Genomic DNA, 126,965 nt, shown 5'->3' with positions numbered 1-126,965 from the left:
TTGTAAATATATCGTAATTAAACGCATTTTAATCACATTAAGGTTTACCACCAAGTAGTTTCTCACTTACAAGGTATTTGCTTTGGTTTGTGTCCATAAATTAAATATTAAGAAAAGTAAACATCTTAAGAGAAATAAAAAATAAGGCTGCAACACTCAAGAACATAAATATAAAACAGAAGTTACAATTAAAATCTGACAAAGATTCTTTAAAAAAATACTATAACAAATCAAATATGTACATTATAGAGAGAGCAGCACAGTTTTATGCAGGATGTGCAAAAGTTCCAACTTGGGTTGCAAATTCAAAGCAATTCCTTAATTGTAAAATGAATTGCTTAATTGATTATTTAAAAACAACAACTTTGCTTATATGAAACTAACAAATGCATTTTTTTCTTCAATTAAAGCTCACAGCATCATAGACTTTCACAGCGTTACATAGCTGATCGACTGATTAAATTTTACATGTTTGCATACATTTTTTGTGACCGATTAATCAGTTGTTGATTAATCATTATCATCCTGAACTCCAACAGTGACTAACAAGTAGCTGCTTATTGTCATGCCTGCAAACCATTTTTTCTTCAGGATGGTATAAAAGCCCAATTTTTAAATGGGTTGATGAGAAATTAGGGCATGGGAGGAAGTAGAAGTATTGAGGTCAAAGGTTACTTGCACATTTGGCATTTGACAGTAGCCCTACATGTCAACACAATCAGATTTTGTTTTGGGAGGTTGTCAGAAAAAATATATATAAAATTAATACTTTAAAAAAAATCTGGCCTTTCTTTTGTTTGTTTTCGTTTTTTCTCTTCTTTTTTCATATTTGCAGGTAATTTTATTGGAATTTTTTAAAATTCCTTTTATCTGACTTTTGGGCGATGTCTGGTTTAGCTGCTTATTGGCCATGTTTTGGTTTTTTTTTTAGGATTTTCTTTTAGACTTGCTGACTTAAAACTTCATGTGCTGTCTTCTAATCATTCTGCTGCCACATAGATCTGAAGAGAAATCAAACAAAAGCTTTCAAAGGAAAATTTCTGACTGTTTCTCTCTTTATCATTGAGAAAGTCTAACGTACAAGGAGCACTTAAAGGCAGCAAAGTGGCTTTACTGACAGGATCCAGCAGAGGGAGATAAATATCCATTTATCTGTCTCATGTGGAGTGTGTGTGCGTGCGTGCGCGCGCGTGTGTGTGTCTGTCTGTGTGTCTTTCATTGGCTTTTTAGATGCTCTCTTTTATTGTGTTAATAATACATGCACGCACAGACACACTTAAAGTTTGTTTTCTAGTTTCCTCATACTTTGTAACACACACACACACACACACACAAACACAAACACACACACACACAGAGCCAGTTGTTCCTACGGGCCAGCGGTTTCCGCCTAGTCTTTGTTTTCTGCGCAGGTGCCCAAAATGATTGTGCGAAAATGTGAAATTTGATCAGCAGACCAAAACATCATTAAGTCCCCGCTGTTCTCGGTGATTACAGGTCAGCGCCGTTTCCCCGTCGCGCTCTCTCTCTCTCCCTCCTCAGCGCGCGCTCGCACGCACGCGGCAGACACCTGCGCGCGGCCCCGCCCACCTGAAGTTCTCCCAACTAATTTTATTTATCAATAATTAGCAGCGCAGCACTTGGTTATTTGAAATTGCGCTCAGACACGGAAACCTTTCCGGGATGTATCATAGTAATTATGTGTGTCAGTTGAGAATGCTTTTTACATCTGCGAGTCGAATGGAGCAGAATATTAACGACTTGCACACTAGATGAGATTAATTGTTGGAGAATCTGCAGATAAACACGCGAGTGAAGAAGAGTTAGAGTCCAGGCTGCTGTTTAATACATGATAATCAAGATGTTTAAGGACAGAAAAAGGAGGAGGAAGGAGAGAATAAACGGAGGTAAGGTAGGAGGAAGAAAAAGAAAGATGGAGTAAGACAAAGACATGAAGAAAAGAAACAAGGGAGAGAAATACATGTGAAAACTAACTAATGTGAGATGCTCGGACACGTTTGTTTTCCTATGTGAGTAATTAACGTGTTAGTCATTAAATGAAATTGTCACATATAAGTAAAAAGAGACATATTTGCATTTTTATAGATTTCTGCAACTGAGAACAGAGAGAAACTAGTCCACAAGATCAAGTTTGAACCTGGAGTCAAATATACCAGTTAAATTGCCTTTAAAACCAGTAAAACCAGCCAGCTAGGTCACTTCCTGCCAGCAGGGCTGCAGCTGCAAGGCACTGGGGTCATGTCCTCTGTATTGCTTATGGGAATTTTGACATTTTACCAACATGCGGAAGAGTTTGCTTTCTACTTGCTAAAGTAGAGTTTATGGGGCTAAATCTGTTATTCATTTGTGGTAAAATCTTTAAATATGACTCTATTTAGGCAAAACACTTTAACTAAAATGTATGTTTTAGTGTTTTATATTTCTGCCAGTCTGGAAAATTATTTAAAGCGTCAGTTAGGTCATTAATTACAAATAAAAGTAACAGAAAATATACCTGAACACATATTTCAATAAATGACATGAAAAAAATGTTTAAAAATTCACAGATTTTTTTGGAAGGTGGCATTGGGAGGGAAATGGATTCATGACTATTTTGTGTTGACATGCAGTTGTATTGCTCCACTTTCTCCGCTGAATTGCTTACTGTAATGTCCAAGCTACGGGCTGTGAGGGTTCACCTGCCTCCTGCTGACATCGTCATATTCATAGACGCGATTCGGTGTCACTGAGATGGTGTGTGAGCTGTTGCAGTCTTCACGGAGCTCTTTCCTCTGTTGTGCCACTGAAAGGCACTGTTGTCCACAGCTGAACTCCCGAGTACGTGATGAAGTCGTAGTGTTGCACAAACCTCCAGAGTGATAAAAGGCAGGTCACTGGTGGAGCGGAGGTTAAATATGAAGCTCGGTTCATCACTAATGATGAGACGGCTTCATCAATGAGACATGATTCTCTGGAATATATGAAGTTATACTTTCTGGATAAAATCACATCTTTAAAAAACACTTGAAGCAGGATTTGGATGTATGGAAATTAATATTTATATGACATTTTGGCATCTGTTTTCATGTGGGAATTGTGATAAAACTAAGCTACAAGCTACAAACTGAACCTGAGGGGTACCGGGACAATTAACAGGATAAGACAGCACAAACTCGTTTCAGCTCCACAAAATGTATCAAAAATGACTATATTTACTAAAGAGTTCACAGTGTTGACTTGCACTTATTTTAAGTGAGAAATTTTTGTACTAAATTACAGTTGTGTGACACTACACCTGTCTGTGATGACGCAAGTGTCCCAAAATCTCAATTTACTGCTTACTATAAAGTAAACGTCTATCATGTAGTGAACTAGCAATTTTGGATGCAAAGTATTTTTGCCCTATAATCTTTTATGTACATTTTGTAGGAGGCTCTCTCCAAAAATGTAATCAGGAAAGGAAAAACAACAGACATGCAACCTGTGTAACTGGGTCAAAAGCAGACAATCATTTCCTTTTTTTTAGGGCTAGAAGCCACAAAAGAAACATGAGAAACATTGTGGTAACATGTCTAACATACATGATATAAAACTGATTTCTGTATTTTAAGTCTTTTTCCCCACGACTTGCTTGTTCTGATTCCAACTCTCCATTTCTTTAAAAATGCTCCTCAGTGAAGCGATAATGGCCTCAAAAGAGCAGATTTTTAGTTTTTGTTTTTCTTCATTATCAGGTTTATAAAATAACTTGCTCAACTTTCCGCTGGAAAGGATGGCATGTTAAATCTGAAAATATGTTGTTTTTGTAAATTTGAATTTAATCTGGGCTACAGGTATTGGATTTTGTGTCTGCTGGCAGGGAGCCACACACAATAGCAGGCACAGGTGTTGACCAAAAAAAAGGAAAGAGAGAAAAGGGAAAGGCAGAAAGTGATTTGAATTATCATTGTAGAATGCATTTGGCATCTCTGCAATGGGAAGAGCTTTAAATAGAGCCACAAAGTTTTATGTAAAATTGATGCATGGATATTTCCAAAATTTATGTTTCTCCATTTCTTTTTTTTTTTCTTTTTTTCTCTGCTGAAGCTTTTACAAACTCTCCATTTCAAAATGCTTGTTGATGGAGAGTACAGATATCTCTGACTTGAGCATGGGGTAATGAGAGAAATTAGCACAAATGCTCTAAGTAATAGTTCCTGATTTTTTTCACTCACAAATTATTTTTCAACTTGTTTTTGGATCTATGCATAAATTAAAAAATCTGCTGAAATTTATTATTCATCTGAGATGTGATTAATATGCAAAATTATGCAAATTAAGATGCAATTAGGCTCCAATTCTCTAGTGGAATTTTCCATTATAATTTAATACAAAGTAACAGAGTAATTGGTGTCACGTGTAATTACGGTTACTCAAGTGCACTTTCAGGCATGCAAATGATTTGCTATATGTTGGTTATCCTATGCAAATGTACCATGTGGTGTTTTAACAAGTTGAGGAAAACACAATGGGTGCGTGGTTACCCAGTGGGGTTGGAACAAGGTAAAGACACCGGGGTGTTTTTTTTTTTTTAATGAGAGGAGTTGGAAAACTTTCAGCGCTCAGATTATCACCAGTTAACACTTCCAGTCACTTTTGAGTTTTTGTGGTGAGGTGCAGACTTTCATCCGTCACCAATCAATTAAAGAGAGAGAACTGTTTTGGAAATGACTCGCATTTGAGGGAAAACGAGGCAGCTTCCAACACGAAACTGTTGCTTCAGTTGACACAATTCACAGGAAGTAGCAGACCACCTCCACCTCCACCCCTCCTCGATTCACTCGGAGCTTTCTGTGTCTTCATTACAAGCGCGCCCCGTTTGATCAATGACACTGCAAATGTCACAAGCAATCACAAAACATTATGTGCGGGGGACAATTACGCTTCAGCCCGGCGTGACAAACTTTGCATTCTGCGGCCGGGCGGAGAGAAGAAAAGCGATTATGTAATTGATATCTATTTAGATAGAATGAAAGTCCTGTAAACGCTCGGAGGGAAAAATGTCTCGCAGAGCAATTCCTTCTTGGGAGGCAAATTGATTTTAAATTGTTACATGGCTGGTTACATGTCCTGACATCTTGCTTTGCTCTCCGACACACACACTCAAACACACATACACACACACTCCCTGGCATTAAAAACATACACACAGATACACTCAGTTGTACACACACACACACACACACACACACACTCGTGCAGACACACACCCTCTGCTATCTGTCTTGTTCATGATCAACGCTCTGAACAAAGACATCCTCCCTCCCTCCCTCCTCGTGCTCCCCCCTCACCCATCTTCTCTCTCTCTCTCCGCCTCCACTCTGTGTGCCTGCCTGCTTGCACAACTCTCTCAAAGAACATAATCCCTCAACAAAATGGAAACACAAAGGAAACTTGAGCTCAATCCTATAAACGCGCGGACACAGCAGACAATGCCTCCTCCCACCCGTTTCCCCCCTATCCCCGTCCCCCTGCCTCCCCAACAGCCATAAATGCCCCGTGGCACAGATCAGGCTTTATCAACCCTCCCTTCCTCCTCCTCCTCCTCCTACATCCATCCATCCCTCCTTCCCTCCCCGATTAGTAACCCACCGCCACCACCTCTACCCCGCCCGTCTCGCTCCTGCCGCCAGCGTCTCCCATACCTCCACACGGACCGTTGTCACGCAGCAGGAAGGTGGAAGGGCCGTTTGATGTTTTGGCTTCTGTCTGCTGACTTTTTTTTCAGTTCTTAGTTGTGTTTGATTTGAGACGTGCGGTGAGCAGATGCAGAGGTGAAGTACAGGTAGATGTTCGTCAGTGAGAATCAAGTAGAGCAGCAGTTTGAATACCTGCAATTTGATAATGGAGTGTCTGAATAGTGCCCAAAATGCTCACTTTGCATTTGCTTTTTCTTAAAAGCACTCATCGGTGCATCAATTGTTTGTTGATCCAACACTTCTTTTTCTTTATATGTTTTTACGTTGATGACATTCAAGTGTTTGTAGATGTTGGACAGCCATGATGATAACCAACAAATCTGCTTAGTCCAAGAACAAAGTTTGTTATTTGTCCTTGCCACGGATGTATAAAGAGAGAGCTGGATATAGTGTTGGAGTTGAGGTCCACTCATTTCTATAACAGTTGCTCAGTGGCACATAAAACCAGAAAAGTTCAACCCTTGTATATAAAATGACTCAGATGATCGGCACTGCCTCTGCACTGTGTGGTTCATAGAGCCGGTGCACTAGAGACTTCTGCAGGTTTATTCAATCAGAGAGAAAGTCGTGTCGCTCTTCTAGACTTTCAAAATGTTACTGGACTAAATGCATGAAATTCTTAAAGTGTCAAAAAGTTTACCAACTGATTTAAAGATGTTTCTTTCGCCATGTAAATCAATAGGAAAAAGCTTTTTTGGTCCGGAGGGCATCATGTAATGAATGTGATTCCACTGTTCAGCCACTATGAAAACTGGCTTCAGAGCCAAGCCTCATCCTGGAGGCCGGTTCAGTGCCCCACAGACTGACACATAGAAGAGTTTTCTGATGCGACACCCTTTTAAGGCGGACATCATTATCTTCCAGCACCTTCCAAAACTGTTACCAATCAATTTTGAAAGATAAATCTGTTGACAGAGGGTTGTTATACACACATCGCGTAGGTGCAAGACTATCAAAAAACAACGTACATAAGGAAAAAAACAACACCTGCACACTTACTCATTACCACACAAGTTTATCTAAGAAAATGTTTCGATCCTTTTTGGATCTTCGTCAGGTCAAAATGTTTGAAAAGATGAAACCACATCTATATTTATACATAATGCACACCAATAGGCTGACGAGTTCTGTGGTGGCAGGTGTGGTTAACCATTTGAACCAATAAGGGTGGTAAAACAACTGAAAATCAACAATTAATTAAATTACATAGAAAGTACATCGAGAAAGATTATGTTTTGGCTTAAAATACCTACATTTGGTGGCACAAAAGCCGCTGGAAAAGCAGGGCTGGGTTTATGAAAAACACCCAGGTCAAATGGCCCAAACATCACAGGTAAAAAGCTGCAATGTGTCAGTGAAAAACACCCAGGTTTCATGCTAATACTGCTGAGAAATGTCATGATTTGCAGCATTGTGCTGTTAAAAATGCCTAGGTTCTGTGGCTCAAACGCTTGGAGGAAAAGGTCAGATGTATTGATTAAAAACACACAGATTAGGTACCAAAAACACAGGTGGTAGTGGCACGCAGAGTTGCCAAAAAGCAACTGGTTCTGTTGGTTGTTGGTGTCAAACAGTGGTCTACAGCTTTGTGACACACCTTCTCACATATTCTTGTACTTCACCTCTTGATGACAAAGTCAGCTCATATACTGCGTCACTTCAGACAGGCTGATAATATACATGTACGGAGCATTCAAATGTAATCTACCCGTGCTTTGCAGAAACTTGCATTGCCAACATTTTCTCCTGGTGACTGGGCTGTCGAAACATTTGTCGTTTTGCTGACACAACTGATGCTGTTGTTATTCTTAGGAGGACAGTCTCATGATAAACCACTTCTTGTTTTGTTTATCCCAAACAAAGGTTGCAGTAAACACAAACACATCACTTCCTGTGTGACAGTTTACCCAAGAGCTTGAGTTTTTCCACACAACGTAAACATCAAATCTGTCGTGAGCTTGCCTGAAAGTTTGCTCGCTATTGTCCCACATTGGTCAGTGACAGAACAAACAATTATCTGTATGAAGATGTCTATTTGTAGCTTTAAAATCAAACATCCCTCAGTTTAATCAGACTTCACAACATGCAGTCACTGTGTGCCCAAAATCTGAAATTACATTGAAGCATGCAGGAAAGATTCTGAAGAAACTGAAGATGGCTTGTGGCTTTGCTAATGTAGGTCAGTGTCAGTTTCCACCTTTGACTTAACTGTTTTGCTCCCATTTCTTATTAGAGCTCATCCAGACCAGCGCCTGAGCACCAGCTGACGCCCGCCGTTCTCCCCCCCTGAGAGTGATCCCAGCATGGAGCTGCAGCGGCGCCGGAGAGGGAGCCCCCTGGAGGTGAAAGTGAGGTGGGTGAGGTTTGATCTACTCTAATCTGATTGTCGGTGGGAGGAGGGGGATGTTAGGGAGTTGCTTGGCATCGGTACCGGGACTCTCTGCAACTGTGTGGTCTTCGGAGAACCACTTACCGCCCCCGTGCTCTCCTCCAGTTCCAGGCTCAGGGAGGTGAGGCAGGCTCCCCCCTTTCCTCACCCCCCCCCCCCCCTAAGCCTGCTGATTAAATCAACCCTACGCAGGGCAAAGCGCGATAACAGAGGCAAAGTAGGCCGCCTTCACTCGCTGTCACAGGAAGAGGAAGCGCCCTGGTGTACCTTCACCTGTGCCTGCTGCCTCGCTGGTGCTGCCGCTACAACTCGTTGCACAGCTGGAGACGAGAGAGCGAGCGTGTTAGATCAGAGAGCAGCAAGGCTCACGTGTTGCGTTTCCTGCTACTGCGACTGTGGCAAGTGACCGTCTGAGGCCTCAGAACAGAAGAGACAGAGAGAATCGGCTCATTTAGTACCTTAACTGAAATTACTAACCGCTGCTTGGAAGTATCAGAATGATTTTGTGTTCGTTGCACTGAAATAACACTTACAGTAGTGAGTCTAAAACTGTAAATCACATTCTGCCTAAAATATTCTCTCCAAAAAAGAACAAAGTGGCATTCAAACACCGTGAATGTGTGGATAACTTCATTTTGATTAAGAAAGAAAAAAAAGTCAGGTGAGTTCTCACATGCGGCTCAATAATTAAATCAATTTGGAAATTTAGTAACTAAAGTAGTGGAAAAAAAACAGATTATTATATACATTTCCCCATGTTTAACATGCCAGTGAGCAAATCCCACAAACATCAGAGATCTGGGATGGCGAGTCCTTCTCTATAAATTCTATAAATGTCTGGTCTCTTTTCATGGATTACTGTCATTTGCCATCCGCTATTGTGAGCGCCTGCCAGACTGGCTTGCCATTTCTGGGCCTGTGTTTCCAACCTTGATATATTTGCCAAATGAATATTTGAAGCTGTAATTAAATTTATCCCACCTCTACACCTTCTGTAAGACGGCCACCTTGCACATTTCTCACATGCCATATTTCAGCTATTTTTTGTGTGAAAAAAAAAAAAAACGCAGCTTGTTGCCATTTTTTAATGATTTGGAATGAGGATATTTTTACTGGAATAAATCTGATTTCAGGACATTCATAATGGACCTGCTTGCGTTTTCAGACATAAATACGGATCGAGGAGCCTTCAGAGCTGTCACAGGCTTCATAAACAAACTTCATAAAATGTCTGTAAATATGATTAAAAAAATTAGGGGATGAAATCATTACAGAATTAAATACGTTAAGCAAAAATCGGGCGCTGCTCCTGACAAACAAGTAACTATTTCCAGACAGCCAAGAGAGAGCGCTTAAAATCAGCATAAATGTGTCCACATGCAGTAACAGAATCATTAACATATTAACATGTCTGCTGTGGATGCTTTTTTTTCTCACATTTTTTTTTTGGTAAATCCAAAAAGTTGATTGCTTATTTGTGTGACAGGGGAAACAAGTGAGCTGGAGAAAAGGTGATGTTTTATTAAAAGAGGATGCTTAAACTATTGTTCACCCTGAGACACGAGGCCTTGACGCATGCAAGAAACAAACAAAGCATTTGATTAATTCATGATAAGGAACAATGCACCCTCAACTCTGTATTTTTTGTGTTTGTTTTTTTTTTCTAGGACGCTTTTCTGAAAATCCAAAATACATTTGTAGAGCTTGTTTACAAAATGTTGCACAACTATTTCTGACTAAACTGCATCACTTAAGACTGTACATTTAAAGGATTTAAGTTGAGATATCTATCCCCCCAAGAATTATATAGTTTTCATTGCATTTTGCAGTAAATTATACTTATTTCAGCCACTCAATTTCTAAGTTTGGAGTTAAACTCTCCGCACACTCACAGTTGTCTTGTCCATCCTCCTTTTTCCCCATCAGAGGATCTAATGACTGACGTGTCCCTCCCTCTGAATCCTGTTAGTTACACTTTAAAGGAGCCCATTGCACATAATTAAAATCTCCAAGCCTCCCAATAATTACCACTGGTTCCCCTGCACTTTTGAATTGCACTTGTGGTGACATAATTCATTAGTGTTTGTCCAAAGAAATGATTTAGAGTCTTTAAAGTGCTCCTCCATGCAGAATAGCTATTAAAGCAGCCATATGCACATATGCTTGGAGCGTTAAACGGTTTGTTGAAGTCAGCCGGGGTACAAGCGATGATAAACATAAATTATGACTAATACACTGCACCAGTGGCTTTTTCGAGAATAAAAAATTACTGACACAGGGAAACCACTTTGGATTCGCCGCCGCAGCGCCGCGGCCCCCCTTCATCTGTGTGTGCTGAAGCGAGGATGTAGGAAGCACAACACAAATGGCTCGGGCATCACCTTGAATATTCAGATGGGTAAGCTAATCGTTTATGCCTGGATACACCATTGTGATTACCTGGCTCCTTTGGCATCACTTCTGAGCTCTCTCAAGGCGATGCAGAGTGCCTTTTGTTTTCATTTAGTTCCATTAAAAAGTTTAGGCCACACACAATGAGACACCATCGCTGAAGTTCATGCCTCGAATTTAGACCAATAAATGTTGTTTCTCTTGCTTTAACAACCTGTGATTACTGCGTAAAGTGCAAACCAGGCTCCGTTTTTTGTGACAAACACCCTCCACGAGGAATGTGTCTCAAATGACAAAAAAGAAGGATGATTTTACCACCTAACAGCTGGTGCAAACGAGCAAAATTTCAGTGACTTTTACACCAATGCTGTCACTTTGTGCATGTTACTATGTGTGCACTGCTCTTATATTTCTGTCCTACAAAACACATAAAAACATAAAACATCTTTTTCGAAATCTAATCATCCCGGCCGTTTCAAATAAAGTTTTATTTGCAGGGTTGTAGCTCTTATATGCTCCTCCTTATGGGAATTTTAAGAAATAATGCAAATAAAAATCACAATCAGTACATTAAAGTACATTAAACTAAAAGGACAGACAAAAGTAGTTAATACAGGCTCGGGTGTTGATTAGGATGAAAATAATAACTCAATTATTCAAAAAGTTGATTGATAGAATATTAATTAGCAACTACTTTGCTTAATGAAAAATGTTTGTCATTTTTTAAACAAACTAAAATATTCTTGCAGTCCAGCCGTGTAAATGTAAGAATTTGCTGCTTTTCTTTGTCATTTAAAATAGTTTACTGATTATTTGGGGGTTTTGGAGAGGTTTTTTTTTTTTTAAACAGTTGTTTGAAGACATCATTTAAGGCTCTGGGAAACAATGACGCACAATTTTAGGTATCTTCTGTCATTTTCTAGACAGAACAATGAATCGATTAATCGTGACACTAATCAGCAGCTTAACTGATGATGAAAATAATCATCAGTTGTTGATGGAGTTTCACGTTTGCTCATTTTTTTCCTTCCTCTTTTGCAGCACTTGTTCAGCAAACTGCTGCTGAATTTGGTTTTCATTAATATTAATGTTGACCCGTCTTGCTGCTCCAGCACTCACACCTACACTGTGAAAAGCCTCCGGTTCCTGGTGAACGGGGCCTGATGTATTACCATCCACCCTACATTCATCACTTTGTTTCCCCTTTTGTGTTTCTCCTTTTTTAAGGGAACTGCAGGAATTATTAGCGGCTTAGCACCGAGAGGCCCCTAAGTAGCTCTCGGGGTGTAAGCCTCTCTCCCAAGTCAAGGCCAACAGCACTCTGAGCCCCCGGCCCCATTCAGTGATAATGTACATGTCAGCAGGGACATGCAATGATCCCTCACTTCTCCATGCTAAATGATCATTTTCTTTTCTTACACTCTGTCTTTCATTCAAGTAAATCCACTCCCCTAAAAAAAACTCCCAGAAAATATTAACATGCTGTCGAACAATAGTCCTCCGAAAGCATGAATCAGCAGATGATTCCCAATTCCATGCACACAACAGGGGATTGTATTGAGGCTACGTGCCTGTGTGTGTGTGTGTGTGTGCGTGTGTGTGTGTGTGTGTGTATGTGTGTTAGGGTGGGTGGAGGGGAGCCTCTGTTAGCACTGACGTTCCCATCCAACAAAATTCCAAACCCCCGGCATCAGTACAGAGCTTATGATCTGTGGGAAAGCCGAGGCGAGTTGCGGAGCGGCGGAGCACCTCGCCCGAGTCTCCAGACGGCCTGATTTGGGAACGCCGTGAAATCCGTGGCACCTCTCCTGGCTTCCTGGCTGAACGGCTGCCATATCTTGTGATGGACTGAGGCAGGAGAGAGCGAAGCAGCCAGGGATGAATACGGCTTAATCTTTACCCAGGCCACATGTGTGTGCATGATAACATGGTTGCTTTCTTCCTGTGCAGGGTTATTCTCCGCCAGCTGCCAGGTTAGCTGCCTCGCACAGCCGTGTTTCGCTGCGATATTTGCCCGCTGTAAAAAGAACTATTGCACCTAAGGTGGGGGCTAATGCATGTTTTTGGAATTGGCGGTAATTCCTGACACATTTCGAGAGACAGATAGGGTGTCTTATAGCAAATGACAATATATGTAAAGACACCTAGCCCCCCCCCCCCCCCACCCTTTTAGTTCCTAATATTTTATTTGTGAGGAGCCTCCTTACGCCGGGGATAGAGGTTATTTTTATAATTAAATGGCGCCGTTGTGATCAAAAGCAGCTAGACATGCAGCAAAATACCTAAACGCACATTTAAAGTTGAGTCGTAGGTCTGCAGACATCAGGAAAATGCTACTTTTGCGACATAACAAGGTTCCTCTGCACAATAAATACGGAGCTAAACGTGTCTGTGCTAAATAGTTGCTAATTTTTTTATTTTGCTAAATTCAAAGGCAACAAAGGCGACAATAAACAACATTAATGCAGCTTTATCCTCCATTCTTTACCATTCAGTGTCTGAATTTGTGTGTGTGTGTGTGTGTGTGTGTGTGTGTGTGTGTGTGTGTGTGTGTGTGTGTAACATGCAGGTGTTCCTTCCGCCATACATTTTTTGCATCATCTACATAGGCTTTAATGCAATCACTACAGCAGCTTGGTGTAAATTTCCGTCCTTTCTCTTGCTTCTCGCCTCAACTTTCTCCCCCTCCACTCATCTGCCCGGCTACACAAAGCCCATTTATTATGATTGCATTACCATAAATGATTTTATAACATCTGCTTGTCAATAATTATCGTACAAATTCCCGTGCCCTCTGACCCGTGCTCTGAATGAACCCCAGGTGTAAGGCACTGTCGGGCTAATGAGTAGCGCCACGCTAGCACATTGTCCCCACGTCAGTGCACACAGCCACCCAGCCACTTCAATTAGAGGCTGGCACACGCCTTAATATTAGCCGAAAATTGAGGAATCATGCGCTAATTGAAAACATTGCATTCAAGAAGAGAGAGGCTGTAAGCAAATGGTGAGGATATTTGATCTAATGTCCGGGAGGATGCACAAATGGCTATTTCTGCCCTGCAAGGAGAATATGGAGCAAATGTGTTCAATGTTAGCAGCAGTAACATGACGGCAGCAGGTGGAACTAATTCATACTATTTGTTAAGGAGACGAATTACAGCTTTCAGGGGTGCAAGAATCCTAGCAGAAATAAAGATCATTAATTCAAAATTAAGTCAGATTATGGAGGGAAACACAAAAAAGCCCTTATATCTGCTCACAGCTACATTAAAGTGTGTGACAAACTCTAAAGTGCTAATAAAATTGTCATGACACCTGTGAAGGTTATAGTATTGTGTAAGGTAAAATGCTGTACGTTTCTGCATAATAATAATAATGAATTCTAGGCAAAGGTGACCAAAAAAATCCTTTAATACACTCTGGGTTAATGAGGAGGAGGCCTCTACAACGTCTTTACTGTATTTCATTATCATATTATATTTATCATTTATGCATTTATTTAAAAAAAGGGGGGGGGGGGGGGTACAGGGGACACACCCCTCTCTATATGTACAACAAGTGCCTTTGTCCCCACAGATTAATAGATGAAGTAGCGGACTTTAACAGTTTCATTTCGACAAAATTAAAAACATCTAGATCGTAAACTCATGCAGAAAAAGCACAAATTTGTGCATAAAAATTCACCTGAATGCTGGAAGTTAAGTATTTGATGCTTAAAATTTTCTGGTGGAGGACACCCAAATCCCCCGTTTCATACGTGTCCCCAAATGTTGAAACCAAACCTACGTCCTTGCTTTCAAATTGTTATTCAGATGACCACAACAGAACACATTTTCCTGTACAATTACAGTAAACTACTGGCAGCTGTAGCTGCCAGCATCCATTTGTTATTTTACAATCTCACCATTGTAAATTGACATCAAAAGTATTTTTTGTTAAATTTAGTACAGTATTTTACCGAAATGTGAGGTTTACTGTGTAATATTGTCTCAAAAAATAAGATTTATAGTGTTTTACTGTATTTTCGTAAACGGTCCTTTTTACCACATTTTTACAGCACAAAATTTGTACTCTGGTGCACCTTTTAGGGGCTTTGCACACATTCAAAAGTAATATTTTTACATAAAATATAGAAAACCGTGTAGACATAAAAAAAAAAAATTACAGTAACAACAGTTAATGAATTACCCTGCCTCTAAAAGTTCGACACAAAACTCCTGTATATCTCAGACCGCGCCAAACAAATCATCCTCAGACGTAATGGTAGCAAAAATCTAATAACAAAATTAAAACAAATACACAGTATAATCACTTTAATGCCACGCGCTCACATTATAAACCATTATTCAAGTGCTCAAAGACGCTCAAGTGCATCAATCTCTTTTACAAGTCTGTTTCTCCCTGAACAGCAGTCGAGTTGCTCTATAGCAGACACAACTGCAGTGTCAGATGCAGTCCTAATTGAAAAGTTAATTAACTTTTTGAAGTCATCAGCTGTCATTCCTGCAAATCAGACTCCAGCCCGGCCCCCCGAGACCAACTTTATATCAGCCTTAATGGCTGGGGACCCGCTGCCTGGCTACATGGGAACATTTGGTCATTGAAAGTACCATTTATAGAGTATTGTTTAATTAAAGTCAAATTAAGAGAACTGTATGCAGAATTTAATTTCTGGTATGAATTATTGTCGAAAACAGAGTGCAACTCAGATAATCAAACTTTTCATTATCCTCTCCTCCCTCCTGAGGTGCCTCCGCTGGTTCTTTGTTGACAACTCCCAAAGCATAAATGAGAGGAAGCTACCCACAATGCATTGCATATCTGTATATCTACACGTTTTCTCTCATACATCAACTTCCTTCTGTAGGACTTTTTTGTTTTTAACAAACAAAAGCTGCTACTTGGAGCCCCGTCTGGAGCAGATAGATAGCTGTCTGAAAAGTGCTGCGATCACTGAGATATTTGAAATTCCACAGTTATTATGAAATCTGCCATGAGAGAATAAATGTGTCAGAAACGGTTTGTTCGCCGGTGATATCTGATGCTAAAATACGCCCAGGTAAACCCATTGAGTCAAAAAGAAAATAAGTAAACAATTTTCAAACATGATCTATATGCTTTGGACATTAATATTAATTCGATAATATTTCTAAAAGGGAAGACAAGTTTCGAAAGCGGCAGCATTCTTGTAGAGTGACAACATTTTGAAAAGAGGACATTTTTGTAAAGTGGGGACATTTTCATGGACTGTTTGATGTTTTCAAAAAGTTTGACATTTTTTAGAAAATTAGGACACTTGAAAAGTGAGGACATTTTCAAGAAGTGTGGATGTTTTCACAAACTGAAGACATTTTTAAAAAATGAGTAGATTCTAAAAAATGATGCTATTTTTTACGTGAGAACATTTTTGAAAGCTGGAGCACTTTTGGAAAGTGAAGACTGTTTGGAAAAGCTGAGGACATTTTCAAAAAGTGAAGACAATTTTGAAAAAAGTGAGGACGTTCTCAAGAAGTGAGGACGTCTTCAAAAAGTGAAACGATTCTCAAAAAGTAAGGTCATTTCCAAGAAGTGAGGACATTTTTTAAACAATGTCCAAAGTGCGCCCCCGACACCCTTAACTGACTGGTTAATGCTGACTCCTCAGTTAGGGACAGCTTTCGTAAATTCAGCGGGGCACGAGTTAAAATCGAGTCCTCGTACTGCCGTCTCATTTTCGAGCTTCTGCGGAGACGGATCCTCCCGTGTTGTTTCTGAGGGTCAGCGCAGGTTTAATTGATTCTCCTTCTCCCTCCGTCTCTTATTAAGGCCACAGCGCCTCTCCATGGGAACTGCTAATTGGGCCTCCCCTGTGGCCACTTGGAGAAGCAGGCAGACGTGGCCCGGTAGACACTTCTGCCGGTCCACAGGGACGACGGCGGATAAGAGATTCACGCCGAATACGCGGCTCTGTGGATCTGCTTCTTCGGGGACGTCAGTTTGATGTCTCCCTCCTTCACCATCTGGACACCAGATTCACTGACAAACCGACTGAGACCTGAGAGACTCAACGTGATTTTTAGAATATAACACCTCTGTACGTTCTGACGTGTGTGTGTGTGTGTGTGTGTGTGTGTGTGTGTGTGTGTGTGTGTCATTGTATTTCTATCTTTGGGAGGACCAGGCTGAGACATTGGGAGTGTTTTTTGGAAACTGAACATAGTCCTGAAAAGTGAGGACAAGTGTGAATTCTTTATAAAAATGAGACTTTTTCTAGGGGTGGGGGTTGAGGACACTTTTGATTGAGGACAAGGGAACACATTTTTTCGAAGAGTGAGAACATTATCAGAAAGTGAGGATATTGTTTGTGAAAACAAGGACAAATTGAGAGAGTGGGGACATTTATCAAAAGTGTAGACATTGTTTTAGGGAGAACACTTTTATAGTAAAATGCATTTTAACATACATTTTAGTGCAAACATTTTTTTTTTTTTTTTTTTTAAAGTGAGCAGAAAGTGAAGTTCAGGTTAATTTCGGGGCTACAGGATGCGTTATGTCTCTTAAGGTCCTTGCCAGTCAAGAAAAGTGAAGAGTGAGAGAACAATAGAGACAGAGCGCTACAAAGAGAAAGTGTGGGAGTACATGGGATGATTTAAAGGTCGTGTGTGTTGTGGTCATGGTGTGTGCCTGTCTCTGTGTGTGTGTGTGCCTGTGTGTGGGCGTGTGACAATGGGGTGTCATTAAGAGGCTGTGACAGTTGTGGGTTCACTGTATGTGTGTTTACAAGTGGGTATAAGTTTGTCAATTTTCGAGGTGTTGGTGTGTGTACCTGTCAAGATAGTGCATGCTTGTGCACATGTAGCATATACAAATACCTGTCCAAGAGGACATCATCGTGTGTGTGTGTGTGTGTGTGTGTGTGTGTGTGTGTGTGTGTGTGTGTGTGTGTGTGTGGATGTGTGTGTGTGTGTAACTGACCTTGATGTTTGTTCCTCAGAAGTGAGGATGAGCAGATAGGCAGCAGATTTTCACCTCAGTTGTTCTTCTTTTCTCGCTTCCCTTCAACCACAAAGACACAGAAGATGTTCCGTTTATTCCCTATCAAAATGTGCATCCTGTATGCACTCGATATAAAAAACCAGCCCGTTTCCTCGAATATGACATTTAAATCTTTTCAGGTAAACTTTTGTAAGAGAGCTGGAAGGCAGTAAAGGATTTTTTTTTCAGCCTCCGGTCAAACTGATTCTCTTTTCACGCTTTTTTTTTTTTCGATAAACCTGAACAACAATGCAACAGCGAGAAAAGAACAGGGTTTCATATGCACAATGCTGAGAGATTCTCACGGTGCTGAAAGGCTGAGGATGCATAATTTTTACAGTTACTTGAATAATATCAAAACATTCATACCACTGTGACTCAACAAGTGCCCGCGGCTAAAACTCTGTCTTTCAGTCTCTTTGTTGTGGCACGTGTTTTTAATGAAATGCCCCAAATTTACCTGAAGCCCTTGTCACCACTATTTCAGTTTCGTTTTTTGTACACCATCAAACGGAAATCAGCAAATGGTCTTACATCTTTGAAACATCTTTAATAACTAAAACAAAAAATTCTTACAGTTTATTCCGGTTTCAATATCAATGTGAACAGAGCAAAAAGTGCGAAGGACATCTTGTCTGCAGAAATCGTTTCAAAAGATATTGGGCGAGGAAACATCCTGTGCAAAGAAAAAAAAAAATCATATCAAAACTCACTAGTCATAATGGTAGTAAAACCACAGCGAAGTTACAACTGTGCAGGAAGAGTGGAATTGAAAATGAATCAGGCGTGAAGTTTCTCAGCGTGAGTACAGAGAAATCACAGTGGATTCCAGAGAGAGCCCGGGAGTCAGGATTAGCGTTTGAAGGCTAAATGGTGTTATCGGTTCTGATTAAGGAGCATGTACGTGGTACTCGCTCCACCTCTGAGACAGCCATGGATGTCAATAGGGCTAATTGGCTCATTAGACCAGGTATTTAACCGTGCTATAATCACTCTGTGTCATCACTTAAGCCCTGGTGGAGCACGAGGGGCTCTGGCGATTGAATACCCCCCTAACCTCTGAAATAATTTGAGATGTGAGAGGCTTGTCTGACAGGAAGAGTGCAGGGCGGCTCATGATATCCATGTGGATTTTTAGTGTTCCTGTTTTTAGGGGAATTTTATTCCAGCAAATGTAAAAAAGATTGTGAAAACATTTTTTTTTTTAGACTTTTATTTGATGGTCTGGTTTTGGAATCACCATCCATAATACGCTGATCATGAATCCACCTGGATCCTGTGCAGCCGTGTGCTTTTTTCAGTGATTGGTAAAAGTATTTCAGTGAATCTCTAAAGTCAGGAACAGAGCTGAAGATTATTAAAAACCTACAAACACTAGATACCACACATACAACGATGGATTCTCCTCCAAATTTCCCAAAGTTTTAGACCTCACAGTCATAAAAATGCACATTTTGAGCAACCAGGTAACTACAGTGGACGGCACTGAGCATGTTTAGAGATCTGGCACAAGGCAAGCCCCCAAATTTTGCGGGAAGTCTTGACTTTTAGATGGACATTTGTAAGAGAGAAAAAAAGGAATAACATTCACTGTTCATATTAAAGTTTGCATGGGAAAGAAAAAAAAGGGAAATAGGTAAAGAGATGGACAACAGACACTGTAGAGTCTGCTGATTCACTGTCGTGTCATTGCTCAGAGGGTCAAAATTCCAAAACCCCATTAATCCGAAAAATGTCCCATTGGACCGAAAGCCCATTTCTCCAACAGCACATTTTCCAAAGAACAAACGGCCATTGCTCCAAAGACCCGTTTCTTTGAAAATACATATTCTCAGTAGGTTTCAGTTTCCTAGCAGCATTTGAGCCACCGATCCTGAGTGTTTTCACCAGCCCATCGCTGCTTTTCCAGTAACTTTTATACCAGCAAACATGCGTGTTTTAGGTGAAAAAATAACCTTTTCCTAACCATAACCAAGTGGTTTTGGTTAGTCTTAACCTTACCACAAATCGCAATGTTTGTTGATAACTGGCAATTGTGTATTTTGAGACCCATGGGACATTTTTTTGGACTAACAGGAACTAGTTTTAGGCCAAAAGAAAAATGGGCCATCCCTCGAGAGTTTGACTTTTTATTTTCTATCCCTCACGCATGTGATGTGGATAGTCCCAAATCCAGTCCTGAAACACGTGTTTAAAATAAATCAGTCCAGGAGGCAAAACATTCCTATTCATTACACAATTCATGATTTCCCTCCTGACTGTTAATGATAACTAGTCCAGACTGGAGCAGCTTCTGTCCCACACGGTCCCATCATAACACCAGTTTAAATACAGGACAACTTTATTACCTCTGCCAGCAGGTCAGGTTTTTGGTGCTGTTTATGCATTTTTCTGTTTGTCTGTCCGTAGGATTAGGGAAAAACTGCTAGCCTGGTCTTTGTGAATCTTTGTGGCGTAGTGTGAGCCATTGAGGAACCCAATATGACCCAAAGGAAAGTAGGTAAGACTCAAAGTCTACCTCGAGTACCCGACCATTTTATAAAATACAGACTCGTTTGACAGAGACTTCAAGTGCAGATAACTTAATGATTTATTGAACAGTTGTGGTTGTAAATAACTGTTATAAATGAGATTAAAAGGTGCATAAAAACATTATTAACACAGCAAAAACAATTTGAAAAGTCAAAGTTTCATAAAAATGTAAAAAAAAAAAAAAAAAATGCATGTATGCGTGTACACAAAGGCAGCTGAATCCCAAAAAAAGAGCACAAAAGACACAAAAAAAGCTTTAACTAATTTCACCACACGTGCTAACCTCAAATACACAACACACACGGAAAAATAAAATAAAAAAAACTAAACAAAAACCCCAGAGACAGCACAGGGATAAAACCACAACCTGGGCGTATAATGCAGTGGTTTTACCTCGCAAGCACTAAAACCAGCGGAAATAAAAGAGCAGGATAAAATCAGCTGAATTATAGACATAAAAGAAAAAATACTAAAACAGTAGCAGGCTGCTCCTAATCAGGCATCAGTCCACTCTCCTCCTAACATCTACAGGGGAAATACTGCTCACGTCACTGCGACCGCAGATGCCCAGTTATCTCCGACCTTAAAATCCCCAAGATAAAAGCCACTGATCCTGCCGAATGCCAACAGCCTGGACGCAGGTAATCCGGCAGGTAAAAGTCGTAAGGATGTCCCCGGTAAATGAAATAAAAATAAATTTAAAAAAATAACAAATAACTTTTCACTTTTTCAGTCTTGCAATGTGTGCACATGGCTGTCACCTCGAATGCAACAAGCAAACTTTGAGGGGTAACTGTCATATGAGCGCTGCTGGCAGAGGTCATTGCTCTCTGAGTGTCCTTCTAGTTTATGTTGTACTTTACACACAACACAGTAGATTTATATTAGCGATGGACACAGGTGAAAATACAGAAAGTAGAAAACAAAGATGCACTCACCCACGCCTCAGTAGTCACACTGCAGGTTTCCCAAGGTCCACTTGGTCCTGAGGACCAAGAACCCCACATGGGACTTGAGTTGGACGGGGTTAAAATAAAACTTAGTGTTATCGGAGCGGGTAGGTTTTACTGCTACTGGTCTCACATCTGTGTGACATCATGTCTAAAACCAGAGTGGATCTGAGTAACCAGTATCATATCTGCTGAAGCGGCAGATTATCATCATAGGGGAAAATATTTTAGGAAGTCAGTAACTAGTGAAAAAAGGGATAATACGACTTAAAAAAAATCTCATGTTGAATTGGTTGGAAAATGATAATTTTGTATTTTTCATCCAATTGACTACAAATTTGTATCATTATTGGTGCAGGAAATGAAAACGTGACTTTCCATTATCGTTTTTGGGAATACGGGAGTTTCTATCACTTTGTTCATGAGACATTATGATTATATTGCTAGTTAAACTAATGGAGCATAATGCTGCTGCCATGTTGTTCCTGGCCTGTTAGGGTTTGTTCAGGTCACCAGCACTTTGGATTAGATCTAACTGATATACGTGAGTCTCTTCTGGATCGTGGAAATTAATGCACTCGGGGTTCAGGTTGGTTTTCCACTGGCTGTTTTGAACTCGGTCACACTATTGGGAAGTCGCCCTCCCAGCAGCATGCAAACAGCTAAATCACAGACTTGGATACGGATAAAAGATAATGAGTGGGGGTGCCCGACGGCCCAGTGTTTAAGACCCCATACTATATGACCATGATGTCTCCAGTCCAGTTTCATAAACCTTTGATGCATGTCATATCCCCCTCTCTCTTCCCCCATGTTTCCTGTTTATATTTACACTTCCCTAATTTTGGTGCCACCACTGAAGAATATTTGTCACCATAAGTGTAATTGTCCAAAAAATGTGTGTCCATCCTTTAATTCAAATAGAAGCCGATGGGGCAGTTCTGGGAAATTGGGAACACGAAAAAATAAATAAATAAGATTTTATTTAAAAAAAAAAAAAATTCTGGGCAGACAAATGGAGGTTTCTTTCAAGCCTTTAAATATTCCTTGAAATCTGTTGTCTGCATGTTCTATAATTTGCTTCATCAAAGTCAAATGAAAACCAAAACTGCAGCTCGTCTAAAATTATGCAGAATAAAAAATCAGAAAAGTTGAGACCGAGCAAATCTTCCCACTTTGTTTGTTTTCCCGTTTGCACAGTTCCACACATCCGTTGGAAGCTCGTGCCATCACTGCCGTGGTCTTTGCTTAAAGGATGGGGGTGGGGGGGTTGGTGTCCTGAGGGCCTGTGGAATCTGGCATGGTGCTGACCACGCCGCCGTTTCCTCTGAAAGGAATGTCTGGTGTGGCATCAGTCACTGCTGGCATTCTGGAGATGGTCTGCCAGTCCCTCATCATTGTGCCACTGCTGCACAAACACACACACACAGAAACATAAACGCGTCACACTCAGCTCCCACCCTGTGCATGGCAGTGATAGGCAGAGGACGAAGAGCGCACATCCTTATCGACGCCAATCCAGATGAACCTACAGACACGCTTCCCCAACACCCCAGACCCACTCGCTGCACAGTTGGCCACCATTAGCCTTCTTTTAGCTATGACAGTCCTAAGGCTAAGGGGAGGGGGTGCACCATTGCCAAGGTGCTCCCCTGATTTGCTACATTTCCCAGGGCTACGGGGCCTCTAGGCTTACTGGCCCATGGAGACATAAGCCCCGGCCTCCCTGGAGGCTCTCGGCCAACCCAGACGCTTGGCATGGGCCGAACCGCCCAATGGGAGCCATCCAAAAGCCGTGGATGGCTATGATATGTTTCCACCGAGGGCAATTTCAATCATGTGGAATTTCGATGAATGAAAGGAATGTGTTTCGCTTGGGGTGGACTGAGCGAGAGCAAGTGAGGCTGCTGCTTTCACACATTAACTCGTCTCACAGCAGATATAAGAGGGTGTCCTTTATATACATGAAAGCGGTTACATTTAGACAAAAATGACCTGATATAAAAGACAATAAAGGTTCATTCGCCTAAAATGTTTTTTAGTTTATAGTTAATTTAATGCAGCATTTATAAAAATTCAATAGCAGCATCTTTTTCCTTCAACAGAGTCCTCTTCACTGTCTATTAGAGGCCTGCGCTACAAAGCAAGTTCAACATACACAGAATATCTTTCTACACTGTAAAATCTGACAAGATGATCTTACTTTAAGTAATCTTTGAAGTTAGGACATCTACAAGTTCTGTTTTGTGAGCATTTTTATAAAAATATAATATAATATACAGATTTGATTGGGTAGTTTGCAGCCACCAGAATATAGATTTATAGAACAACCTGGTTTACTGAAATTGGAAAATCTTTGAAAAGATTTATTTCATTAGACTTGTCATTTTCAAGTTGCAAAACTTGATTTAGTGCAACAATTTAACAAATCAACTAAAAATATGTTAATATAGTTATATATACAGCAAACCTAACTTAAGACTAATAGTTAAATATACTCACATTTTTCAAGGCAGTTGGTTTCCAAGATTTTTTAAAAAGTAAAATCAACTTCTTAGATTTAACAGTGTATCTGGCTGTACTAACCCCACTATCGGCTGTCTGGATGACCTGTATCACACAGCTGATTATCAACCACCTCAGTCATCTCTGGGTTTTCCTCTCCAGCCGTGAGCTCGTGGCCACAAGTAGTCAATGACTGATAAGCTCTACCTGACCAAAATGTTGCATTTATGATCACAGGAGCCGATTAACAGTGTGTGGATTATTTTTCTTTTTCAGTACCGAGAACTGGCTGATGATAAAGCTGCTCGCTGTGAGAGAGACAGCGAGAGAAGGGAAGAGGAGGTGGAAGTTTCACAATGTTTCTGTAAGTTAATAACTTATTAGCTATGCTGCTTTATCAGTTATGACCAAAATTAGAAATATTTACTAAAAAGTTTACTCAAACTGTCAAACTGACCTGCAGGCTGTGGGTCAACCCATGCATTACTAAAATATTCTCTTTTTTTTACCTGAACACAATGGACTTTTTTCCCTGCCGGGATCTTTTCTTTCCCAGTTTGATTGCTCAGTGATTGTGGTGCTGACAGGTTGTGATCCAGTTTTCTGCACACGTAAGAGCAAGTCTTGGTGTGCATATCCTCTGGCTACACGTTCTGCCTGAAATATTGGCCCTCATGCCCAGAGGCTTTATCATCGTCAGGCCGATAGTGATGTTTTCTGGGACTGATTGACTGGTTAGTATAGAGGAAGAATTTTTTATATTAATACAAGAAGGCAATAATAGGTGTTGGTGTTTGAAAGAAACTAAAAAATGTTGCACCACCACCATTTACTTTTTCGCTGTGTTACATAGGGGAGAGTTTTGAGGGACAATGAGGGGACATGAGGAGGACATGTGACAGTTAGGACTAAGTTGGTGGCTTTTTAGTAGCATTGGTAATTTTTCTGGTGGTATTATAAGAAAATTTGCTTGCATATATACACAGACTTCACTTTTTTCTTTTCAAATTGAAAGCAACATTTGAGGTCTCCTGTAAAAATACATTCTGTGTAAATATACTTTTTGTGTTGCAGTTTGCTTTGCACAGAATTATATAATGTGTGCATTATAACTTCAGTGGCACTGTTTACAGTGTCAGTCTGGAGATATCAGAGATATAAAATATCACATAATGAAGAGGACACAGCACAAGGCAGCTTAAGTGACGCTACATCCTGCGTTGGCACTGAGTGTTGCCTTTAGATGTAACGTGTGTGCAGAAAAACTGCTTATTATGAACAGAACTCAAAGAAATGCTGCACAAACCTATGATGACATTTTCAGTTTGTGGCTTTTCTGCTTCTTTCAAGTGTTATGAACCTCTTTCATTATCAATAATCTGGTTTTGACAATTCAAGACTGTCAAAATGTCAAACACATTAATAAAAGATGGCACACAGTAAGAAACACACCCCCAACCAAAGGGTTAAAGGCACACTGATGAAGGATTACAGTAATTTTTAATCTAGACATGTTGTTTTTTTAATTCGCTCTGACTGCTCTGCCTTGATGGTTTTGATTAATACGGCCAGGAAATGTTTGTGAGCAAGACATATACTGCGATTCATCTGCAAAATAATCCAATCATTACCAACTAATGACGGGGGGGTGAAAAATGATGCGAGCCCGCAGCAGCTCCCCAACATGCATCAGGGCCCCACCGACGCAGAGCATTGGAGGCCCCACCTGTCACAGCGATGCAGTAATTGCATTGTGGGCTCTCTCCTCTCCTCGGCTCGCGCTCCTCTCTTCCCCATCCTCCGCCGTTCAGCTGCGAAGACAATGCTCGTCTTAATGAAGCCGTCTGACGAGGTGGCAATTACAGACTTCTGTCACTGTCACCGGGGGCAATCGGGGAGGAGGTAGAGGGGGGGCGGAGGATATCTCACCCCTGAGGGCTTCTCCACACCCGCTGTGTTACGCTGGATGGCAGGGTGGCTAAGCTGCTGTCAAAGGCAACTCGAGAGTGCGAGCTGGATTAGAGCTTTACTGTATGAGTGATTGTTAGAAATGAAGTGATGCATCGCAGCAGTGTGGAGATGTCTCCGGATTGACGGATGATCCGGTGACACTTCCATGCACACTTAAGAGTGTAGCAGTGCTTCCATGTGCAGTAAAAAAAAAGAAAGGAAAAAAAGAAATCAGCAACTGGTTGACTTTGGGGTGAAACTTTTTTTAAAGGTGTATTATGCAGCAACAGCACAATATCACAAGTAAGAAACAATCCTAAATTAACTCTTGATTTGGAACAAGCTTTGTCCGCATGGCGTCTCACTATATTTGCATTTTTTTCAGCACGGTGTATGCAATTTTCGTGGCCTGTTATGCGATGTGTGCTGTTTGCTGTCTGGCACCTTGTCGCTACCTTTTTATAAAATCCTGACATAACCTGCTTGCTGTGCCCCGGAAAGTTCCAGATATGGCAAAATAAGAAGAAAATTAAAAATTCAGAAAAAGGGAAGCATCTCCGCAGATAGGTATAAACTGAGAGTGGATCCTATATAAGTGATGATAGAAAGGGATTATCTTTGTATGAGTCTGTACATAAATCCACAGAATTCTATGGTAGATGTGTTTAATGGAGCAGAACTTGTCAAAGTTGCATGGATTTTACACATGAAGATTGTTTTATTTGCGTGTTACCATTGTTTCAATCTTTGTTGTAAATTCCCAAAACTTCATTTAGCTGAAAAAAATAATTGCTGAGTATCAGCCCAGTCACCAGAAGAAAATGTGTTACAAATATGTTGTATTTGCATGTCTCATACAAATCATATCAACATTTTTAAAATGACTTAGGATGCTGTGTCAACTCTGCAAAACCGCAGGCCATTGTTCGAAACCAACAAACAGCAAAACCGAGTGTGTTTTAGCGAGTCATTGCTGTGTTATCTGCGGGCCTTTCAGCCCCCAAATGTTGGTGTTTTTTTAGGGACCTGGTCTGTTTCGAGCAACATTTTGGGCCTAAAAATTGTCAGTTTTCTACCGAAACATTGTTGCTTTCCCCACTAGGATTGTGCCCCCAAAACCACTTATTTTCAGCTTAAACATGATCTTTTCATTGTTTCAGAGTATCCCTTTAACTCTCGTAAAGGCCATGCAGTTAACTCTGGTTTTATTTTGCTAAAGTCTTGAGAGATCGGCTTCCACCTCAATTCTATGGAGCTGAATTGACTATTTCTTCAGTAGAAAACATCTGGAAAGAGATTTTGCTCTCACATTTTTCGGATTATTTAATTTTCAATGCTATACACACCCCAAATAATAAGCCATTCACCGCTGTTGCATTGGCATGACATTTGTAATTTCAAACTTGTGTAAATTGGGTGAATTGACCCTCAAACTCAGTGCTTATTGTTGATTCAGGGTCCGACATGGTTGAACACACAACTAACGCTGCGATACATTGACTTACATTGTTGTTTCTAATCTGGTAATTGGTCCGGCGGTGACATTTTCAGAATTTGTTCCACTTTATCCAGTCGCATTCAGCGGAAGAATGCTGTAGCTCGCTTTGTTCACAGCTTCGGTAACAGAATTAGAGCATCTTCAACACCGTGCATTAAAATGTGCTCTCAATTCATGCACAGGTGCCACCAGAACTTAGTCACCAAACAATAATTTGAACTCACCTGACCTGCTGTGTATTTACTTGCACAGCAACAGACATTACCAACACAATTAGGTTAGCCAAGCTTTGCTTAAAAATGTATGCAGAATTAGAAATTCTTCTGGTTGCAGTGGTATCAAAAAGTCATGGTGGCTAAAAGGGAAATGTGCATAAGAGGCTTAAAGGCATTCCAATTCTTAATGGTGATGTGATGGATGCACCAGTACAAAATGGCATTGCAGGCCTGGATAAATGGTTCAGTACAGATATAGCCTTGTTAAATGATGCACACAAGCAGCCTCTATGTGCCATGTTAATGGAAACAACTGGAGAAAGAGTTTTACTGAATTTGTCAATGTGTTTAGTGTGAGGAAAATAGAATTGGAACACCTTATGGAGTAAATGTTCCTTTATGAAATCAAGGTTGGTTATCTGACATCAAATTATAATTAATGTGTTTATTTCATGGATGGATTATATACCCTCAACCCAAGTGATTTAAAATTGAGTATCTGTTGATAATAAGTCCCGATCCTTCTATTTTCTTGGATAATACAGTTGCATAGTGCACACTTTAAGAACGCTCCTTTTAAGTTAATTAAAATTAATATTTTCAATTAAAGAAAAAAATTAAAAATACCCACATCAAATGTTGTTACTTGATGTTTTCTTTCATATTATTAGCTTATTATGCATTTATTTAGTTATTTTTAAAAAATAAGATATAAAATGACAAAGTTCCCTTTAATCTTGGTGGCCTTTTAGCTGTCTTGAGGGAACATCTCTCTTAGTTACCTTGATGAACTGTGTCTTGTTGAGTATTTATTTTCGTTGTCCTCACACCTTTTGTACGGGTCATGTTTCATTAATTAAATAACCATGTTAGCTTTTTGCCCGTGGGGCTTTTGTTGTACTTGTAGTTGTATTGTGAGTGTGCTTCTAGTAATTTCTCTCCTCCAAGCGGGTCGGTGAAACACCGTGCGCTGTACCAAAACACGAGACTCTCCCACTGAACTGAGAGAAAGAAACAAGTGCTCATACCTTGGTAGATAACATAACTAAACAGTCTTGTACTGCATTTTTGTTTACAGTGTGTGTGCTGTTTCGATGCGAGCGGGGCTTAGCCTTTGTTTTACCGAAGGGGCACAGTATGGAGTTGGTGTGTTGACAAAGGCTGGACTGTGTGTTGCTGTACATGAATGTAAAAACTCTGTGTAACAGCTGACATAAAACAATGGATTGGATGGCACTCTAAAAGCTAAATGGAGCTGATATCGATCAGTCAAAAAATGCCTTCATCGTTCCCAATTCTAATCTTTGAGATCAGATCTGGACATCCCTAATTTATTTATAATAATTTCTTATGAGAAATTATTCATTTTAACAGTGTTTTTCCAACTCTGCATTTACATTCATGCAGACTTTCTCTAATTGCTGCTAAATAACAACAGTTTATGTTTCTCATGTCCATGATTATGTAATCAACATACATTACAAGAAATTAGTTTGCATAATTTAAACATCTCCAGCAAACATAATGTACACCTAACAACAACATCTGTACACTTACAGTAACATTCGCCTTACAGCAGTTTAACACCACCGTTCCTCTTTTAAGTTGCTCTTACTTGGACAAAATGTTAATTGAAAAAGTTTTAATGCTTCATTTCCATGTTTTGTCATCTGCAATGAAGCCGAACTTTAGCCGTGTTTGCAAAGTGGTTCAGTCCGCATAAACAAACACACACGTTCTCTCTCTCCCTCACAGACACATACGTGCTCTTCTTTTAACTCTGACACAGGTGTGCCCTGGTACCTACACATGTTGCCATGGCTACATCATGCCTACCTGCCCTATATAATTATGTGGTAATTATGTGGTATGTGATATCATGACATGGTTCTTCAACATAACAAAGTAGCATAAAAACATCCTCCTTCGCTCCTTTTGGCATCTTTATTGGAAAAGACATCACTGTTTCCTTTTAATTGGCTTTGCTTTGTGAAGAAATGTCAGTAAGCAAACAGAGTAACTTAAAGATTTCTATCTCTATGACATTTTTTCTCAATATTTTCACCAAAGAAAATCTAAATATATAATTTTTTTGTCCATGGTTTTTCATTTAAGTTAAGGAAAAAAAATTTCTGGTTATGTTTCTCATTTTTTCTGCCATCTTTTTTTGAATTTTGTTTAGAATGAGCACATTTCAATGTAAACTAACCCAAACATACCTATAACACATAAGTAGTGTAAGGGGAGGTTGACAGGTTGTTAAGTATTTTGGGGGTTTGTCCAGTGTGGGTTTCTGATGGCTGATACGTGCAGCTGATATTAATATCTCTGACTGTGACAACTTAACTGCCAAAATACTACCAGACATCTGTGTTTCCCTTCACAGATTTATTTTCATCAGGGTGCAAGCTGCCATTCATAGCCAACGTTTTGTCAGCTGAAATGACAAATGTTGCAAGTATATTTTAGCAGCTGTAGCTGGCTAGTTAATGAAAGCTAACTCCAGTAAGCTTTCAGTGGAGTAAACACCCCAGTAATGTTTTCATGGTTCCAGTTAATCTGCTCTAAAGTGGGAACCATACTGAAAAATGTATTTATTTTCTTGAAGGCTATGTACATTAAGCCATGCTAAAACTCTGAAAGCTAAGGAATAATAGTTTTGGCCTAGGGTGTGAACTTGTCCAAATTATATAAGGAGTGGGACAGAGCTGCTAACATTGTCTTAAACTCTAATATAGAAACATCTCTGCTCCGACACCGTGAACATGCTGGTCTTGACAGCACTCTTTGTGTAGGTGTAATACTATGTATAATATGCTCATTGGCTTCAGTAAAGCTAGGTTACTCGTGCTGGTAGTACACTAATTAGCTGGGCATTATGTTAGCATATAGGTCTTTTATCCATTCATTTTTGCTCATTTGATTTTCTCAGCACATGGAAAAATTCTGCCATTGTTATTTAAAGTGGCTAAACTATGATTGGACAGTCATAGTTGCTCAGTGGTGTATGAAGTTAAAAAAAATTGACTTCCCAGGTATAAAATTACCCAGATCTTCCTAATTTTGGGGCCCATCGAGCAAGCATAGAGACTTCTGCTGGCCAAGCCAGCTACTTCTGGTTTAGCGTTGCACTAACTTGAATGGGAATACAAAATTTTAATCATATGACTCTTGTAGACTTTCAACAGTTATTGGACCAAATAGACTAAATTCTTATAGTGAAAGGTCATTTTGCGGGGATTGTGACCATAGACGTATTACTAGATCTAGATACTGGATCCCAGGATGGCGCCTATTCAGTCCAATGAGAATTGTTATCGGCTGAAGATGGACAACAATAATCCCCGCTATGTGGAAGTGAAGCCAAAATATCCCAGATATGGCTGCTGCCATCTTGCACTGGTGATGTCATGCGTAGCCAGAGTCTGTGCAGTCGCGATCGTCGTGGTAGTAGAGTTCCTGCCAAAACACTCGTTCGACCAATTGCAAGCAGCGCCATTGAATGCAAGTGCATGGATTGGCTGTTACAGCTTTCGATCATGGCAGAAAATCCCCTTTATATAGCATGAAATAACTAGTTAAAACCAAACTTATCATAAAAACTTATAAACATCAGTGTATCTTAAGTGACAGAAACTATTTTTCAGAACAATGTATTTAGCATGTACTTGTGCAGCCAGCCACCAGGGGGCGATCCAGATGTTTTGGCTTCACTTTAGGGGAGCTGTCACGTCATCCATCTTTAAATACAGTCGATGAGAATTACTCGCCTGGCACTAGGGGTGGGCGATATGGCCCTTAAAGAATATCACGATATTTCAGGGTATTTTTTGTGATAACGACATGCTTGACTATATGACATAATACTGAAAAATATATAGAAAATATGATTTAAAATAATTAATTTCAATAGCATAAAATTGCAGCACAGTGTTATTGTTTAATATGTCAGCAATGTAACAATTTGCCTTTATATATAGTGAAAACTAAACAAAAACGAGTTTCAGATTCTGTACAAATAAAAATCGGACAACAAAATAAAAATCAACTTGTATTGTTTGAAGCCTTCCCTCGCAACACTTTGAATTAGCATCATATCTTTAGCCAAATAAAATGTGATGGCTTCTGTGAGGAGTGCAACTTATGAAAGATGCTAGGCTGAGCCAGTGGATGCTGTCTGCATGCACTCGTTGCATTTATTGTTGTTGTTGCCGTGCTCTCCTCGCGGGATTTTTGGCTTTCCTCATGCTCCCTCGAGTGCTTCTGTTTGAGGTGGTGAAATAAGTTTGATGTGTTGCCCCCCTTTGTTGTTACAGTCTTGTTTCACTTCTGACATATTTCTATAGTTTGTTTGTACATCTGATCTTTTGTACTTTCGCTTTCCGCCATGCTTGTTGTTGCTGCGTGCTGCGTGCTTTGACGCCTTATTCTCTTAGTTACTGGCATAGCGCAAACAACATTTAGGTGCCTACTGCCACCTACTGCACAACACCACATCCCTGATCCACAGTCTACATTCTGGCCATCAGTCGAGTGTTGTTAAGGAAAGTGAAGAGCATGCTTTGTCGTCACTACGTCAAGAGGTAGAAATTCTGCCATTATCGCGATATGCATTTTTTTTCTATCATATAAAAAATATACCGGTATTATCATGACCGATTCGATATGGCACACCCTACCTGGTGCATACGCCAAAAAAGTTTATAGTCTCCAGGTTTACTCTCTCTCCCCACTGAATATGTCGAAGTGTTTCTCCTGCTGGCCATGCCTGTGAGTTACCGCTCGGCTCATGGACTTTACATCGTTATGATGTCACTTTATTGTCAAAATTCAGAAATGGCATGTTATAAAGGTCTATTATACTTTATAATGGCTTTATGTAAATGTTGTCATGGTAGAATCTGGAACAGGACTCTGCTATTGTCAAAAAAGGAAAGTTCAAATGGATCATTTAAATACACAAAACTTGGTGAACTGTTGCCTGAACTATTTAAACAAACTATTGACGGCCTCATTAGTTTGAATGGGCAATGACCCAATGACATATCAGAGCCACATTACCTGCAGTGGCTCATCAGAACCGCTCAGCTCACTCAGACAAAGACAGACCATTGTTTTAAATAGCACTGCTCTGGACGTCCACTGTAGGTTGTCTGTGATTGAGTAATGAGCACACAATCAAATTCAGCAGACGCAGAGGGCAGAGGAAGTTCAAACTTTAACTGAGTTTCTGCATCTTTCTGCGACTTCTTCCCTCAGCCAAGTACTTCTGAGTAGCAAGTTATATTTTTTTGACAGAAAGAGTTTACACTTGATGGTGAATTGAAATGACTCAGAGTTAAAATCCCCCTGAAATATTAGCACACGGAGTTACTTTAGTTTCTCTCTCATCTCTCTCTGTCTCTGTCAGTGATTCATCTTTTACAAGTTAAGTGAAAATTTCCCTGCTGCTTTCCACCTGGTTACAACTGACAGCCGTAGCTAAATCCCACCCACACATCTCGCACTAAATTACCAGTAATCAATCTGTTATTTGTTATCACCTTTATCCTGATACCCCGAGCTTCATTTTCTCATGACAGTAGGCGCTAAACTTTGATTGACAAACTTCAGAAGTGGACCTGAAACCAACACATTGCTCACACGTTAACTGTGCAGCTCGCCGAGGTGTACGTTAGTGTGTAATAGGCGCTATTAATAAAGCCAAGCCATGCGTGACTCGACTTTCTCTCTGCAGCCGCCTCTCATGGCTGACTCCTTACCGGGGATTCAGTTGTGTGAGTTTGGATCAGTCTAATCACATTTGTTTAATTAAGCACAGCTAATAGACTCTCCAGGAGATAGGGTGTCTCACTGTGACGGCGGCGCGGCGTTGAGATGCATGTCAAACACAGCGGCCTGGTATCGCTGCAGCTCCCATGGCTCTGTGCTGACTGACGTGCCCGACATCCAGGCATGTTTAAAAACCCGACACAAACAAGCTGGAGGTCAAGTGCTGAAGGTTACGGATGGTAGAATGGATGGATGTCAATGTCGAACAAGACCTTTCCTTTGTCGTTGTTGTAGTGTGCAGCTGACTGTCGCATCTCACACGGGCTCTTTCCTCCTGCCGCTGCCATGACAGAAAGAGTGGAATATCCTTTGCATGCTGGTAGCGTTGCATTTAGAGTAAATAATCTTTGTTTATATAAAAGAAATGTCTGCTTTAATGATTCAACATATTGCCACTTCATAAAATCCCTCAGTTTAGTTGTTCTTAACCCTTTGGAACCTGGAACATCACTTTTTTAAAACCTTGAACCTGCGCATATTGGTGCAGTGTTTTTCAAAACAAGAAAAAAGGCAGTAAGCAACGTGGTAATAAATGTCCCATAAATTTCAAGAGAAAAGTAGATTTTTTTTTTCCTTTTTTTTAAACCTTTGGGAAAAGAAAAAAGTTAGGGAAATTTGCATTTTACATTACATCAGAATTACATATGCAAAATTATGTTACAGGACTATTGTGTTTTTAAGTACTTCTTCTAGGCCATTTCCTTATTTTATTTTCAACTTTCTTTTTCATCTTGTTTAAAATAATAATCAGATAGTTGTTTTTGTACTTTTAAATAATTGCCAATTTTTGGGTAATTTCCTCTTTCGTGGCCTTCTTCCCAGGTTTTTTGTTTAAAAGATATAGCATTGTTATCTTAATGGCTGTGGAAAAACTAACATCAGAAATGAAGTGGACAAACATCATTTTCCAGAAGGACTTAAAAGTAGCATACAGGAGAAAAGCAGCATTTTTTTTAGACACCAGAAAACTCGCAGTGAACCTGGAGGCCTTAATAAATTGCTATGGAGTTAATACGTTCTCAGTATGTGGACAGTGGGACATTTGTGTGACTTGAATGGCTACCTTTGGAGATTACTCTTCACTAAGCGTCCAGCAGGGAAAAAAATATGTGAAATTGTTAGTAAGTGCATTTCCATCTACCTATTTAATGTACATTTTCAATTTGTGTATTAAAAAAAACTTAGTGAAAACGCCCAAAAAATTGTTCCATTGTTCCAGTGGCCAAAAGTTCAGACGCCATTTCTCCACCAGCCCGTTATCCCAAAAACAAATACCCATTGCTATTAAGCAATGGGCACCCTGTTTCTCCAAAAATACACACTCCCTACAATTAGTTTCAGTTCTTAAGTGGTGTAAGAGCCACCGATCCCAAGTGTCTTTACCAACCCATCACAACATTTCCCAGCAGTGTTTGAGCCCACAGAAATTCAGTCCCATGGTTGACTTTAGATTCAAGAGGTCAAGAGGTTACAGTCAAAAAATGTGAGACTGTCCTTCCGAGAAAAACAGCAGCATCAGTCATTTATTGTGGCCCAAAGTGATGCTTGCGTTGAAATGTCAGAGCCCTCTAGTGGTCATATTATGATGGGAGCAAAGCAGGAAGTCACGTGATGTTGTTAAAGCGTGAGCAAGCGAAGCCATGATTTTGTTCTCTTCAGCTAACAACTGTACATGAGGCGGGCACCTTTTATATAATTCACCTGTTTACATCTTATAAAGACTTAATGTAACACATAATTAAAGCCCTGGTCGCTTTGTGTGACAGGCTTGGCATCTCTCCAGTTAAATAAAGTCACTCAACTGCACCGCTCCTCCCCAGCTCCACGCCCTCTATTGTTCAACGTATCCTCACACAATGGTCCGTAAAATAATCCCACAAGTTGACGTCCCATGAATTACGTAACTGACATAAAGTTATGGAGGTTACGTTTGGCAAGTGTGGTTAGGTTTATGTAAGTAGGTAGTGGAAAGAAACATGGTGAGAACTTACCTTAAAATGAAAACTTTGCATGGTTCCCAACATCGGTCTCCTGGCAAAAGTCCTACGTTTTGTGACACATCCACCGCTTCCTGACTTGTGACTGCTTCCTTGTTTACTTTTTATCCTCAGCGCATTGGTCACGTGATTGCTGCTGTTCAAAATACGCGGGTTTTGCAGGAATTACTGGCTCATGTTTACGTGGGATATGTATAAAATTCTGGTGCTGTAGTTTGAATAAGAAAACATACCAACAGTCTGTATTGTTATACAATCTGTGAGAGTAACATTGGTCAACAAAACATTATACTTTAACACCAGAGACGGTTGTGTATGTTTTATGTTTTCTCCAGTACCGTTTTTTAATTTAAGCACGACCCTGATTGTTCATTAACCGAATGGTCATGATTTGTTCAGGGTATACGGTTGAGAGAAATCACTACATTAAGGAAAGAATTGCAGCCCAAGAAATTAACCAACCAGGAAAAATCAATTTAAATTAGATTTGAGGGCTGCTGTTGCGGCCCACTACAGCAACAGTTGATACATATCATCAATATTAAAAATGTCTCACGATTTACTTAATTTCCCTCCTGGGGATCAACAAAGTCTTATCAATATAATAAAGTCTTTACACCAAGTTTCACAAATTCACATGCACCAACCTCTCAGCTTGAGTAAAAATAGTCCTTGTTGATGAACCCCATCGTAATATTTGTGTGTCGTCAAAGATAAGAATGTAAAGAAAATCCTGGTTCAATGGATGGTCTAATTAACAGAAAACTAAAAAGAGAGACGAGAAAATACGGCCCTCGTAGTTTGACTGATGTGTGATCTCTACAGAGTGTGTTTCAGAAACGCTCAGCTTTACCTGAAGAGTGAAACCACCAACTTTCCCCTCACAGAGTCCTGTAACATCTGGGCAGCTGCCACCCGTGTTCAGCCGATGCTCTCCACATGCAGTAATGTACTAAGTGACATTAAGCCGCCACAGCTGATGGGAGAGTTCACACCAGACAGTAATTACACTTCTGGGCTGTTTTCTTTCGCCCAGCTGACTGACATCCCATTAACAGCTGGAGGCGTGTGCGCTTTGGAGGCGCCGCCGTGGGTCAGCTTTTATTGTTCTGATTGGCTCTCATCTCCACTGTCCTCCTTGGCAGCACGCAAATGAGGATTAATAGTGTTTCATTTGAGAGGTGGAGTACTTCTCTTTCAAAAAGTCAAAGAGGTGCAGATCAGAAAAGCGAGGAGGAAAAAGGCGGAGGAATTCACACTTTAGTTTCAGTTTCTGCCGAGGTGATCGGGGGGAGGGGGGTCCAAAAATCCAGCGCCTACTCCGTATAAAGCCAGTAGACAATTGTTAGTCTCCCCAGGAATCCTTGTTAATCTTTAAAAGGTGAGCAATTATAAAAGAGCGACTGAAGAAAGTTGCAACCGCAAAACCAGAGCAAAAAGAAAAAGTGGCTGCGCATTCCAGATTTAGACGAGACGTCTGTCTTTTAGCTCTTGGGCATCTTTCTGAGACAAATTACTTTCAGTAGTCAATAGCCTGTAATTAAAATATACCCACTTGATGGAGAGGCAACAGTGTCTCTCTATTTAGTTATGGGTTGGAAAGATTAATTCTGGGGTGTATAACCCTTGTAATTTTCCAAGTGCTGTTTATTGTTTTCAGAGAAAAAGAAAAGTGTCGACGATTGAAATGTCTCAGCTCAAGGTCTGCTTTGATTTGTTTGCACTTCACACACATTTGGTTCTCTTTTTTGTGTGCGTTACACGTGCCCTTTTTATGCTTCAGCAGCATAGATGCACATTATCAATTTGCATTAACGTTTTGGAATGCGTCCACAGCTCCCACACGTCGCCGCCGCCGCACTAATAATCTTCTCTGTGTTTGAATGCAGAGGTCAAGGTTCGCTGCTTTTCAATCAGCAGAATCCTAAATACTGGCCGCATGACAGTATGTTCAAACTCAAAAGTATGAAGTGTCTTCCAGAGAGAGGAGGTCATCATTAGCTGGCCTCCTCTGCTCTCACTCTCACTGTGCACTCTTTAAGATGAGCGGTCCCCCTTGTGGTCAAAGTGATAACTGCAGCACATGTGGGCTTTTTTTTTTGGAGGCGGCAACATGAATTGTTGGATAAAACACAGGCTTGCATTGAAATCACCAGCTGTTGTCCGTAATGATGAAAACATCCCTAACTTAGCATGAATTTATAATTATGCAGAAAGCAAATTTGAATCTCTTTACTGGAACTTTTCAATTCCCATTCAATCTCCCAGGAGAGAGTTGGTGTGAATCATATGCAGAGATTTTGTGACTGTGTGTGTGTGTGTGTGTGTGTGTTTGTGAGGGAGTGTGATTTTTTTTTTTTTTGTTAAATGCAGATCTTAGATGCTTCATAATGAAACTTTTGTGGAGTCCCAAAACCACAACAAATGAACTTTTCTGAGAAGTATTTGTGCGTATCAGCTTACGATAAGCAGTCCTGCATCGTCTCTGTCAAACTCACTGTGGACAATCAGAATTTTTCTTTTTTTTTTTTTTTTAGACTTTTCAAGCTTTACTTCTACTCTCACCTGCTGTTTCCTTGTGTTGTCTTCTTTTGGCTCCTGTTTCCCTCCACACTGGTTCTATTTTCAATGGGATGTGTAAATTAAGTGTAAATGTAAATGGATCAGTGTGTTATTTATGCTAAACCCAGTAAGAGAAACACACTCACATTGTAAGTAAACAGCTGCATTACCTGTGGGCTCCTGCACACCTGCTAGTGCAGAGCAGTTAGCCTCTGTGCAGATGCAAACTGTCAATCATTTTCACACTCATGCACACACACACACAGACACAAACAAAAAACAGATGAGTAAAAATATGCAAGGACGCACACAAATAAAAAAAAAACACACATGTGACACAAGTTAAAAATGGGCATTCGAGCCACAATATGTCATGCATACACACACACACACACACACACACACACACACACACACACACACACAAACACACCTTCACATGCATGCACACACAACAAATGGGTATAAATATGTGCAAGGATGCACACAAACCCCAAAAACACATATGTAACACATAAAAATGTGTATTCAAGCTACAATATGTTATGCACACACATACACACACATGCACACAAGCACATATACATGCATGCACACACAAAATTACAACAAAAGAAAATAAATATGTGTAAGGACACACAAATAAAAAAAAACACACACACATATGACAAATACAAATGTGCATTCATGCCACAATATGAGATACACACTTACATATGTTTAACCTCAGGAGCTGCTCACACACACAAATTTATTTACACACATATGATAAAATCTAACAGAATAAGTGAAGGAGAAATGTTCATTTGTGCATAATTAGTTTTTTTTTCTAATTTTAAAATCTATAGTAAGAAACATTAATGCACAACATACAGAAGTGTAAGAACAGGAATCACCATGGAGAGATTCTCTCTCTTAATTCACTGTAACGTGTTCCTAATCAAAACTATTTAATTTAATTTACATCTCTCTGAAACTTCAGAATTTTCCATTCTAATTTCAGACTTTGGCAAGAAAAAAAGGGCGACTTATATTCTGTATTTCCCACAGCAGTCAATACAGATACAGCTGAAAATCAATGGAAATAGCACAAATGCATTTAGACACTGTGAGGGCGAAAATAAAAGCTTTTTTTCCTCCCGTTATCTGTCACTGTCCTCTGTGCCTCGGCTGATTCTGCTTCAGGCTGTGTTCTTAAAGATGTCCAAGAAAAGAGAAAAAAAAATCAAATTATTCTGCTCTCCACGTAAATTTTAACAAATTTGCATTCCTTTAGCGTAGATTTTATTTTTATTTTTTAGGCCCGCGGTAGGATTCCCAAATGTGATGGAGAGGCTGCGTGTGTGTGTGTGTGTGTGTGTGTGTGTGTGTGTGTGTGTTGGTGTGTGTGTGTGTGTGTGTGTGTGTGTGTGAGATGGCCGGAGTTAAACTAAGTTGGAAAAAAAGCAACAGCTTGCATTGATAAAATAAAAGTGAGTCTGGTTCAATAATGACGCATTAAAAATGTTCACTGCCGAAAAGTCAGAATAATAATTATTCCCCACTAAAAGCCTTGTTTAAATTGGAGAAATTAATGGAAAAAATAGCTTTCGGCAAACACAGCAAGAGAACAGACTGCAGTATTAGCCTCTCTCTCTCTCTCTCTCTCTCTCTGAACAAGCATTGTTCAAACTTAATTATTCTTGAAAACTTTTTTTTATTATTATTTTCTGCGCACTTCAAACAAACCATCTTAGTTTAATAAACAGCTATTTGTGTGTGTAAGAGCGTATAGAGCAAAGCGGGCTGTATAAGGTTTCATATTCCGCTCAGGTGTGCGGGGAGGAAAGCTGGCAGGTTGCCCTCCGCTGTTAAAACAACAGGCTTTGACTCTATACGGAACAAAACGCACGCTGCTGCGCGCAATCGACTATTTACCAGACTTTTTCCCCCCTTCTACTTCTTCTTCTTGACATGCAAACATGTGGCGTGTAAATATGAAAATGAATGAGTGTGAGAGCTCTCCTGGCACTGACTTCTCTCTCTCTCTTTCTTCCTCCCTCCTCTTTCTCTCTCTTTCTCTCTCTCTCTCTCTCTCAGTGTCCCCGGAGAGCAGCGCGTCGGAGAGGAGCGGCTGTAAAAACCAAAGTGGGGCAATGAGACAAGCTGCGCCACAGCTGGCAAATCATCGATTTGAGCATCAGAAACGGGGAGGGGCGGTTCGTTTACCTGCCACCCTCTCAAAGCAGCCCTCCTCACATGCCGCCACTCTCCTCTCCTCTACTTCACCTCCGATGCCCGCAGCGCACGGTTGCTCACATTTCTGCGCTCCATCCGCCGTGTGCGCTCCCCCAAACTTCAACCTCCGCCAGCGCGGTTTCTTCAAGACGACTCCCCTCCCCTCCCTCTCCTCATCCGCAGGACTTTTGACTTTTTTTATTCAAAAAAAACCAGTTTTTCCTCCCACAGAAGCAGTTGCCTATTTTTGGATCTCTCGTCGTGGAGCAGTGAGAAGAGGTTGCTCAACTTTTGATGGAAAACAAGAGGTCGGGCGACTGCTGACTTTAAAGGTATGTTCCCCACATTGATCAGCTGTCATTCCTTCACGTGCATCTTTATTTTTTAAATCGCATTTATTTTATTTCCTAAATATAAAGCGCATCTATTCGGAATTGGAAGGAAAAATGACTCGGTTTCTAAAACGAATTAAAAGCAATTTGCAGACTTTCAAATCACTTAAAACCCACACAGACCAACAGTGGCTGCTTGTATTTTAATATTTTATACAGGAGAGAGAAAAAAATGTCATGCTTCATGGTAAATACAAACGCACGCATTTAGAAGTTTTTTTGGCCGTCTAATTTTAAATGTGCAGAAAAACAGGCCTGTGTCATTTCTGCACGAATAAGCAAAGCACTCGTGATATTCGCGGGGTTAAGTACATCCATCTCCTCTAATTCATTTAACAAGTTATTCAGCGCGCAGCAGAGGAGCAAGAAGTGATGCTGCCATCCATCGCTGCTCATGACCTGATGACTTTAGGAACCTTTTGTGTTGAAAAAAAAACCTGGTTTAAACTCATTATTTCTCTTCCAAATTACAAAACATATTTTTTGTATCTTGTTTATGAGAGCATATACTTTATTTTTTTCCTCTCTATAATGAAGTGTGTTGTTCCCAAACCGCTGACATGTCTATTAGAAATGCTGAAGCTATTGCAGCCCAACTGCCCATCTACTTTTACTACTTTTTATTAGGCCATTAGAGCCACTTCATTTATTCTCTCCATATACTTACTATTTAATTACGTGTCAACTTGCTTCAACACTTTTATTGCTGTGGCATCAAGTGTAACTCTCAGAAACACGCTGCCTGAGCTCAAGGTAAAAAAAAAAAAAAAAAAAAGGTGTGCAAACTCATAGGGAAACAAACGGTTAATGAATTTATTGCTCTCTTTCTGCATGACTTGGTGTGAGGCAGTCAGGTAGATGTGATGATACAGGGATGGTGTGCTGCTCGGTCTGCCTTGTGGCTTTTTGTCACAGTGCTGATAAAGTAATTTCAGGTACAACCAGACTGTTTGTGCATGTGCGTGCGTGTGTGTGCGTGTGTGCGTGTTTGTAAGAGAGATAGAGAGCAGTTATGAGAAGATGTATTGCCATGTTAAAAGTGCGTGGGCACTGATGTTCTGTGGTTTACAGGTTTTTAAAGGTTTCACTCTGCTTGCTCCCTTAGAAAATAGCTGACATTTCACACAGCAGCACGGCCAGTGGCTGTCACTCGCATTATTTATATGCAGAAATCAGCACAAACACACTTACTTAACACAGACTAGAGTTTGTTTTGTCGCTATAATCTGTCATAAAGATTATATTTGTTCATTTGGCCACGATGCAGTGTGAAAATGCTCACAAAGTACAGAAAATCAAGAATAATTGTTTAAACTTCAAAAAAAGTTAGAGTCCAGGCTGCCTAATTTTTTTAAGTTGACTGAATTTGAGAAGACAAGTTGAATCATTACAAAATTTCCCTAACTTTTCTTTTCAAATTCAGTCAGCTTAAAAATTTAAGGCAGACCACACTAACTTTAAAAAAAAAGTTTTTTTTGTATAACAGTAAATTAGAAACTCGATCAGATTATTAGGCCACGTATCCTAAAATAATCTCCACCCTGCACTGACACCGCTTGTTTATTATCTTGCTGTTGTTGTCGGGTTTGCTCGCTCACGAGGTCAAGCGTGGCACCTCTTGCATGGGTAAAAAAAACAGGTTATGGCACAGCACCGGTGAGTTCTCCTTTTTATCTCTTGCAGATCTGTGGCAGCTCAAGGTGCTGTGGCTTATCTGGTCAGTACCTTTCGACAGCAATGAAACACAGCCCTTTTCCTGTCTCAGGCTGTCACTTCTTGTAAAAAGTCCTCAGAACAAAGCCTGCGACCGTTGAATCAAAAGTTCTCGGTTTTACTTCTCGCCTCTGAGTCTTCATTAGAATCACTTGTTTGTTTTTTTTTAATCAGTTTGTGGTTGTTAAAAGTGGCACACATGCACTCAAAAATGCTCAATCTCATACCCACAGCGGCGTGTCAGTCTGTTTGGCAAAAAAAAAATGTCTCCACATAAACTTGTTTGGCAGGAATGATAAGAATCACAGTGCGAGGATGGTGGCGGCGGCGCTGACTGCCAGGTCACACACATCCAGCAGTAAAGCCTAAACATCTGTCGTAGTTTATTAGTGCGTAATTCCTCTGAATACGTTCTGTTGCGGCTCTGACAATAACCCCGCTGTGATTTACAATTAGGAGAGATCTCGGAAAACACCTCCACCTTTCTACCTTTTAACTTACAGGTTATTACGCTCCGATTTTTCCCCCCTTCAGAGCTTAGTTTTGTTTTTATCACAACTCATCGAAACTAGTGCACGCTGTGTTTACTGTACTGTAGTAGTGTGAGAGCAGGAAATCAGCTCATAAACATGATCTCTTTTCTTTTTTAAATCCCACCGACACTTTTGCACCTTCTTTTATCGTCACTTAGGGTAAGGGGTACACGGTTAGATAGACAGTGGCGAGTTCTGTGTCTCACCAGTTACACCTTGTACCCCTCCAGAGAGATGAAGTACACTACAGCAGCTGCATGTCGCCGAGCTCTCACTCAGTGTCACGTTTAAGGACACTGAGGAGCAGGTTGTCAGACGAGAGCGAGAGCGAACGACAAAGTTCGCCCTGTGACCCTGAGAGACCAATTAGTCTGCACGTTGGAGAGCTGTGATTTCTTTTGTTGTTTTTGTGTTCATCCTGCTCTGAAGTGATGCTCCATCACTTTGATTCAAAACTGAATTAAGCTCTGAAACATCCGTTTTATTACTAAAAGGGAAATAAAAAGTGTCGTCCCACAAAAAAAAAAAACAACCCCAAAAAAACAAAACGTCTGTATGTTAGCATCACGGTCTTTTTGTTGTTTCTCGCAGCAAAAAGATGCAGATTATTAAAACACCCCACTGTTGGAGTTTGGAGCCGGGCTGTGCCTCACTTTGCTGAGACTGATATCTCGGCTAAAACCATTAATCGTCTTTCTTTACCACCTCGATAATTATCTCTGTAGCAAAATAACAGCTCAGCAAACAGTGAAATTATACCTGTGGTAGGGAGCAGAGTAAATACCTGTTTAGCTGCCAGCAAATGTATTTATTAGACTGTCGCCAGTAAATAAGAGGCCTGTCTCGTTTTTTAATGTGTGGCTCTTTGGGGATTCCACCCCTCCACACGCCACCCATCCCCTCCTCTGTATGAAATAGCTCTGTTATGATTGCTAATAGAGGAGAAAGATAACAATGATTCCCAGCGTTTTTCTTTTGGATGACATGTTGCGACTAGTTTGGAGAAAGAAAAAGGTTGGTGTGTTAATAGGGACTGCTGCATTCCAGGGCTCCAAAAATGTAAGAAAGCCCCCCCTCCGACAGTCACAGACATACCACCCTGGGTGAGTGCTTAGTGTGTGATTCGGGAGTTACAGCTCATTTTGTCATTATGTGGAAAGTTCTTTATAAAATTGAAGAAAAAAAAGAGGAAGGGGGGAGTTATGTTGTCCCAGCATGTTTGACTGCATTTATTCTGGCATATGCTTTGCATACTGTTGATCCAGATTCCTTGGCTTAGTGATAAAAGCGTCACATTGTTTTTGGGTCCTGACAATCAGCCCCGTTCGTCGAATGGGTTGGCGTGTCCTCCCCGGGAGATAAAAAAACCCAAAGTCCGTCATGTCGGTTTTGTCACGCTTTTACAAAATGACATCCCTCCTTATGTTCAATTTTTTTTGTTGTTGTTGTTCTTGTTATTTAGCGTGCTTCATGCTACCATGGCAAATATAATTTAAGCAACCATATACATCTAAGTTTGCGCGATTCAAATCACATTATTACAGGTTTCATCGTATGTTTTTTTTTTTTTGAGAGGGAAAAAAAAACTCATTGTCTTTTCTTCTGATGCTTGTCTTTATCCAATCTGTGTAGGTTTTTCTGAATCCTTTGTTCGGAGAGAAAAAAAAGAGCGATTTAGAGGAAAGCGCATCCCGCTAAGATCAGGTTGTTAATACCCACCCACATACTCCAATGAAACAATTTCAACAGATACTGTATTCTGTGTCTGTGTCTCACACACACACACAAACACACACACACACACACACACACACACACACACACACACACACACTCTCTTGCCTTATCAACTGTTTTGTTCGTCAGAGGACGGATGATGCATCCTTTGACAAGGGATTAAATATGCAAAGAAAAATATGTAGATAAAGAGCCACATCCTTAAGTCTGCACCTCAATACTTCTGCCTAAGCCTCAATATTAAGAGCCGTTCTCCCCACATGCTCGCATCCCATCACTCCTTTCATCTCAGCGTAGCACCACTTCTCGCACACTGAGAGGCGAGTAACACCATCCCGTCACCTGCCTTCATTTCTTTTAACACTCCCAAGAACTCCCCACAAGGCCGGCAAGGCCGGGGTGCTGTGCCCTTCACCGCCCCCCCCCTCCCTTCGTCCAGTGCAGGAAAAACCCAGCAGGATGTAGCGACCTATCTCATCTCGTCGGTGTGGTCTCACTCAGTGCCACAAATCCATCTTTAGCATCTCTTCACTCTCACAAACACCCCGACTCTGTGTATTTGTTGCGATCCACGAGACAGAAATTAGAGTTTAATTACTGGGTCATGTGACGAGCGGAGTCCGGCGAGCAGTGACAGAAAAGTCATTTATTTAAAAACGGCCCTGCCTCTGCTGCTCGTTGATTGTTCTGTGGCTGATTGGTTTTATAATTTGATAAAGAGAGCGAGAGAGAGGGAGGGAGGGGGTGATAAACAAGGTGGTAAAGGGATGCACTTTTGAGTTTTTAATGTAGACTCCTCAGAGAAAGGCCTGAGGTGACCTGGCTCCGTGCTGATTACAGTCAACCTGATGACGCCGACTGTAGCCCTCGAGGTTCAGGCTGAGGTCCGCACCCCGAGGGCAGAGGCCTTGTTCAGCGCCGAAGCTCGCTGAGCGGATGTCTCTGTGTGGCGTGCATCTGCGTAGGAGTTGCATTGTGTACAGTGCACACCACATGTCGTAAGGGTGGGTGTCGAGAGCGGAGAGTAACGATGTGAGAGCGAGGGGCGGTTGTCTTTCATGCATCAGGGGAGAAAAAAACAAAACTCACCTTCCTCTGCGCAGAGACCCGTCGAGGCCAAACTGGCGTTAGGCCTTCCTGTCAGCAGACCTGAGGTGCAGACCACTCGCTCCGCTTCTATTTCTGTCGACTTCATATGATTATGAAACAATTAAGCACTTAGGAGTCGACTCTCAGTTCATTACATCCCCCTTGTTCTTTCTTCCTCTCTTTTCTCCCTCCTCCCACACCGGAGCGCGGACATATGAGAAATGCAGAAATCACCTTATTTCACTAGTAATTGAAAGCCACACTAGCTGTATGAGAGGCTAATGGAAAACACGAAACTAATTTGATTTGGAGGATATGTTCATTATGGAATATTTAGTCTATCTGTGCTTACCTCGTAACAACTGATTAAGCAATTTTTTTTGGTCTTCGGATGTCTTACGAGGGAACATTAATAAACCTCCTGATCTCTATATAGAAGTGAACCGACTGCAGGATGTGATTTTGTGCAACAGTTGTGCAGGGAGATCAGTCTTTTAGAGGAAAAGTGTCACAAACGATTGCATTTCTGGGAGGACAAAGTGATGACACATTGTGCTTGTTGTAATTGTCAGATTTCAAGATATTTTTTGTGTTAGACTAACTGTTTTAACTTCAAAAAGTTATTGTCCGGTGGGCTTAAAATTGTAAGTTGGTCTGCATTTTAGAAGACAAGTTGAGGTTTTTGTAATGATTCAACTTGTCTTCTCAAATTCAACTTAAAAAAATGTTTGGCAGGCCGAAAGTTAAAACAAATAATTTATTGTTACAGTGTAGTCTTTTCTTTTAGTAGCACATATGTTAGTTTAGTCTGGAGTCTGTCACACATATTGAAACCACATAATGACCTACAAACGCCAACGGCAGTGCACAATTTCTTTGTCCCAACAGTCAAAACTTCCTTCTATGTCAATTCAGTCATAATGAAAAATGAAATTGTCAATTGTTTATACATAAAATACTGTCTACCGCTGTATCAATTCAGCGCTTTTGTTTAGAAAACACATTGATTTAATTTTTTTGTCACTTTTACGACTCATTTAACCGCCTGTTGGTTTTGCACGGAACCCACTGTACAGTACACCACCCTTGTTTTCCTTTTTTTTTTTTTTCCACTGTACGTGTCATCTTCTGTCTCGCTGAGGTTCATCTGTGCACCCACACTGATTCAGGCGTGTTGTGACACATTCCCAGACAGATTATTAAATCCTTTGCAGCCTCTAATAATACTATTATGTTTACGTGTGTGTTTTTTATTGTGGGAGACACTTGCAGAAAGAGCTCAAAGTCACACCAGTGACAGCGCTTTATACCCCCATGCTATTCGCTCAGACTGGATGCGCAGACTAATTTGTATTAGCTCTCCAAATAATCGTATTAATGCCTATTAGAAGCATCACAAGTGGCGAGCATGAAGACATCACAACACCTACGTACTGTAAGCGATGGCGCCGGCTTCGCCTGACTCAGTAAATAAAGACGCTTCTCGATGCTGAGCCAACAAAGATACATTTTCTTATTTCGCCCTTTTGTGTGTTCATTATCGGAGCCTTCTTAAAGGCATAATATTTAATTCCTCCTGAGACATAAACATGTGGTTTAAAAAGCGGCAGGCCAGATGTGATGGTTCTGATAAGTGTGTTATGGTGAAAACATGCTGTACCTGTGGTAACACACACACACACACACACAGGAGGTGAAATGGATCTGCGGTGTAATGCTATGACTCCTGACATTTAAATATGTTGCAATTTAGAATCCAGTCTGTCATGTTCCTCATGTCGTTTTTCATGTTTTCTGTACAAACGTGGCCAACAAAATCTTGCCTGAACAATTACGTACTGTATCTCCCCAACACAAAGGCGCACCGGCTTGTAAAAACCCACCTTGAGCAGAGCTAAATCTGTATTCAGCACGTGATTATAACAGCACACGGCTAGTATTTTTAAACAGGCTTTCTGTGTTTCAAAACCCATTTTTCCCCTCTTTTCTGTGTGATACAAAACGGTATATGTTAATTGATAATCAGCAGTGTTGATTCAGTGGTGCATTCAGTGCAAATCTGTGCCCTTCTGGATGTCAGAGGGTTTTCACAGCCACGTCGGTGCCAACCTAGCTGGCAGTGCCGGCACCTGTTGGCGGTGCCAAGGCCTGGCAGGGGTTATCGATGCTCTCTGATGGTGCCCGACAATCACAGTGGAAATGACTGCGGCTGCTTGCGTCATGCCAGATAGAAAAGAGCATTTGCCGACAATGGCTTGCTTTCACCGTCGCTCCTATTTTCCGAACGCTGCTAACTGCGGCCAAGGAAGAAAAAAAAAACCCACAAAACCAAAGAGAGAAACGGGAGCTGCGGAGAACATCATGTAAAACATGTCAACGTGGAAAACATGTCAACATGCAGAGTGTTGTGCAGCGATGCCGTGCAGGTCTAGGTGATGCAAAGTGATCTGCTGAGGAGGTTTGGGTGTGTGTTGGGGGGGGGGCTGCAGCTTGTCTCTGCAATTCATGTTACTACATATCACAGCGACTCCAGTGAACCTGAACAGCAGGCAGAGTCTGAAATACTGCACAAAAACAAACTATTATGTGATATTCATTATTTCTAATTATAATAAAACATAGCTGCAGGACAGCTTCATCCTCTTATGTGAACCTTTCTTGTTGCAAAGAGCTCAATATGATCCATTTGTGATTTTTACTTTCGTGTTTTCTTTGTGGAAATCGTTGTCACATTTTTCAGAATCTGAATATCTCATGTTGGAGTCAATCTCTGTAAATATAGCAATTACGCCACAGTTTGGGTCTTTTTATTCAGACACATAGCAGAGCCATTTAACCACACTGCACACCGCAGCTGTGTTTAGCACACAGTGCTGGCAGCTCACTGAAACCCCGAGAATGGTTAAGATAACAATTGATCACTGAATCTGTGCAGCAGCCTCTTGCTCGTGAATTCAAACATGTCGGGGTCTTGAGAGAGCAGTTTCAATAAGTCTTCCATTTCCTGTAAAAAACCACAGATGTGGGACCCTTTTAAAATGCGGCCGCCCCCTCAAAACTTACACCTCACGCTAACTAGGTGTCAATATTGCAAGACATTGTTCCATCTCAGGTCCGGAGGTGAGTTTCACATTGTATTTTTCCGTTAAAAGCTTCTCCACTGGCCTTCTGCTGTGAATTCCTAATGCAGCCTTTTTGGACACAAATGTATTTTGAAATGAGGAAACTTTTGACCTCACATGGGTGGGTGGAACAATGATTTGGTCTCACAGCTATGAGCTGAATGAGGAGTGATACAACACACCATCACTTCTTCCGTCTTTGATGTGTTCCACTTTCGGTTAAAGGACTCCAGTATGTTTTCCCCTAAAACTGAGCTGTAAACACCTTCCGTAAATCTGAATGATTTCCTTCACAGTTGTCCCATAGACTTCCTCCAACTGTCGTCGTCACCTGACGGCGGTTACTGTCGAGCTAAGCCGAGGAGCTCACGCCTGTGCTGTTGCATTGTTTATGAAACAACAGCTTTGTGTGAGACGATGTACCCTCACTGTATTTACGCTCTCACACAGAGGCAGTTTATGAGCCCTGCAAAGATTTATTAGCAAGCACGTAGTGTTATGTAGCATTTCACATGTGCCTGACCTCCACGGTCGGCTCTCAACCCCTGGCTCTGTCGCCTTGAAAGGTGTACACGCTTCCTGTTTTCTGTTGGTTTCCTGTTTTTGTTCTTACACAACCTGGACAGACGCGCTCGCTGGTTTTGTCTTTGATGTGGATATTGGCCAGATGAGTCGGATCACATCACCCCGCCTCGCTCAGTCGCCAAAGAACAAAGGCTTAATGTTTAATCTGTGGCACAATAGCAATGAAATAATGAATATTTCTTTGCATTTCATTGCTTTCGTTTTACATACTATTTTTACGATATCAGCGTATTTCACGTGTGTGTAAAAACACATTTCCCCTGTGGTCTCCATGTTGAACTTTGCTTCACACACTCACCTCTCTGACTCTTCACAGAGCCTAAAGATAGAAACACATCTCCATCTCACACCAGCAGACAGCACTAGTGCATTTATTGTCACATGCGAGTGTGTGTGTGTGTGTGTGTGTGTGTGTGTGTGTGTGTGTGTGTGTGTGTGTGTGTGTGTCCCCACCAGATATTAGTCTGGCCTTTGCTCATAAAGTCAGAGTGTAACCGTTATTATTAGGCCACCTTAAGGTTAGGTACAAACGCCATATCAGGCCTTTATTGACAATATCAACAGAGATTACCTTGTCTGATATTTTTGCAGTTCGCTCCAGAGGAACAAAGCCGCGCCGCCAGCAGGGAAAGGTTCATGAAATAATTACAAAATAATAACAATAGCTCACACATCAACTTGAGAAAAAAAAGCTTCCAGCTTGCTATTGTTTGCAGAGATTGTGTCGCTCTCCAGCCTCGCACATCCCTCCTTTCCTTTCTAACCTCGTTTTCAGCTCTTCCGCAACTTTGACAGTTCAGGGTTTTGTTGACAATATCAACAAGAGATTAGCTTGTCTAATATTTTTGTGTAATCCAGTTTGACATAATACAGCATGACCTGCTATGGAGGTAAAGTTTGTGAGAAAAAAAGCAGAATGATAACAAAAGATAAATGCTGAGATCGAAAATGTCTATCATCTTTACTTTTTTGTTTGTTTGTTTGTTTATTGTCAAGAACATAGTCAACAAAGATCCCACTAAAATTCACTTTTTAATTTATATCACTGAAGTTAAACTACTTTATTTTTATTTGTTTTTTTATTTTATTTGATTTTTATATTACTCAGCACTATCAAAACTAGGTACTAGCAAACCGACTTAAATGATATGATAATAAAGTGAAATGATCACCCATTTTAAACTACTATTTTCTTTGTTTGGTGATTATATTATAATAAAATGTATGTATTTTTACTATATTTACAATGCCATAACTAAATATTACACTAAATAATTCTTGCATTTTGACACTGAATGCACAGGGCATATAGCTCTCCACCTTTAGTGTGCAGAAAAATAGAGCCTTTCCATTTTTTAAGGCTTTCGTAAATATTTATTAGTGTAAATGATTGCCATAATTTGGTCATTAAAGCGTTCAGGATGTAAATTATTACCTAATTAATTATAGAAAAAAATGTTTTTGCATTATAGTGCTTGTCTAATAATTAAGTCATATAGTTTGCCATTTGAATAGCTATGTCCAACCTTTTAGGCTTTTTAATTTGTAAATTCTGTTATCAATTCATAGCATATGTAATAAGTAAGAAAAAGGCTTGAGACACCTATTGCACATGCAAAATATATATATTTATATATTTTTTAAAATACCCTTATATGAAAAACGGATGTTTTGATGCTTAGAGGGATCCATAAAATATTTTGTGTACATCCTACGTGCATTTTAAGTTCCCTTTAGTTAATTTAGTTAATGTATTTATGTCAGAAGTGACTGTAGGTCAAACAGTTCAACTTAATATTTGCTGTTTTCGACCAAAGCACTAATATTTTGTAAAATTAAAACTATTTCTTGGGCAAAACAAAATTTAAAAAAAAAATTAAGGGGTGTGTGTGTGTGTGTGTGTGTGTGTGTGTGTGTGTGTGTGTGTGTGTGTGTGTGTGTGAGAGAGAGAGTATGAGTGTGTGTTTGTGTGTGCGTGCGTGCGCGCGAGCATCTGTGTGTTACCCGGTAATAAATGCAGGACCGCCTCACTCTAATCAAGCTGATTAAAAATTCCTGCGCGCACAGCCGGAAATCGCACCACCGTTCCTCCTCGCTGTGTGTGTGTGTGTGTGTGTGTGTGTGTGTGTGTGTGTGTATGTGTGTGTGTGTGTGTGCGTGCATGCATGCATGTGTGTTTATGTGTGGTTTCTGTCCACTTTCTTCACTTTCATTTGGACTTTTCGGCCTGAGATGAAATCATGTGTTGATTTTTTTATTATCACTATTATTATAAGGGGATTATACCTCTCTCATCCACACACTCTCCACCCACACACGCACACACTTACACACACATACATCCCCCTCCTATCTTCTATTTTTTTTTCTCCTACATTTTTTTACCCCCCTCCACCACGCCATTTGAAATGAGGAGGAGAAAGGGAAAGCACAAGGAGAAGCAGCGGCAGCACCAGCAGCGAGGAGAGGAGAGGGGGGAGTGATGAGTCAATACAACTAATAATTTAATGGGGACAGAGAGGGAGAGACGGAGTGAGAGGGGGAGAGACAGAGAGGGAGATAGAAAGAAAGAGGAGCTCCGTCCGGACGCCAATCCCCAACCAACAGGACACCTCCTACTATTACTATCGCAGCTCTTATGCATCCACAGCAAGCCTTATTTACGCTCGACATCGGAAAGTAAACGGCACTTTTTGACCCCCCTCTCCGCTTGTTTTATTTGGCGAACCTGTTCCGGCTGTCCGCATATCGTCTCCACATCGCCTCGATAGCAAGACTGTCGGTTATTATTATTATTTCTCTGTCTCCCAGTGTGTCCAATCCAGCTCAAGCCCCGACGTCAAGCTATTTTTTCCCCGTGAACATACACACGGAGGGTTTATCAGGTCTCGGCGGCGGTTATTATCATTACAACTGTGTCCGAGGTGCTTTTGGTTTCCACCGGCGGCTGCTAACTGTGCTGCGCGGCTGCTGCCTGCCGATATTCGGATGTTGTGGTGCGAACTAAAGCAGACTTCACTTGTAAGCGATGGACGCGGCTAACCGCTCACTTTGCGCTAAACGTCGCCGGCTCTAACGGTCTCGGTTGCCGTTTGTTTTTTTTTTTCCTCCCACTTGGACGGTATGAGCTAACGGACAGCACGGACACACACATAAACCCGCTCACCAATGTTCGCCTATCGCGGTCCATCTCGACCTCGTCGTCTCGCGCACAGACCCGGGTTGTTGTTTTCTCGCGCCGCCTGCCAGTCGAAAAAGAGCAGGAGAAAGCGTCTTTTTAAACATTAATTTTTGGTCTTGCTGTCATGCACACGTAAAAAGAGAGAGAGAGAGAGAGATACAAACACAGGAGCAGGACTTCTTTTTTTGGGGGGGTGTCTTTTTTTTTCTTTTCTACCCTGGCCAAACTTGAAGAAGACGTGTTTTCCAGGCGGTGTTATATGCTCCCCAGTGCTGAAGTGCTGCGTTTCAGGTTGGTTTGGAAGATTTTGCAACTTCTCCCTTAACTCACACCTCTTTTTTTTAATGTGTCCATTTAAACTCCTGGTTTTGTGTGTGTGTGTTTTAAGGTCATTTAAAAATCCTGACCTGGATCTAGACTGTGTCCGGGTCTGGATTCCTTTGGCCCCCTTATTTGTTGGGGAATTAGTTGCCTCATTGCATGTTATGAATGGAGGAGTTCATGATCTTTTGCGTGGGGGTGGATGATTTTGCCCTTTTTGCTCTTTTGACAAGAGCATTCCAGTTCATGTTCATCAACCTGCATGCATAATCACGCTTCATTACTTTTCTGTTGCAGTTTTATACGTTAAAACGTTGTTCATTAAGCCAGATCGAATCTTAAAGTTGACCCGAGGAGTTGGGATAAGGTGTGATTTGTCAGCCTCAGTAAATAGCTTTGTGTCTGAGAAGCACCTGTGGTTAAAGCTCCGTCTCTCCTTCCTCTCCGTCTCCTATTTAACTTTTGATGATTGTCCTCATGAGTCAGCAACTGTCTGTTTTCAAGTTTCCAGAAGCTCCCCTCAATCCAGAGTTGTAAACGTACTGCTTTCCATGAACGTGCTTTTGCAGCTTGCAATGTCTAAAAACAAAGTTCTCACCTGTAAAGTCATGTAACTGTACGCCTGTCACAGCAAAACGACGTTGCGGCCTTTCGCCTCCCTTCCCTTCCCTTCTGAGCTGCGTCATGAATGTGAAGCCACACGAAGTGACTCAGAAACCGAATTACGTTAGTTTCCACTCTGCGTGCGTCGCGGCTGAACCTTGTTCCTTGAACTGCACTGTACTCATTCAAGTGGAATCTCCCAGCAAATTAATGTGTTTGCACTAAAACCGGGGCTTGTTTGCCCCCTCTCGCATGGGAATCTCTAGTGGGACACCCATACATAATACATGTGTTGAAAAATGGGAACATTACAGCGGCACGAAAACGTCACCGTGGCCCAAGTCATCATAACTGAAGCGAATTGACAGTTATTGCCGTAATGGGTCTGTTCTCAGAGGTTTCAATTACCTAAAGAACTTTTTTTTTTGCCCTGTAAAAACATCCTCGTGTCAGTGATATCTACACAAAAGATTTTGTGCTTCTTACTCCCCTCGTGTCACATTTCAGCTGCTGCTTTTATGCCGTGCACATATCTCCGCTGACAGCTGAATCATTCTGTGTGTGTGTCCCCAGGTGATAGTGAGCAGAGGTGCTGAGCATGATGGACCATCTCAGCGAGACGTGTTTGGGCAAGGAGAACTCTGACCTGGTCAACAGCATGGCAGAGGCCAAGGCCCCGCCGGCCAAGCTGCCCCGGCTGGAGCAGAACGGCAGCCCCCTGGGCCGGGCCAGGCTGGGCAGCACCGGGGCAAAACTCGCCGGGGTCCCGTACAAACCCACCGGACACCTGCTGAAGACCTGCCACAAGAGAGGTAGGAGGGACAGTGTGTGTGTGTGTGTGTGTGTGTGTGTGTGTGTGTGTGTGTGCGGGGGCCGGACTAGCACTGGAACGATTAGTTGATTAATGGTTTAGTGGATCAAGAGAAAATTAATCCACAATGATTTTGTTTGATTTAATATTTGTCACGCAGTGGATTTGCTGCGTTCAGCATCGCAAATGTGAAGATTTACTGATTATCTCCATTCGATATGATTGTAAATTTTAGGGTTTTGTGTCGTTAATTGGACAAAACAGTCAATTTGAAGACCTCACCTTAGATTCTGTGAATTTAGTGGGACACCTCTCACTGTTTTTGATTTAGCTGAAGCAATTAATCGGTACATTTATAAGCAGTTCGACACATTTGTAAAGCAAAAAATTGAAACATTTTGCTTCTCAAATTTGAGGATTTTCTGCTTTTTTTTTTGTCTTATGTGACTGAAAACTGAATAATTTGGGGTTTGCACCGTTAGACTGACAAAACAATCAATTATGAGACTTCACCTTAGATCTTGGGATATTTGTTAGGGGCACCTCTCACTATTTGTGATAGAGCTGAAACAATTAGCAGATGAACTAATTAGTAGATTGAGTCGTTTTTCAAACAAACATAGCAAGAATTTGCATCTCAAATGTGAGATTGGTGCTTTGTCTTACTTGACCGAAAACTAAGTAATTCAGGGTTTTAACTGTTAGTTGGACAAAACACAAACATGGGGAACTTTATTTTCTCTATATTCTGACATTTTTTAGCCTGTTTATCTATTAATCAAAAAAATAATCGGCAGATGAAAATAATCATTAGGTGCAGCCCTAATTTCTGCCATACTCCTCACTAAATGATAGTTTTAGTTTGAAATAATAACAAAAATAATTATTTGTTAGTTGGTACAAACTAATTATGAAACAAATTCAACTTTGTACGTTCACTTGTGCATCAGTAAGAGAAGAATCAAGCTTGTAAATACAGGAAAGCTATTTAAATGCAGTTTAAATAGCCCCCCGCCCACACACACCACCTTCCACCCACCATTACCCCCCGCATGCTCTCCAAAACTCTTAAACCTTTTTACAATGCGTCTTCAGTCATCCCGGCGCACACACCCGCACCGCACACACTCCCACTTATTTGCCCAGACAATAGCTAATAGAAGAGCACTGTGAGAATTATTCCTGTGTCGTGCTGCAGAGCGCTGTGTCACTGCTCCCCTCTCCAACCGCAGCCCTCCTGCTCCGACATTTGTTTATTAAGGGAAAGTTTCAGTCCTTTAAGAGCCATTCTTGTTTAAAGGGAGCCCTTTCGTTTGAGATTATGACATAGCTTTTTAATATAACTGGTGTCGTCTCGTGAAAAACACGGCGGGCAGAGCTTTCCAAAATATGAACCTTTTTATGATTATGTTTTGTGGTGGGGTTTTTTTTTGTTTTTTTACTGGGTTGGAAATGAGTTTAAAACCTGCAGGTTTCGGAGTTGTAATAGCGGTTGGCAGCTAAGGCTCGTCTGTTTGTTTGTTTGGCTGGTTTGGTTCTCTTTGGGCAAGAGGGACTCAGGAACTCTTGGAATGCGGCTGTGTGAGTGTCCTCGGATGGGCCGTTTCTCTTATTTGCTCCTTTAATCTACGTGTCGCCCTCCAGCTGAGAGAGCCTAATTTTTCACCTCCATCATCTCTGCTTCCCTTGGCCTCCTACGACGTTTGTTCCTCCAAGCCTCCTCATTGCTCTCCCCTCCTCTCCTCTTCCTCTTTTCTTCTTGGGCAAAGGGTGAAGCGGCCGAGGGAGGCGGGCGGTCCGCCGCGGAGGCTTCGCAGAGGGCCCACAGTGGGCATTGTGTCCGAGCCCGAAACAATATTTACCGCAGCCCTCTCTGGGCTCCCTGGAAACAAAGCCAGTATTGATCCCCCAAATGAACCTACACAGCAGTCTTTATTGTTAGATCTTTATCTATTAAAATCAGGGGAGGAGAAAAGCAGCTCTTTCAGCACATTCCCTGGCATCTGTCGGCTTATTGATTGTTTTGCCAGAGCTGCGTGCATCTTCTGGAATGCCTGGGATTGGAAAATATTCGAATGTGAATCATTTTTAATCGGCAATGACAATAAATGTACAGCACTGCGTTGAGGTGATAGTAGAGTGGAGACATGCTGAGAAAGTAGGGCAACAGGCCACCTCACACACAGCGTACAGTGAGCTATTTACTCTTCATCAACACTTTGACAGAATTTCGATTTTTCTGCTGTTTTTATTCAAACTGAGACTTCAAAAGGCCAAGTCGTCCCCGCGCACTTAAACTTCCTTAAATTTCAGGGATGTTATTTTAGGGAAAAAAATGGCATATTGGGTGATATTTGCACAGTGGGTCTCTTGAACATTCGGCAGTCTTTGGACAAGGATTGCTCATTCCACCTAACAGCAGAGCCACTGTTGACACAGACTAGTAAACCTCAGGGCGCAGAGGTGGTGCGGGATTTGAAGCACTGCATCATGGGAAGATGATTTTAGGTTGGCAGGCAGAAGGAGAGGACGATGTGATCCCAGAACCTCAATAGTGAATAAACAGTTAATTATGCCAAAAGGAGCAGCCAGAAGAAAATGTTGGCATTGTGTGTTTCTGCAAACCACAAATAGGATACATTTGCACGTTTTGTGTCAATGTTTCTAAAGTGAGCAGACTTTGTCGTGTTGAGGTGGAGGGAAAGGCCTGCCAAGCTGCAGACCACTGTTCAAGACTAACAAGCAACACAACCAGTTGTGATTCAGTGAGTCCATGCTGTGTTTCCAGTATCTTTTTAGACACAAAAAGTGGTTGTTTAACCAAAATATTGCTCCTTTGCTGCTGGGATAGTGGCACAAAAAGCGGTTGTTTTTTGCCAAGACATTGCAGCTTTTCTGGCTGGGATTGTGCCCTTTAAAACTTTTTTTTCTCTTCTAAATGCATGTCCATCCCTTTGTATCATTCTGTGTCCTCTCTCTATATTCGGAGGTTTTCGCGGGCCTGTGAAAGCAGCACAGGCGCAGTTCTTTTTATCCTCAGCGGCAGTTTGGGACTCTTGGGGTGGATAATTGATCTGTCGATTTGTTCATTGCTGATTATATTAGATCAATGGATGACAAGAGCAGAAGCTGCAGGTGAAAGCAAACTTTTAGACCCAGCAGAATAAATGGTTAAGTTTCACTTTCACTGAGCCTGACATTATGCTGCTCCATCTGTGCCCAGAGTACACTCTGGGCATAGATGCTACGAGAGGTTGGTTAAATGAATAACCGCATAATATGTATATTTCAGCGGTGCTCCTAATGAATGGTCCAACTCCAAGAATAGAAATCTATTTGTTGCACCAGATGTTGTAATTTGAAAGTGTGTGAAACCCTGGCGACCAAAAAACAACAAAAGCGAGTCATTGTTGTGTTCTAAGTAGGTTTTTAGGCACCAAATATAAGTGTTTTGTAGCAACCGGCCACTGTTTTCAGCAGCTTTTTTGGCACAAAAAGCGTTTGTTTTTTACCAAGACAAAGCAGCTTTTCTGCCAGAATTGTGACCTCCAAACTGGGTATTTAAAACTAAAACATGATCATTTCCCAACCATAACCAAGTGGTTTCTGTTCCTACACAAAGACATTAACCACAGCTTTACTAAACGTAAACTTTCAATGCACCCCCTACATAACAACGAGCAAATTTAATGCAACCATGGTTTGCAGAAATGTAAGATACCAACATTTTTTCTGACAAGTTAGTTAAAAGGAGACAGAGGAGTGAAAGGATTTTTGTGGCTGCTTCATGTTTGCTCACACTGAGCTCACACTGTGATAATTTGTTCTGTAATATATATATGAGCTTATTAAACTCACTCAACCCATAGTGCAACAGCTCTGTAACATTATGTCATCATCTTAAAATGAGGAAGATGAACCTAAGCTTGCAGGAAGGAATCCTCCAACAGTTGATAAAAAAAGCCACTTAAAATGGGATTACAGATGGAAAAACCACCTTTGAAAAACTTAGCGAGAAGATCATGGAGATTACATGACAAAAGAGAGAATTTCTATATAAAAAGACTCAATTCAGCCTCTGAAATTGTGCAGGTTATTGTGCACTTAAGGAATGTTTGATTCCCCCGATGATGTGAGAGTTTGGCATTGAGTCAAAGAGGTGAGGGTTTAGATAGAAATTGCCCCATAAAAGATGAAAAATGCCTTGATGGTCCAAACTCGTCCGTTAGTTAATTTCTGTGCAGAACTTCCACTCAGCAGCAATCTAATCACTCACTCATAATCCCTTGACACTCACCCTCAGTGTAACTTAATCGTCAGCGCTAAATATTCATCTCGTCCCTCCGCAAACACACCGAATACTGAAGGTCAAAGTTTGCATGTGAAGAAATGTGAACCCTTTTCATTTCTTACTTGCGTCTCTGTGTCTCGATGTCCTCAGGCAACATGCTGCCTGTGTTCTGCGTGGTCGAGCACTACGAGAATCCCATGGATTTTGACAGCAAGGAGGAGCACGCCGAGTTCGTCCTGGTGCGCAAGGACATGCTCTTCAACCAGCTCATCGAGATGGCCCTGCTGTCGCTGGGCTACTCCCACAGCTCAGCGGCCCAGGCCAAAGGTAACGTCACTCATTGACTCTCATCACCATCTCTTCATTTCCTTCTCTGTTCTGCCTCTTTTTTCTCTTGTTTTATCTCTCTAATGCTCATTAACGTCTTCTCTACAGCGTTTTCTGACATGCTGTTACTTCTGCACGCACTCAAACACACACTCTTTTATGCCTCGCTCACACACACACGCACACACACTCTGTGACCATAATAGCCTACCGCCAGCAGATCTGAAGCCACAGTAACACATCCTGACACTGATCCCAGACAGGAGATGCTCAAGTCTCGCAGGGGTCACACACATACACACAAACACACACACATTCCCACACAGATGTATGCTTGTTCACACAGGGTCTAAATGCACATGCTTCCACACATACACACACTCATACTGTATATATTTATATACACATACACTCAGTGACTCAGTGGGTGGGAGGGGCAGGTGGAGGAAAGGGTCTGCTAATTGCACTTGAGCACACGCAGGCCGAGGGTGGCTGTTTCAAGGTGCCTCTTAGCATGCTCTTTTATTATAGCCTGTCCATCACACTTACGCATACACACACACACACACACACACACACACCCCCTAGTCCACCTCTCCCATAAGCTCACTTCCTGCTGTGTGGGCTGCCTCTTTTTTAAGGCAGTCCCAAGAGAAATTCAAACATGGATATTGTGATTTTAGTAACAAATAAAGTATATGAAGAGTTTTTATGGCACTAAAATGCCTTTGGAGTGGCTACATGTGACTTTATGCACACTGTGCATGTTAAAATAAACCTATCCTTTATAGTTATGCACAGTTTCCAAAAGCATCAGTTCTGTTTGGCGAGTACACCTCAGAAGGCTATCTACCACACTGGCGAGTGAATGTTTATACCAAAATAGTCATGTAATTGATTATTATGCAGAGAGTTAGGCTTGGGCGGTATGTAATGTTTCATACCTTCTTAAATTGAAATTTCACCGGGGTATATGGTATATGATGGTATTGATGTTTTTTTGTGCTTATGTGTCCACGTTTACCCATATTCACATGTGCGTGCATGTGTGCATCATGCAGGTATGATTCAGGTGGGGAAGTGGAACCCCGTCCCCCTGTCATACGTGACAGACGCACCGGACGCTACGGTGGCTGACATGCTGCAGGACGTCTACCACGTGGTCACGCTTAAGATCCAGCTGCACAGGTAAGAAACACACACACGCACACACACATTTCTCTTTACAGTACCAGAAACTAACACCAATCCAAAATGTGTGTAGGTGTTCATACAACTATTTTTTTTTACCTGCCCACCGCCCACAAAAGTGCAGTGTCTTAACCTGCAACACATGAACACATGCTTTAATACACATAGAGGAATCAGCTATTAGTCCCTGCTTCCAACACACATAGCATGTCTTGTATGCCCAGAGGCAGGTGCCAATCTGCCGATGCCCTCTGCATTTTTGATACTGAGAATAGCTCTATTACTCACACACACACACACACAACAGACTGACCTTTCCCAGGAAATGTGAAAAACCCATTTGAATACTGAAAACCTGTCCTAATGGTGCTAAAGAAACACAGAGATCGGTTTATTCGGCAGTTTAAGTGTTAAGCGATGGGAACACTGATACCACGCTAACAATTAAGCTTCACTGTAATGAGTGATCTAGTAGATTTGTCTCCAGTAGCTGCTCTGCCTTAAACTGGTAAGTGATGTTAACTAATGAGCAGATAGCTCGGGCATTTTTTTTGCATCGGAGAAAGTGATGTATGGTAGCAACAGTTTTTGAAACCAAGCACCACTTTAGCTCTTTTCATAAAAATTAATCAAATGAATGTAGTGGGCAACTGGAGACTGCGCACGGCTAAAAATGACTCTGCAGCAGCAGATGAATGCACGGTTGTTCACCTGAAATAGTTCCATAAATAAACCTCGCTGCAGTGGCTATTTCAGGTGAAATATATTTGATATACAGTACATATTGTGAATCTATATCACATATCATGAAAAAAAACAAAAACAGCGTACACTCCTGCTAGCTGTCTTGTGCCATCACTCACCATATTGTATGCTAAATGCTGCTCTGTAGGAGTGAGGATTGGTTGTATTTATACACACGAGCATTTATAGACATGGACGCAAACAGGCATCATATGTGCTCATAGGCACACACACACACACACACACACACACACACACACACACACAGCCGAGTAGCACTGGTGTGGAGGCTTGTGCCAGCTGCTGTTCGACTCTTCCTCTACCTCTCTCTCTCCTCTCTCCTTCTGTGTTTCCCCCCCACCGCCATCGTCACCACCCACCTTCCCCGGCGAAGCACTCACACACACACACACAGTGACTGATGTGTTCACGTCCACCAGCCAGAATACAGAAGGTTGTGTTTATTTCCGGCGTGCTAGCCTTGAATGCATGGATAGCTGTCTTTCTCCACTTCCCTCTTTTCCCTGTCTCCTTCTCTCCTCTTGTTCACTTCCATCCTCCCCAGAGGCTTCTGTAGCTGCTGGAGCAGTTTAAGGTGTTCTGGAAAATCCATTGTTTGTGTGTGTGAGCGAGTGTGTGTTTTCTCACAAGCAGATGTTAGCCTCGACCGCTTGCACGCATCCCCTTTTCTCTGTTCCCGCTCTCTCCCGGTTATCTATGTGCTCGCTTCCAAACACAGCAGCTGACAGATTTATGGACACACGCACACAATGTCTCATGCACTTGTACACTCATCACCCGGCGCTCAATCGCTCATCCTTCTCACTCGTCAAAGTGTCAAGGCAGGTTTCACGAAAAGTAATTCGGCGATACATGCAAACATATGTCTCGCACAGTGTTTATCCAGAGCGAACTGGGCGCTCAGTGCAGTTTCTCCGCACTCCCACCCACCATGTGAATATATTTCTTGTTTTCAAAAAAACCCAGAAATCAGAGTGTTCTCAGGTAGAGCCGAATCCCCGCGGCACACGACTCCAGCACCAGCTAACGTCAAAGCCAATCTATTTGATATATAAATCTATTTTGATTTTGCTGCATATTGTTGTCAGTATTGTTATTGTTTTGTATTTGTTTCCCCCCCTTTTTCTCTCCCCACCCCAACATCCCTTCACCCCCTCCTCCTCCTCCTCCCCCCTGCCCCGACTGCCGCAGAAATCTAGCCAGTAACACCTTAAATTGTTTCGCCGAGCACAACGAGCCAGGAAGGTAGAAGTAACACGAAATAATAGTCGCCACATGCAGCTGATGTATAATTCATGCATCAATCCAGCAGATGTGTTGTATAAAGTAATTAACTAATCAGAACAATCAGGAGAGAGAGAGGGAGAGAGAGAGAGAGGGAGAATATGAAAGAGGGAGAGAGAGAGCGAGGCAGGCAGAGAGAGGGAGAGACAGAGCAATCTCCAGATGCATCTGCTTGATGCGCCAAATGAAATCTGTCTGTCTTGGAGGGGCGCTTGCAGCAGAAAAAAAAAAAAGAGCGGGAGCCCGTGTGTTCAGCTCTCTTTCTCTCTGGTTTCCTCTCTCTGTCTCTACCGCTCCGTCTATCTGATTGTTCCAGTGATTTGGCCATTTCATCAATAAATAGAGCATTTTAAACAGGCTTGGACTGATACTACAACCCTGTTTTAAACCTCCGTTTTGGGCAAAATGATTTGTTTCCAAATTTGATTTGTGGACTTACAGACAATTTTAGTAATCTTTTAATCGCTGAAGTTAGGATGTTGCTGCTTTTCTCTGATTTATGTTATTCTACTTTAAATGTATTTGAACTTATGACTGTTGGTCAGACAAAATTAAGCAATGTTAAGGCGTCTGTTGGGGCTCTGATAACTTCTCGTGATCTTTCTTTCACTGTTTTCTGACAAGGATTGAATAATTGATTCAACAGATTAATCAAAATGAAAATAATCTGGCCTTGATGTTTTTATACATTATTTGATTATGTAATTTGTGTACCATTTTCAGTGGCTGTTAGGGTCAGGCCAGATTGAGTTAAAAGCTTTTTTGAGTGATGTTGGACGAGGGAGTGTTGCAGTCTGGTTTTAAGGATGCTTCAGGATAACTTCTCTAAGTTGCCTCTCACACACACACACACACACACACACACACACGCCTCAATAGTTGTTTGTAGGGATGCACCGATTGTGAAATTCTACGTTGATAATGATGTTTAAAACAACAATTTGTCCAGGGATGATACTAATGTTTTTATATGGTCGTTTATTGTGTTTTTCTTGCTATTCCTCCTTTTGTGCAAGGGAAACAAAAAAATCTACAATACAAAAAAATACTGTAACATTTTTAAAGTAATTAAGCAATTCGTTATACTACCTCTGAATGAGCAAAAAAATAAATAATACGAATTATTTTAACACTTTGAATAGAATTTTCTATTCTCTTTAAAAAAAATCTCCTTCAATACCTTTTTACAATATATAATATCTCATAATTCTCTCTTATATCTGTTATATATTGCTGTGACAACATCAAATTTCTCCTTCCAACAACAGTATAGAAGTTTTTCGTCAAAAACTAAATTTTATAAGATTACACTTGAACACATCATGAAAACATTATAATTTGCCTTCACTTTATCCTACTTTTTACTAACCAGAGCTTGTACGCATCTTAATGTAACTCAGTGCAAACTCAGCAGTTAGCTCCAACCTCCTGCTGCTAACAGCTAACATTAACAAGCTCTCCTCTCGACGATGTCAACACAGATTCGTGTTTACATGGACATAAATAACTTGTTTATGAGGCTTATCCTGATCATATTTGGGATTTGGTGTTTACATGAGCACAGAGAAATCAGGTTATTCACATTCCATGTATACACCCAGTTTCTTTCAGAGTACTTCAACTGGCATATTTCTCATAAATGGAATATGCTGTTAGAACGCTCAAACACATACATGGAATACTCCAAAAACTCGATCATAAATGTGTTATTCATGTCCGTGTAAACACACTAAATGTAGCATTATAAGGGAAATAACAGGGTATATTCTTAGAAGCGACAACAGTAGGTTTACTGCGACCCTGAAGGCGTCCCAGGGAAGATCTCTGTTCGTCCAAAACATGCTTCTGTTTTCCCCGTGATGCTAGCTGCTACTGGGAAGGTTTCCATTGACTCTCAAATTACACAAATTGAAATTGCGAAGGTAAAATACGCCTAATGGAAACACGTCAATGTTGAAAAAACTCCCATTTATAGCGAAAAAGTTTTTATGCTCGCATGTGGTGGTATTTCGATTCAAACAAGCCATATTTTGCAAAACTGCAATGGAAACACTTTTCTTGCTTTTTTAAGGTCACGTGATGCTATGGTTATGTGCTTGTCGGTAGGAACTGGCTCCCATGATGCAGCAGGCGCTATAGGAGGTGTTATTGCATCACAGAACTCTTTAAAAGTTGAGCAAATCATCCCAAAGTTTTGAGTTCACAATTTCACAGAGAAATTGTGGACTATCACCGCCCAGAAATCCCTCATACATAGCCGCTCCCACGTGTAAGGACCTTGCCTTGCTATTATCGCTGGCATAAAACACTGACGTCACCTTGGATTGGAAATAATGACGGCTAGTGCCATAGAATAAACCTGCTAATGATTTGAACATCCATCGCCATGCTTCTTGGAAAGTTATCGCGAGAGCAGAAGTGGTAGACCATCACTCAGTGGAAACAAAGTCATCTTGCATTTGTGTTTTATCAGTACTTCGAAAATATTGCTTACGTTTTGTGTAAATCTGTATTGGAAACCTGCCTAGTGAGATCTCAGAGCCCATTTGCCAAACAGTCATTGTATTCTTCTTGTACCTGCCCGTTGTGGCTGTTAGTCATGAGCCTTTCTTTTTCGGCTTGGCAGAATTGACATGATGACAGAAAAACATTGTCCGCTGCCATTAATGAATGCAATTTTATTTGCTGATAGTCTATTCAACAGTACGAATATCAGCCAATACCGACGTTCAGCCAATAAATCGGTGCATTCCTAGTTGTTTGGGTTAAACTTATTTCCAGATTGCAAGATTGGTGTAATAACCCATTTTCTCCATGTATCAGGGGGATAGTCCAACCCTTACTATCAGATTAAAGCATTTTGATATTGTGTTGCTGAATTTGTGGCTTGTGTATTTTATCATTTAATTCAAGATACCATCAGGGCTGCTGGCTTTCCTCTCTATCTTTGTCTCTCTTCCATCTGAATTGTTTCTCATGCTCTCTCCTCACCCCTCCTCTCCCTCTACATCCCTGTCTACCCCCTCCCCCCCCTCTCCTCTCCCTATTTTTCCTCCCCTGTCCCCCCCTACACCCCCGTGTGTCTCTCCTCTCTCTCTGTCTCCGCAGTTGTCCTAAGCTGGAGGACCTGCCGCCCGAGCAATGGAGCCACTCTACAGTAAGAAACGCCCTCAAGGAGTTACTCAAAGACATGAATCAGAGCTCTCTGGCTAAAGAATGTCCCTTATCACAGGTGCTGAAGCCCAGTCTGCTTATTTAAAAAAAAAAAAAAAAGATTAACGCCCAACCCCCCTCCTGCTACCATACTGCACAAAAACAAACACCCCTATCTCCATCATCACTGTATTTTATCCTTTACTTATCAAATGCCCTGAGTTTGATCAAGTGGGAAAGAGAATCGGCATAGAAAATCCAAATCAATGGCTATTGTCATTTGTTTGCTGCATGATTTTTTTATTTTTTTGTTTGTTTCTTTTACCGCCCCCGACACACACACACACACACACATACACACACACACACACATGCAACGGCAGCCAAAAAGCAGAGGTGTTGTTGAACGTATGGTTATTGTTAGATAAACATTGGCCCGAACCCAGAACGATCTGGATTGTTTTTGTTCTTTTTCTCATTTAGTTACATTTCGTCGTATCAGGCTGGGTGTACTGCATGTGCGTTCACATGTCAGGTGTTAGATTCTGTGTTTTTTTGTCGGCTGGGAGGTTGGATAGAAAGCACTGGCGCAGATATTGTATTAACAGGCAGTGTAGTCAGTATATCATGGAGGCAGCTCTGGAGTGAATGGAATGAAACGGCAGTATATCTCTCACAAGGGCCAATAATGTGTGTGTGTGTGTGTGTCTCAGTGTGTGTGTGTGTGTGTGTGAGTGTGGGAGATATGTGTGCTTTTTGTGTATTCGCCCGAGTGTGTTTTTGAAATATATATCAACGTACGGTTATGAGAAAGTGTTATTTGTGTTTTGCATGCGTGTGTGTATTTAGATCCAAGCGTGTGCGTAGGTGCCTTCAGTATGAAGCCAGCTCTCCTCCCAGGCCACCGTATGGTCACCTGGAGACCCTCATTTGCGCTGTGTGTGTGTGTGTGTGTGCATGTGTGTGTGTGTCAGCGGCTGCTCTCAGTGTGTGTGTTTGTGTGTTTAGCCGGGCATGAGCAGTGCGCTGATGATGTAAAGAGTCCCTGGGTGGCGTTCAGGCGGAGCCCAGCCCGGTCTGGTAATCACCCTGTTTACGGTCCATATGTGAAGACGGCTCAGAAGAGAGCACACGCTAGCTCAGAGGATGTAACACATAGGCTCACACACACACTCTCTCTCTTCCTCAGACACACATTCGCTATTTTCAAATACGCACCAGTCTCAAATTAAACTGGAGATTGTTTTAGCTTTCCAGTGAGGATGAAAGACGGTCCTGAAAATATCTTGAACAGAATCTGTTTCTTTCTGTCATGTATGTGTTTTAACAGCCAATTTGTTGCTGAATTCAGATCTAAATGGCATTAAATGGTCTTACATTTTACTGTCAAGCAGAAAATATTGCCAGCCACTGTAGAGTGGTGGTTGCTTCAGTCACTGCACAAAACTCGCAGTAATTTTTACTCTTCTGTTCTCATTTACTACGTTAACATGCACACGAAAGACAATATTCCTACTCAGTCATTTAAATGGTTAATAAAAATGAATATTCCACTAATATTCCTGTTAAATTGCAGCCCTGCATACTCCAAATAACGTGCCCTAATATGTCATTTTTTGTGCCAAAATAGAGAAAAGTGGAACAGCTTGTGCCATTTCTCGTCATTGCATCAAAATGGGATTTTTTTTTTTGTGGTCCCAGGTGTCCTCGGGTTGTTGTTAAAGTCATGAAATTTCCCAATGTTATTTTCCAGGCCTGGATATGGAATTAGTTAACATTTTTGAAAAATTGGGAAAGTCATACATTTTGTTGTGTGTAATGAAATTGTTACAGTAATCTCCCGTGGATAACTGTACTTGCAATTTAACATGGCGGCAAATATATTTTCTGTAGCTGTCTAAGTAGCTGAGCTTGTAGCACGTTTTGTTTATTGTTACGTACGTTTCTTCATTTTCTCTGCGCGTTCTGGCCCCTTGATTTATGCCAACTAGCTGAAATTATGTTTGGATAGAGTTGTAATCTGATGTTTGAAAAATGCCAGGCAAGCAGGGCTCGAATCTTTTTTGTCTGTGTTATGGGCCCTTGAAAAGTCATGGAAAGGTTTGGAAACTGTGAACTGTGCAAACACAGCTTCCCACTGTCTCAAAAAGGACAGCGCAAAAATATTTATGATCATCCCAAAACCTGTTGATAACATAGTCTTTCATAATGTTTAAATTAGGTGTGTTTCTCCTCCAACCAGAATTGTGAGCTCTTCTTGTGGGCGTCATTCTCTTCCCCTCAGCCTTGTAAACTGTTGTCTTACCTGTTTGTGTACAGCACATTCATGACAACACATGGAGCTGACTGTAAACAGGCAAGAGGCCCTGTGTCACAAACTGCAGTATAAGCCTCAATTGAAACGCACAATCTGATCCAACAAACCCCAGACTTTTACCCGGGAGCCCGCTGTTTGCTTCCCGAATGAATGTTGAGCCAAACTAGGATGTTTTTTTTGCAAAACATAACCACATGCTTGTGTTGCACAAGGAAAAAGCATAAATATGAGGTATTTTATAGACGTATGTTTATTTTGAAAAGGACTCTATGCATCCAACGAGCAGAAACTGTATATTTTTTGTGAAAACAGAAGTGTATTTTGAAACAAAACAGTGCATAAACAAGCGTAAATTGACACACCTTCCTGGAAAGTCAACAGCGGACAAAGGAGGACACCTTGGGTGTAATATGTAAACGTGAACAGCACAGACAAAGTGGCGATACTTGATGAGTTGAAATGAGAATGTGTTGTACATGTATCCAAATTATGCTCCTAAAACCCGGATAATATCGACATATCCCAAATCCAAGACAGAATTATCTGTCAGCATGACCTGTATTAAATTCAGAACGCTGTCATTTTTGGACAAATAGTAGGATATGACTGTGCATGTAAATGTAGTCCAGATATCACATATAAATCATATCTTTATTGTTTCTCAACAAAATGTAAGCCTCGATTTTTAAAACTTAATTAACATTTATTAGATTTTGGCTGGTCCTTAATTTATTTATTAATTCTATTTCTAGTTTCAGGCAAAAAAATACTACTAATCCAGTTTTATGTATAATTTAAAGGGAAACTGGCAGCCTTGCCATGCAGTGCCTCCATACCCTGATGGTCTACATGTCTCTGCCTTGTTCAAACATGGCTGCCATGATGGCGTTTGACATCTGTTACTCAGTGGGGTTTCCTGTGGCCTGCTACACCCATAGAGCGGCGGTTTGTTCCTCCTAAACCCAACTGGTTTACTGCTCTGGTTGTCACAAACTAGGGATGTCCCCATGTTGCCTCGATACATGGACTCCCTGCCATGTGAGTGATGATGTCACCATGTAGTCTGAGGAGAAGGTGAGAGGGCGGGGAGCATTTGGCCCCCTCCTCTGAGGTTGTCTAAAAAAAGTAAAATGAGTGGGAGGAGAAAGGGGCGTTACAGAAGGGAACAGATGATTGGCATCTTTTCAGGATTAGCGTTTCCGTGATATTCTGCTGCGTAATCCCGGACCAAAAAGAGAGGTTAACAGATGAGAGAATCACAGCAAGTGAGTGAAAGAGAATTAGCCCACCTCTGAACAGAGCGCTGAAGAGGGAGGGGGAGGAGGGCTGGTAGAGCGGGGAGGGGAGGGCGGCAGGGGGTTATTTTGTGAAATGCTGCTTTTGTCCGGCATCTTGTCAAACATTTAGTTTGATTCTTTTGTTGCGGGGAGTCATGCTTTGTGCGTTCGGGCTACAAATGGCACGAGGAAACTCCGGCCGAGAAAATGTATTCACTCATGTCCATTTTCATTCCTCTACACTTGTGTGAAACAGCTTTAAAAAGTCAAATCTTGGAGAATCGTCATCCAAATACAGGGCTTATATGGTCATGAAAAACCTGGAACAGTCATGGAATAGCAATTTTCGGGCCTGGAAAAGTTTTGGAAAAGTCTTGGAATTTTGTTTCACAAACTTGTGTAATAACACTCAACGTGTTCAAGGTCTCTGAGATATTTGAAAATCCAACAAGCGTTTGTTTGTGAAGTTTCGGGCTGTGATAAATGGTGTAATTTTGGTGATTTTCAAGAATTATTTTCTTTTAAATCACCTAAAATGTTTAAAGAAAAAATACTATGTCATTTTTTATAGAAATAAAAATCGCCAAATATTTTTCTTTAAAAGTCACCAAAAAAATCTTTAAAAATAAAAAAAAGTCAAAATTTCTACTTAACTAAAATTTTAAAGACAAAAAAATCTGCAAAAATGTTTAAAGAAAACAAAACACGGGCATTCAATTCAATTCAATTCAATTCATTAAAAAATCTTACAGAAAAAAAATCGCCACAATTTTTCATGTTTAGCTTTGAGCCCTTTGAGGTCCCTCCACAGTGCAAAAAAATTATTTGGCATGCCTCCCCACACCACCCCCTCCCCTCATAAAAAATGAACAGTCCCTAAGTTATATTTTAACATCAATTTTTAATCCTGTTCTGAATTAATTGGTTTTTTTTAATATTATATATTTTAAAAAGCCATTACACAGTAATACAAAAAGAACCAATAATGGGTATCGATGGTCGTTTCAGAGAATGTATGACCTTTAAAATTTGCCTCAACTTCATGGGAAAGTAATGGCCGTTTATTAGTAAAAATGTGTATCAGCGCTGTGAATAAAACTTGTCGTGATTCCATTTCAATCAGCCAATCAGGCTTATTATTTTTCTCTGAGGTTGCTACCAAGCTTAGCAACCCCCTTTGCCCATGTTCACAGAAACTATGGCAACAAACGAGATCCCCTCCCCACCTCACCCCACTCTTTCCCATTGCCACCACCTCTTCTTGCCCACCCCCTGCTCACTCTCACTGGGCGGCCCCTGATGCACCAGCTGCTGCGTTGCGTAGCAGCAAATAGTCATCAAAATGCCATCTTTGCAGGCCTTCACCACCTCGGCAGCCATAGGCGCAACCTGCTTGCCAGTGTACTTGTGTGCATGTGTGCATGTGTATATGTGTGTGTGTTCGGCTGAAGGGAGCATGGGGGGTGGGGGGGTCATCCCAGTTGAGGTGGATATGTGCCATAATTGAGCTGTGTTAGATGTTGGCGAGAGACAAGGCGCAGTGTTGCAAATGGGATGTGCTTTTTCCCCAGCTGATTCAAGACATCAGGCTAAGTTGGAATGTGTGTGTGCATTTGTGTGTTTAATTGTGTACGTGCATGTGTGTTAATCTGCGTGTGTGCATTTGTGTAACTGTGCCATGTGTGTGTGTCTGCAGGGGTTGTACTTTGTGTGTGTTTGCATTTGCCAGTGTGTGCACCACACTCTAACGCTGGCAGCTGGGTGCCCACAGTACCTGCCTGCTGCACCGCTATTCTCTCTCTCACAGACACACACACACATGCACACACACCACACACGCACACACATGCCCCCTCTCTCTTCCTGTCTCCCATGATGGGGAGTGGAGTAGATGTTGGGGACCGATAGTAGCCCAGTGCCACTTCCTGGTCTTGCTGATAAGCTCTCTGTGCTGCAGATGGCTATCACTTAAAGGACCCACACACACGCTCATGCACACACAAACACAGTGGCACGCACACACACACAGAGCCAAGCTACCTGTTGACAAGCCCTAGCACAGCCCTCCTGCTGGCACCACAGTGGCAGCAGAGGCTCTGGTTATCTGCTTGATTTCACTTAGTGCGTATGCGCGTGTGTGTGACGGAGCAGTGGGGAGAGCAGGAGAGAGAGGCAGAATAGGTGTGTGTGTGTATTGTTTCGTTCACACATCCACGCGGGGCCCCCTGTGAGAGGTAGAGTGATGTATTGAGGGAGAGGGCTGATTAATGAGGAGCGTTTATTAGAACATCTGTGTCAAAGATGGCGGAGAAAGAGGGAGCGAGAGAGACAGAGAGAAAGACGGGAAGAGAGAGAGAAAGGCACACCGTCTTCTGCAGGTCTCCTGTTTGTTGCCTGGAGCCGCTTTAGCCCAGATATACTGTAAATAAAACATGGCAGGCTAGAGGAGAGGAGTTCATTATCCCACTGACTTAAAGGAGAACTCTTCTTACTTTAAATGTTTTTTACATGGATCTCTGGCTGGGGAGTTGACTACCAGAACCAGGTTGAACTGGATTGTGTGGTTTGCTGCTCTCACAATCGTCAGTAAATCAACAACAAAACCATTCCAGGCTTATGCTTATCATAAGAAATAAACAGAAATTATCATTTAAACACCATAGAAGGGTGCAGTTGCTGTTTCCCGATGCCAATATTGCATAAATTTCAAAAGAAGGAGCCACTTCATGCATAAATGTATGACCCATTAAAAGGCCAATTCTGACTTCCTCACCCTAACCTGAACTCTATCAGGCCTCTCATTGAATGAAGGCTTTTCACTGGATCTATTAAAGACTGCTTTGTTATACCATGCAAGTCCAAATGCAGACCTCTTCACCCTCCGTTTTTTTCTTCGTCATGTCGGCACGCTGCACCACAGCATGGTTTGCACAAATTTACACCCAGCTGCTAAGTGAATGTAACAAAGTGCAAATACATCTGACACGATGCGGTACGAGCTGGGTGACAGTCTTGTCAATTACAGATACATGTAAGTGAGCTCTTCCTCAAAATTTAATTGCTGTTGCCTCCTCTTATTTGCATTATTGCGCCAAGATGGCTTTTAGCACAGTCTATAGAGTAGTCTTTTTTTTTTTATTAATAGCCCAACACAGAAGTTAGAGTCAACCTGGTTCACTCGGCCAGAAGCCTTTGGGATTTTTCCATTGCATTTTGGATTATTGCAGAAATAAAGCGTTTGTGGCAAACAAAAGTTTATGAAACTTACTAGAGGTGGAAGTCACTTCTTTCATCATGATACAATATATAAATTCTTTGGAGAACAATGCAGTTTTTTTGATCCAATTCATTTTAGGACCCTGCAATGGATATGAACCAATACCAGTACATATCATCAATGTTTTGGTATTTTTTTTTTTTCAGAGCTGCTTACCATTATCTGCCCGGTGCTAGCCCACTAGCAATGATTGAATGTTTAGGAAAGAGGCGTGCTTGGGTGGAAATGGTGACCCAGATGTGGCATGGGAATTACAGAATGAAAAAGTATCTCAAAATGACGCTATGTATCGATATTTTCACTTTGCATTGATAATATTGGCCTGTTGATCATTGAGTCAACATATTGATCCAATCGATGCATATTTATACCCCTAATACTTCCATATTTTGTTCAGCAACGTTACAAACGAACTACGCTACAGCCACAAAATTTTGACATTGCCACCATAACAAGGCCATAAAGCCGTGTTCAGTTCTGTAGTCGTCATTTAGCCACTTGTTAGCAACTGTCCTTTTAAAGACACATAAAAGCTTTAAAATTCAGAAGTGTAAGTGACATGTTCTATGTCATAGAACAAAACGTGAAAGCCTCTTAAGCTTTTGTTAACCACAGACCCTATTGAAGGCATCTAACCAAAAACCTATTTTAAAAAACCATTCACTTCAAGACCAGGAAACCAGAGGTGCTAAAATGCTATCATTTAGCACCACTCACTCCAAACCGACCTAAAAATCTATTGAGGTCAAGACTAGGGAACCAGTGCAAGAAAGCTAACTTTTTATGCAGTTTTAAGGCTCCTTTTTGCAGCACTCTGTCTTTAAGAGCTCCTCTTTAACGAACTCTTACATGTGTTATCGGCCACAAACGGGCAACATAAAACTCTTTGTAGGAGGAGGTATCAGATGATTAAAATAGCTCTGGTTGACGTAGTCTTTAAAGTGGACTATTTTTTGCATTAGTTCACCTTTGAGCAGATCCCTCCCTGCTACAGTTTGACAAAGGAAACTTTTTTTTCCTGTTGGCAGGATCCTCGAGAACTTTTCTCACATTTGTGCCATGAAGTTAAGCAGTTCGTCCTGGCTGAACTTGGGTGAGACCTCGCAGTGGTGTCATTGCGTAGAGCTTTAATAGAGAGGTCAGGAGTTCAGAGTCAGATCGACCTCTCTGACAGCACAGCTGCCATCCTTTACCCTCCTTTTGTGCAGGAAAGCTGGAGAACCAGACTCATCCTCTCCCTGTTCATTGTGCTCGTGCCTCCATGCTGCTCTGCCAGAAGGTTCCCCCCGCCATCCTCCGAGCGCATATATTATAGAAAATGATAAAGATGGCATACCTGTAATTTGAAAACAGATGGTTTGGTTCTTTTGAATATTTATAACAATCAAAAACAATTTCTTCTGCACCAACCTCGCTATTCGCCCGGAGGCCGGCAAGGTGTTAAAACATTCATTTTAATGAAACTGGAAGGGAAAGAAAAATATCGCCTCTTTGTTTTTCTGAGGCGAAGGAGGATGGTTGAAGTGAATGCAGAGAGGGCAAAGAATCGACTATAAAGGGGGAGATGGCAGCACACGTGCATCGGAGAACGACATGCTCAGTGCGGCCCTCAGTCTGCTTGAAGTTGTTGTCTTTAACAGATTGTATAAATAAAGAGCTGAAAAATAAAAGAGGTTTATCTGTTTACATCGCCCGACTCCCCAGATGCTGATATTGAATGCGCCGCTATCTTCTTTCCCTTTGAAGGTAAATATCTTTGCTGCCGTCTGCGCTTGATGTCAACAGACTCAGAACTCAGTTGACCTTATGATTTACCCACTCTGAAACGAAAAAAAAAGACAAACTCAACGGCATTTGATAAAAAAGAACCGATAAGGCCTTGCTTGATTTAATTTGTTTTACCTTTAGAAGACGCGATCCAAAAATTTCTGCATGTCTGATACTTTTCAGTTGGCTTTTTTTTTTTTTTTTTTTTATTAGTGCTGGGTTTTACCCTGTCCCTATCTTTTATTTGTTTTGACAAGCTACAGTGTTACTGCATGTTTCACAAGCTTTAATATTATGTCTGTATTTTCCACAATGGGAATCTAAAGTCTCTCTCTCGTTCTCTCTCCCTCTCAATCAATCTCTCTCTTTCAGAGTATGATTTCCTCCATTGTGAACAGCACTTACTATGCAAATGTGTCGGCGGCGAAGTGTCAGGAATTTGGGCGCTGGTATAAACATTTCAAGAAGACAAAAGATATGATGGGTAAGCAAAACGGAGGGGCGCAAAGTATGGCGCTCACACTTTTGTCTCTTTACACACACATTTCACACACATACACACCAGTCGCCGTTACAATATGTTCTCTAACCAACCGTCTCTTTGTCTCCCTGCTGTTGCATGAGGCAGAAATACATTTTTATTTTGTTATCTAATAATTCAAGACACTGTTTTGCAGTTGAGCACAGTGTTATCTTTGATTCATCTGTTGTAGCTTTAACTAACACTAATGCAAAATTGAGGCCTCGACTGTTTTATTTTTTGTTTGTTTGTGAGTGAGTGCAGCGCTTAAGTATTCCATGAACAAAAGGCAGCAATGACTTCAACCGGCCACCGCCTAGTCTGAAATTCAATTAGATTTTCTTATCAGCCACAACGCATGCTTTATATTATCTCAAAAAAAAATCCCCTTTGACCCGCCAGGAAATGAGGTTATATGATACTAGTAGCGCCCCAGCTGGAGATAGAATACCGATATATTTTTATGTCTTTTGATTAAGCAGAACACCGCTCCGTTGCGAGGCTCATAAGGCAGTGTAATGTTGAGATATTAGCTTTAACAATCTGTTGAACAATCTTTTTTCTTTGCCAGTGCACTACTGCTCGCCGTGATGACAGATGAGATATTATATCAAAATGTTTTCACAGCCTCCATGCAAATAGCGTGTTGTGATCATATCTTATCTGATGTTTTTTTTCTCTCTCTCTTCTGTTAAAGTGGCAACATATGCTGAGAACATTATTTACTTAAGACCTGCTGTACTTGTGTATCCTCTTGCATACTCCTACACATTTTCTGTCACAATTGTTTTCTATCTGGTTTTATTTTGCTAAAAAACGAGGCTGCCGCAGCTGCTAGTATGGCCTGGGTGATGCTGGTGTTGTAAATGTCATAATTGTGCTTAGCTGGAGTGGGAGAGAAGTACTGTAGGAAGCATTAACCCTCTGTTTCTCTCCTCACAATTCTGTGTGTGTGTCTGTGTGTGTGTATGTATGTGCGTGCCCTGCCATCTGACTGTGCAGGCATGCGCCAACCCTCCCAGCTGGAGGGCTACCTGGGGACGTGTGTCCTCCGTGAGAGCCCGCGTGCCAATGCACTAGGTATGTCGCAACATGGGCACACACACACAAACACACCCTTGTTTTTTTGTTGTTTTCTTTGCTGTGGAGGACATTGCACTGACACAAATTAATTCCTTAGAGACTAACCATATCCTCATACTGTAACTTTAACCCAAAAACCCAAAGCTATTGATGCAGTCGGTGTCTAATCATAGTTAAGGGGCGTGGTGAGGGTGAAGTTGCTGACAGGGAAATAGTTCTTTTCTCCAGCTTGTAAATGACCAAAAGTGTGTTTTATTAAACTCACATAGGAGACACGATTACATTTACTATAGACTATAATAAAACTTACCAAAAATATCAGTTCCCTGCAGCATTAACGCATTTGATGCAACAGATTTGCATGTTTTATTAAACGCCATGAATGTTTCCAGACAGTGTGGCAGTGTTAACGTCACTCAGTGCTGTTAGACAACATGCTATAACGTTAGCACACGGGTATTTGCAACCTCAAGAACTACAGGTCACTTGGAGACTCACAACTTTTTGATTAGTGGTAAACTGGCAATACTGTTTGGATAAAGTGTTTTATCCTTTATGTTTGCCAGAAACAATATCGCCATCACCATCGCAAAGGCTCAGCCTATTATTATAAGTGTCTGACAACAATATGGAAAGGATTCATACAGAGAGAGACCCTAAAAACAGCCCAGAAGTCATCATCACCAAACACACCAAACGCCATGTAATTAATCCTAATTTATATGTGTATAGATCCATATATATAGCTCCAGCATATGTATATCTCAGTGGTGTGAATTCAGGGTTTATTCCAACTAAACAAGAGTTGGTGATTGTTTAAACAGTGGAAAGACAAACCAAGATGGTTTTATTTGGTAGTTTTATTTTTGTGTCTGTTGACTTCAAACTAAGTGTATTTTACGATGTTAAAATTGGTGTTAATTTAAATGAATTGTGGTGGGTTTGGCGATTGTAATTTTTAGGGCTGTAAAAGGATTTTACTCTGTAATAAAAACGTCTCTCTCAGAAGAGATTGTTTCCATAATTTTTTCAGACACTTAAAATAACAATCTGAGTCTGTCAGTGGCAAAAATAAGCTCTTTTAGTGGTCATAACGCAGCACAGCGGGAACATGACCTGAGTGTTTACATTGCAACCTGGCTGCTGTCTTGCTCAAAACTGGACCTTTTCCAAAATTGTTGTTCCTTTTAGTTGCTTAGACAAAAAAACATGGGAGAACAGTGTCCAGGGTGAAATATACCCTTTATTTCTGATTTTTTAAAGTTTATTTGATGTGCAGAAACTCTGTTTTCCCCTTCAGTGTACAAGTTTGCAAAATTTTGTGGACTGTATCTATAACCTTGATTTAAAAAAATATATATATTTAACCCAAAAATGTGGTGCTTTAATTTATCAGGACCAGTTCTTGTCACCATAAAGTGACTATAAACACATTTTGATAGATTTGGGGCATAAACACACAAACACACACACACACACACACACACACACAGTGGTTTTCTAACTCGTGAGGCGCTACATTCCTTCCTTAATACCTAAACTTAGCACTTATTGTTAAGTGCCTTTCTTGTCTAAGATGAATCTCAATTAAAATCTTAATCTTAATCCCAAAACCAAATATCATTTTAAGGCCCCATTAAAATGAAAAAGACTTTGTTAGCTCATACTCCTATTCTGAATTTGGAAATAATCCTTCCTTCACCCTTCTCATCTCACCCTGTAATTTAAAATGACACCAGCATCATGGGCACAATCTCAACATGAAGTCCCTTTTCTACAAGAACATATCAAAATCTTAAACCTTTTGACTTTACAGAAGCATAAACAGCTAAACTGGTTCTGTGTTTTCGTGTCGCTCTCTCCGAGGCCATCAAGCCCTGATAAGAACAAAACCACCAACGTACACAGAAACAGCGATAACAATCTCGAGATGTGCTTACACACATTCACCCAAACTCCAGCACCCATGTATCTTGTTAGCCAAACCTCAGACACAAAAAAAAACCTTGGCGCACAAGCCTCAGGTGCCCACCCATCGCTCGTTCCCGACCTCAGTATTCATGACGTGCTGCTGGCTGCTGTATGTGGCCGCCAATGGCAGGAAGAGAAAGAGCTGGTGAAACGCCAAGTGTGAAGGCAGGAAGAGAGCGCGGCACGGTCACCCTTTTGTGCTTTGGCAGTGGCGTCAAATGTGACTCTGCATTTACTTCACCGCACTGCATTTAGCAAGCAGTTTGAGCCTGAAGTCAAGGGGAATAAGTACCTGGTCACAGGTACTGGCAAGCCGCTCCGCCGCCCTGCCAGCTGAAGTGGTGTTACCGGCCGCCAGCAACTGTGGCGTCTCTTCTTTTGAGGTGGCAACGCTAGTGCAGGGAAGCCAACGCAGAAGAGAGAGTTGGGTCACTTTGTGCGTCTCTCTTTCTCGTTCCCTGTCTCTCTCTCTCTCTCTCTCTCACACACACTCCCTCCCTCCCTCAGCCCACATCCCATTCCCATTGTGTGTTTAATCCGGGGCTCTTTTGTGGCAGGATTCCACACGAGGACTCCCGCTTCTGTGGCAGCCTTTTTCTCCCAGGGCCTGCCATGCTCTTCTGTCACCCCTTCTCTTTTCAATTTGCATGGAAATGCCTCCGTGTGCCTGTGTGTTTGTGTGTTGTGAGCATGCCCCCCAGCAGTCTGTGTGAGCGAGCATATGCACACACACACACACACATAAATACACACACACACATTCACATATGAGTGAATAGACACGCCATACCATCAGAGCCAGGGAATGCCAGGGATTATGGGAAGAGATGTGATTATTACCAAGATTTTTTTTTTTGTTTTGTTTTTTTTTTCCCCCACATCATTTGTTTTCGACAAACGCTCAATAGACCCGTCTTGGCCGGGTGTTTTGTGCTTGCTGACAGTTAAGAAACAGGCAGCTCAAACACACGATTATTGTGGGTATTTTTGGAAAACATCCATGCACTTAATCTTTCATCTGCTGAAAAATTCAGCTTGTTGAAGACTCGCCCCCCTCCCTTCCCTCCTCTCTTCCCCATAACAGCAATTTACGCTTTTCACAATCTCATACGACGCTTTTCTGTGGGATGTGGAGGCCGCAGCACACTTCTAAGGTGTTAATGTTGCCATCCGTATAAATTCTTAAATGCTGCCCCCTCACTCACTCACTCGGCATCGTGCACGCAGAAAGCCTCAGCGTATGTGGATTCCTTAAAGAGAGGCGGAAACCTGAAAACATTCAGCGGCTCCAAATGCTCATTCACTTCACTGTGGGTAGTACTTTGAATGTTAAATCATTGTTTTCATCCTCTAAGCACATCATTTAAACCTGTCTTAAAATATTCCCTAGCAGCCATTATGGACTTAAAGATTCCCAAAGCTGGAGATGCCGCAAAAATCTCCAAAACGCCATTAAATGACGGCACATGGAATGTTTTTTTTTTTTTAATCTGCCAGACAGTTCAAGTCAAGTATCCTCCAATGTGCTCCTTCTGTCTGCGTTCATCTATGTTTACACCATATTGGCTAGCTTGTGTTACTTATTTTGGAATTAAGGATGTAAAGAGAGATTCATCAGCATAGCTACAGTGTTTTTGGACACACACACACACACACACACACACACACACACACACACACACATTAATACTGCACCTACACATACACACAATCCACTGTCTCTTTTTCCCCACGTGATGAGGCCACAGACGTTCTGAACTTAATTTCGAAGGCATGGGTTGTGAGAGACACAGGTCAAACACAATGAAGCTCTTATATTTGTGTTTCCTTTTTTTTTTTTTTTTTTTTTTTAACTAGTCGTTATGGGATCAGCTGTGTCATATCCAATCAGGAAAGAGGCCTGTGAAGGATACTGGTTAGGGGAAAAACACTATCTCCTGTTTATTTTTGTTGGTGGTTTGTAGACATGAATATCTACTGGCTGCAAAAAAAGTATTCTCCTTCCATTGGTCATGAAATGAAACGGTAATGTTAGAGGCTAAGATTAACTGGAGGCTAAAGTATGAGCAGATCTGATGAATTTGTTCTTATCAGAGACTGTGCCTATGGTGACATTAACCTTTTCGAAACCTGAGCAAATTGGCTTGATTTTTTTCAAAAACATGGAAAGAAATTAACACGAAATTAGCACGAGATTATTTAAAAGTACAAAAAAATTGCCTGAGAGTTACTTTAAAAAACAAGACCATTACCTGGAAAAGTGTTTAAAAATGTTTCACGTAATTAAAATATGTAATAGTGATCATTTTTCCTTTGCCTTTTTCCTTTTTCTCCAGGCATTTATTTATTTTCTAAATCTAATTTCTTACAATTTCTTGAACATTTCTTACTAAATTTTTCATTGCCTTTTTGGACATTTTTTTTAAGAAGACACCAACTTGCTCTGGGTTTAAAGATGAAAATGCTTGTGAACGGCATCTGAAATCAGCACAAGAAAGGTGTTGCTCCAGGTTTCAAGGGGTTAAACTGATGTTCATAAGTTTGAGATTAAAGTTCAACTTTCATTGGATTCTCCAGCACTTCTAGTTAAGGTTTTTCATCTCTTCCTCCTTCTCCACTTTTGTGTTTTCTCTCTGAATTTTGTGTTAGATTTTAAAACAAAGACTTGCTTTTCTGTCTTTGTCTCTTCTGTCCTCCACTTTCGCCTTTTCCTGCAGCAGAGATGGATGGCCTGTCCGACCTCTCTCCACCCGGCTCTAATCACAGCCACAACCACAACCACAACCACCTGGGCTTCTCCCAGCAGCAGCAGCCCATTCCCGGCAGCACAGCAGAGCAGACCCCCTCCTCACCGGTGCCCCCGCTGCCCCACGCTCCGCCGCCACACGGCGGTCAGACCGGCGGCCGACAGCCCCAGCTCCCCGGTCTGCACCACCCGGGCCTGGTGTCCACGCCCATCAGTCCCCAGCTGGTCAACCAGCAGCTCGTGATGGCACAGATCCTCAACCAGCAGTACGCAGTAAACCGGCTGCTGGCGCAGCAGTCCCTGTCGCAGCAGTACCTCAACCACCCCCCTGTCAACCGCAACTCCCACAGCAAGCCCATGGAGCCGCAGGTGGCGTCGAACACGGAGGTGTCTGTCGAGATTTACCAGTGGGTGAGGGACGAGCTGAAGCGGGCCGGCATCTCGCAGGCCGTCTTCGCGCGTGTGGCCTTCAACAGAACCCAGGTGAGAGGGGGAGACAGACGGGCTGGAGTGACACCTCTAACTTAAAAACAACAAAAATAATAATGCTGTTAGGGCTATGCTTTAATAATATTAACAATATATAATGTTATTCATGTTAGCGGAACCGATGTTTGTCATAGACTTTGATATCAGTCAAATTTATTTAAAAAATTGGTGTGCCATGTGAGACATAACGATCAGGTATTATTTTATGTACATTAGTATTGCCATTTAACAATTACTCCGAAATCTGCAGTTCCTCTAATGGCCACTTAAGGCTGGCTACAAGAGTGACTCAAATCCCCACAGAGGCCCCTGTGTTAAAGTGCCCAACTTTACCGCAGACAAAAACACGTTTACAACCTGGTACAACAAAAAAAAGGTTTTGGACACTATCGCTAATTTCAACATTCATGACAATTCTACAGGGGTTGAATTTTTATCCAAACAACGACCGTTTTGGTCTCTATTGTTAATTTCCGTCTTTGTGACAACTGTACATGGGGTGAATTCTTGAATAACTCACTCGTTAACATTTTATTATAGCCTGTATAATTAATGGCGTGGCTGCTTTGAGTGACAGGCTTTCAGCGAGGCGTCAACACAGTATGAATCTTGTCTGCCGTAAGTCACTTCTGGCTCCCAAAACCCAAGATGGCAACAGCCAAAACTCAAGGCTTCAAAATGGAAGCACACAAACCAATGGTTGGCGCTATGGTGGTTACATCCAACAGTCTATGATAGCATCTTGTATTTGCTTCATCATTTAAGGTTCATTGAAGATATAATTAAATTTTTTTTTGTAAAATTAAATTCCTGTTTAATTTTATGCCCTGGTCTGACTCAGATTTCCACATGGTAATAAAGCACTGGGAGTACAAACAGCATATTTAAAAACATCATGTGGTACCACTAAAGTTACAGGGAGTAGATCCAAAAAATTTCACCTTAAATGTTTCAACACTCCCACTTTTGAAATCAAACTACACAAAACACTCAAAGTGTGTCCCTCACTGTCAAAGATGCCGCACCGACAACTTGTCTCAGGAAGTCATAAAACAATTTCATTGGACCTTTTTACAAAGAAACACTAAAAAAAAACGGCTGGCATTTGAATTCATTTCCACAGTTCGTATCTCATTCATAATTCTCACTCCAATAATCCAGCACCTCTACTGTACTTCAAGACAGCTGGCAGCCTGCCATGTGAGAGACCCGGGCTCGGTCATGGCGTGTGTTCTCTCCCTGCCAAAATATGTGGTTTCACTTCATAGTCAGGGGCCTTACACACACACAAAAACACACACACACACACAGAGAAGGAAGCGATAATGTCTTAAGACATACTGTCTGTATTAGAGGAGGGTGGGGAGGTTGAAGGAGGTGACAGCAAACCTCATTACAACTCCATTTGCTTTGAAGTTGCTGTGTATGAAAGAAGGAAAAAAAAATGAAACTGATAAGGATCTATTAGAATTAGAACGTACAGCAACCCCCAAAATAAATGTGTGTGCGTGTGTGTTATGCTGGAGTCACACAGTGGTGTTTTTATGCAAGCTCCCACACAAACAGAGTCTTATCTGTGGCTGATATGAGGAATTAGCCCAATGTGCCGTTGGAGAGTTTGCCTTTTGAGGATTATTTATTAGGCGTGTGTTTTTCTGCGAGTCTGTGTTAATAAAAGAAGACGGAGGGGGGTGGTGGGGTGTAGAGTAGTGACATGAAGGGGCTGCTGTCGATGCAGGAGGTGGATCAGAGGAGACGGAGGAGGGAGAGGAAACTGATTGACCAAAGAGAGACAGAAAGTGTGATGGCGAAGAATGATAAGCACGCAGACACACATACACACAGAACAAACATAAATTAGATATGCCTCTAATCCATCCCCTGAATACTTGTGTACATTAAATGCCCATAAAGTTGTCACTCTGAGTCAGCTTTCATGTCTGTTCATACATGTCTGGATACCACAGACTTGTCTCTTTAAACATGACACATACACATATACATTTTAACAGTCAGACAAACGACGCCGAGCACATGTTTGCAGCTCTGCTCATTTCCCCAGAGGACTTGTGTGCTCTGAAAAAAATAAAAATAAATCAAAGCATGTTTTCCCCATCACCTTGTTTTATTACCAAATCACACCTATTGATGGTGAGAGAAGCAGAGCGATGGTTTGCACAGTGTGTGGCCAAGAGCTGATGAAAAGGCCCAATCACACGTCTCTGATAATGGAGTCATCGCCATCTCATAATGATGGAATTGAGCGCTATTGAAAAGTAAACAGAGGATACACTGATTGCCCGCCGTACAAGACTTTTCAGGCGGGGAGCTGCGGCTCTTATCTGAAGCAACACACAGCTCTTAGAATATGTCCAAGATCTGGAAAATTACACACAGCCAAGTGTTTTGGGTTCAGAGGACACTTTTAACTTTCAGTGATGTGGTTTTGTCATCCAAGAATGAACATAGATGAAGAGCTGCGAACTGACAGAATCAAATTATTTGTTTTAATTTAAGTCAAAAGTTCTGTAGAGAGTAATGATGATATGTTTACTTTGACAACATGATTTTACAACAATCAGTCCCTCCAGGATTTCATGATGTTGCGCTGGCATCAATTAATGCAAATTCAGCCAATCTCCGTGAATTCTGCGCGACCTTACAATTTGTCCAATCACTGCAACTTTACTCATCGATCTGCTCAGCCCCTCCTTGCCCCGCTCTCTGTCTCTCTCTTTGTGTTTATCATGAGACTACTGCTGCGCCCGGGACACAGTAACACACTGTTACAGGGATAACTGTTAGCATCACACGGCTAACGTTACCCAATTTATGGGTTTAATGGCTGAGTCAAGCCATTTTGATGTTGGTGAGCAGCACCATTATGAAAACATGCGAGGCCCTGAAAATCATCCTAACATGATGAAAAAATGTTTTGGAAAAAAATAAAATTCTTATCATGATCGAAAAATGTCCAATGATGTTGCAACATGCACCACAATTTTTAAAAAAAAAACTTGCTGTGAATTTGGGCATTTCAGGCCACAACAATTACAAAAAACAACTGCTAAATCAGGGTTTGTACAATCATGAAAAACCAAGAAAAGTAATTTCCAGGCCTGGAAAAGTTTGGAAAAGTAAATATACCCTGAAAAGTCATGTAATTTTGTCACAATAAGTGAAAGGCATGTAAAATAACACTTGATGTGTTCAAGGACTTTTGGAAATTTTAAAATGAAAACTTCTGCTTTGTCTGATCCTGGCGGGACTGAACAATAATGATGACAGATAGAGAATGCCTGCTGAGTGTGAGGAGAGTGGAGGTGCAGTTGTAACCAGGAGACGCAGAAAATAAAAGTAGATACACAGGAAAAGCCTGTGACCCTACCTGCTTCCACAGAAACAGCAGTACGCAGTAAAAACTCTCAATAGAGTCCCTAAAAGGTGGTATTAGTTTACAGTTAAAATGGGTTTAAGAGTGTCACATCTCCGTTGTCATTAGAGTCTCCATTTACACCCATGCCTTTTCTTAACTGTCTTATTTTAAGAATCCTCTAACGTGATTATTCTCCTTCCTGCTTCCATCCTGACCCCCCAACCCAACTGCTTCCCACTCTGGGAGCTCTGGTCTTTTTTTTTCCTCTCCTTCTGCTGCTCTACCACCTCCTCTCCATCTTTCTTTATCTTTGGTTTCTTTCTTTCTCCTCCCACTCTACTCCCACGCAGGGCTTGCTGTCTGAGATTCTACGCAAAGAGGAAGACCCCAAAACAGCATCTCAGTCGCTGCTGGTCAACCTGCGTGCCATGCAGAACTTCCTGCAGCTGCCGGAGGCCGAGCGCGACCGCATCTATCAGGAGGAGAGGGAGCGCAGTCTCACAGCAGCCTCGGCGATGGGCGCCGCTCCACTCATCAGCACTCCACCTAACCGACCTGTACAGGTACCAGAGATTTTATTCTTCCCTGTGCTTGTTGTCCTGTCGTGTCTCTGCAAGATAATTCTTGAATGTTGCTCAATATGACCTAATTAGTAGACTGGAGTTTTACAAACATTTCTGAGAGGCACAGCTGCCAAAAAAATATTAAACAAATTGGAGTAAGCCTTAATGTGCAAAGATGTTTTTTCACAGTGGCATTAGGATTTAAAGTAGGAGTCGACAGATTATCAGCCTGGCCTATAATCAGGGCCAATATTTTGCATTTTGCTGATTATCTGTATTGGCGTTTTATTTTAATGATTTCCAATAGAATCAGTTAATGAAAAGGTGGCTCTGCTTTGGCTCTGCTGCATGTGTATCTCCCTCTGGATTTAAAAAATTGCTAAAGGCATTTTAACAGAGTTTTTGTGGGATTTTGTTATATTCCAAATTCTAAATTTCAACAGATTTTTTTTAATTTTGATTAAAAATGCCTATCAATTCAAAATATTGGTTATCGGTCAGCCCTGAAAAACCAGTATCGTTTGACCCTAATTTAAAGTTAAAGGGAAAAGGAGCAGCAAAAGACAAACACAAATGAGAGGAGACCCAAAAATATGCAAAGAATTATCTCAACTCCAATTCATTTTTATACAATATATGTGATAAGGGGTCCCTGGAAGACGCCTGACCTAAAATAATCACATTTACAGACTTTTTATGCTTTCTAGGGGAGAAAAGATGGAAATGCTTTTCTAGATTACCCAATAATTTGTTTCATCACTGAAAAGACCAGCATTTATTCCTTATTATCAACAAACGCAATCAGTGGTGGGCATGTGGAAAAGCAACCCAAAAAAAAAACAATCACAGTTTTCTCAGTCTCCATGTAGCCCAGATATATAGTCATATTTCTAAAGGGAAGCATCAGCTGTGATGGGATGCTCTATCTAGCTACGAAGAGAAACTAAAAAGTCTGGGGAGAAAAAATCCTCGAATGCACACCTTTGTTATCCAACTGGGCCGTCGCATGCAGTTCAAGTTTTGCCAGCTAGCTAACATTCACAGTGAAAAATGTTGTTGGCTCCGCCCACTCGGGGTTGATGTGATTACTGCTGTCATAGCAGCTGTGATTCAGGAAGATGTTTGTATAACTAGAGACTATAGAGAGAGACTATAACTAAGACTTTCTGCACCAAGTCAAAAAAGAAGTTTCAATGGCTAAAAAGAGAGAAAATATTACAAGTTTTATGTTGGAGATGGAGCAAAAGTGCAGCCTTGGTGCAGAAAATATGCAACAAAAAGGGACATGACAAAGACTGCATTTATTCTTCATGTAGGGAACACGTGTGTGCATAGATGTTGTCCTGTGAACTGTGTAGCTGGCCAGTTCAAGACATTTTTACATTTTGTAAATGTGTTTACATGCAGGCAGGGTTGAAATCAGGTATGCAGGTGTGAGAGCCGGTTAGTGTTTTTTCAGAAGCAGGAATTTACTGTCTGTCTTTGTGCTGGTGTCCTGGACTTAATCCAGACACGCGTTACAAACCTCCTGACATCTGCCAGCCTTCATCTGCGCTGCAAGAGGTTAAACAAAGTGTTACTGATCCCGTCTATTACAGTTTAAAAAGGGTGTGTGCAGATTTCCAGACACAGACACTCTCATGCACTGCACTCATTAAGCGCTCTCTGTTTACATGTGTGACGACGGCAGGCACAGATACAAGCACCACCCTTGCACATTGTTTTCAAACACACCTCACATTCCCCTTCATTGTATCAGGCTGCTACCTGTCTGCAAACACGTGGAATAAATCACAGCCCATTCGCTCTGTCAACGTGCACACCAGAGAACATACTTTACATTCTCTCCGCATGTAAATGGGCTCTACATCATCCCCGCCCTCACCACACAGGTGAGAATGGTGCACAAATGATGGATAATTTTTTGTGCTAATTTTGACCTTTTATCATGCATTAGGCGGCATTAACAGCCCTCCCGTTTTCAAAATAAAGCTCACTCAGTGATGACAAGCTCCGTGAAAGATCAAACATCGTTTAGTCAGCCCTGTTTCAAAATCGCTGCAGCACAACTTTCCACCCTCACCGCAAATCAGCGTCCCTCATTTGAAAGGTATGTGGCAACTTTCTACCACTTAAGCCCATTTGAGTCCATTTGAAGCGCGGTCAGCTGCGTCTGGGAGGTGAGCGGGGCGGACAAAGGCCCTCTCTGTCCTGTCCCTGGTGAAGATTTGGCTTTTATTTAGGTGAGGAGGAAAGAGAGAAAGAAGCACAGGCCCACCCATCTCCAAGCTGCTCAGCGTGGTGCCAGTTGCTGTCTTTGCAAAAAGAAAGAGGTGCTTTCTGAAGCAGCAGTGCCGAACTTAAGCAGGGCCACTTTGCAGTTCACAGCTCATCTTTACAGTCAAAAGCTGTGTCAGCGCAGGACAGAGGCTCAGAGTTAGACCGTGGACTTCTGCACAAGAATGTTTTGTTTGGCTTAATAGACCACTGTTAATGTTTTTATTATCATCCCAGATGCAGAGATAGGAATTTGGAATTATGCGTTATTAGATTTTCAATAATCACATCAGGTGAATTAGAGATCAGTGAATGAATGAATGTACAGAGGGCCTGTTAGCATATCTGAGACCAGCTCACAAAGTAGAAACCCCTTTTTTCTCAGTGATTGTGCTGTAGGGCTGCTACAAAGTCCACTCACCATGCCACCTTTGTATTTTTACAACAACAAAACAATTGGAGCATCATGCTGCTCCAGTGTGTGATTTTAGGCAGTATGCCGGCATCATGGAAGCAAAAGAGGCGTGATTACTGGGGCACTCTATAACAGTCATTTACCATCCCTGTTATATGGCAGTTGATCTCATCTTCTCCTCGGGGGGCAAAGAGCTCCCGAATCTCATTCTTTTCTCACTTTGTGAACATTTACAGCTGCTGTACTTCCTCTTTTAGTTGGCTGCTAACTGCTGCTAGCTGCATTTTAAGTCTCCTGTGGTGGATTGCACGCGTGGCCAGGCAGTGTGGTGGGCTTTGAAGCCAATATTTGTAGTGGCCAAAAAGCGGTACTGCAATTTCTTGGGTCTGTTACGGGCCCAAAAAGACTTCTTCCCATATACTTACACTGGGGAAAAGCAATGTCTAGAAATCAATGGATACATTTCTTTTGAGTGTCACAACCCCAACAAAATGACTTGTTTCACTTTCAGGGTTTAATTCATTCGACCCAATAACTTTTCGAAAGTCTTGTGCTCGGCTGCCATAAGTCTCTGGTTCACCTGCTCTATGGGCCCAATGATGCAGATGTAGCGCCAATCATCTGGATAATTTTATACAAGACAACTGAACCATTTTGGCGCCGAGGCCATTGCTGTCCAGGTCACCGTTTCAGCGCTGTTCCTACCTCATAAGGTGGCTTAAAAGTGAGATGTCTCTGTCCCCTAATTACGGGATCGGACCTTTTATACAGAACAGCAAGGCGCATTATTCCCGCGTTTTACAGGCAATGTAAAAATGGCTGTAGAGATACAAAATAACACAGAAAGAGACCTGCAAGATGAACAATAAACACAAGTACTGCTACATGGTACACAAACTATTTGACCCAAAAGTCAAAGTCTCAGTTTTGTGTTTTTTACCTCCACATCACTCCGAATGCTGTTGGCACATCAGTAGAATATCTTAAGACCTAATATACTTCACCTGTATGACTAAACCCATCGACATTTATCATGTAGACCTGTTCCTGCACAAGGCAGTTCTCACACGCACACCCACAAACACTCACGTTCACACACTCATACACCTGGCCATCTGCCAGCCTCTCCTATGGAGCAATGCGGTGTGAATTTAAGCACATAAATCAGCCAGGGTGGCAATTGAGCCAGAGACAGAGGAGGGTTTTTATTGGCCTCATAAAAACAGATGCAGAGGTATGTTTCTCTCACATGTGCTGATGGCTCGGCGCAACTCCCCCAAAGCCAGTTAGTGCACGTCCCAGCCTTAACAATTAGCCTGACACGGTAACCTAGCGCTCAGACTGACAAGCCCATGTCGAGCTGTCGGAAAAAAAACAGGATGAAAGGGCCCAGAAACGCTCCGACATTCCAGTTTGACCACAAATTTTAGGATTATGTGATTGTCTTTAACACAGAGAGCAGCTCGTATTAGGTGTCTAGACAATACTTGAATATATATGTTTTTTGATCACAGGCTAAGTTAGTGGCTGTTGGTGTTATTATGGTTTATTTGAATGCTCTGTACTTTCACTCAAACCCAACCCTGCTGATGTCTCCTTTCAAAAGGGCTCGTATGGAATGATTCATATGCTAATGGTTCGTGGGTAATGCTTTTATTAGGATACTTGTTACCTTGTCAAAGGATTTTTGTCAAGATGCAACAAGCCGCTGAATGAAGATGATTTGATTTCACTTGACTCGCATTTATTTTTTAATCACCAGCTTGACATAAGAATAATAACGTTTCTCACAACACATCTAAGTGTTTTTGAGCAAAGTAACACTGGAGCTGGGTGTGGGTGTAATCTACACTCCAGTGTGTGTGTGTGTGTGTGTGTGTGTGTGTGTGTGTGTGTGTGCGTGTGTGTGTGTGCTCGTGTTTAGCCAGATTACCTTTATTGTTCCTCATGTGAGCCTGTACAAATAACGGTCGCGTTGTGTTCCCGTCACTGCAGCCCCGGAGGGAAGACTGTAACAGCGTAAGGCCCGAGGACTGGAATCCCAGAATCCCCGTGGGCATTTCCCCTGTGAGCAAATAACTCCACCCACCTCACCTCGCCACCTCCACCAAACTGAATGCACACATTCTCATAGACAAAACACACACTGAGGCTTATTATCTCTCAGCATGCAATTCATTGCCATGTCAGTATTTACATGCCTTTGAAACATTAATAGGAGCATGTGAATTTATCTTTCAAGTGCAAGGCTAATATTCACATTTCCATCAGTTAACACACTATTCCATTATATTACAAACCTTATCATTTCAATTTCACCCAATAATATTAACTAGGTCAGATTATTGTTTGTGTGTTTTAGCTTAATTTAGAATCATAAAGTCTGGAAAAATAATCTTTTTGCACAGTTACAAAACATGTAGAGATACACAATGTAGAGCAGTTGTTTCCAGCTGGTTCTGTCACAGGGTCCAGATTTCTCCTCAGGCATCAGTTCAAGGTCCACACATTCTTGTTAAATTTTATTTGACAAAATGTGAACAACACAGTGACTAAGAACACAGAAACATAAAACATATTGCAAGAATAAACAGAAACTGCGCCTCAAAATAAAAGCTGTGCTGGAAATTCACTCTCCTTCAAAATAAAGTGTGTCTTTAACAAAGTTGACATGTTCACAAGTCACTTGCGGTCCATTCAGAATGGTCCCACAAGCGACCCACTTTTGGACCACAACCCACCAGTTTGGAACCACTGATATAGAGTATACCAACTGTTTCTCATGAATATTAAAAGAAAACATCATCCGTTAGAGTAAAATGACGCATTCCATACACACAACCAAAATGTATCAATTATACAGGTTTATCCCATTCATTTGTGTTCAAAATGGAAAAAATGAATCATTTTGTGTGCGATTTTTGTAATTTCCTTTTCCTTCCCTCTTTTATCCAGGTCAAACCGTCGCCTCTGCCCAGCGAGTGGAACGGCAAAACCGAGAGCTGCATCCTCAACATCAACTCCACCATCTACGACGAGATCCAGCAGGAGATGAAGAGGGCTAAAGTTTCCCAGGCCCTGTTCGCAAAGGTGGCCGCCTCCAAGAGCCAGGTACAGAAACACACTCAACACCTCACTGAATGAAAAGGAGAGGGAGAAAGGTGTGCTGCATACCCAATATATCAACTAGATCAGTGATTCCCAACTGGTCCAGTCAAGGGGTCCATATTTCTCCTAAATCAGTAGTTTAAGGTCCACATATTCGATAAATTACCACAGATTAAATTTTGTTTTAAAAAAAATATACACAAAGAACTCAAATTTATTGCAAAAGTTAACACAAATGGCACTTAAAAAAAAAAGCTCTGAGCTGGAAATCCACTGTACTTCAAAATAAAGTGTTTTCTTTACAAACTTGACACATTCACAAGTCACTTGTGGTCCATTCAGAATGGACACGTGACCCACTTTTGGACCACAACCCACCAGTTGGGAACCACTGAACTAGATTTTGTTGTTTTCAGTCATTGTCTTCTGCCAGAAAACTTGACTGTTTTGGGTTAAGCTTCAAGTATGAATTGCGAGGCGCTTTCTTTCCTTTGCTACTATTGAAACATGATCGTTTCACCAGTGTTTTTTTGTTTTTGTTTTTCTTTTAAAGCGTCATAATGTGTGAAAGCAGTTAATCATTTCATGGGACCTCACTTTGTAACGTAGCTCTTTCAGCAGAATTGATGTGCCATAAATCCAAACCTGGAACTCTAAACCTGCATGCATAAATTTAAAAGTGTCCACACACACACACACACACACACACACGGCTGATGGATGTCTCGCAAAAATCAAAGCAAGAAAGAGAATAAAGATCCTTCATCGCTGGCACAGTCCTGTTGACCTCAAAATAAGCCAATCATAGACCCGAGGAACTCTTAATATACACACATAAACAAACACGCATAAATCAGATAACATTTAAAATATTGTAAGATATTTCAAATTAGATGCAGATAACATTGGAATATTTATACGGTTAAAGGCGAAGAAGTCGAATTCTATCGAGCACATATGAAACTTGCCCTCACCGCATCACTGCTGTGATTTATCGCCATAATGACACATGTCCTCTTTATTGTGGGTTTGGAGTTTAGCAGCCGACACTGTTTCAACACCAAACAAGCCTGTTTATATTAGCTCAGCTCAGTAAGACGATGGGGCCCCTGTTATCTTCTCCCAGAGAGCAGGGCGCTCACACAATACAAAGCTTGTGTGTGTTGGAAACAGGGAGTGGAAAAAAAGGGAAAACACACCGCCAATTTAACTCTATATTAAAAGCAATTTAAAAAATGTAGCACCAAGGAGTTATTATTAAAGGTTTTCACGTGTCTGTCGGAGGGAAGATTTCCACAATTGTGCTCGATGAAGACGACGGGGGGAGAAATAGATCACCAAGGGCGGAATAATCTAGAAAATATCTGCAAAGGCTTTATTTTTTTCTTGCTGATTAGGATGATTATACCCCCAGATAGCTTTGTTTTACCAAATTGCAGTTTGATGCACAAACCACTGTTTTTGTTAAGGAGTTCAAAGACTCCTTGGAAGGATGGAGAAAGAGAAAGGGGGAGAGCGAGGCGGTCTTAGCTGCCGCATGTCTCTCTCTCTTCTCAAATGAAGGTTTGTCTGGGAAACAGGTTTCCACCGTGCCTTCTCCACCTCGCTCCCGTCTCTCTGTCTCTTGCCCCTCTACCGTTCTCGTTCCCCCGATTTCTGCCTCTCTTTCACGTTCCATTCATGGCAGGCGGGTGTGAATGTGAATTGAGCAGCAGATAAGAAGTGTGCTAATTATGCCTGTGAAAGGGGGCCTGGGAGAGCACTTATCTCTGGCTCCATCTCGTAATGGGCGCTCCCCGGGCAGCTGGTCTCCCCCCTTACTACCCAGCCGGCATCGCCACAGTTACCAGCTCCGCCAGGCCAGGCCAGCTCCTCCCCATCAGGACCCCTGAACCCTGAAAATCGGAGGCCAGCACCCAGTTTTCAGTTGATGTTTCCACAAAAACAGCAACTATTTCTATTTTATTGAGCGTGCGACAAAATTGCCGTTTGACATATTTCATTTTATGCTGTGGGCAGATAATTCCATACCGTTTTACGTCCCAGAATTCACGTCAGTCCAAAAATATGGATGAAATGTCTTTTCCTTCCATGTTAAGTCTTTTGTCCCTTCCATACGTAGAAGCAGTTAGATTTCCATGTTGACAGCAGTAGAGCTGCATTTACAAGTCAATGAATCTATTAATAAATCAGAAACTATTTTTCTAATCAATCAATCATTGAGTTTCTTTAGAAGCAAAAACACCAAACATTTGCCAGAACCAGCTTCCTAAATGTTGGTTTTTGCAGGTTTTGTCATTGTTTCCCATTTATACCATTTTAAATTTGATGTGTTAAAGTTTGTACTCTAGCTTCAGCCTTTTTGACTTTGGATTCCATCAACCAACCACTTAATCAATTAAATAATCGGTAGATTCATTGATTAAAATAGTTAGTGGTTCAGCTGGGAGATGTGTTTGAATGGCAATTTTCTACGTCCCTTAAACTCAGCTTTTCTGGATCATGAATAAATAAAACAAACTCATAAAATATCAAGAAAGTAAATATTCTTACACCTATCTTCTGTATTTAAGAGAAAAATGTAACTGTACATGTTCTGAATTGAAGTATCTCTCTTTCACTGAACCTAGACGAGTTCAGTTGGGTTTGTTAATTCATTGTAAAGCACAATTCATTCAAACTCAACAGAAACAAAATAAAACGCACTAAAACCGTCTCATTTAGTTTTTTCACTGTTGTATTACCAACTCTGGTTTAATCAAATAAACTGATAACTTGTGCACTTAAATGTTAAAATATGATGCATCCACATACTGTCTTCTTCTGCTATCTCTCTCTGTGCCCGCTGAGCAGTGGTTCTCGCTCGTTCCTCAAAGGCAGGCTATTAAATAAGCAAAATAAATAGAGAAAACCGCCCAAAATAAAAAAAACCAACCAATCACAGATAGCAAATACTGTGTATCCATCCACACGCAAACGTAGTTTAAAAGGTAGCTGATATTTAATGTCACCTGTTAGAAACAAAAAAAATCCAGAATATTAAATCATTGCTCAAGTTAGCAAAAAATGTGACAAAAATCACCCAAAAAAAGCCAACATTGGCAGCCAATATATACATCCAGTTGCCCAGCCTTCATTCTCATGTAGCTGATATCTAATGTTACTTGTCAACAAAAAAACATCAAATCATTTCAATCATCAATCATCACTGCTGGAACTAGAGAAAGGATGACCTTATGTGGCCAAAAAAAAATGTATTGAGAAAGGACATTTTCACGAAGATAATGGGTGTTGAGTACGTCAGTGTTAATTGTTTTTAAGACCACTATAGTGCGACTCAGTCAACAGGAAGAACAGCAAAATGTATTTTTAACCGACACGTTGTAAACGACAGCTGAAGTCCAGAGAGCTCTGCAGCTTTGCAGGAAGAAAATAACACCATCCGAGCGTTGGGTAGAGCGCCATGCCAGCAGAGACTGCTGGTGCTGAGCAGGGGAGTGCAGTGTAGATGTGGTGTGGTGATGAGGATGGAGGATGGGCTGGACTGGCAGGATGCCCATATGGGGTCCAGGGAAATAATCATTGGGGGGAGGGTGGGGAAGAGGCCTCATCACTGAGGCTGGCACCGTCCTGTCAGCTTGGTGAGCAGTTCAACCTCTTCAGCTCAGCTTAGGATTTCCCAGCATGCTTACGCAAGCAGAGGATCAGGTGACCGGGATCCGTTGGTACCAGTCCCGTATATATATGCGGGGGTGTATGTGCACCATGCAGCGTTTAACATTTGTGTGTAGCTTCACGTAGAGAGACCGATAGTGCATCTGAGAAGAGGAGAGCAATGGAGATCAGAGAGGAGACAAATAAGAGAGTTGAAGGAGGTCATAGGCAGCAGTGGTCCCCTGGGTAGAAAAGCAGTAAACAGGAGTTTACTGATTGGTGCACGCTCCACTGACTGTATGCTTAGGTGTGTGTATTCACCGTGTATGGATGTGTTTGTGCTTTTAAACGTTGGGTTTATGTGCAGGCACATTTGAATGTGTGTGTTTGTTGGTGTGTGTTTGTGGGGGTTCCTGGAACGCAGCCATCCCGTCCTCTCTTAGGGCTCGTAACCACAGCAGGCCTCTGCCACCCCTTAACTGCCCCCCCCCCCCCCCCCCCCCCATAGTCAATGTTGCATTTCAATCACTCTTTTACTGCCACATATTCAGAGTAGTAACTATAGAGCACTGAGTCTAACCCGAGCCATATTACTTTATCAGATTGATGCTCGCCATTTCACTTCAAGTCTGGGCACACGTATTGTTTTTTTTAAGTAATCCCGTGCAGCAGGTCTGATTTATTAGGACAGATATTACATTTAGTCATTGATAAAATCAGAACCATTATTCATGATCCATTCCTCAATGACTCAAACTGATCGAACGCTCCAAGAATGCTCCGTCTCCATTTCGCTTCAGGAGATGTCAGACTTGGAGAAAACAACTGTGTGTTACTGGTTCGAGTCCAGCCATGGCACTGCCAGAAGTCGCTGCGGTCGCCAAACGGCCCGTTTCATTTTAGCCTGCGGAGGTGCGAGCTATGATCTGGATCGCCTGGAGTTGATGTCAACATTATTAACTGGCTCAGTCGGGCCAGAGAGCTATCTAGCGAGCTAGTGCGCTTTGTTTTCATTCACATTAACAGGGGAGGCTTGCTGTGTTGGCTAGCCTGGCAGAGAGGGCGGCTAATGTTCAGTTGAGCGATGGGAGGTTAGCCGGGGGCGGGGCGGGCGCGGGTTGGGGGGCATTCCTTTGACACGACTTTTATGTCTAAACATCTCCGACACTTCCTGAGAGGAATTGCGCAACGGATGGAATCAGAGTCCCTGCTGTCATAAAACAAGCACCCTGGGAGCCCCGCGCACCACGGGGCTCAAAGCCCTCCGACTCCTCAATGACCAGAAGAGTACAGAACGCCGTCACCGCCACCATCGCCGCCCTCTCTCCCCCGGTCTCTCTTTCTCTCTCTCTCGCTCGCTCATTCTCCCCTGGAAGAGGCTACGCTAATTAGCCAGGCTCTAATGAGACAGAATGGCACTGATCTGGTCCGCCGCTGCGCCACCGGGGGGGCCGGGCGGGGGGGGCTGGGGGCAGTAGGGGAGAGCGAGGGGGGGAGGTTGGTGTATGCCATCTGTCACCCTGCACCCGCCTGGCACGGCAGTCCCTGGAGTGGAGGGTAGGGGGGGGGAGTGAGTGCCTTGTTGGTCTGGAGAGGTGGGGGAGTGGGTGGAGGTGGGTGGGGGCGGGTGGGTACACTGATACGAGTAGGAAGGGAGGGTGACAGAATAACTGGAACGGCTTCCTCCATGTTTGGAAAATGACTAATTTCCTGTTACGGGAATCCGCTTAGTGGTCGTACATGTTTTATGGACGCTTTTCTTAGCTTTAATCTCAGATATTTAACACATGACCCACCCGACCAGACCGGACCGACACGCACACACACACACACACACACACACACACACACACACACACACACACACACACACACACACACACACCGCTTCTATCATTCTGCTCCATCCAATGGCTGCTTAACAAGAGGGGCAGATGGCTGACCTTTCGGGTGTCTGTTTCTGGATTGTGACCGTTCAGAGGTTTGTCTGTTACGGAGAAGCCACTTGGGGTCAGCGTGTTAGAAGTCATGTTTTGCATGACGACTTGTGTACAAATGGCATTAAAATGATCGTGAAACTGATACAGTGAAGATGTTTTCTGATTTTTTTTAATATCAGGAACTGCTAGGGGCTGCGTGTCACAGTGAAATCCACTTTTTCGTAACTTTCTGGGAAGGCATTGAGACGTCTTTATTTTTCTGTTTGTGAACTCGCAGCTCTCCACACCTCTCTTTCCCTGAAATTAGGCAGATCAGAGCGAGCATATCGCCAAGCCCGAGGGATCTAAAAGGGCCGTGACTGTTTATTAATTGATTTATTTATTTATCTCCAGTGCCTGCTTGGTTATTAGGTTGCCATGGGAAACAGGCTAGGCCAGATCCTCTCTATTATTAAAGACACAATTTCTTGAACTGGAGACCCAGCTGTCTGAATAATTAATTTAGCGAATGAATTATCTTGCAAACGGTAAGTCTTCCCCTCCCTCTGAAATGAGCCTTTCTCTTATTGTTTAATGGACAGTGGAATTCCCACCAGCCTGCGTTCTCTCCGCTGCCTGTTTCATCGAACCCTCCTCCTCTTAGCAGGAGCCCCGGGGTCTCACTGAGCATGCCCAGAGCACTTTGTGTCTCTCCTGCCATCTCTCTCACTTACGCCTTACATGCCACCTCTCACCCCATCTGTCTCCGATTGCACAACCCACTCCCTCCTCCTCGCCTGCCTCCCACCCTGCAGTCCAAAGCAGGAATCTGCCCCGGCTGTCGGGACTCCAAATCGTCTCTTCGTCATCACCTCTCATGCATTATTATCAGACTAATGTTTTCTGCTGTGGAGCAGGTGTTAGTTACTAGTTAACTGAGCTAACACTTTGCTAACAGTCCTCAAGGCCTAACCTACGAGCCACATGCCTAACCTTACACATCTGAGCCTTTGCCAGCTTGTTAGCAGATGCTACCCTCGTCCCAGTGACAGTATTCTGCTAGCTCTTTGCTTTCTGCAAATGTTCACTAGCTAACCCTTTCCCACTGTCTCCACTTCTCCTGACAGACCACACAGGGCTTGTTCTGAGGCCCATTCTCGCTAATCTGATCAGGCAGGCAAATACGCCGGGAAAAGCGCTTTAATGATCCCCCTAATTACCTCAAGTCAATACCAACTGTATTATTAGACTCGGGGAAAATATTCCATTAGGGTGCCCCCCGTGGGAGTCCCCCCTGTGCGCGCTGATGTCACGCGCTGCGCGCCCCCTACGCTTGTAATTAATTTTATTTACACACTCAGGAATGCACAAGGTCGCACCTGCAGCCCGGAGCCGCCCGACTCGGCCCGCCTAATCAGATCTGTCATAATTATCATTCTGCATGCTTCTGACACACGCCGGGAAATATTTCAATTTAACTACAGCCACTAGCTCCAGCAGATGCAGTCTGAGAGAGAGAGAGAGAGAGAGAGAGAGTCTGTGTGAGTGTGTGTGCATGCAGGAGTGTGTGTGAGTGAGTGTGGGGGAATTGCATGGGGAGATATTAGGACCTACCCAAGTGCTCATGCTGCTGCTTGTGCGCACTAGCATTATTTGATCTCTCCCTGTCTTTCACAGTCTCCTCTCTCTGTCCTTATCTCTCGCTCTCTGAGGGAGACTTTCTGTCCTCGTCACTCTGCCTACATCACATCCTTCAGTCAGTATTTGTTATTTAAATATACTGCATAAATTGAGCCTAAAGGAGGATATATAGGTTGCTTTTTTAGCTATGTAAAGAGAGATATTTGAGATTGTGTGTTTACTTTGTTGCCACTTGTATAAATACTCTATTTAAAGTTCAAGAAGTTGAATGAGACACACAGCCATAGCACTGAATAAACAACCGCATATGAAGACTTCTACTTGAGAACACTTTTTGGGGATGAAAATTTGTTCACTTTCATTAGTATCTGAAGCAAACTTGTAGGCCAATTAAGAACACTTATTTAGCTGACACAGACAATTTGCAGGTTCTCTGCTATTTCAATCCTTAATTCAATAAGATCAGTCATGATTTATCAGCTTAATTACGCTTTGATATTAGCAATTAAACCCCAGCTTTGAATTAAATCTCAATCAAGCTCTTATAATTGATGGAATCAGACGGCATGTAGGTGCTTTTTCTGTGTTTGTAATGTTGCCGCCGTTGTTGTTTATCTCCAGCTCATCTTCAGTGTGTTTGTTGTCTTCTGTGCATTCATCCTCCATCTGCCTCAGCAATATTGAACAGAGAAAAGATTATAAACAAGAGGTAAATTTGTGGTGGGAGAACAGTGTTTGAACACCGAGTGTAGCTGTGCAGACAGTGCCGCCACCCAAATATCAGCCCACCACCAGGCTAAACTAGATTACGGTGCAATTTCAACAATACTAATATTTGATACAAAGAGGCACATGTACTGTAGCATCATCAGCGACTCGATTTTCAGCCATTTTGTGCTCCTAAACAATCTGAAGTGCTTTAGTGCACAAAGGGAACACAATTTCACTAAAATGTGATATCGACTGATATTTAGAGGGATTTTTTTATGCGCTCGTGAGATATGTTTTGTTAGTTTGTGGAGAAATACTGAACATATGAAAGCATTCTTGACATCTAATTTATAGATTATTCAAATTTGTCATGTTGTCTCTGTAGTATTCTTGAGCAAGGCACTTATCCTGCAGTTGCACCGGGGAACTCCCACTATTGTTACTATGCATTTGTGTCTGGAGAACTTTGCAGGAAAAGAACAAAACGTGCCGTTGAAAAAAGACGCTGTAACCACACAGATGTTTAATGTGCTCCATTTTAGATGGACTGGTCATTTGCCTTTGGTTATTCTTTATGCTCCATCTGCCTCTGTTTGGTTGCTCGAAAATTCCCCGCACACTTTATTGGTCAGGCAGGCATGACGTAAACTGCCACACAGGACTGGTTGGTATTGTTTCTGGGAGCAAGTGCTGACACAGAGAGGGCCATTTCCTGCACAGTCATGCCTTGCCTCCACAATGTGTGTCGCGTTAGCTGTCAGTCTGTTATTGTTGTCAACTCATTTATTGTATCTGGAGAGGTCGCGACCCCCTCTTCAGAAAACGTTCACTGTTTGGCGAAGACTTCTCCATGTCGCAGCTCGAATAGAGATTAATTGTTTGGCATGTATGATTCAGACTGGCAAATTTCTCTTCGAAAGCTCAGCCACTGACATCCTCACAAAAGAGGATAGTGACACAATCTGGCAACCACAATCTGGAAAGCATCCACTCTGACAAGACATCAGAGTCATATCAACGTGATTTAATAATAAAAGAATATTTTTTAAAGGCAAGTTCCAAGTGATTTAAGATGACTCAGTTTTTAATCCTCAAAAGCTTTCCTTAAGAGAAAAGCAGCTTCATGATTGGTACATATGAGAACTAGAAATTTCATCATCCATTACTGCGGTCGCAGATTCAGCCATCCTTAGGGCCTATCTGTCATTTCAAAAAGATGCCCGTTTGATCCATCTGTTTTGTTGTGTGCCTCCGTATGAATACTCTGGACCAGTGCGTGAGTTGGAATCAGATGGAAAGGTTATGAAAAATGACGCAGAGGTAAATAAAAATGTGGCTTAACAATAAATTTAACTCTTTGATCCCCCTATGGTGAACATCCCTAGATCCGATAGGAAGAGAGTGGTTTATTTTTAGAAAGATGTTCATTTTTTTAAAACTGTAATGCTGCATTTAGACAGAAAACAGTTTCTGGACGGCACCTGAAAAACAAACATGACAGAATGACAGGACAGTAATACAAAACCTGCATGACAATATTTAGGGATGTTGATGTTTACATAGATGGCATAAAATATATGAAACATATAAAATAAAATAATTTTGTTTATTTTATGCCTCAGTGCCGACAATAGCCTTGACTAGGGGCATTATGCTTTCAGATTGTCCGTCTGTTCATCCCATTCTCGTGAACGCGATATCTCAAGAATGCGTGGGGGGAATTTCTTCAAATTTGGCACAAATGTCCACTGGGACTCAACAATGAACTGATAAGATTTTGTGGTCACAGGTTGAGGTCACAATGAACTAGTCCATTTCATTCTTGTGAATGCAATATCTCAAGAACACAATTAGGGAATTTTCTTCAATTTTGGCACAAACGTCCAATTGGACACAGTGATGAACTGATTAGATTTTGGTCGTCAAAGATCAAGGTAATTGTGACCATTCTTCTATCTCATTCACTTCAATGCTGCCTTGAGGGAATTTCCCCAACTTTGGCACAAACGTCCACTGGGACTCCAAAATAAATGGATTAGAGTTTGTTGGTCAAAGGTCACTGTGACTTCAAAAACATGTAATTAGCCATAACTTAAGAATCCATCATCTAATTAAGACAAAATTTAACACAAATGTCTTAATAGGATAAATTGCGGAAGTGATTGCATTTTATATCCAAAAGGTTAAAGGTTACTGTGATATCATAATGTTCTGCAAAAACACTTTGTAGGCCATTATTCAACATTATATTACAAAAGGGGAGATATTTGGTCAAACTTCTGTATCAATGACAGTGATCTTGGGTGTCCACCTTTAAACTTTGCTGATTGTTTAGATCTTTGCTGCCATGGGGAAGATCTGTGTGAAGCATCCACTCTTTAAAATTAGCTTTATTGCAGCAACATCTTGATTTGAAGCATTGCCGATTGTAATGGCTACACACAAGTCTGGACAGACATGGATGTAAACAGTAATTGTAGCTTGACTGGTTCACGGAGGCGTATAACTGTGAGGCAGTAATTCCATTTTAATGTATTTTTTTTCACCAGTGTCCAATAATTGTCCAGATCATCCATGTTTTCACCATGTGTGAAGAAACTACTTAATATGTGGATGTAATGAAACGTTTTAACTTTGAAAGACAATGCCGTCTACTGTTTATGTTGCCAAACCCCTGCTGGCTTAACTTAATCTTACCATCCTGTTCTTGTCCACTAAAATTGATATTTAGTTTGCCATCTATTGTCTCTGTGAATCCATGTGAACAAAATATAAAGAATTTTTGTGCTACCATGTATAAATATTCAGCATCTTCATAACAACTGTTGTGTTTTCTCTTCTCTTGTTGACGTCATGCATTTTTGAACAGTGAGCTTGCGACTGTTGGGTGTCTAGTTTGAATTCCCAGAATTGATGGGGTAGAGTTAAAGTGGACTTCTGCTTCTGTATTGAGCTTTTTGGATGCTCTGTAGACATGGTCCTCCTCAACTATGGCTATGTCAGGGACATGGAGACAACATAGAGAGAGCATCATAAATCCAACATGGAAAATGTTGAAAAACGACAGTAATCTTCTTTTCAGTAACGCTAGATAAATTAGTATTTTGTGATGTTGCAAAGCCATTTCCAAGGCAAAACCTTCTCCTCACTGCAAGTGAATTGAACAAATGCAAACACGATTACTTTGGATATAATGAATGCACAGCTCAGTAATCTTCTATTTTCCTTTGGCGAGACAAATTTGTGTGTTCAGATCTTGCTAGCAGTCATTTTTAGTGCAAACCTTGCCCTCGCCGTGACCATCTCCTTATCACAAGAATATAAACACGATTACTTTGGGTATATAATGAATACCCAGCGTTATTCATCCAGTGTTGCTACGATAATCAACGGGTTAAATCCTACATTGAACCATAAATTAATTCCAATGCTTGAAGCATTGATGGTGGGACCACCAGAACACCTCCACAGCGGAGCATAAATTTGGATTAAACTCCCCATAAAAGGCCTAAAAAGACTTTTTCTTTCTAAGTTTGTGCTGTTGTTCACCTGACCCATTATCATATGAAACAAATGCCACTTAAATCATTTCGTTAAGTTGTTCCCTCCGATGGTCTTTTTATCATTGTAACATACAGTCTGCAAAGTAATTGTTGCACAGCATGTTGTTTCAAAAGAAGAAATTGAATAAAGACACTTACAGATGAATAAATAGGGCGTTATGGTTGGTTCTGGGAGCGTGGTACAATGTGTTTTTCGCTTTATTTTTAAGCGAATCATGCTGTCCTTCCAATTTCCTTTGCAGTTCAAATAAGGCCACTGACCCAATTTCCATCGCCCCGTCTTCCACACAGAACGCCAAAGATTGTTTTTACAGTTGCTCAGATTTACATATAAAGACTTATTCTCCCCCCCCCAAAAAAAACTGGCCTTGAATTTTGCAGTCAATTATTGCTTATTGTTGCGGGAGATTCGCATATGCCCGAGCATCAGGAACGTTTCAACACTCCACCGTCGTCAGCAGATGGGCGTCCACCATGGCCTAATGTTTTTACAACACAGCACACGTTACCTTGCGGGGTGAACGCGCACGTGCAGCCGCCAGTTTGGCTTGCTCGGGGAGGAGAGACGTGTTATCGGCTGCATTTATCTGCATAGTGTTGTCTGCCAGTGCTGGGCCTCTGCCAGGTTCAAGGAGGAGGAAAGACAATAATGCATTGTCTTCCCCCTACTTTTAGCTCCCTCCCTTATTCACACACAGAAGAGGTTTGTCTGCTGCCTCCGAAACAGTCCTGTCCTCCAACCCCGCCAGCCACAACAATGGCCACAATCATTTCTTCATCTGTGATTTTTTTTTTTTTTTTTTCATGTGTCATCTTGGCTTTTTTTTTCCCTCCCCAAATGGTCTAAATTGTCCTCGATATACTGGTGTAGTTGTTTCTGGGGTTGAAACTGAGGCTTGATTTTTGGTCACGCAGTAATCCGAGGAAGGAGGGGGGAAAAAAAACTCAAAAGGCAAATTGATGGACATCTGTTGGCTTATTTTATTTATTTATTTTTGCAGTGGCCTAGGTCAGCCTGATGGGGCTGATAACAAGCAAATGAGATTAGAGGGAAGGTGTTGGCCAGGCCCTGTGACAGACCCCTCTGCCTGCCTGCCTGTCTGTCTGTCCGCCTGTCTGTCCGTCCATCTTTCCCTGTCTCACAGCAGAGCCAGTTGCTCATCAGTGTGTCTCTGAGCCTTCATGTTGGGTGTGTTTGCAGTGGTAGTTTGGTGGTGGATGGGCTGGGCGGTGAATACCACGCTGTTCTCTGACAGAGCCGGCCTATGCGCTTATTGGCAGCTTGTGACTGCAGCACTCACATACACGGTGTACCGCATTGCATAGCTGGGTGAATCCCGCGCATGAATTCAACTATTGTGTTGGGAGGAAAATATTTTTATCAGAACACCCGGTTGCTATTTATACTAGGACCGTACAATGGCCCGCTGAAGAGTTTATTACCCTTTTAATTTGGCACCTTATGACCCCAGAGCCCCATTAGCCCCTGGTCAGATCTGTTTGTGCTGTAAAACAAGAAAAGGCCGGGAGGTTCTTGATTGCCGGTCCCGTTGTTTGAAACTAATTAATAATTAAGCAACGATGACCTAGAGGCAGCGGATTATTGTGCAATATTGTCGCAGGTGTGTGCCAACATAGCAAGATAATCCTTTGCCTGTCAGTACTTATTGCTCCGATGAACCTGTTTGCAGCATCTGTGAGAGATGTATTTAGCATCAAAACAAACTGGCTTTCCAGTTCACTACTTGCTCGGTGGTTTCTAAGGTAATCTGGGTTGGGCAAAATGCATCGGTTTTATTTCAGCAGGTCAACTGAAAAGCTTATCGGTAGTTGTTTCTGGTTTGAATATATTTAAAGGTGCAGTCAATGTAATTTATGCTCATGGTCGTGGTTTAATTTAGGGCCGAAATTATTTTCATTTATAACAGTTGATTTTAGGGATGCGCAATGATATCGGCATGACATCGGTATCGCCGGATAATGGCTTTAAAACACAATTTCAGCAAAATATTTTTAGGATTGTCTCACAGAGAGCATCATGTTAAAGTGGGATGAATTTTACAGTTTTATTTAAAATTTGTTACACAAGAATAAATGTGGCATATTTTGCATGTAACCTAGATCAAAGAAGTTTTATTGTTACGCCCTATGAATGCATTCATTTTTGGAAAGCGTTGTATTTTATGTCTGCATCTGTTAGCCGTCATGATGAGAGGTGTAACATGTTAATACTACTATAGGAGCGACTGCAGTTGGAGGTAGAAAAATATATGTGCAAAAATCAGCATCGGCAATCAGCCAAAGTGGGCTAGAAAATATCAACATTTTGGATATCAGCAAAAATCCAATATTACGCATCCCTAATTATTTTCTTGTTTTGACTAAAAATGCATAAAGTATAGTGAAAAATGCTTTATTAGCCTAACGTATATATCGGCCGATATTCGCTTTGTTTACTGCCATTGGTCTATCAGCAAATACAACATTCATTCTGTTATGTCACATCAGGCTAAAAGGCACAACTTGAAACTAACGGTATTTTGAGGACAATTACAAAAATGTTTAGGTAAAACAGGGATCTTCCCTAGGATGCAAATTTATAAAACCAAGGATTGCGAAGGATTGACCCGCCCTGTGAGTGGCTGTACTTGTTACCTTTGTTGGATGGATTGGTCGTTTTTAGGCAAGAGAAGTGGGACTGGCTAGAGTTAAATTGTCAGTGTCAGGGTTTGGTATTCAGGATGAAAATGTTACATTGTGAAGAACAGATGAGTTTTAAACTCGGCAGGAGGAGAGCTAGTTTGCATTAGCTTTTAGCAGCCTGAGGCGGAAACTAACAGCTTACGGAGGTTACACTGAGTTAGTTTGTGATTCATTCAAGCTCTTTTCGGTAAAAATAGGTGTTGGGCGAAGGTGACGGTCTTGTAAAATGTATTTTTTTTGCAAGAAACTTGAATTAATACAGTTGTTCGAAGGACAAATTTTTTGATAGAGTCACAGCAATATACAATGGATATTAGAGGCAATTATGGTATATTATATGTATTAAAAAGGCTTTGAAGTATTTTTAAAAATGTTTGTCATGTAAAAGAATTTGATATTATAGCCTTTAAGGTTGTTTCATAAATTTGTAATTTTTTTCTTTCCCAGCCACAGGGGGGGAGAAACAACAAAACATCGGTATTGGCTATCAGACATGATTTTCAGGTGCATCTCTGGCAAATGTTTGACATTTTTGACATATTTAACTATCAAAATATTTGAGGTTTACTCTCTCATGACTTATCAATGGGCTGACAGTTGTTTTCAGTTTAGTTTTTGTTTCAGAGGCTTTTTACAACCAGGTAAATGTTTGGGGGACAAAAGAAAAACTGAAAGCCACATCTCACCGCTACTCGTCTCAAGTAATTTCACCAAATTCTGAAGATGTTTTACGTCTAACGCGTCAGCAGACAATCATTTTATCTTTATCACCCAGCAGACGCAGAGCAGCACAAGCATCCTGTCCGTCTTTCACTTCTAACCAGACACTCATTTACTGCGGCCGTCTGCTGCTCTGCGCTGGGTTATCTGTTTGTCTGACATGGTTTGCTGAATGTCTGCCTGTGGTTTTTGTAGTGATGGTTGATTAGAGGCGCGAGAAGAAACTATACAATCTGAGCCCTATCTTTGTAAAAAAAAATTTTAAAAACTTAATACTGTGGGTTTGTGATAAATATCTGTCTCATCAGTCTTAGATTTGCGTTCACCCGTCTGGTTCGTGTCACTGCAGTGCTCTGTGGCCTCGATGGTTAAACTGCAGCATGACAGAAAATTTCTTGACTTTACACGAGTTGTTGTGAAACACAGTGAGTGTATACTGTGTTGGCCGACAACTAGGCCTGCTCTGAACTACCTGTGCTATTTATTTATAGAGTGCCCTTAATGATCTTCAACAAAACACAGAGTACACTGGATTGAAGAGCCCTAGATTTTTGTTTTCTGGACCGTGTTGGAACACTTTAGCAGCAGGGGCAGCAAGTTCCACGATCCAATCAAGAGCCGTTGGTGCTTGTCAGCTGCGGTGGAGAGGCTCGACAAATTACGTTAAATAATAAAGGGGGAGAACAGGTTTGCAACAGTATGGTGTTGTTGAACATGTAGTCATTCTTTGGGAAGATTTTTGATTTTTTTGCAAGAATTTTGATGTGTAAGTCAATTTGAAATCAAATATGTTGTCCTTTACGGTTAAGAAGGAATATGTTTTATGCATTTTAATGTATCCAAGTGTCCAAAGGTCAGGGTTAGTACAGACGTTAAAAACCTTGAAGAGTCATAGAATTTAAACATAGCAATCTCCAGGCTTTGGAAAACTAAATTCCCAAAAGTTTTGGAAAAGTAAACAATCTGTAAATAACATATAATGGGTTTAAGGACCGCCAGAAATTTAAAAAAAATTAAACAATAATTTCTGTGTTTACAGTTTCTGGCTGTGATAAAATGGCTTAATTTTTGGTGTTTTTTTTGTTTTGTTTTGTTTTGTTTTGTTTTGTTTTGTTTTGTTCTTTAATTTTTTGGGTGATTTTTAAAGTAAACATGCCTTCTAAACCTGCATATTTTCTTTAAAAAAATCACCGTTTTTTTTCTTGAAAAAATACATAATTAAAAAATCCAAAAATTTGCCAAAATCTTTAAAAGAAAACAGGATATGTTGAAGGACTAACAGAAATTTGGAAATCAAATGATAATTTCTGTTTTTTTTCTGGCTGAAAAATTGTGCAATTTTTGGTGACTTTTAAAGAAAGCATGCCTCCCACACCCTTTGTGTTTTTTTGTAAAGCATGTTTTTAAAGAAAAAGACAAAATTCTTGAAACATTTTTAAGAAAGTTTTTTTCTTTAAAAGTTGTTGGCAATTTTTAAAGGAAAGTTAATCGGCAGTATGTTTTCTTTAAAAGTTGACAGTAAGAGAAATACAAAATAAAGCCATTTAAAGTCGTATGCACGTCCCCAAAAGCCAAAATAAAAAACCAAGGTCATTCCTCAGGGCTTAAAAACAGCCGTTTTGCACCAGCCCCTCCCTTTTTACAAACAAACAGCCCCATAAGTTATATTTGAATATTCAGTTCTAATTCTGCTCTGAATTAAAAAAATTTTTTGATTAACTTAAAAATGCTATCATACAGTAATGATAAAGAACCAATAAGGAGTATCAGAGGTCATTTTAAAATTGGCCTAAAAGTCATGAAAAAGTCAGAGATGTATTGGTAAAAATGTGTATGAACCCTGACGAGAGTCAAATCAGTAACTTCTCTCACTCCCTCGCTGTGTCTCTTTCTGTTCCTCCCCATCTCTCTCCTGTCTTTATCCCCGCTGCCTCTGCCTGGCCTGTGGAAGCAATGCAATTAGACAAACACAAACAAAGCTCTTGAAACTGCCATGGAAAATGCTGACTGTCCACTGTCCACAGTGCTGGCCGGGAGCAGCGCCGCTAACTGCCGTTTGACGTACATCACATGAAAAACCTTCAGCAAATGTTCGTGTGATTTCTCTCTTCAACTCCTTCTATGAAAGCTGAAAGTCAGAAACGCAGAAAGAAAAAAAAAAGCCACACAAACACAACATTCGCACTTGTGAACTAATAAACTCTCTGTACTTTATTTCATCAAATGGACTTCCTGGCATTGAAATGGAGTTCACGTCGTGCCTTTGTTTGATTGGCTCTGCTACTTTGGGTTTAATCCTGCTGGTTTTGGGAGTGTTTGAGTTGGATTACTCCATCGTTGGGCCGGGGTACAGTTTCTCTGGCTTTGACAAGATGGTGTGTGGTGGTTTTGTGTGCGTCTGTTTGTGTGTGTGTGTGTGTGTATGTGTGTGTGTTCTCCCTCACTACCGAATCAGCTGAAACCACAGACAGCCCAACTGGAGCGCCGTCCAAATCCCTCTGCATGCAAATTAAAAACGCAACAATAAACGTGGCAAAGGAACAAGGTGGGCACGCAGGCTTTATGGCCCCCTCTACCCGCTCGCCTCCCTCGCTCTCTCTTTATGTCTCTCTCTCTCTCTTTCTCCCCCTCTCGGCTTCCTCCAAAACCCCTCCTGGGTTTGATGTGGCTTATGGGAGGAGTTGGAACAGGGGACAACCAAACTGCTGAGTTATCTCTTGCATGCAGTGTGGCGGCGTGGCTCTGCCCTCTGTGTGTACGCATGTGTGTGTGTGTCTGTGTGCGGACCAGCAGCGCGGTGTAATCCTGTGGAAATGAAAGGTGCTGCCGCGCACTGGCCGGGAGATTACAGCGCCGCTCTGTCACGGTGCCAGGACAGACTACCCGGCTGAGCGAGTAGCCCTCTGCAACACACACACATACACGCTCACACACCTCGCTGCTTCTCTTTGACGCCGTGTTTCCTCCTCGCTGGTTTCACTCCCCGGCCGTCCCTCCTTCTTCATCCACTTCTGTCCCTTTACAGCTCTCTTGTAGCTTCATCCCCCTCTCTCCTCTCCTCCCCTCCCCCCGCTCCTCTTCGCTCTCCCACACAGCACCACAGTGTGTTATTTCCCTTCGCTCTTACTCACACACTCGCTGGCCCGCTGAGGTTTAGGTCATCACGTCTGAGGCTGGGAGGCCACGTCACTCAACCCCTGCAGAGCCCTTCTGTCTGTGCAGTCGTGAAGCCTCACTTTGTCACTCAGCTCCGCGAACAAACACACACACACACACACACACACACACACACACACACACATTTGAATTCAAATACAAATTTCAAAGACTGGAAAAGTTTAGGAGAATTAAAAATACCCAGATAGTTTTTGAAGATCATGGAATTTTGTTTCATAAATACCTTTATGATCGAGTGTACGTGGTTCAGTTAACCCTCTGAAACCTGGAGCGACATTGCTTTTCTTCTTTCAGACTTCACTGACAATTATGCTACGCTTTTAAAAGAATTCAAGCCATTTTGCCAAAGTTAAGGGTTAAGGGTTAATAATGTCTTTCTGAATTTCATAAAATGCCTGGGGACCAGCAGTACTTAAGTAAAAGTAAAAGCCATACTTAAGTAAAAGTAAATACATCTTACCAGAAAACAATCTTATGAGAAGTTAAAGTCTCCTATTAGAATATTAGGATATTACTTAAGTATTGGAAGTAAAAGCACAAGTAATTGCTGTTAATAAATAAGCAGGTGGTCAGTTTATTTTTTCCGTAACATGTACACCACCTTAGAAATTGTCTTTTTCACAACTTAAAGAGTTAAAGAACAAACCAAACTTGTCCTTCTTCCCTCATTCATCACTCCATCCCTTCTTCCTTTCCTTCCCTATTTTACAGTAACTAAAATGCTCAGGAGAAATCTAGTGGCGTAAAAGTGAAAGTTAAGATACTCCCAAAATACTTCAGTACTGCTAAGAGGTATTCTTACTTTGTTACCTTGCACCACTGCTGTGAGCTGATATCTGTTAAGCTGCACTCTTCACGTGAAATTCTTTGCAGTTCAGCAGCTTTTACTCCACAAAATTAAGACATGAAGCTACATGAGAATTACAATGAGTTGATGCCACTTTTCGTCCTGCACTTTCAGAAACGTGTCACTCTTCTATTGAATCTTTGGCTCATCAAGGTCACGCTCATTGTTCACCCATTGTATTGATCAAATAAAGCCGTCCTGATTGCAATTGTCCCGTTGGGTTCCTCAGCTCTGTCTTTCATGGCCCTCTGCTGGAGTGTTTCAAACATGGGAGTCACTCGCTTCCTCCCAAGGGTGCTACTCAATATGCAAGTGTGTGTGTGTGTGTGTGTCTGTGTCTGTGTGTGTTTCTCGTCACGTTAAATTGTTCCTTCCTGCTGTGTTGCTTGACCTTGGCTAATTCACGTCTTCGTCTTCAGCTGAGCTGAGGCAGAGACACACACTAACTGCAGGTGCAGCTGCTCTGAAACAAAGAGGTGCTTTTTTTTTAGTGATTTGGTAACAAAAGTGTTTTTGCAAAACTTTTTTTTTTTTTAATATTATTTACTTTTACATTTATAATGGAGTTAAATTGGATCTTTTTATTCTTGGTGCTTTGACGCTTTCCTAAGAACATTTGGGTGTTCAAGTGTTTCTATGACTCATATCTATTTCAACACCAGAGGAAGCATATTAAATAAAACTTCTGTAAAACTGTGTGAAATGGTTCTCATACTCTTGGGCCTAAAATTGTTTTGAACACTTTTAGAGGCAACAGTCAAAAATCAGACTATAATAACTTTTGACCCGTGCTTCACTGACCTGCTCTCTGTCTTCCTGTGTCTCCCTCTTATTCCTCCGTCAGGGTTGGCTCTGTGAGCTGCTGCGCTGGAAGGAGGACCCGTCTCCGGAGAACCGGACGCTGTGGGAGAACCTCTCCATGATCCGCCGCTTCCTGAGCCTCTCTCAGGTGGAGCGCGACGCCATCTACGAGCAGGAGAGCAGCGCCGGGCAGCAGCAGCACCACAACGAGCGGCCGACGCACCTGATGCACATCTCCACTGACCAGCTACAGGTGAGCATGACGACACGAGTCACGACTTATAACGGGCTCATAGTGTGTGTGTGTGTGTGTGTGTGTGTGTGTGTGTGTGTGTGTGTGTGCGCGTGCATGCGTGCTCGTGTGTGTGCGTGCGTGCGTGCGTGCGTGCTCGTGTGTGTGTGTGTGTGTGTGTGTGTGTGTGTGTGTGTAACAGAATTCACCAACAACAGTGTTGACAGGCTTTATAATAAAAACTGATGTAAACATGCACATGCAAACAAGTACAATAAATATGGAGAAAGAAATAAACATATTCATTATATATTATGATATTCACATTTTTAGAATAACAATTGGAAAGCATTCATGCATGGGCACACACACCAGGTTTTACTACTGATTTTGTACTGTAACCACAGACCCCCGCTATGTTATTCATGTTAGAAGTAAAACGATTAGTCAATTAACTGATTAATCGATCAGCAGAAAGTAAGCTGACAATTATTTTGACAACCAATTAATCACTGGAGTCTGTTTTTCAGAGACAAATGCAACAATGGCTTTTGTCTTGTGTGACAGTGTCCTGAATGTTTTGGGATGTTGGTTTTGTTGGACATTTTTAACTTTTTGACAGCTTACCTTAGGTTACTCTGCAGATTTATGTTGTTAATGCAAAATTTAAATCAACTGTTAAATTAAGATACATTATTAAGATTAAGGTACCCAGCAGAATATGTAGTAGTAAATAAAGTAATAAAGTAGTAGTTAAAATTAGCTGCAGCAATCAAGTAATGAACATATTAACACATCAATAATTATAATCCGGTGATATAATATATATTATTGGGATATAATGTATATCACTGTGAAATGTTGCTATTCTGCAGGAAAATGTTGATACTTCAAGAATATTTTGATGTTGATACTTTTGTTCTTTTACTTTTTGAAAGCAGGACTTTAACAGAGTAACAGAGTATTTCTACACTGTTCAATTGTTAGTGTTACTTTAGTAGATGGTCTGATTACTTATTCACCACTGGTCACAATGAAAATGAATTCCTTCATATTAGTATTTTTTTTAATATAATGTAAATAAGGTGCCAGAGTGCATAAACGCCCCTGCGTACACCTGACCTGCTGCGGCTCCATTTGCCTCGTGGCAAAAACGAGGACAGAAAACGTCTAAAGGTTGAAAACAGGCAATTTATGTATTATAGACACTGATAAATATTATTAATGTTTGTTTATTAACTGGACGCTGGCCTCCTTTTAATTTTGCGGAAGTGGCCCCTGAGGCAGAGCAAGTTGAGTATCCCTCAAGTAAATAATTAATAGACCAGCTGAGAAAATAATCAGCGGATGAACTGATAATGAAAATGTTAAATGTGACCCTAACTCATGTGCACGGGCTGCAGGTGAGACACGAACACACTCTCCTGTTAAAACGCTGCCTCTGCATTCATGCATATTTTCTCACTTTTTTCTGTATTTCTGTATCAGAAACAAATAAGTGCAGAATATAATTTCCAGCCGTACGTTTCATCTTAACTAATCTTTCAGGAATTCTTAATAAACAACACTTTGGATTTTTTTTTTTATGAACTCTCGTTAATTAGAAACACAGCAACAATTAAAAGTTCTTACTTTTCAGCGAAAGCTGTTTTCAAAGATATCATTAGCCTGAACTTATTTAACAGAGCTGCTTTATAGGAGACATCTGGCAGATGAATAGAAAATAACACCCGGGCTCAGTTAACGGTCGAAATATCTTAATGAAGTACAATAATACTTCTATTAAAAGTCTGCGCCACAGCTGAGTGGTTGATTAGTTATTTGGTTACTTGGAGACATGGCCGGTGTTTCACAGAGGCTGCCATTTACCGGATATAAATAAGGTAATAGGATTTCTTTTACAAATCAGTTTGAGCAGCAGATAAGGAATGAGGGAATTTTGTGCATGCAAACAGAAATGGTTGCAGATTGATAAAACAGGATTATTTCTGATTTAATGGCGCAGTTTTTAAACCGTCCATACGAGACTGCTGTTTAAATATTTCGGTCCTCCACTAACACGATACATTAGCCAAATTAGCTCCCATTCGCTCAACAAGAACTATCATGGCTCAGTATATTGGTACAGTAAAATCACATCTTTGGGTGCATTTATGCAGCTGGCAAACAGAGTCCCTGCAAAGTGCTGTTTTGCAAACTTCATTATGAAACACCTATTCTACAGTGTCTGACTCAGAAATGAAAATAAAAGAGCACCCATTTTGCGGGGTCAATAGGGACCACGAGTTGCCCACTCACTCCCTCTCCAACCACACAATGAGACATTTTACGAGTAATGTGTCATGTGTTTACACTAACGGGATTCTGACGGCAGAGTGAAAGCCATCGATAGCATTCTCACACTGCGGCAAATCAGCCAGACCATCGCAACGTGAATTGTGCACAGGGAGCTTGTTTATCACTGCCTGGCAATAGAGCCTGATAAGCAGCAGAGGCTATAATAGAGAGGCCAGTTTCCCACTGTGTGCAGGGCTGAGTGTGGCTTCTGGGTTCATATGTGTGTGTGTGTGTGTGTGTGTGTGTGTGTTGCCTCTACCCCCACAATGAGAGACACAATCTCCCACTTCCAAAAAAGAAAAAAAAAAATCATATCTGCAGAGCTGATTACATTCACTGAGATATTACATGGAAAATTCCTTCAACCAAGTGCCTGTTCTATACACAGCGGGCCCATTTTTCCTCACAACTCAATTGATTTTAATGAAAGGCCTTATTAAGGCGCCGATAAGTGTTCACTGATAACATCCTCGTCTCCTTTCTCTTCCCCTTTTTTTCCCACTGCAGGCTCAGCCGCCCCAGTCACAGCAGCCCTCCCTGTCCCTCCAGCACCCCTCCCAACCCCTTTTGTCCCAGCAGCCCTTGCAGCAACTGCAGCCCACCACCGGGCCCCGGTTGCCGCCTCGCCAGCCTTCCACCGCCTCTCCAGCTGAGACGGAGGATGAGAGCAGCCGCGGAGGGAGCATCAAGTCCCGCACCTGCGGGGGGAAGATCTCCCTGGAGGCTCTGGGCATCCTGCAGAGCTTCATCCAGGACGTGGGCCTGTACCCGGACGAGGAGGCCATCCACACCCTGTCGGCCCAGCTGGACCTGCCCAAGCTCACCATCATCAAGTTCTTCCAGAACCAGCGCTTCTACATCAATCACCCCGCCAAGGCGCCCAAGGAGCCCAGCAACAACAACAACAGCAGCGGCAGCACCGCCGCCACCACCAACACCAACACCAGCAGCAGCAGCAGCAGCAGCAGCCCGGCCTTCGAGGAGGAGCTGACGGACTTCAGGGAGAGCGGGGAGCTGCTGAAGGAGCTGGACGAGAGCACGCAGACCAACAGCACCATCTTCTCCATCAAGATCGAGGAGCAGCTGGCCCGAGGCGCCGAGGCCCAGTCGGAGTCAGAGCACGAGGCCAAGGAGTAGGACTCTTCCCCCGAGAGTTTTCTTGTGCACACACGCAGACTGATGAGTGTGCTAAATGTAAACGCTCCGGCCGTCACAGAACCACCGCACTGCAAACACAGAAGAGTCGTGTTTTTAATCAGCGTCTGGACTATATGAGGAGTGTTTATATATATCAGACTGACAGGCTATGTGAAGTGTTCACACACTGGAAAAGCCCATTTCAGACTACTTTTTGGATTTTGTAAAACTTGTATTATTCACTGTAAAGACTGATGCATCATTTAAATAATCTGCACAAAAAATTATTCTAAGTATGTTGCCGTGGATATTTGCTGACTGCACTCTATGTCTGTTGTTTTACACTGACTTACTTTATCTTTTTTGAGCTACTGATTATATTTAAAAAGAAAAAAAAAGTCCCCCTGGAGTTTGCTAGGACTTTGATAGGTGTTTACGTATGTGATGTTTAACTGGATTTTTTTTTTTTTTTAAATAGCAATTGAAATCAAGGACCAAGTGGTTGACAAGGCCTTAATTATGAGGTATCAAGTCTGGAGCCTGCTGGCAGATTAGTTATTCTTTTAAAAAGCGCATAATGTGATTATGGATCACTCCAAACTCTGGAGCGCGATCACCCAGCCCAGGTGAATCTCCGAGAATAGCTCAGTCTTTACATATTATTTGTTAGGGAGGAAATATAAATATATATATATAGACATTATATTGTAACTGTAAAAAAAAAAAAAATACAGTCTTAAAGAAACTATGCCAACAAATGCCTTGTACTATACGGCACTGCCGATGTTAGATTATTTTGCAAAACCTTTGTCACTGTAACTCTCTGAATTGCCACACAGTTAGAAATGTGAATTACACCATGTTTATGTTGTCCGACATTATTTATTTGCAGTTCATGCAGTGTTTCTGATGTAATTACTTTTTTTTAAAAGTTTATGTTGCGTAGAGCTTTTTTAAAATCTCCACCGATCTTTTTTCTATTTATAAATGTGGTTTCGATGGGCAGTAAAAACAAAAAGTGTCTTAAACGTTTTAAATGGAGAAATGTGCTTTAAAGGTTGCCTATAAAAAGTGCTGTATGTCGAGCAACTCATGCTACAAGCTTCACAATTAATGTTGTATGCAATTTTTACTATCATGCAAATAAGCTTAGGTAAAATGACTAACCTATAGAACACCTTAGAGAGAAAAACATATGCAATCTGTGTGAAAATCGATGTCTGCGATGTGTCTTCCTTTGGTTAACAATCCAATTCAAAAAGCTATTCCTGTATAAATATTCTGTATAAAAGTGTTTCTTTTTTATGAGTTTATTTCAATGAGAACACCAGTTATTTTGTTACAACTGACTGTTTTATAAGTGTTTCTCGGTTCCTTTCTGCAGAAATGTTCTAACTAGAAGTGGTTATTGATTGTTAATTACACAATTAAACTGTTTGTATTGTACCACAGATTTCTTGGCATTAACTTGACCAGACTCTTTTGACACCAGAGTGGGATTTTTTTTTTCTCTCCCTCTCTGCAAACAAAAGACGAAACAATGTGAATTGTTTTAATCAACTTCCAGACTCCTTCAGCTGCAGTCACTGAACACATTATTTGTAATAACTGTAAATATCACATCTTATGAATCATTGATTGTTTATTATTGTAAATATATTTGAAGTTTGTGCAAGAGCTCACCGTACAAAAAGAAATCTGTCGTGCCTCTTCCTCTCGACTGTACCCGGGATCTTCACTTCTTACTGCTGAGTGTATCTGAAGCACCTGTGAAATCTGAAATAAATAAATGTTAGGTGTGAACACCTGTAATAGCAGAGCCCTCTGCAGGGAGTAAAGATAGAAAACAGCACAGGTGTCCTGACCTCGCCGTGAACCCCAGGTGAGGCCAGGTGTCTGCACCTTTAGGAAATTACCCTCACCTGTTAACACCCTGCGATATGTGCCAGCCAGTCTGGGCCGGCGTTCCCTTGATGTTCTGCTCTTTTTTTTTTTCTTTTTTTTTCATGAATAAAAAAGCCAGAGTGTAACGCTGTGTGTGTTCAGAGGGAAAGTAAATCATGTTAAAGAAGTGTGAGACGCTCTCCGGGGGACGAGACGTGTCAGGTTAAAAAAAAAAAAAAAAAGAAAGAAAGTAAAGAGGCACCATTAAGCTTCATTATTTCCTGATTTTGACTTTACAAGTGACTTACTCGCTGACAAACAGGGGTGACGGCAACAACAAACAACAGGAACTCCAGCGTAATGCTCCTCTTCATTATCGCTGCTTTCATAAGGATTAGTCATATTTGCCTCAGACTTAGGAAAGGTTTTTCCACACAGATGGCTAATACTTTCCAATAACAGTGAAGCTTGATTTTGGGGGTGGTCACAAGTATTTCCGAGCAGGATTAGTACTGTCATGAAAAACTTGGAAAAGTCATGGAATTTCCAGGACTTGAAAGGTTTTGGAAAACTTAATATGCCCAAAAAGTTTTCGAGGAAGTCTTGAAAAAGATCCATGACGTGTTAAAGGACAGTTGGAAATGTGAAAATCTAATCATTGTTTCTGTTTTTACAGTTTCTGCCTGTGATAAAATGGTGTAATTTTTTGTGATTTTTAAAGAATATATGTAGGTTTGTAAACCATATTTTCTTTAAAAATCACTAAATATTTTTTAAGAAAAACAAAAAAAAGCCAAAATTTAAAATGAAAAAAAATCACAAAATGTTTGTAAGAAAAAAAAATCCAAAACAAATTTAAAGAAAAAAAGTTTTTTTTCTGTGGAAATGGCATTTTTTTTAAGAAAAAACAATTGTCATTTTGTATTTTAAAAAAAAGAAAATTGCCAAAAAATTTTTTTAAAGAAAACATGCCCACAGGTTTGTTATGCATGTTTTGTTTTTTTTGAAGAAAAAAGAAAATTTTAAAAGAAAAAAAAATGCCAGAACTTTTTATTCTTAAAAAACATTGGTAGTAACATCAATACGAAATACAGACAACTGAAGTTGTATGCCCGTCCCCTGAGGCCAAGATAAAACACATCGGTCCTTCCCGTTTCCTTAAAAATGTATTTAACATGCCTCCCCAGTGTCGCACCACCTCCTCTCCTCTCATAAAAACAAGCAGCCCCTAACATATACTTAAATATTCAGCTGTAATCTTGTTCTAAAATCATTATTTTTTTTTATAATATTTGAAATAAAAAAACTATGTAGTAATGGAAAATAACCAATAAGGAGTATCAGTGGTTGTTTTATTTTATGATCATGGAAATTTATTTGTAAACAAATGGGAAATGGGATTTTAAAACATCCTATAAGGTTTGGGATAATAAAAAACGCTGTCCACATTCAGCTGTAACTTGATAACGAACTGAAAAGAATCAAAACCGCAGTCTCGTCACCAGAAAGCTCCAGTTTTGTGCTAAACGCTGGAGTTTCGCCACGGGTGGGTATCATGGGTGATTGCTCAGAGAAGACTGGCAACAGTTTCTAAACTCCCGTCTCCGTCAGGCTGTTCGCCGGCTCTCCACGGCATCAAACGCACTTCAAAGACTTTCCCCAGATGTCAAAATAGAAATCATAATTACGACAAGAATGGTGACTGATGAATCACCGACTCTGTTACCCCGGGCTCCTCATGCTGTTGCTTATTTTTAAAAATTAGCAGGCTACACAAGATAAGTTTCCCAGAAAGCATTCATACTAGATGATGCCACATCATGCTGCGGTGTGCCACTTTTTGGGAAAGGAAAAAAAAATAAAAACCCAAGTAGATACAAAATCTGTTTGTGATATTTGTAGAATTTTTTAATGTCATAGCAAATAAACAGTTTCCACATTAAAGTTCCAGTTGGCGCATGTGGCCTGCTGAGGGTTGGGTGGAGTCACTGAGGCCAAAAAAAGCTTCAGTGAGATTCACAGATATGTTGAACATATTTAGAGGTTAGAGCAGGCACTCGAGTATGAGCTGAAATAATCATACCATGTGCACTTCAATCATCTATTAATAACTAACATTTAAAGTTAAATACTAATTTATATCATTACAATTTTAAAAAATGTATGGAGGCTGTATTCAGCAACACTGCAATATAGAAATACTTCATTACAAGTAAATTCAAGCATTCATTAAGTCACAAAAGCAAAGGCATGTAAGTGTTATGAGCAGGATGTACTTAAAGCATAGCTGCAGATTTTAGGGGGAGGCAGAGGACGCGTCACCCAGAATATTTAAAACATGCACATTTGTCTCCTCAAGTAAAATCATCCAAGCAGCAGAACTTATTTTGACACATTTAAAGACATTTACACCACAAATCAATGCAGAAAAAAACCAAAATGTTGTGCATTAAATTTCACCAGAATGCAGTAAATAAGGTGCTCAGTGCTCAAAATATTCTTGCATAATTTGATTAATGTATAATACATAATCTTTAATAAAACTTGACACACTTTGTTTTTAAAATCTTGATCTGTAAAGTAACAAAATCTGTCAAATAAATGCAGTAATAGAGTAAAAGTAAAGTGCAAATAAAAAGTACCACATTTCCAATATTTACATTGCAGTGAAGTACAGGTATGAGGTCAAGGTCAAATGTATTTATAGAGCGCTTTATAAACAAATCATGTTGCACCAAAGTGCTTTAAAACATGCATCACTGAGCAGAAGGATTATCAGAAAAATATGACTGCTTAAATATAAATAGTGCACATACACACACATGTACGCACACATACACATGCACGCTGACATTTATTCAAAATCATTGCGATGGTGGCAAGGGAGTAAAAGCAGCATTAAAAAATTCAAATCCAGTAAAGTACAGTTACTTTAAAAAGTGGAGTACTTCAGTAAATGTACTTAGCAGCATCCCAACACTGGTAAAAACCCTCAGCAGACACATTACTGAAGTGACAATCTAAAACAAAACAGCTCTGATGAAATACTTGCATCAAACTTTTATCACTTCTAATAGGTGTAAGTTATTCCGATAATGTGCTTTTTTTTTCTATTGCCGGGATGCACATCTGCAGGATGGACACATTTACAGAACGTATACATGCTCCGCTGAACACAAACCCCCAGAGTGCTCATGAAGATGTCAATCAACAGAGCACATTAACACTTCACAGATGACTTGAGGGAATACTGGAGAAAACACGAGTTTGGGCTTTACGAATCCAGATTTCAAGTGAGAATCATATTATGTGTGTGTGTGTGTGTGTGTGTGTGTGTGTTTTTTCCAGCCTGTGTTGTACATCACTTAACAAGTCTGAAAGAGGTGGTCTGAAACTCGTCGCTCTGCCAGACTGTCAAGTGTCTGACTGTTGGGTAAAGCAGCAGAGGAGCGGCTCACGACTTGGCTCACAGTCCTCTGTTATATAATCCATCACATGTGGTGCTTAAGCCAGCGTGAGCACTCATCGGCCTAATACACAACAATTAGTTAAAGAATTTATAGAATCATGAGGATAATGTGAGAAGTGGACACGACACAAACAAGAGCTGCGGTGCAGAGGAACTTTTGTCCTTGTGGGGAACATTTGTCCCAGTGCGTGATAGAGATGAAAACTTTTTAACAGAGAAAAAAAAAACCCTCATAATTTTAGATGAACATGTGATCATTTATAGGATCCACAGCTGTTCATTTCCTTTATTTATTTATTTATTTTCTTTTTTGCTGAATGTAAAAATAATCTAAACATCTGAGTGGAAACCAAACTTTTAAAGCACAATTTGCTTTGTGATTTGCGCTCTCTTTTATTTTACTCCTCATTTTCTGTGACCATGCAGAGGCCTTAAATCATATAAAAGTAGTAATTTCTTCTTTTCATTTTCAGTGCGCCAAGATTGAAGATGATCACTAACAAAGGGGTTCCACACTAATAAAACTCAATAACTGTTATTTCATAAATATGACTAAACAAATAAACAATACAATATTGTAAAAATAACAAAATATAATTTTATTGTACAACAATGCATGTTTTCTGCCCGCTGTGCTTATTGAGACAAAAAGCAAAAGTTAGTTATCAATTTCAATGTATTTTTAACATATTGCAACCGTCCCCTGAGTTGGGTCGAGATGCAACATCTGATTTAATCTATTCAAATAATATTTTCTGAACAATATGTCATGTATAATTATGTTTAAACTCTACAGATGTAAGTTTAATATATTATTTAAAAAATAGTTGGCATGGTGCAAATAACCTGAGAGAAATGCAAAAATTGTTGCAACTGTTCCCAATCTCCTTTATGAAAATAATCTGGGGAAAGGTTTGAGTTCCCGTTCACTGTGAACGCAAGCGTGTTGCGCATGCGCACTTCGAGCTTGTATTCTACAACATTGAGGTAAAAAACTGCTCTTCTTTGCCTTTTTATTTCACTATAATACATCAATGCTTTTCACGTAAATGCCGATTTCGCCATAATACATCCACGGTAAATACGCCACAATTGCCGTCAGTTACGTATGTTACGTACACACGAGACTCCACGCTGAAAATGTGCGCACCAGTTAACGTCACTACGTCACAGCTCATTAACGTAAGTCAACGTCAGAGTTATCACGGCGGCGGCACGCAAAGACAACTCGAAACGGGAGGATTTGGGATTTCCAAAACAAAAAGGGCGCTTCAGGAATTTATTGCGAAGTTAGTTTTTTCCAGTATTAACAAAAATACGTCAACTAACGGGACAGAAAAGTGTTAAAACGGACCGGAACCAAAGACTTACGTGGCTATGCTAACAGTTGCACTGCTAACCAGGAAACATCGACAGATGGATATTTTCTCCAAAAAAAAGCAGATCTGCAGACTGGTGAGTCAGTGCACACTTTGATGTTTGTCAAACTGAAGTGGACTGTGTGTTTTATCGTGGACAGAAACATAGCTGGCCGCTGTGCCACAATAAGGACACGGTTGCAGTCTGATACTGGACAGGTTACTGGTGCTGGTAGCTGGTTTTAGCTGCTTTAAACTGGTTTTAGCTGGTCGAAGTTGGTCTTAGATGGTCCTCCTGACCCAGTTCTTGCTGGTCTTTGATTGTTTTACAGCCTATCAAGCTGTGCACATTTATCTTCATGCATAAAATATGAATGAATACTTAACTGATTTATGTCCTTTGCTTTTCACACTTCCCTCTTATGACACTGTTATTTCTCCAGACTCAAACACATTGATTTGGTTTCAGTTTTACAGAAACTTCAATGGATAAACCAGCTGTAGTGAGCACCACAAGCCGGTATGACCGGCTAAACCATCAAAAATTACACAAAAACATACCTTAAACTGGGCTTCAAAGCTGGTCAACCAGTTTAACAAGTCAAGCTGTTATTTTTTCCTGCAGGGAGATAATTACTTGAGTAAAAATCTTAAAGTGTCTGATATTAACTCTACTTAAGTATCAAATGTAATTTGTGATTATGAGTAAATGTACTTAGGTATTGAAAATAAAAGTTCAACAAAATGCTGGTAATAAAGAAAAGAGGTCAGAATTTTGAGAATTATGAAGTTTACCTCTTCACAACATACACTTAAAAAATGGAGCTTACATTACAGCTGAAGAAAAATATGGTCTCTTTCTTCTTTCCTTCCCTATTTCGTAGTTAGTAACCAAGATGCTAAGGAGAAATGTAAAAGTAAAAGTATGTATTTTATTCAGGACATGTATGTAGTGGAGAAAAAGTGCAGATACTCCTAAAAAATGCTGAAGCATCCTGAGAAAGTATTAGTACACCACTGGTTATTTGTATGCCATGCTTGTACAGTATGTGAATCCTGCGTCATCTCTGGTGAGAACTTGCTTGATTTGGACAGTTTGTGATATTGACAGAAATCAGCATATTTGCCGATTCCAATTTTTGATTTTAAAGCCAGTTTATGTGGATACTGATGATGTGCCGATATTATTGTGCATTACTGTGATAAAGGAAGTTTCTCTGAATAACTCTTAGCAAGAAAAAGGACATTAACTTTTATCTCAGTCAGGAGGTATGGTTGACCCTGTTGCAAGGTAGGATGCAGTCTTTTAACTGATGTGATTGGTTGTCACAGATACACCTTTTTGTGAGCCTGTAAGGTGTGGACACCTGCTGGAAATGAAATGAACCTACGTCAAAATATTAGACTGTGAAAGCGCTGTTTGTATGATTACACTGCTACATTGCTACATTTTTCCAGTTGTCAAATATCTTAGTGTTGTGATGAACTTTATTTCTGGCGTTATATCTTTGGGTGGGAGATGTGAGAGCATCTCTAATGAGATTGACCACAAACATTATCCCTGTACAATCTAATCTGTAGTGTTTTATTAACTCACTGTCATTCAGCATTGGTAGAATTTTTTCTCCTCTCCTTAAAAAAAAACTCTGCAGCCTCTTTAAATTCCTTGTCCGTATTCCTAACAGCTTTTCACAGTTTTTCACCTTTCACCTTAGCAGCTCCCTGTGAATATGTCCCGTGGCCTTTATGCCTACCCTGTTACTGACCCGGTCATGTCAGAGGATTTTGGTATTTTTAGTAAAGCAGGAAAGCTTAAAGACTAAACGGTAGACCTTGAGGGCACTGATGCTCAATGTTAATGGCCATTGCAGAACATTTCAGTGCTACAGTGCAAAAGTGTATGAAATTTGCTGCTGGTCATGAAGAAAATGTTGGCATTGGATGTTATTAATTATTATTTCCTGTCTGAACTTGACTGATTGTTTCCCAAAAAGACAATTCTTTTGAGTTTTCATTGCTGATTGATCTCTGGATCGAGGCTGACACAAACTTTGTGCATGAATTAGTCTGTGATTTTAGATTCTTGTCTGTTTTGTGCCATGAGGAATACAAATCTGCTAAAAAAAACCCTCAAACTGACAGAAGAAGTGAAGCAGTGGTTGGTCAGGAAGTTAAATCTTAGCCAGGTGTGGATGATTTTTTTATTATTACTATTTTTGTAGTTTCAATGGTCCCTGTTTTGTAAGTCATATGTGTCAAGGGTTACAACACAACACTGCATCATATAAGCCGTTTAATGAGGATAAGTTTAAAGCATTAAGACCTCAGTATTTTTAAAACCCTTTGCACCGCCCTGATCAAACACATTACTGTAAGCTACAAAAGGCATTTCGAGAGAATAACCCCAATAATCCCATGCAGGATCCTAAATGGTTTTTATCTTTCTGTCAGTGCAAACACTGACACCAGTGAGTGCACATGCTGCATTTAAAGGCCTGAAAGAGATTTATTGGGCAGCACCTTCGTGATGTTTCTGCTACGTTTAGCTCCAGATTAATAGGGACGTTACACTCAGGTTGCTGCAGCACATCGGCAGGTCTGGCTCGTGCAGGGGAGTCCTAAGTGCCTACCCATGAGCCCTTGGGACTGCGCAGTAAATCAAACAGGAAATGCAGCAGAAAGCCTAATAAAGTTATTCTAATGATAGCAATCTCTGCGGGATCACCCCGAAGTAAATCGGAAACTTCTCTGTCTCTCCTCTGCTGAGCTGCTCGGTAAAAAGCAAACATTAAAAAAAAAAAACATCTCAACCTCTGAATGTGAAGAAGCGGAAACAGAAGGTTAGAGGTGTGGAAATTAATAACATTAATCACTGAGTTCCTCTCGTGCTCTTTGCCTTCTGGTTTTGAGGAGACGAGATTAAACATGAACCAGCTCAGGGGAGATTGAAACCGTCCTTCTGATCACATTAATTCTGTAACATCATGCTCACATGAATATGGATGCTGATTTCTGAAAAAAGTCCTTGTCTTATCCTGATTATTAGTACATACTAATTTTCAGTAAACCCAGTATTTTCAGTCAGGTGAATCCCGAAACTCAGAATTGCAGATATCACCTCCGAGCTGAAAAGTTGGGCCCTTCAGCTTGTTTTACACTCAAGGTCTTGTACTCATGTTTGACATCACCGTCTGCCCTTTGATTTTGTCTCAGACATAACAGCTTTAGTTTGAAGTTTTTTTTCGGCAGACACAGCAATGCAGCCGAAGCTCCACAGCCCTCAGACCTTCCACCTCTTTACAATTCAAGCATCTCAAGCATAATGTTGTGAAACGGACAGATGGATCTGCTGAGCGTCCAAAGAATTGTGTTGTCTTCAAAGTTTGTGCCAGAGCCTCCGGTCCATTTACTCGACTGTGAGTTTGAATCCATGAAATCAATATTTGTCTTTTTTAATGTAAATTTGCACTGAAAGAAGAATGTTGCAATGGATTTTACAAAGCAAGGAATTTATGACATTTTGGGGATTGCAGATTGCATATTTAAAGTAGCATTTCACCAGTCCTCGCTTAAAACTACACTATCCTTGCAGTAGAGAGACAAAAATACTTTTGAAATTGGTGGTTACATAGTAGAAAATTGAGAAATAGGACACTTTTCCTCAAGAGGGAGAAAACCTACAGCTACCAGAATGCACTGCGCTGTACCATAGCAGTAAACGCAGTAAGCTAAGACTTGTTTCTGAAAACAGTTAAGGCAAGAAATATGCAACACGGCAACAGGATCTGCTTAGTATTACCGTTTGATCTGTTTGTTTTCTTTTGGCCTCTGTTTTCACTGTGCAGAAAGCAGTATGGCGCTAACTTCCTGTTCACAAACTCTTGCTATTATGGCTAAAAACGGCACTAAAATGTGTTTTCTAAAACATTTTAGGCAAGAAATAGACAGTATAGTAACCTAATCCTGATATATATCTACTAGTTCTTTTTCCAAAGTCATGAAATACGACCTCTTTACAAGCAATTTCAGTTTAAGATACTGACATCAAAACCCATCTTTTGCATGTAACGTAGCTGGACAGAACCTTTTGGGTGTCATGATTGGCCATTGGTTGGCCAGATGGCACCTAGCACGGCAGTGTTGTAAGCAGGCGGGTGACGTCAGTTGTATGATGTGCTGCTGGATGGCATCAGGTTGAAAAGTCACTAATGACATAATATAATGAGCTGGAAGGTCCGTGTAGTGCCGAAGGGAGGGAGGTGGATGAGTCCAATTAACCACGGACTTTCACCTGTGAGCCTGGTGTTTGTTTCCCATTTGAATGTAGAGTCAAACCATTATGTTTTTTTTACACCCATGCCTTTGTATCTTAATTCTAACCATGTTGTTTTGTTGATATCTTGGCGTTGGCTTCGGTGTGTTTTTGTTGAGGTCCCAGTGTTGGTTGATGCATCCAGAAACGTCAACAGCAGACGCAGGAGGATACCTGGAGTTTAATATGTAGATGTGCACTGACAAAGCGCCGATGTGCTTCAATTTAGATGAGAACTTATATTATATATATATATAAAAAAAAAAAAAAAAACTTTCACAACCTGCAGTGAGTGTTATATATATATACTTATATTGATCTGCTTTTATAGTCTTTGTGTCAGCGTTGGCAGCATGAGTGGTAAACCGTACAAAAATGCACAAGTACGGCCTGCAATTCAAGCCCTGAGAGACAGTGAAACTCATCTGGATGACATGTTTTGATTCAATTCGTGGTATGCGGCGGTGTTTTGCCGGGAGGAGGATATCTAGGCACTGGTTAGATGGAGGGAAGTTTACCACAGTTTATCTACACATACTACCCACATTGTTTTGACACAAAGCATCCTTTTAATGTTTGTTTTGTAGCCTTTGTCTCATGGTAAGGAAACTATACATAAGTGACTTTCACAACCTGCAGTGAGTGGAGAGACAAAAATTACAGTGAAAATCAACTCTATTTATCGAGTCTGCGGCCTGTTGTGCATTTTCTAGGAATTTAGTTGAAGTGGCCTCTTGTTATTTGAAGTACTAATTGAACCCATTTTCCTTTTCCAAACCTGTCTTACCACTTCCATTTTAAAGCAATAACTCATCGATGAACAACACCACTCAGCAGGCGCCACTTGTCACAATGGTTCCACTTATGCATTGACCAAAACAGACTCAACAGTGAAAGTTGCCTCACAGATTTTCAGGCCGCTGGCGCGTCAAAGTGCCTCGCCACTTATCAGTCTGAATTGTGTATAATATATTCAGTTTTGCTTTTAAAAGCAGAGAGCTGAAAGCACCTCGGCAGATGAACTGGTGGATTTAAGGTGTGCGCTTTCACAAAATATGGCACTTTTCACAAACCCGTCCTCGGGGGTTTGCACACCGAGGCTTCTCCAATAAAATCCCAAACAAGAAGGAGAAAAATCCAATTCAGTCTTTGTCTTTGAAAATCCTAAATGTCCTTAAACCGTGTAGAACCTTTGCAATATTTGAACCGTATTGAACTTAATTCAGTGGATTTAAGTAAAGCGTGCTCGCATCTGTGTCAGTGTTTGTAGATGTGAGTTGTGATCTTTCAATCATGGGGATGCTGATCCAGGAGAAGTTGACACGTCCTGGTCGGCAATCTGCATGGGAGCTGAGGTGTGGATATTTCATTCAGGCACTTCTTTCCTCTGATCATAATTGCACAGCGACAGATGGGCAATGGTGGAGCGCGCAAGTATACAGCGTGCATAGAAATGTGCTCATGGCTCTGAACAGAAACAGCTTTAAAGCAGTCAGGTGTGGGCTTTTTTTCACACCTTTCTTGCCTATGTAACACCTACTTCTTCACAGCCGGGGACAGAGTAGCATAAAAAAATGGTCCTAAGTTCCAGGAAAGATGCAAGTTTGAGATGTGAATAGTTATAAATCTTTTCCCGTTACAGGTGAATGATAGAAATTGTGGCCGTTTTTTGAATCAGGGAGCTTCTCTACCCAGATAATGGAGCCGTAGCGAGGCCTCTTGCCACCTTTCCCTCCTCGACAAGTAAGCATCAAGAGAAAAAAGGGAGAACGGAGAAGAAGCAGTTAAATTGCCTTAACAGCTGTGCAGGGTATGAATAACTCGTTAGCTGTGTGCATTTTAAGTCATCAAATCCCGAACCCCCCCACCTACCCCTCATTTGCAAAGGGGACAGGAGGGAGGTGCTAATTAAAGTGATAAAGAGAACAAATCTTATCAAATCTGGTGCTGGATTTTTTTACAGGGTGGGGTGGAGGTGTCGGTGTGTGTGGAGGAGAAAAAAAAAATCCAGGGTTACATCTGTATTCTCAAACACTCAGGGAAGGTGCTATTTCATGTTTAATTAATTAAGCAGTCTCTTTAACTGTATCTTGACAAATATGATGCCAATTAGATAGTGAGGAGAAATTGTTTATTGCTAATTAATGGTTGATTTCAGGGGAAAAGAAGTTAAATCCTCTGGTATCGTACCTTTTCCTAACAGTTAACATAAATGAGCAGCTACCTTCGACTCTGAATTGCAGCTCCACTCATTGTTGGATGAACGTGTGTGAAACAGTATGTAACAAAAAAAAGACTCTCTCTGATTCAGATACAGTCCACCTTCACAAACTCATGCTGTGCACCGAGCATTGTTCAAACCACCTTAAATTGTTTTTGTAGTTACCAATGTTTTTCATCTGGAATCTCGGAGGGATGTGCACACA

The 126,965-nt window shown here is 41.2% G+C and overlaps 1 protein-coding gene across 9 annotated transcripts; it reads left to right on the top strand.

The window, feature by feature from the left end:
- The first annotated feature begins 39,691 nt into the window (after positions 1-39,691).
- LOC121945623 (DNA-binding protein SATB1) lies at positions 39,692-114,470 on the top strand. 9 transcript variants are annotated; one of them, XM_042489903.1, is made up of 14 exons: positions 39,693-40,122; positions 53,640-53,878; positions 58,319-58,495; positions 59,557-59,683; positions 61,643-61,696; positions 64,844-64,892; positions 73,899-74,010; positions 75,049-75,126; positions 79,818-80,329; positions 84,062-84,274; positions 88,962-89,033; positions 89,922-90,077; positions 109,854-110,063; positions 112,887-114,470. In XM_042489903.1, the coding sequence occupies exons 2-14, from the start codon at positions 53,665-53,667 to the stop codon at positions 113,514-113,516; spliced, it is 2,604 nt and encodes an 867-aa protein (XP_042345837.1). In that variant the 5' UTR covers positions 39,693-40,122; positions 53,640-53,664; the 3' UTR covers positions 113,517-114,470. The 9 variants fall into 9 exon arrangements, with proteins under 9 accessions (XP_042345839.1, XP_042345838.1, XP_042345842.1 ...); XM_042489901.1 differs by having other exon boundaries at positions 64,844-64,967; positions 79,821-80,329; XM_042489899.1 differs by having other exon boundaries at positions 64,844-64,967.
- The last annotated feature ends 12,495 nt before the right edge of the window (positions 114,471-126,965 follow it).

This window comes from Plectropomus leopardus, chromosome 7, assembly GCF_008729295.1.
Source record: "Plectropomus leopardus isolate mb chromosome 7, YSFRI_Pleo_2.0, whole genome shotgun sequence".
In the NCBI taxonomy this organism is placed as follows: Eukaryota; Metazoa; Chordata; class Actinopteri; order Perciformes; family Serranidae; genus Plectropomus; species Plectropomus leopardus.
This window is presented reverse-complemented; position numbering and strand designations above follow the sequence as displayed.

Excerpts from the sequence above, each read along its gene's own strand:
- LOC121945623 (XM_042489899.1), top strand. The coding sequence starts at position 53,665 with ATGATGGACCATCTCAGCGAGACGTGTTTGGGCAAGGAGAACTCTGAC. Across the intron at positions 74,011-75,048 it reads GAAGACAAAAGATATGATGG|GCATGCGCCAACCCTCCCAG; the intron begins GTAAGCAAAACG and ends CTGACTGTGCAG. Across the intron at positions 84,275-88,961 it reads CACCTAACCGACCTGTACAG|CCCCGGAGGGAAGACTGTAA; the intron begins GTACCAGAGATT and ends CCGTCACTGCAG.